The 139,319-nt window shown below is 55.4% G+C and overlaps 2 protein-coding genes, 3 long non-coding RNA genes and 1 other non-coding gene across 12 annotated transcripts; 3 read left to right on the top strand and 3 right to left on the bottom strand.

Annotated features, from left to right (window-relative positions):
- Positions 1 to 29,641: 29,641 nt before the first annotated feature.
- On the bottom strand, positions 29,642 to 40,880 carry LOC116277040 (uncharacterized). Its single transcript, XR_012067258.1, has 2 exons — positions 40,711 to 40,880; positions 29,642 to 30,010 (listed from the first exon to the last, which is right to left on the bottom strand). It is a non-coding gene; the product is annotated as an uncharacterized lncRNA (long non-coding RNA).
- On the top strand, positions 40,109 to 88,674 carry PFKP (phosphofructokinase, platelet). 3 transcript variants are annotated; one of them, XM_072955226.1, is made up of 23 exons: positions 40,109 to 40,299; positions 50,543 to 50,616; positions 61,041 to 61,118; positions 63,871 to 64,060; positions 65,315 to 65,480; positions 66,439 to 66,483; positions 66,654 to 66,762; positions 69,236 to 69,331; positions 70,561 to 70,653; positions 71,231 to 71,356; positions 72,875 to 72,939; positions 73,443 to 73,512; positions 73,792 to 73,938; positions 76,084 to 76,154; positions 77,101 to 77,188; positions 77,734 to 77,886; positions 81,456 to 81,608; positions 84,105 to 84,269; positions 85,327 to 85,388; positions 85,691 to 85,802; positions 86,582 to 86,681; positions 87,767 to 87,869; positions 88,353 to 88,674. In XM_072955226.1, exons 1-23 carry the CDS (start codon positions 40,185 to 40,187, stop codon positions 88,498 to 88,500), a joined length of 2,529 nt encoding a protein of 842 aa, XP_072811327.1. In that variant the 5' UTR covers positions 40,109 to 40,184; the 3' UTR covers positions 88,501 to 88,674. The 3 variants fall into 3 exon arrangements, with proteins under 3 accessions (XP_072811327.1, XP_072811326.1, XP_072811325.1); XM_072955224.1 differs by lacking the exon at positions 81,456 to 81,608 and having other exon boundaries at positions 40,111 to 40,299; XM_072955225.1 differs by lacking the exons at positions 77,734 to 77,886; positions 81,456 to 81,608 and having other exon boundaries at positions 40,110 to 40,299.
- LOC116277057 (U6 spliceosomal RNA) lies at positions 48,854 to 48,960 on the top strand. The gene has a single exon (XR_004186522.2). It is a non-coding gene; the product is annotated as a U6 spliceosomal RNA (small nuclear RNA).
- Positions 83,083 to 85,723, bottom strand: LOC140691544 (uncharacterized). Of its 2 annotated transcripts, XR_012067257.1 has the most exons (3): positions 85,584 to 85,723; positions 84,767 to 85,007; positions 83,083 to 83,892 (listed from the first exon to the last, which is right to left on the bottom strand). It is a non-coding gene; the product is annotated as an uncharacterized lncRNA (long non-coding RNA). The 2 variants fall into 2 exon arrangements; XR_012067256.1 differs by lacking the exon at positions 85,584 to 85,723 and having other exon boundaries at positions 84,767 to 85,399.
- A 750-nt stretch (positions 88,675 to 89,424) lies between the features above and the next one.
- Positions 89,425 to 111,385, bottom strand: PITRM1 (pitrilysin metallopeptidase 1). 4 transcript variants are annotated; one of them, XM_072955221.1, is made up of 27 exons: positions 111,222 to 111,375; positions 109,364 to 109,466; positions 107,514 to 107,620; positions 107,113 to 107,264; positions 106,577 to 106,691; positions 106,402 to 106,498; positions 105,669 to 105,829; positions 104,772 to 104,898; positions 104,415 to 104,503; positions 103,633 to 103,761; positions 102,947 to 103,060; positions 102,666 to 102,762; positions 101,848 to 101,982; positions 100,553 to 100,691; positions 96,841 to 96,957; positions 95,573 to 95,705; positions 94,486 to 94,606; positions 94,285 to 94,361; positions 93,908 to 94,073; positions 93,610 to 93,710; positions 92,323 to 92,443; positions 92,170 to 92,217; positions 91,735 to 91,847; positions 91,032 to 91,157; positions 90,192 to 90,337; positions 89,863 to 89,965; positions 89,425 to 89,771 (listed from the first exon to the last, which is right to left on the bottom strand). In XM_072955221.1, the coding sequence occupies exons 1-27, from the start codon at positions 111,272 to 111,274 to the stop codon at positions 89,678 to 89,680; spliced, it is 3,084 nt and encodes a 1,027-aa protein (XP_072811322.1). In that variant the 5' UTR covers positions 111,275 to 111,375; the 3' UTR covers positions 89,425 to 89,677. The 4 variants fall into 4 exon arrangements, 3 of the variants coding, with proteins under 3 accessions (XP_072811322.1, XP_072811321.1, XP_072811324.1); XM_072955220.1 differs by having other exon boundaries at positions 109,364 to 109,471; positions 111,222 to 111,278; XM_072955223.1 differs by lacking the exon at positions 109,364 to 109,466 and having other exon boundaries at positions 111,222 to 111,274.
- Positions 111,386 to 112,731: 1,346 nt separating this feature from the next.
- On the top strand, positions 112,732 to 116,803 carry LOC140691488 (uncharacterized). Its single transcript, XR_012067146.1, has 3 exons — positions 112,732 to 113,028; positions 113,465 to 113,530; positions 113,718 to 116,803. It is a non-coding gene; the product is annotated as an uncharacterized lncRNA (long non-coding RNA).
- The last annotated feature ends 22,516 nt before the right edge of the window (positions 116,804 to 139,319 follow it).

The following is a 139,319-nucleotide window of genomic DNA, read 5'->3' as shown; positions in this document are numbered from 1 at the left end:
GGCAAGCGGGCGGTGCCCGGTGGGGACCAGCCCTGGGATCCAGCGAGTCGCCCTGCGTGCCACACCGACAACATATGTTTCCATGCTAATGAACGCCGGGCTCATTTAGAATAAATTTGCATCCATCAACGTCAAACAGCGCGCAAATGTTCTGTGGTGTGTAAACAGCCCCTGGATGCCAGGGGAGCTTGAGCCGCATTCCCAGCCAACTTCCAGGGCATCACAGAGGGGAAATGCAGGCCCCGCGACAGGCCGTGTGTTCCCGGGACACCTGGAGCGGTCTGGTGATGGATGCAGAGACGACCTCCTGGGACAGTTTTGGAGGGTGCGGGAGGCCAGGGTTTGGGAGGAGGCGGCGAAGTGAGGGCAGAACCCCCCTCCCGAGGAGGAGCGAGGTGCCCTTGCAAACACCCGGGTCAGATGGCTCTGCCACCGCTTCCATGGAGCGGGGAGCGAGCGGGTCACGCCACTTCTCCCAGTTTCTCTCCTTTTCCGCAAATGGAAGGTTCGACTGCATGAGCTTTCAAGCCACTTGCAGCTACAAAGCCCCGTGGTTCACGGACACAATATCATGAGAGTTAGCCGTCTCATTTCAATAAGTTACAGGTTGACCCCTGTGCCCGCCAGGGTCCCTCCAGAGCTCCTTGAACACATCTGAGCTCCCATTCAAAGAGATTCTTTAGAGGCAGAAGGGTGTCACTCAGTGGTACAGCCTGTGTTTAGCATGCATGAGGTCCTGGGTTCAATCCCCAGTACCTCCATTAAAAAGAGAGAGAGATTCTTTATAGATGAGCGGGCAGGAAGCCCAGAATGGCCATCGGGCACCCCCAGCCCCACCACAGGCAAGAAAAGCTGTAACTTTATCCTTTCTGACTGTCCGATGTGCTCTCTGGGCTCTGTCCCACGGGGTCCCCCAGGGGCTGCTCTCAGGGGCTGCTGTGGGATACGGCCCCCGCCCCGCACCAGCCCTCAGACTGGGCAGCCTTTGGAGGGCCCCGTCTCCCTCCCTGGCAGCTGCTGACTGTCCGCTGTCAAAGCATCACAGCCTCCCCCGCCCTCCCTCCCCTCCCCCTAAAGCGGCACAGCAGCTACCGCAGGAGAGGACAGACCACCGGGGCTGTGCATGCACCTGCCGGCCCGCAGCTGGCTCCAGGGAAGGGCTGGGCGTGACCCCTGAGGAAATGTCCTGGACCGTGTGACACCGTCAGTGATGAGCTGAATCAGGTCCCCAGATATCACATGTTGGAGCCCCAAACCCCCTGGTACTTCAGAATGTGACTGTATTTGAAGAAGGCGCCTTTAAAGTGATGACTTAGGTGAAGAAAGTTCATGTGGATGGGTCCTCGTCCAGTGGGACTTGTTGGACGCCCCCTTATAGGAAGAGATGGGGACACAGAGACTCCTGGATGGACAGCGGGAAGGTGGCTGTCTGCAAGCCAAGAGGAGAGGCCTCAGGAGCACCCAGCCCTGCTGACGCCGAGACCTTGGACTTCCAGCCTCCAGGACCGGGAGACGCTGAGTGTCTGCCGCCTGCCCACCGCCCCACCTCTGGTACAGCCGCCTGCAGGACTAAGATAACAGTCCGTGCATTTCAGCAGGTGTGTTGTTCAGTTAGGACATGTCCCACAGTGGGAATGTGGCCCCACGAAAGCAGGAGGGGCGGCTGACCGCTCAGCTCGCACCACACCCACCTCGGGGAGACGTGCAATGACTACCTGTCATGTGAACTCGTGAGCCTGCGAGGAGAAGGCGAGGGGCTCGATGCTCCAAACGCCTGAGCTGAGCCCGCCACTCGCCAGTGCTCCCGCTGAGTAAAGAGTGAGCCGGGAAGGTTCACACGGCACCCTTGCCCGCGCCAAGCCCGCCTCCTGGCGCCGCTCCCCCTCCGGCAGCCGGGCTCTGGTTCAGGCTTCTGCCTCGGTTCTGAACGTCTGCACTCAACGGTCCAGAGCTCCGGCTTAATTTCCCACCCACAATTAGTAAGATTCATATTCCAGAAGAAAGCTGAAGTGTTCATTTGTGTTAACTCCGCCCTTGGGACCCATAAGCTCACTGAGAGAAAGCGAAGCCACATTTTTGTCTTTTCAAAACGGGCCCTCAGTCCTGGGGCGGGCGGGTCTTCAGCCCCGGGGGCCCAACCCTCCCCATCTCCCTTAGAAACACAGCATTCTTACCGAAGTCATCGTTCCCCGGGAGACACATCGAAATACAATAGCCTTTTAACACTGAAATATGGGAAGAAAAAAAAAAAGAGGGAAAAAGAACGGGGGTATTTATGTAATTGAGTTTTCATTTGATTCTAAGACTCAAATCTATTTTAACTGAAAGTAGCTCACTGAATCAAACTTCAGAGCACACAAGGGCCTTCTGTTTCCACCCAGCTGCGTCCATGAGCCCAATAGTCTGGGTGCGCACGAGCTCCCACACGTTGTCCGTTTTTGAGGACATCCATGTTGAAGCCTGTGAAGTGCTGCGTACGGCAGAAATCCATAAAACAAAACCTCACAGCATCATCTGTCTGCTCGCCCCGGTTTGCGCACGATTCCCAGGGAAATTTCACTGAACGTCCTCAGGATTCCGCCAGGGGGCTTCTCTCAGTGCATTGTCCACCCTTACTGTTCCTTCCAGCCTCGGAAGCCAGCCCAGCCCCCCCGGCGTTGCACTTTGTCCATCCTGTAAGCGCGCATCTTTTCTCTGATTAAAATAGTTTCCTTTTCCGTACAGTCAAGCAAAACTGAACTCCTCTTGGAAGTTAAGTATCTCAAGCTGTAATTCAAATTCAGAAAAGGAGGGAGGAAGGAAAGAGAGAGAGAAAGGGGGAAGGAAAGAGCAAAGATCCCAGAGTTCCGAAGCTCCGCTGCTGGGTTTAGAGAGAACGCACCTCCACGGTCCTAGGGCTGAAATGAGTGTCTAGCGCTGCTGTTGGAATCGATGCATGATCGTTTGTCCTGTGTACTTTTAACAGCAAGTTATAAGGCCATTTGTGTGGCTACCGGACCGGGACGTTCTGCCTCATCAGCGGAGGCTCAGCCCGGTGGGAGGTGGTGCCCAGGCGGGAGGGTCAGAGGACGGGAAGGGAGGACAGAGGAGGGACCAGAGCAGAGGATTCAGTGCCTGTGATTCTTCTGGGATGAGCTGACCATTAGGGCCACTCTGACACGTCCTAGAGACGTGGATGAAAATTGGCTAAAACTCTCAAATCAAATAAATCAAGGTAGCCGGCTGATGGATAATTCTATGCAGATACCAGTCCAGGGAGGAACTTAAATCCCCTCCCAAGCCCGCACGCGCACACATCTCTTCAATTGCCCGTAATGACACCTTGGAAGGGCATTTGCCACAAAGCGACTGGAACCAGACCGCAGGACGGCGGGCTCCAGCAATCACTGCCACATGGGCTGGCCTCATTTTGCATCAATTGTCATGATGGATCTTTTACATAATGTGAATCAGGCCTAACTGATTGCACCTACCGTCAGCCCCTGGAGACGCAAGGGAGGGAAAAGGAAATTACAAAGAAGCAACCTTTTGTGTGTCGTGGGCGGAAGAAAAGCCCGGCCAGCAGGAAAGCACGCCGCTGCGTGGATAAAGGAGCAGAAAGTCCCCGAGGCGCCACACAGGGTGTCAGTCTTGATAGGACAGAGCAGAGGAGCCACCAGAAAAAATCTCATCCTCCCTGGATACAGATGCTCTGCAGACACTGCCACCTGCTGCGTGACCAGCTTGACCAGGAAACCCAGGTGGCAGGCCTGGGCTCAAGCCCCGCCCAGGGGCCTCCCGTCCCATCCGCCGGCACAGGCTGCTCCTATCTGGGTTTGCGCTGGAGCGAGTCGGGATTAAAGGAGGCCCTGGTTAGGGTGGAAAACAGAGCACAGATGGTTGATCATTAATTCTGATGCTTTTTCTTTGTGAAAATTAAGTCCACTAACGAACATACTCGTCAGAGGATCAAAAACAGGTTCTCCTTCCGCCTGTGGACTGAGCAAACTCCAGTCTCCCTGACCTGCGTTCTCCCCACTTGCTCTGCCGTTCAGGGCACGGAATCGAGTCTCCCTTTTGGTCTGGTGCAGAGACAGCAGCGCTGGGGCACTACAGTGTTTGTACCAATTAGTCTTGATCTTCAGGATCCACTGACCAGGCAATCAAGATGCCAGAAAGAAGGACAAGTTGACGGGCTCCCTGCCAGCCCCTCTTGTCACACACATGGGCCCGGCGGGGGGTGGGTCCCAGGCCATCCCTCCAGGTCCGAATGTGTTCTGCAGCCAAGGACCCACCCAGGAGGAGAGAGCTGCAGCCAGTGGCAGGAGAGCACGGTACACAGTCCCACGGTCTGGAGGCTGGTGCCTGGGGAGAGCTCTTCTCCTCACACAGCCTCCTTTTTGCAAACTCTTCACACAGCAGAGAGAAAATGAGCTCTCCAGTGTCTCTTCTTACAAGTGCACTAATCCCATTGGGTGGGGCCCCAGCCCTGTGACCTCATTTAATTGTAATTAACTTCTTTCTCCTAATACAACCACACTGGTGGTTAGGGCTTCAACATACGAATGTGGGGGACATGGAACTTCAGTCCACACAGCCTATTACCTGTGTGATCTCGAGCAGGCAATTTAATGCCTCTGGGCATTCATCAGAGGTGCCTCAATGTCATTCGTCTGCCTCACAGGGTTTCTATGAGGATCAAATAAAATAGACATGAAGGCGCCTTTCCAACTGCTAGAAAGCGCAAACATCTGCTAACTAAGAATGAAAGGAAACAGTCGGCCAGATACACAATGTGAGGCGTGTGGCTCACGCGGGACCAGACCCTTCATTAGTCAGTCTCTTTCTGCCCTCTTCCCTTGTAAGAAAAAAGCAAATGGCTACAGAAGAGAAATCTTATTTTTTAAAAATCCAGGGTAACAGCGTGAACCCTCCCATGTCAATTTCCCACACTTCCTTCCAGACCATGAGAGATGAGGCCAGACGCTCATTAAAATTCGAACAAGGACAACAAAGTTCACTAGGGTGAGCGTGGCCTGAGTTATTTCAGAAGGAGCTTCTCAGCCTACACGGAGAAAAGAGAGCGCTGCTGTCTAATGAGGACGCAGGCTAATCCCGTGTCTCCGGCCTTAGACGTTCTGCTGAGACTTGGTTACACTTAGCACGTCTGTGCTGCGTGAGGTGGGCGTGGCTGAAGGACAAAACCCATCCCTGTGAGCAACCAGCACCTCTTCTTTCTGGACAGCGGCTGTTCCTCAAGCCCCTACCCGTCCCCGGGTCTCCTCCTAATGTCGCCTTCGTGCCCTTGGGGTAGATCCACCCTCCGTGTTCCCATTTCTCCCTCTGCAGAAAATGACCTTCAGACCCCAAGAGAGAAAGGACACCATCATCCTAAACCAGATTCCAGGAACGTGGGATGAGAGCATCTTTCAAGCAGCCCAATGCAACAGAATGACGGGCACTATGTCAGCTGGAAACCTGGTGTGTCGTCGGCGCCTTCAGTCCGAGCCTCCTGCCTTTCTTGTTCTCCTCCAGAAACACTCAGAGAAACTGTGTGGTGGCTGTTTCGTTCACTAGTCCAGAACGCCGGTCCCCTGAAGACAATATTCCTGAGCTGAGGTCCTGAGTGGTTGCGTTCCCCACTCAAATTCGTATTTTTTGAATTTAGTACTTTTCATTAGAAAGCTAAAGAATTTACATAGCGTTTCCTTTTTTCTATTCATGGTAATTTAATCGTATTAAGCAGAAACACGCTGGGCCCCCCCGGGAGGGCTGCACCCCTCTGCCTTCATCCTGAGTGCCTGGAAAGGGCGCAGACTCGGGGTTGAGGTTTATTGCAGTCTTCAGCTCGGGGCAAGCGAGGACCAACCTCTCCTGGGGAGATGGGGGCTAAAACCCACTCATGTGATGGGGTGCTCCTCCCCTGGGAAGCCTCCCGCCGGGTGCTGGAGATGAAGATGACGATGAAGACGAGAAAATGCCTTCTGTGTGGGTTTCACTTCTGCTTCTCAGCCACCGCGCCGACGGCTCCCGCCTTGTGTGACACGCTGTGTTACAGAACTGTTACCCTTAGACGCCGAGAAAGCCCGGGGAAGGTTTCTGACTGACGTGACGTCGTTCTGCTGCCCCCCTCATTCTGCGGCATGTCCTTGGGACCAGGTCAGCCACGTCCTTCCCACTGCCGAGCAGGCGGGCACATGCAAGCCTGTCCCACTGTCACCGCCGGGGGTCCAGGCTCGAAGACGGCACCCGGAAGTCTGGAGAGGGGGACAGGCTCGTGAAGGGGAGCCATCAGACCCCTGACAAGGTGACCCCGGACATTCAGCCCATCACTTCACTTCCCGTGGCCAAAGCTGTTTAATGAAAAGGGGCCGGACCAGGAGGAGGATTTAGCCCAGGTCACAGGGTTCCAGTGCCCCAATTCCTCCAACGCTTCAATGTGCAAAATATTCAAAACGGACGCCTCAGCTGGTCAAGGCAAAAGCGCCCCATCGCAGGTGCTTCCAGGTCAGAGGAACTAGATGTCTGGCCATCTCGCCACAGGAGGGCACCTCCTGGAGAAACAGGTGGGCACAGAAAGTCAAAACTGTAAACAGAGCCGGGATCTGGCAGTGCGGTTTTGAGCCAAATCGAAGCCGGAGGCACAAAAAAAGAGGTGAGCCCCCCTACCCCCACCCCGTGTGTGGTGTCGTCATGAACTTTTCTCAACACCTAATTTTCTCCCAAAACACCAAAGTAGTTGAAAACTAGTGAAAGGTTGACAGTGGGTGTGTTAAATTTCACTGCGTCATTTTAAGTTTCGATGCTTCATTTACTAGGGTTTTACTTTCCTGATGTGAATGGCAGCAGACGTGTCAATCATATTCTCAAAAATCTGCTTCCTTGTTTATCTCATTTTCAAGTGAGAGAATCACCATGTTTGCCAGCTTCTCTGGACCAACTAACAATCTTAATTTTTTTTTAAATTGACTCCAACTTACTAAAGCTTCTTTAACTGGGGACGACCACGACTCACGCTGTCAGAGAATGCTCAAGACTGCTTTCAGATTTGGATCAGATTTCGCTGGGCAGAACTCACAAATGACCGAAAAGCTCCAGACGTGACGCTGGTTTTATATTACAAATTATTGACAGTGCAGGCTGCTGAAAACCAATGATTTCAGATGAAATTTGTCCAGGATTTAACTCGTCAGGCTTTTCAGAGGCGAGACAGTGACTGCTTTTTGAAAATCAGATGTATTCATGCAGAATAACTTGTTTTTAGTTTAAAAATTCAAAATGGGAAGAACAGTGTGCTCAGTTTTGCATTTCCCTGTCTCAAATGTGAAATGAGGGCATTTATAACCTCCCAAATTTCGACTGGATAACTACGTTTCCCATAGTAATTGACACCTTTATCTGATGAATCATACATCTCCAATTTCTTTCCCTTTCATTTACTTTCAAATGCAGAAAGAATATTCATGTCTTTTACTAAAGTTTTCAGTTCATCAAACATACTTTCAAAGTCAGTCTCTCTCACTTGGTTTAATTCACAAGGCTGGTTGAAAATGAGTTACACAAAGAAGTCAATTCTGGAAATATTATCGATGGCTTTGCTTCTATTAAAGCCAAGAAGGTAAGACTGTAACAAATTCTCGTTTGGGTATCAATAAAATACTTAAATTTAAAGTAATGTTGTGAGTCTTCAAGCTCTTTATTTTCAATGCTTTTTCATCTACTTTAATATTTGGGGAAAATTAATTATTAATAAATGCATAACTGTCACATAAGGGTCTCTCATCAATGAATACCATTTCTGCTAATCCAACTCTCCCTGCAATGCTTCAGACTATCTCTATTATCTCTCCCCATGTAAGTGATGTGCTTTTTATATCCTAAGGAATGAATTTCTAATAGTGTAATTTCGTGCCCCACGACCCACTAGTGGAAGAAAATGCTTTGTGGGACAATCCTCAGATCCGATTCTTTATTCTAAATAATGAAAGGAAAGGTTCTCAGTGATCTGGAGAGGCCCTGCTGTGGTGAGGACTGGAAAGAGTGTTCGTTTAAGCCACTGTATGAGTTCCCCAAGGCTGCTGTAACAAACTACCACAGACTTGAAGTTTCAAAACCAGGCACTGATCTTTTCACAGTTCCCGAAGCCAGAAGTCCTAAACCCAGGCATCCGTGGGGTTGGGTCCTTCTGGAGGCTCTCAGGGAGGATCCTTCCTGCCTGTTCCCGCTTCTGGTGGCTCCTGGTGTGTCTTGGTTTGAAGACACACCTGTCCCGCCTCCGCCTCTGCCTTCATAAGGCTTTTCCTTCGGCAAGCCTGCCGATGCCAAACTAGCAGCCCTTAGGCCGTGCCAGCTCCCTTCCCTCCACTTTTTCAGTTCCCAGGTCTCTGGACCAGCAGGCCACTACTCCTGGGGTGGCCCTCGGTAGCACTGGGGAGACAGGGTGTGAGTCAGGCCAAGACCCGTTCCAGACACAGTGCAGGGTCAGGATGCGAGACTGTAAGGTGACGACCTGGGATGAACGCTCAATCCCTTTACAGAGGGGGAGGGGTAAAGTCATCTACTTTCCTGCTGGGACTTCCCAAGTGGCCCCGGGCAGCTGCCCTCCCCACCTGGCCCGCCCTGCTGCCCACTCCTCAGGCCCCTGGGGAGGCCCGGGGAGGGCAGCCGGCGACGTCTCCGTTCTTGGGTGGGGCTCTTTCTCCTGCTGAGCAGACTCTCCACCATCTGCTGCAGGGAACCAGGTCGTCAAGCACATCCCAGTGGCTGGGCCTTTTTGTCCCAATTCAGCCTGCGGCAAGGCGCCCTGAGGGCCCAGTGTCCAGGCAGCACCTGAGGATGGCCTCCCACCCGGGACCCCGCGGCCCCTTCAGCTCCTTTGCATCCAACAGGTGTTGTCAATGCAGACAGGTTCTCTCTTGATAGAAGCAGCTGGTTCTAAAGCTCATGACCACTCACCCCACTGAGGGGTCACGCCTGTGGTCCAGGGAGGGCGCTCTGGTGGGGAGAGAGTCGCTGAGCCGCCCATTAACCAGTCAGTCAGCACCCTGAGGAAGGATGATGCTGGAAAGGGTTTCAAGTGCTAGTTAAAAGGCCTGACGGTACAATGTTATTGTCAATGGCCTCCTGTCTGAGCTGGGAAATAAGTGGAAATGTCCACTCTGGGCAAAGTCAGCATGTTACTTTGGAAAACAGTGAGGAAGAGAAAGAGAACATAGGAACCGTAACAGTCAATTTGTGCACCAGCTATGAAATACCCTCGCTGAAATACTGAACGTGGAACGCCCAAGCGGCTAAAAAGGCCGGTCCAGCCGAGCTTTCTGCAGTTTTGGAAACGATCCAAATCTGTGCTGTCCAGTGGCACAGTCTCTCCAACCGTGTGAAAATGCTACAAAGCTCTTGAAATGTGGCTGCTGTGACTGAAGAATGAAATTCTTAATTCAATCTACCTTTAGTGCACTTAAATTCAGGTAGCTGCACGTGGCTGGTGCCTGCTGCATTGGACCCTGCAGCTCCCGAGCTGGCTCCCACGGGTGGGAAACACGGGGACAGAGGACTCCATGAAAGGGCACCTCAGGGAAGCAAAAATCCAGACTGTGGATGCACAAGGGCTTTCCAGAAAAACAGAACCAAAAGGATGTGCGTATGCGGGAGAAAGGTGCATGTTAAGGGATTGACCTATGCGATTATGGAGGCTGGGAATTCCAAAATCTGCAGGATGCGCCAGCAGGCTGATGACCCAGGGAAGAGCCAATGTTGCAGTTTGAGTCTGAAGGCCACCTGCTGCAGAGTTCCCTTTTGCTCGGGAAGGACTGTCTTTTTGTTCTAGTCAGGCCTTCAACTGATTAGATGAGGCCCACCTGGTTTAAGGATGGCCACTGATTTACTTTAAGTCCACCAATTTCAACATCAGTCTGATCCAAAACAAAACAAACAAACAAAAAATACCATCATAGACACACCCAGAATGTTTGACTAAATATCTGGGTACCCTGTGGCCCAGCCAAATTTACATGTGAAATTAACCACTGTGGGGGCATCCTTCAAGCCAGTGTCAGGGAAGGAAAGGCAGGGGGTAGTGAGGGCAGGCAAAACTCGAGATTCAGAGAACCCCTGTGAAAACTCGGACCTGGTGAGATCCTAATCAGAGACATCAGCTGCAAAAAGATCCTCCTGAGGAAACTGAAGGAGCCTGCTTTGGCACTGGGCATTAAGTAACACCAGCAAGCATCCTGAGCTGTGTTAAGTGTGCAGTGGAATCATCAGAGAGTAAATACACTGTTTAAAGGTGCACAGTGAAATCAGTAGGGTTAGGATGATCTTTCACGAGCGTTGCATTGAAATAACTCCGTAAGGCGAAAACAAAAACAAAAACAAACCCCAAAAAACAGATAATTGAAGCAAAGGTAGAAAAATCTGAAAATGCGTTATTTGGTGATGGTCCGTGAGGATGTGTGACACTCCTCTCTCTGCTCTGGACATCCTTGAAAACTTACAGAACACATTTTCAAGAGGCGATTGGAAGATATTTGGACACTGGTTGGAAGATCCCACACTGAGCACAAATAGATTTGCTAAACTAGCTTTTTTGTAAACATCTTCATGAACCCTCTCAATGTTCTTTTTTTCATCTGAAATTCATGACTGAAAATAGCAAACCCGTTTTCTAGCTCTCACCACATAAAAGCCATCGGATCTGGAATTATGTTAATACCGTTTACCCAAGTTGGAGGGAGAACGTTTGCGAATTCCCACTGTGAGAGCATCTCTAAATATTAGTAAAACGTTAGGTGGCCACAGAATGCACATTGAGGGTTTTGAAGTGTGTTCATGGCGGGCTTGTGTACAATGGGCTGGTTTGGCTTCAAGATGCTGCCAGGGATATTTTGATCTTAATTTGTGTTTTATTCAGGACGCCAAAAAAAAACAGCAATGCCATGTACAGCCCAGCACCCATCCTCCTTTCCCTGAATGCACCATTATTTTGGCAATCCTTAAATTTCACGTGGCGCCGTGTGCAGAGCCGGCGTTCAGTTGAAGGGCACGTACGAAATGTATCGTAACATTTCTAAAGAGGATGTGCCCAAATGAGGTTTGCAGTTAAGGACCCTCGTGTTTTCCCCAAACCCCTAATCCATGTATGTGTGTGTTTTTTTTTAATGTTTCCTAATGCTCAAAAAGAAAAAACATAATAATAACAGATTTTCTTTCTTTAAAATGAAAGGCTCTTCTCTGTAATAAATTTTCACTTTAGAACTCAGTAGGGTTTCTCGTGAGAAGAAATGAAACAGTTTTGTTTTTCTGTCTTACTGAGAGGAAGAGCTCCCAAGCTGTCGGCAAGTAATAATTAAAGCAGTAAAAAATCCCACAGTGGAAATAAATGTATTTCCCTGTGTTCCACCAAAAGCCAAGTTCCGCCAGCTCGGTGGTGATCTAGATGGAAACTGCCAGATGCGCAGGCTCTGGCTGCAGCTGGAAGAAGAAGGGAAGCTCTGCCCTGAGCCCGTCTGAGCAGAGGCCGCAGCAGCGCTGTGCTAACCAGGGAGGGGACACGGGAGACGCTGGGAGGCAGAAGCCATGTGCCCCTCGCTTGGCCGACGGCTAACCTTTTCTCCTTCCACATCTGAATCTGAACTGCAGGCCCTTTCTTTGTTTGCACGCGGAGTAGTAAATACAAACATACACGAATTGCTTGTACGATCGCTGAGTTTTCTCATCCCCGTGTAAATCCAGACAGGCGTTCAATCCGAAGTAGGGTGTGCCCTGCCGGCCAGCTGCGTGCAGAGGACAGAGCTGGGGACGTTTCTTTGTTAACAGAAATTAATGCCAACCCACTGAGAAGAGGGCCCTGCAGTAGAACTTCTAGCCAATTCTTAACTGTTTAAATTGGTCAGAAGCCCAGTCTCGCAGCAGGTCACTCACACACCTAAACCAGCGAGACGGCAGCTTCATGGAGTCACTGAAGAAAGTCTAATATTCTGAGTTAGAAAATAAAATTGGAGGCCGGGGGAGGGTATGCTTAGTGGTGGAGTGCGTGCTTAGCACGCACAAGGTCCTAGGTCAATCCCCAGTGCCTCCGTTAAAAAAAAATTAATAAATAAACCCAATTACCCCAAAAAACTTAAAAATAAAAAAATTCTTTTTTAATTGAAATTGAGAAGAATCACGTCTTTCTCTTTGGAACGTATTCCTTGTGTGGGATTCATTTTCCAAAATTGGATCATTTTTCATCTGGCCAGATTCCACAACAGGCAAAATATATTTAATGCCCAACTTGAATGTTGCTGAATTACCACGGGATAGTTGTACATACTCTGTCGCCTGTGACATCAGAACAGAGTGAAGCAGACAGGCCATATTGTGACCGCCGTCCTTACAACACGTGTCGCGGAAGTCTGACTCTCCTCGCCGAGTGAAAATCGGGTGTCTGATGAGAGGTGGCCGGTCCCCCCGGCGGGTACAGAGGCGTCAGCACCTTAGAGTAACCGTGAGATGGAAAGCGAAGTGAAACACACCGCGATGGTGCTGCTCTTTTTCCAAAACCGAGACTGTCCGGCATCGCGCTGTCCTTTTAAAAACACCGCGGTGTGGGATACGGTCACTCAGACCTGCCCAGGACACGGAATAAACTTGAGTCACTGGGCGTGCTAAACAGATCGCACCTCGTCCTCACCCAGGCAGTGAGGACGCGTTCTCGTAGGCGACCTGGCCAGGTCACACAGGCGGGGTCGTTAAGGATAATGACAGCCCGTGTCAGGAGTCAGGGCGTCGGGACACACCCTGGTTGGCAGCCATCGGAGACGTGAGGGAGAGCTCCCCAGCTCGTCGGGGCCGGTCCCCCGGGGACGCGGGCGGTTCAGAGCCCCGGGGCAGGTTGTGAGGCGGAAATGAGATGTGGGCTGCAAATGGCAGGTGTGCCTCAGCTCCCCACCCACAAATTCCTAGTAAAACAGACACACGCTACTGTATATAAAACAGACAAGCAACAAGGACCTACCGTAGAGCACGGGGAACTGAACTCAATTTCTGGTAATAGCCTACAACGCAAAAGAGTCTGCAAATGCATACGTATGTCTGTGTGTCACTTGTGGTGCACCTGAAGCTCACACTGCAAATCAGTGACACTTCAGTTAAGAAGCTGTGAAAAATGTGAAATCCTCCTCCCGCTTGTACGAACTCGTAGGAGCTTCCTTTGTATGGTTTTGCTTCTACCCGTGTGTGTGGACGTGTGCACGTGCGTGTGTGTGTGCGCGTGTGCGAGAGCCGGAGTGTGTGAAGGACAGAGATTAATGGCTCTCCGGGAGATTACGGCCTTGCGATTAGCTCACCTGCACCCGCGTTCTCCACATCACTCATCTAAAACACCTTATAATAGTCTGATTGAATGGGAGGGTGATTTTTATGATGTGAGTTAAATGGAAATTAGGGTGATTTTTGAAACTCTAACATATGGCCCTCCTGATTACTTTTCCCAACAAATTTTTCATGTGGTCAGAATCTAAATTTAAATAAGAGTCTACAGGGGAAAAGCAGGGGGTGTGAACACCCTGTGCCCTCCGGCCTCCTAGGAGGACAATAAAAACCCAATTTCCTGGAGTCGAAGGAAAACGCAAGGCAAGTGGGAAATTAATGGTCAGGAAAAAAACACCTCCAGATAAAGAAATCCCTGCGCACGTGTTTCCTAGCCATCATTTCCAGCCAGAGTCGACAGCAGAGCGCGGAGACGCTCTGACACGGCAGCAGGGAGACCTGCCGTGCGGTTTCCCGAGAGGGGCTTTGCAGAGGGACGAGCCCGAACCCCCGCACGGAACGGCCGTGACCGAGGCCGCGGTCCCTCTGGTGCCCTCCTCGCGACACAGCGGAGTGGTGGACGCGTCACCAAGCAGCCCGTGCGGTCTTTCTCCTCTTGAAAACAACCTTCATAAAAACCGTAAAAGAAACACATGCCCACTGTGGAAATTTTTGAAAATGCACAAAAATGTAAAAGAAAAGATAGCAGGGATAAATCGGGAGCTCAGGGTTCGCAGATACTAACGACTGTAGGTAGGACAGACAGACAGCAAGGCCCACTGCGGAGCACGGGGAGCTGCTTTCAGTAGCTTGTAATGAAAAAGAATGTGAAGAGGAACACGCGTATGCATGTGATCAAATCCCCGTGCTGCACCCCAGGAACTGACACAGCATTATAGCTGGCTATACTGCAGTTTGAAAAAGGGAAGGAAGAGGAAGACAAAGGATATCAAAAAATACTTAATAACCATTCAAACTCGCAAGACCTAGAGGTAAGAGCTGTTAGACGCTATTACCATTTTGGAACTGTCTAGTCTTTCTATATTAAAGAAAAAAATGTGTTCCTAACCTAACATGTTTAGATTGTGCTGTTCACGCACACAGTGTGCTCCTTACTCAGCTTCACAGGCGCCAGGTTTCCCGGGCCGTTGCAGACTCTTCACAAAACCCTTGGTAACATCGCACAAACGTGTGGCTGTCCGCAGCGCACACCACCGCGTCAGTACCATGTTTCAGCGATGACATTCTAAATTTCCCTTCTCCTCCTAACCTCGGCCAAGGGCTGCACATTTGCCAAATTAACCAAATCCTGGAACACGTTGATTAAAGGGCTTGCGTACTTTTCCTCAAGATCAGAGGCCGTGTAGAAGCTGCTGATTAGACGCCGGAAGGCTGGACCTTAGGGCATGTTCAGTGGCTTTGGAGGAAGGTGGGGCCAAACACCAGAAATTAAGTCTTTTCGATTTAGGGGGTTTGGTCGCTTTAACACAGCATGTTCCCAGGGATTTTAAGAAGTCACCTATGACACGCTGCATTACATCTGCAAAAGGAAATATGCCTCCTGTGGCAAAAGGCAGGGAAAGTGTCCGTGTGTGTCAGGATCGTGGAGGCCGCTCCGGAGTGGGGGCAGTGTGGGAAGGTCCGGGCACGGTGGACGGGAGCCGGAGGACACCGGGCTGGTCCCCCACATCCTTCTCTGGGACTTGGGGGTCACACAGAGGCGCAGTGCTCTGCCCATCACGGAAGGTGCTCAGGGCCTCTCTGCAGCTGGGGTTCGGGTTGTCAGTTCGGAGCCCTAGTACACGATGGGCCACTTACACCTGCTGTGTAAGCGAAGTCATTATAGTAACAGTTACGGACGGTACGGCTGCTGCTGGAAATACAGCCGTGGTAACAGTCTAGCTATTGATGCTGCCTTGTTAATCATATTGCTCATATTACCGCTATTAATAACACACTGCAACACAGTATACTGTACTGTAAGTATCAGCAACATTTCAGGTCAGGGGTGGGGCGCAGGAAGCTAAGTGGCAGCAACATTGTAAGGCCCTGATGACACCTGACTGTGCTTACACTCGACTGCACCGCTTGTAACTTGCGTGTGTGTGTGTGCAGCACAGGCCTGAGACACGTGGATGTGTATCCAGCAGGTTCCTTAGGGAGAAAGAAGCCTAGTGTTGCCCCAGTATCTCCAACAATAAAATAAGTAAACCCAATTACCTCCCCCAACAAAAAAAGGTTGAAAAGAAAGTTTAATAAAAATTTTTTTAAAAATAAAAAATAAAAACCGGTTTTGAAAGAGCACAGGAAGCTTCCTTAACTCGAGAGAAAGAAATGATTCGGCAAAAGTCGGGGTGGGTTTTTTTCTTGATGCCAATGCTAAACTGGCTGTAAGTCCACGTGGGGTCAGCAAACGCAGGAAACGTCTCGGAGCAGAGGGAGCCATTTCAGCCCTAAGCGGCTGCGGAAGGAGAGACGGTGAGTGACGCTGGGGAGGAAGGCACAGATTAGGAGGGGGAGGCCCTGGAAGGGAATCCAAGGAAATTAACGTTGTCTGCGGGAAACACAGAAGTTGGGGTCACCCTGGAGGGAACGGGGCACCGGCCAGGGTCCAGGGTACGGGCCCCTCACAGACCCTCCTTCAGGCTGAGCCTCTGTCTTCGTGTCTCCAAAGGAAGAGGACTGCACTGTCTCCGAGTGTTCCCACGAAGCCCGATTCAACCCAGCACCCCGCCCCGCGCTGGGACTCAGCACGCTAACCGTTATTAGCAGTCAGCTTCTCACCCAGAAGACATTAAAGGAGGAATAAATGAAATCCAAGCCAAAACTTTTAAAAAGTGATTTTACTGAGAAAAAGAAAGCTGGACACTAAAAAAACAGGTAATCCACACTGGGATGTCAGGGGGGTGGGAGCTTCACGCGTCGGACCCAGAACTGGTCCGTGGGAAGGAAGCAATCTCAGCCCATCACCTGCAAGCGAGTTTTTAAGACCCCCGGAAACGAAAACTCAACGCCACGTTCACTGGTGCTCTGTAATAAATCTACACGCTTTGCTAATTGCCTGTCGCCACTACGAATAACATGTGCTTTTCCGGGAGCTTTTTTTTAAAGGCCGTGGAAATAAATCAGAACTTTCAATTCGTTTGAAGACAGATGGAAAAAAAATGGGGGGGAGGGGCCTAGGGGAACAAGATAATCTGGGGCTTTGTCTGAAATGTGATCCTGGGTGATGTGGAAAAGAGAGCGTGGCGGAAAGTCAGCTAGGGAAGTTCCCGGGACAATGCAAGTGCTCGTTGTTTATGTACCATTCTCCACTAGTCTAATGACCTGGGGACACCACAGTGACACGCGGCGCTCTGGGAGGGCGGCGGGGCGGGACGGAGGCCATGGGCCCCGGCGGGCGTGGAGGGAGCCCCCCCCCACAGCTCTGCCCGGTCCTCCCACGGCTTTTACACCCCAGCTTCCTTCACAGCTCAGAAGGCCGCTTGTCACTTGGCGACACTTCGGTTTTTTCCAGAAAGTAGCGTTGAATGTGACGTCAGGTGACACCGCTCCGAGTGCCCTGCTCCTGGAAGGTGCTTCTTCAAGGCCACCAGCCAACGGTCAGAGGCGGCGGCCGCGGCAGGGAAAGTGTCATCAGAGCGTTTTTGCTGCCCGGGGCACCGCCAACTTTTTCAAAGAATGGCCACGTTCACTTAAAATGTTTAGAAATTTCAATGCAGAGCTTCAATCCGTGTGCTGATAGTAATGGTCACAGCCAGGCTGCTGTGCTGAGTCCCCTCAGGGTATTAACAAGAAAAATGTCAAACTGAGATATAAAATTTAGGATAAAAAATCTACAGCAAGTTAGTGAGGGGTGAATGGGCAGAGCACAGAGGATTTTTAGGGCAGTAGAAACATGCTGTGTGACACTGTAATGGTGACTACACGGCATCATGTATGCGTCCAAACCCACAGAATGAACAACGTCGAGGAAGAACCCCGACGCCAGCCCTGGACTCTGGGTGGTGACGATGAGTCAGCGTAGGTGCATCCGCTGTGACAAATGTGCCGTCTGGCGGGGGTGCGGATGGTGGGGAGGCTGCGGGGAGGGGGCCAGGGTGCACGGGAAATCTCTGCGCCTGCCAGCAGTTCTGCTGTGAACCTAAGATGGAACTGAAAAATAAAGTATTTAGAAATCTATAGAAAATTAGCAACATGGATGGACCTCCAGATGATCACATTGAGTGAAGTAAGTCAGACAGAGAAAGGCAAATATCATATGATATCACTTATATGTGAAATCTTTAAAAAAAAAGATACAAATTCTATTTACAAACCAAAAACAGACTCACAGACGTAGAAAACAAACTATGGTTAGCACAGGGGAGAGTGGGGAGGGATAAATTTATATACAGTCATTAATATTTGCAGATCTCAACCTCCCACATTTATCCCTCCCACCCCCTTTCCCTCAGTCACCGTAAGACTGTTTGCTATGTCTGCAGATCTGTTTTGTAGATGAGTTCATTAGTGTCTTTTTTTTTTTTTGTAAGATTTCCACGTCTGAGCGATACCATGTGGTATTTTCCTTTCTCTGTCTGGCTTGCTTCACTTAGAATGACCATCTCCAGGTCCCTCCACGTTGCCACTGCTTTGGGCCAACTTACTCAGTGTTCTGAATGGCGTTCCGGAACCCAGACCAGACGCTGCGATTTTAACCTGTAATCTGGGTCTTTCGTGGGTGGAGTGTGTTTGTTCCCTGAATCTCTTTGTGCCCTGGATGTACATGAAGCAGTCATTTTCTTGGTAACATTTAAGAAGATCGCCATGAAAAGGGAAGATGAGTCTGAGGGAGAGAGGAAAGTGGGGAGGAAGGGAAAGGGAAAAAAGCAGGGGAAATGGGAGGAAACGCAGGGAAGGACGAAGAGATGCTCTGGGTTTTGTTTTGGTTTCCTCCCTCTCGCGGAGGCTTGAGGAAACTTTGCTCAGGCAGGTGCTTCCCTCTCGTGTCTGAAACGCAGACTGCAGATGTCACGCCCGGAAAAGATGAACAGTCATCCACTCCGCCCCTTTGCAGCCCCAGACCCCCCGCGACTTTGGGATCATTTTCATTAGAATCAAGGAAAACACCCACAGGAGTAAAATAATTGACCGTCTGGACGGCATCCTTACAAATGGTGAATCATTCTCTTTCTTCCCAAAGCGACTTAAATCCCAGGGCTCCAGAAAAGCCTCGCAAGGAAACGGAATCTTCACAGGTCCAAGCCCTGCGCTCGCGTGAGGCGGGTGACCTCTCTCCACGACACCTGTCGGCGTGAACCTGGCGCGGTGCGCACTCAGTCTCCGGTGGCCGCGGCTACCTGTCGGCTCTAATGGTTTGGGCTGCCCTGCTCACGTCTCACCTGGAGCCATCGCTGAGAAACCTGAGTGGCCATGACCCGCAGAATAATTAAAAGCAAAGGTCCACCTGGAAACACGGACGGTGTCAGTGTGAAGCTGCGCCTGACCTTCCTCTGCTTCGATGTGGACGCGCTCCAACGGCTCGGAGCCCCCATGGGGCCCTGAGCGAAGCCATGATGGCCAGCAGCTCCCCGTAAGGGTACTGGGAGCCGAGAAAGAGCAAACAGATGGGCCAAATCTTGCTGTGGGGCCGCGGCAGGGTCGGGGGGGCCTGGGGGCGTCGGGGCGGAGAGGGAGCTGCAGAAGGAAGCGGCGGGCCCAAAGCTCCAAGCGCCCTTCCCGGGGGGCTTCGTTCTTAACAGAAGACGGGCTGCTCAGGCCCCGAACATCCAGGTGTCCTTCACCAGACAGCGGCAGAAACGGAAGAGAGCGCCACACAGAGCAGCCCCACTTTCCAGGCATTTTACACTGATGTCCTCCCGGTGTTGAAGGTGTTGGAAATTGTGTCATCCTCCCGTGTCCTCTGGGTTTGCGAGCAGACCAAGGGAACTGGCAAAACCTCGGGGCTGTCCTCCTGTCTTCAGAGAGAACATGGAAACGGGGCTGGACATCAGGGTCCTCACCTCGTGCCGGGAGGCGGGAGGCACTGCCTGGTCCGAGACACGAATCTGATTTGCCCAGGTTTAAGTCACCAACGGGGGACACAGAAGGCGTTTGTAGCAGGAATAAAATGCACTTGCACAAAGGCATTCCCTTGGGGGGTCACTGTCTCTAGTTTTGATACTCCTTGATTATTTCGATTTAAAGGGGTGCTTCCCCACACCGACACAGTAACTGTTCTATTAATGGGGTGGCCTTTGGGAGCCACAGGACCACAGTTGAAACACATCTTGTGGTTTTGCACTCCCAAGCCCGCCAGAAAATTAATGACTAATGAACAGTTGCATGTTGAGAACAGAGAAGAGACAGTCAAGTGTGCACAGAGTGAAAAGACAGCACCACGGAGTTGACAAACCCAAAGAAGACGACAGACAGGTCAGACTCGGCAGTGGCTGGACCCCTGGTCCATCGGCTTGTCCATTACGCTGGGTCGGGTGTGTGGCAAATGCCACGCGATGCCCATCCCTGTCTGCCTGGACAAGCTGTGCTCCTGGGCTCACCTGAGGGCAGAGGAGGAACCCACTGCCGTGACTCCGCCCAGAAACTCCTGCCACAGGTGAGCTCCCCAGACCTTTAGGGAAATCGTAACCCTAACCCAGCTCTCGACTACCTGGTGAAGCCCTTGGCCTGCAGTGGTTGGATTGGCAGGAGGTCGGGTGGATGTTTAAGGCGGAGAATAACACCCACACGAACGCCGGAAGTCCTCTTTTAGCCTGGTCTGCACGGACGTGGGCTCCTCCGCTGTCCTTTCCCGGGGCGCCTGGGCTCTGGGCATGGCCGGTTCTGCTCTTCCCTTACACCCAGGAGCCCCCACTGCGTCCTAACTAGTCAGGGCAGGTCAGCTTTGAAGACACTTGACTGCAGAATCTGTTCAGAATTTTTAACGTTTCTCAGTCACTTGTAGCCGTGGTCTCCACCCGTCTGATTCAACGGTGTGTTTTAGTTACTCGTTTTGAAAATATGTTCAAGTGAAGCTTCACAGAAAGAAGACATCTCACCCATTCTTTCTGGTCTCGTGGCTCATGGGTTTAACCACTGTTTAGTGGAATTGTGACGTTGTCTTAGTGGTTTTAGTGAAATAGGACTTATCTAGTATATAGTAAAATTGTGAAATTATGAATTACCTAATCTTTAGCTAAATTTTGAAATGATATCAATACAGAAGGCACCAGCTTGGAAACAAGCAATCACCAATTTAAAAAATTAATACACTGGCCAAGGCACCGCTCATGGGCACCCTGTGAGCTGCGGGCGTCAGTCAGCAGAGGGCGGGCTCTGACTGGGGCGGCCCACCAAGTAAGCAGAGCCTGGGGAGGAAGGCGCCCTGGGGTCTGTCCGCACGTGCCTCTTCCCTCCTCCCCAGTCAAAGGGCACAACAGGAACCCGGTTATCATAGTCGCGTTTATCTGCGATTTCCCCTGGGCTTACACCCGGTGGATGTTCAGGAAATAGTCATTTGACTGATAAATAATGTTAATAGCCCTGAACGCTCTTACTGTGTAACAGACTCAGCTGCCGTGAGTCTCTCTCTCTTTTTGTGAAGACAGAAGCAGAGGCTGGAGACGGGGCTGTAAGTCACTCATGTGACCCGTGCCCGCTGAACTTGTCAGAGGACTGGGGGTCTGCAAAATGTTGGCACTGGACCTTCACTTTAAAAAATGCGATAGGCTTTCTGAACTCCAGGAGGCAGGAACTACAAAAGAACTGGCCTTCGTGCCAGTTGCCCACCCCAGTCACTCACAGCACACGATTGATGATCCGAGCTCTCGGCCTCCACAAGGTCACAGCTGAGGAACGACCTTCACAAGGCACTTAAATGTCTACACATTTCTACAGTCAAGACTACTTTCAAGTGTTTGAGAATCTGGTTGGAAAAATAGACTCAGAGAGACTTTCTCTGACTTGCTTCACGTACCATAAGTTTGTTTTCTATGTCCATGAGAGACGTAGAAAAGAAACGTGATTGTGGGCGGGGAGTGGGGAGGGGTAAAGTAGGAGTTGGGGACTTACATCAGACACACACTACTTCATATAAAACAGATAAATAACAAGGCCCTACTGCACAGCACAGGAAACTGCATTCAATACGTTGTAATAAACCTTCCCTTGTAGTGAAAAAGAGTATGGAAAAGTGTGTGTGTGTGCACGTGTGTAAAACTGAACCACTGTGCTGCACACCAGAAACTAACACAACATTGTAAATCGATTATACTTCAGTTAAAACCAAAAAAAAGGAATGTTTGTGTGTCGGACTCTCCACGTCCTTCCACATCCGGCTTCTTTCCCGCAGTTTCACCCCCACAGTAGCCCATGTCGGTGCCTCGTTGCTCTGTGTGACTGCGTCGCCCTCTGTGGTGTGGACGGACCCCACCGTGCTGCCCACGTGTCTGCCGGTGGACGTTTGGGTGGTTTCCACTTTGGGGCTGCCCTGAGTGAAGTTGCTCTGAGCACACGTACGGGTCACTGTGTGGACACATGCTTCATTTCCCTGGATGTACACCCAGGAATGGAATTGCCAGGTCATAGGGTTAAACTCTGTGTAACCATTTAAAGAACTGCCAGAATCCTTCCCAAAATGACTGCCCCGCCTCAGATTTCCACCTGTCACACAGGAGGCCTCCGTTTCATTTACCACGTTCTCCCAACACTTGATGTTAATTGACTTCTTGACTCTGGGCATTCGAGAGGGCGTGAAGTGGCACATCACTGTGCTTTGATCTGCATCTCCCTGATGACTAGTAATACTGAGAATTGTTTCCTGTGCTTGTTTGGTCACTTGTAATATTTTTTATGACAAAAAATGTCTGTTCAGACCCTTTGCCCATTTTTAAATTGGGTTGTCTTTTTACTGTTGAGTTGTAAGTGTTCTTTATCTATTCTAGATACTAGTCCCCTACCAGATATACATTTTGAAGATTTTTTTTTTCCCACTTGGCAGGTTGTCTTTTCACTTTCTTGATGGCATTCTTTGAAGCACAAGAGGTTTTAAATTTGATCAAATGTAATTTTTCTTTTCTGTTGTTGCTTATGCTTTTGGTGCCATACTGAAGAACTCTTGTCCGAATCCAAGGTCATAAAGATTTACCCCTATATTTTCTATCAAGAGTCACAGAGTTTTGTTCTCACATTTAGATCCTTGATCCAATTTGCGTTAATTTTTGTGTATCGTGTGAGGCAAGGGTGCAGCTTCCTTCTTTAACAGGTGACTGCCCAGGTGCCCAGAACCATTTGCTGAAAAGGCTATTCCTTCCCCATTCAGGGGCCTTTTCACTTTTGTCAAAGATCGGCTCATCCTGTGTCATCCGTGAGAGTCTGTTTATAGACTCTCGATTCTATGCCATTGGTCACTCTGACTCTCCTTGTGCCAGCATGACAGCGTTGTGATTACCACTGCTTTTAAGCACGTCTCAAAATCGGGAAACGTGAATCCTCTAAATTCGTTCTTTTTCAGGGTTGTTTTGGCTATTCGGGGTCCTCTGCAATTCTGTATGAATTTTGGAATCAGCTTGTCAATTTCTACCAGGCGGGCAGCTGGGATTCTGATAAGGACTGTATTGAATCTGTAGATCATCTGGGGGAGGACTGACATCTGAATAAAAATGTTGAATATTTCAATCTATGAACATGGGATCTTTTCCCCTTTACCGGCTCACCTCAGAGATATTTCAGGATTGGTTCCAGACCACTGTAATAAAGTGAATACCACAACAAAGCGAGTCCTGCAAAATTTTTGGTTTCCTAGTACGTGTAAAAGTCTAGTTTACACTACACTGCAGTCTATTAAGTGTGCAGTAGCATCGTGCCTAAAGGAATACGTACCTTAATTCAATACTTCATCGATAAAAAAATTTCTGACCATCATCTGAGCCTTTGGCAAGTCATAGTAGTAACATCAAAAACCACTGATCGCAGATCCCCACAACAAATATGATGGTGAAAATGTTTGAAACATTGTGAGAATTACCAGAATGTGACAGAGAGTCATGAAGGGAGCAAATGCTGTTAAAATGCCACCTGCAGACTTGGACACAGGGTTGCCACAAACCTTCAATTTATAAAAAAAAAATGCAATAAAGCAAAGCACAATAAAATGAGGAATGCCTGTATGCAGATTTTCTCCAGTTTCTCTCAACAAAGTTCCCTATTTTTCAGAGGGTGTGTTTTTCACCTCTTTTGTTGAACGTGCTCCTAAGTGTTTTGCTCTTTCTGGTGCTCTCGTGGGTGGAACTGTTTCCTTCATCTCGCTTTCAGACGGTCCGTTGCAAGCGCATAGAAACACAGTTGATCTTTGAATGTCGATCTTGTATCCCGCGACCTGGCTGAACTCATCTGTTACTTCTAACAGCTTGTAGTGGATTCCTTAGGATGTTCAATACCCAGATCATCGATTTTCATTACTTTCTGAATTGAACAAACCTCTCCATTGTGTGTGCTGCCTGCCAGGCTCTGTTGGAAGCTCTCTGCAAATACGAACGCGTTTCATCCTCAGGACAAGCCTCTGAGGCACAGGTGTTTTCAGCCCCCTTGGCGGACGGGGAAGCTGCCTTCCGTCCCCCCGAGATGGGGCGCAGGACCAGGAAGCGAGTTTCCGGGGCGCGCTCCCCTCGTCCTGGCCTCACCGCACAGAACACGGCCCTCGGCCCGCCCGCCGTGGTCACTCCGTCTGGTCTTTCTTCCCCTTGTTCGCCCTCCAGGCCTCTCACGGTTGGAAGATCTGCTCTCTGGAACTGCAGGCTTTATCCTCTTGCAGGGAAACAGGCCCTGTGCAGCCCAGAGCAGTTTTCTGGGAGTTACCTCGGCGTGATGACATTTCTCTGGAAGGTCAGTGATCTGCGGCAGGTCCCCCACCGTCTATGACAGAGGCAAAGGACACCCTCAAATCCCCATGTGTTCAGTTCAACCAGACACCTGGCCAGTGTGCCATGAAGCCCCTGTGTGACCTCAGGAAGGGCTGGCAGCCTTCATTTCATCCCTTGGCCCCAAGTCACCCCGGTACTGGTCTCCAGAGGACTTGTGCTCCGACTGAATTCTCACCCTGGGGTCTGCCGGTTGGCTGTCCTCACAAACCCACATCCCCACCTCCCACCCCAGCATGATGACACCTCACGGAGGACAATGGTCATCTCACAGCCCGGCCTCGGAGCACGAGGGTGTGAGGGTTACGGAGAAGACGCTCTCACTGAGAGGAGACAGAAAAGGGGTATTTTTCTCTTTAACAAAATGGTACCAGATTATTTTGAGTCATGTTAGGGGACGGTTCAGGGGCACACATCATCCATGAAAGCTTGTAGAACACACAGGAAAACTGAAAAGTGACCACCCGGCCCGTGGTTTTGACTGTGAGAGGGTTGGAGGTCCTTCCCGAGAGCCGCCTGAGACCGTGTGGGTCTGACCGCTGGGCCCAGGGATTCTGAGCAGCAGCAGAGTTGCACTAACTCCTTGCCAAGGTTGATGACAGCCGCAGACACTGCGCTGGCCGCACAGAGTCTGGCCTCGTACCCAGGAGGCGGCTGGCCCGTGGGGTATCAGGGGTGGGGGACACAACTTCCTGCCCGTGGTGAGGAGAGAAACTGCAGGACAGCGAGGCTGCACTCACTCCCTAAAGGCCACGTGGTCTCGCCTGACAAGTAGGACATCCACCTGCAGGCGCCGAACGCGTGAGGACACAGTGAAATTGCGTTGCCAGAGTCTCGCGGCTCCGTCCCATTACCGCCCCCTCGAGGGACATCATGCGTCCGAGAGCCCGGTTACCATGGGCCCTGCTGCCGCCTCTCTCATTCCTCGGCTTCCAGGATTTCATTTCCGGCTCTCGCAGGACTGGGTCGTTTCTTTCTCCCGACTTTATTTTTCCTCCTTAAGTATAATGTGTCGTGTCCTTTGTGACAATTTGCAGCTTTCTTACACATTTTGACCAAATGGTTTCGTCTTAAAATCCACATTGTCCCTTCTCCCAGGCAGAACACTCTTCCCGCCCAGGTACACAAAGCCTCCCCTGCACGCACGCGCTCTGGGCCTCTGCCCCCACAGAACCGTAGATTGAGACTGAAGTGGGGATTGAGAGACAGAGATCTGAGAGCTCTGCATTAAGGCATTCCTTTTTCCACTAAAGTATAGTTGCCGCACAATATTGTGTCACAGGTGCGCAATGTCGTGACTCACAATTTTTAAGGTTCCACCCCGTCCCCAGTGATCACAGGGCAGGGGCCGTGTTCCCCGGGTGGTACGGTACACCCCGGGGGCCTGTCTTACACCCCCCACTCCCTCACCCTGGTTTTACCCTCCCCACCTCCCTCTCCCCGCGGGGAACCACGGTTCACCCTCTGTATCTGTGAGGCTACTTCCATTTGGTGACACTCACTGGCTGGTTTCATTGTTTAGATTCCACATGTAAGTGATACCCTGCAGCACCCCGGCCTCCAGGCCCTCACAGCCCTCGTTGACGTCTGTTGTGGATTTGCTTCTGATAGTAGCCGCTGTCACGTGTGCAGGCGGTGCCTCACGGCGGCGCGGACGTGCGCCTCCCTGATGGCCAGTGACGCTAGCGCCTCTCTGTGGGCCCACTGGCCGTCTGCCTGTCGTCTTTGGAGAAATGTCTGTGCAGGTCTTTCTCCCATTTTTTAAATTAGGGTTTACTTTTTGTGTTGAGTTAATAATGTAATTTCTCAACATATACCAAGACCCTATGATAGCATTCCAAATAGTCACTCATGGAAGATTCTTATTTAAAAGAAACTCCAGAAATGTCTTAGACAGGAGCTATGAAAGCTTGCCTCCACCCAGGGAGGGGTGTGTGACCGCGGGCAGCCCAGCCCCCTAAGCCCTTACCTCCCCGTGTAAGGTCAAATCTATTACCCCGTCTCTCTGTGATACAGTCATGGCGTGATCAGTGCCACCCGCGACAGCCCTGACTCCTCAAACAGCACATTTTCTTAGACAAAACCCGGCAGACTCTCTCCTGATTACCCCACTCCCGCTGCTTCCACTCTGCGGTGCTCCACCCGCGAGAAGCGGGCTCACGCCGATGCCCGGGGTCTGAGCCACCCCCGCTCACCCTGGCCGACCCCCAGGACTGTGAGACGTGAAGTGTGTGCTGTTTTCAGCCACTGAGTTTGTGGACCTTTCCTTCAGCAGCCACCGGAAGGTGACGCACTCAGCTGAAGCCAGGGCGGAGGTGAAGACCCTCCCAGGATCACCTGGCTGCAAGCCCCTCCGCGCGAGCCGGGCCGGGCCCTCCAGCCGCAGCGAGCTGCGGAAGCGACCGTCGGCTGGGGGAGCCTGGGCACCGCGTCAGCGCCGCCGGCTGAGAGGCCGAGCCACCGGCGGTGCCCGGGACAGTTCTGTGGCCGCTCCTATGCCTCCTGGAGGCTTGCCGTCGCCCAGGAGGCAGCACTGTACGGTGTTTGACATCAGCAATCCGGGGCCCGATCTGAGTCCCAGACGCCCCTCTCACTAGCTGTGTGACCTTGGGGCTTGTCACTTAACCTCTCTGTGCCGCTGCTTCTTCTCCTGCGAAATGAGGACATTAACGTGCCCTGTTGCAGGGGCGAGCCCTTCTGAAGTACCTGCACGTGACAGGTACCCCGAGGGCGCTGGCTTTTACGATGACTGAGATTGTGATGGTCACATACATTCCAAGGGAAAACAGTGGTTTGCTGACTTAGGATCTGCCGTGAACATTTAATGAAATCAACGAACAATTTCACCATTTTCAAAACCAAAGTTCATGCTTGGCAGGGATTATACCCTCATATTCTCGTCTCGTTTCTGATAAAGCATGTGATTTATGTGATGACGTATTTGTTATGACTCAAGTTAGACGGTGTCAGGAGCAAGCAGGCCTGGCACCCCCTCGTCCCCTGGGAGCAGAGTCGCTCGTGGTACTGAGAGAAGTTTCATTTTCTCTCGGGGAAGATTGCTCTCCACTCCAGGGCTGGGGGAGCGGCTAAAGGCGTCCTGGAGGTGCCCACCTCACGGCTCCGCTGTTTGCGTGCAGCCCCTTTGGCCGATTAAGGCTGTTTAATCTGTCGCTATTCGTAGCCTCTCCCACGGGCCCGCAGAGGCCAGGGGCCCAGCGGGAGGTTAGTGCTCTTATCTGACGAGGTCTGTAGCCTGACAGCTTGACTTACGCTTACTACACAGACGAGACGACACAGGGGAAGGCAGTTAGATCCACTTCTGAAGTTCCCCCTAAAGTAAGTGGCTGAGCTAAATTAAGCCAAAGACCGACTCCAAAGGCCAGGATCATAATCTAGAAGTTATTTTAATTATATTGAAAAACATGTAGTCGGTTGTGTGCGGGGAGGTCCTTGAGAACAGCGGCGGGACCCGAGGCTGGTGCCGGGGCCACGCTGCCTGCACCTGCCTCCCCGTGCTGGCTGTGGGCCAGGTGGCCGGCGTCAGTCACTCAGGGTCCTTGTCCCGCCGAGGGGAGCCAACAAGACTTTCCGCACAAGGTTATGAGGGTGATGACACGAGTCAGAAACGCTTCAGGGGCTTAAGAGAGTGCCTGGCACGTGGCACGACCCTTGGAAAACTCTCCAGCACAGCAGGTCCCAGCGCCAAAGACCACACTCGGGTCAAGGTCGTGGTGTGGAGCCCCGGGACCCTCCATGCCTCCCCGGGACCGCCGTGCCTCCCCGAGACCCGCCGTGCCTCCCCGGGACCGCCGTGCCTCCCCGGGACCCGCCGTGCCACCCCAGGACCCGCCATGCCTCCCCGGGACCCGCCGTGTCTCCCCGGTACCGCCATGCTGCCCTGGGACCCGCCACCCCAGCTGGGCTTCCTGACCATACGCTCCCGGGTGGGGCAGTGCTGCTCTGAGCTGTATCACCTTATCAGTAATTGTTGGGTGTGAGGTACGAACATAACCAACATGGGAGGGAAAAGCAGGTTGCAAAAGAGAATAAATGCATGAGTTTGTTTTTCTACCTTCAATAATGGGTAAAGCCCACGTCTCCCAGCACACGAGGAGCCCTTGTGAAGACACGTTAGGGATTTAAATTCTCCCCTGGGCCAGGTAAGTACGGCACATATTTAGGAAAGAATCTCCGTTATCTCAAGATCAAATATACGAGGCATGTTTGTTCAGCAAAGTAGGAGAAAGGAAGATACAGGCAAGAGTTGGAGCTGGGTCGTCATTCTAAGTGAAATCAGCCAGAAAGGGAGAGAAAAATGCTATATTGTATCACTCATATGTGGAATCTTTAAAGAAAAAAGACACAGATGAACTTATGTGCAAACAAACAGACTCAGAGCTAGAGAACAAACTTAATGTCACCAGGGGGAGCGGGGGTGCGAAGGGATAAATTGGGAGCTCAGGATTAGCAGATACTAACTACTATACATAAAATTGACCAACGACAAGGTCCTACTGTGCAGCACAGGGAACTATATTCAATACCTTGTTGTGACCAATAATGGAAAAGAACATGAAAAGGAATCCATGTATGTAGATGTGTGACTGAAACATGATGCTGTGCACCGGAAACTGACACAACATTGCAGACTGACTATACCTCAATTAAAGTAATGAATATTTTTCAAAAAGAGTTGGAGTTGGAAGTTCCTCTTTGTTACTGTGTAATTTTAAAATAGCTGTGTTTTAGTGAGAGAGTTTGAGGAACCTGGAGGCGTCAAGGGAGCCAAAGTGACCCTGCTCCTGGGAGGAGCAGGAAAAGCAGTGAAGCGACCATCACCCTCCTGGCCTCTCAGTGCGACACTGAGGGCCACCTTGTCACTGGGACTCAAACAACTAAGGCTGAGAACGTGAACTTTAAATGTTGAAAGTAACGAACAGCAAAATTCCTAATGGTTTGAATGACCACGTTGGAGCCTGGCCACTCCTTTGACCTGTGGACTGACGGCTCCTAAGACTTGGGGTATCGTGTGTGTGTGGTTTTAAATCAAGTCATTCTTTTATGAATCTTTTGGACTCTTTCCCCTCCCCCTATCTTAATATTTAATGAGCCAGATTTTTCTATCAATATGGGAACTTCCTATCCAGAGGGAAACTCAGCTCCAAAAGGCATTTGTTGTAATTCAGCATCAACGCAGAGAGGTTACTCAGGGCCATAATTAATTCATATCCCTCTGAAGCAAATACTGCCTCCACCAGACCTAGGGAGTCCCTTACGGCTGAGTAATGACGGGGGGAGAAGGATGCAGTGTAGTTACATAACACAGTCGGAGAGCATCTTCCTTCGGGGGGGTGTGAATCTGATGGGCTACATCCTTTGGCACCAGGTTCTTCACTGTCAACTGCCAGTGTCAACCCAGGATGTCTAGAGCAATTCCTTTAAGTGGAACTTCATGAAAACAAACAGACAAACAAAACCAGCAAATTATTCCCAGTGTTCAGGAGCAAATGAGATACCGAATACACTTTGGATCTGTTCACTCACAACTTCTCAGTAACCGGTGATCACCTTTATCAGGAACATTCTGTGCTGGCCAAGACTGTGTCTTCTCTGTCCCCTGAACTCTCAGACCTCACCACACCGAGAGGCTTGCTTCTCCTTTCCAGGGTTTCATCCTGAAGTTTCGTCTTTGCTTATAAGCTTGCTGCCAGCGGGGTCCGTGTACCCAGTTGACTTATGCCAAACTGTGCCTCTCTCTGATGGGTTCCGGGGGACTCTGGGCGTGGCTTACAGAAACGATGCGTCTCCAATCTGCGGCCCGTGGAGGACTTGCTTCCTTGTTTCTGCTGTGGCAACAAGGGTGGGGTGTAAGGTCATTCTCGCCAGGAAACCACTTTCTCCCTGGAAGAGGAACTGGGAATGACTCGTCTGCTGAGTGGCCCTGCGACGCGTCTTGTGTGACGTCCGGGACTGCCCCTGTCTCTCTCTCAGACACACACACACACACACACCAGCTCTACTCAAGAACGCTACTGCTCATTTCAAGCCCACTGTCACGGGGGTTAAGCATGATCTTAGAACATCTGAAACTTGATGATGAAATGGTTATCTTGGTTGACCAGAAGTATAAGAAGAACCATTCAACAGAGGACCCTGCGTAACATTATTGCTTCAGCGTTATTGAAGAGAGTTTCAACCTACACCATGATGGAAAATTTTTTTAACAGGATAACACCGTCTGTGCTGGGAGGCAGTCTACTTCTGAACAAGAGAGATTTTTTTCAGCAAATTTGAAATTAAAGTTTCTGAAGGCAAATATGGTTGCTCTATGTTTACAAGGGACTGATGCTGTGCAATTATTATAATAAATTCATGGCTGTGTAAGTTACTTCCTGCTTAGGGAAGACGTTTTGTGTGGCTGTATTACCTTATAAACACTGAAGCAATAATGAGCTGTTTCATTCTCAAAACAAAGCTGGTGGAGCATAAGTTACAGAGTTACGTACGTAGCTTCTGCCTCGATCATTTCTTGCTTGAATTTTACTGATTACAGACCATCCACATTTCCACATCACACAGAATGCATTGCTCACATCTTTCTAGTCCGGTGTGCGCGTAGTCCCCTTGTGAAGGAAGAAATACTTTCCGGAGAAGTGTTTTAAAATGCAAGTTTTAGTGTTCAGGGATGTTGAGGCCACAGATCAGGAGACGACTGCCACTGACGAGATAGTTTGGTTCTCAGAGGTCCAAGAGGAGGGTCGCGCCACTCCATGCAGGGCCGCGGGTGGGGGCGGGGACAGGGACCGGGTGGGGAACAGGGTCCTCTGAGAGGCAGAGGGAGGGGGATGGTGGTTTCCTGAGGAAGGAGCTGGTGGGGGAGGGCAAGCAGACTTAGCATCAGCTCCTTTGAGTTAATTTCAGTGGGTTCTGGGGAGGAGGGTCCCGCAGCCCAGGACCTGGCCCTGGGTGATTAGGGCAGGGGGGAAGCAGCCGGGGCGTTTACAGGGGAGGTTGGGGGCTGGGCTCTGGGTTGGCTGGCTTGCATACAAAAGTCGCACCCCCAGTCAAGTCCTTCCCTATCTCTAGGAATCGCTACAGGGTGGGGAGGGCAGAGGCGGAGTCCCTGCAGGGACCTAAGTTCCCAGATGTCAAAGCATCAGAATAGAAAGGCACGTGTGCCACAGGAAGCGAGAGTGAGGCTGTGACCCACGCCTGTGGTGCTGTGTCATTCCAGAACCCCAGAGAATACGTCTTCCAGGAGAAGAGAGAAAACAGAATTCCAGTGAAAGGAAACGGAAATGGCACACAAGCCCACAGAGGGGGGAGGGGGAGGGGGAGATGCATGAGGGGAAGGGGCGGCAAACAGAACGAATCAGCGACCCGACCCGGGAGAGTGACTGCTCAGAATGTCTTAGACGCCAGAACATTCACGGATCAGAACTAAGGTTGATACACCAGAAGCCACAAAGATCAAACACTGAGAAATAAAAAATTACATTTCCCATCACTGCCTCATAAAAATAAAAGAAGTAAAGGCAGGGCATGAATAAAAGATGATAATCAAATACCCGCTGTTCAAATATAGATAACCCTGAAATTATGGTTTATTTTAAAAGCTTTATTTATCAGAGATCAAATGCTGGGGAACGATTTTTCAAGAATTGCCAGGTAGATCCATGTGTCCCAGTGTCCGGGGTGCAGGATGAAGGGCCCGGGTGGGATGGAGGAAGATCCACGTGGCCCAGTGTCCAGGGTGCAGGATGAAGGGCCTGGGTGGGAAGGAGGGAGATTCATGTGGCCCAGTGACCAGGGTCCAGGATGAAGGGCCCGGGTGGGATGGAGGGTGCAGGGTGGATGGGGCGCCGGGCTCTGCTGACGGCTGTGCAGGTACGAGCCCCGGCTCCTCCTTGACTGCTGTGTGGCCACCTGAAAGTGTGTAGCCTCTCTGAGACTCAGCTTCCTCAGCGATAAAATGCGGGTCGTGAGCCTTAGAAGAGGCTTAAATAAAATCAAACACATAAACTGTTCAGACCACCGTCTTGCACACACAGCACGTGCTCTGCAACTTCAGCTCCATTTGTCTGACAATCACATAATTCTAAAGTTCCAGGAGATTACCTGTGTGTGTAACTGTAAATCCGGTCATCCTGTACTGTGCTAAGCAGATTAGCTAATGAGGTGAAGGTTACTGGGCTGCCCAGTGAACAGCGCTGCAGGACCTGCACCAGGGAGGGGGGAGCCGGCATCGCGTGCCCGCCAGCCCAGTGTCTCATGCGTGGTCTCACTCAGTGCCTTGGTCACTGCTGACAAAATCTAAGTATCTCTGAGGACCAGAAAGAAACAAAAAACGGTGAAAGTTGGCACCAGGGGTCATCCATGTATTTGGTTGCCCAGAGGAAAAGGTGCATGTTCTAGGTTTTATAGAGAAGCAGAAGCAGTGATTTTTAACTGAGGGAAAGTCTGCTCATTCATGAATTCACGGAATGTCCACCTTTCTGGGGACAGTGGACCACGGTGGGTTTTCCCTCTTTATGGTCATTTCTGACAGTACCCATTTTCCCTTCCTACTGGAAGGCACATTTTTACACATTTGAATGTCGCTCACTCAGGGTCCATATTACAGAGGCTTTTGTGTTTGTTTGTTTCTGGCTAGTACACAAAGCAGTGGTTCGTCTCAGAGTGGATGGAATTTAAAACTCGGTGAAATCGCATTTTTACTGATGTGACCTATACGTGAACAAAGCCAAGTGAGGGAAATAGGAAACTGAAACTTCAGCCAGATTTCCTCGGAAACCTTGTACTGTGATGCGTGCAAAACACGGTGTCACCCAGGGAGGAAGAATAAGAAAGTGAAGGCTCATCCTGCCTCATTGCCAGAGTCTCTAGAAAGCCTCAGCTCACGCAGAGAACGTGGCGTTGGGGGGACAGACACAGAGGCCGGTGGCAGCACAGAAATGGGCTCCCACTCACACGGCTGATTTTCAACAAAGGTGAAAAGGCAATTCAATGGGGAAAGGTGAGTCTTTTTAGCAACCGGCTCTGAGATGACGCAGCACAGTCACTGTGTATAAAACAGAATGTGAAATTCCATCTTTGCCTCCCACCATAAGCAGATATCAACTCAGACTGAGTGAGGCAAAAAAAAAAATTTCTTAGAGACGGCACCAAAAGCACAATTACAAAGTCTTTTTAAAAGTTTATTGACCGGACTTCATCAAAAGTCAACAGCTAATTTTCAAGGTAGAAGCTCGGAGAAGTGATGCGTGAAATACATATCTGGCAAAGGACTTGTACCTACAGTTCATAAATAATTCTCACGGCTCAATAAGAAAACAAATAATTCAAAAACGGGCGTGGGAGGAGGGTAGAGCTCAGTGGTAAAAAGCGCGTGCTTAGCATGCACGAGGTCCTGGGTTCAATCCCCAGCGCCTCCATTAAAAGACATAAATAAACCTAATTACCTCCCCTCTCCCCCACCAAAAGAACTGGGTGGCTACTTAAATGATAAACCAGTGGCCTCCTGTAAAAAAAAAAAAGTGCTTTTTTCATGGCACTGAGACCCCTACTTTACAAGACACACACACACACACACATACACACACACACCCGTGTTTCTCTGGCTGCAGTGAGAATCTTTGGCAAAGCTTAGATCTCAGGGTTCCCAGCCAGACTGCGCTGGGCCAGGAGACAGAATCTCGCCAACTCCCCAGAAACTAATAAAATCCTATCTGCTTAGTCAGGATTTTACTTTCTCAATATTCCAGTTATGGTAACACTTACATAAGTAAGCTTCTTTATTTCAAATTGTTTTTCAGGAAAGTATATATTTTCGAAATTCCAGCGTGGGGAACAGAGCTCCCAGCCACACACCAGCCTGATTTGCAGAATCAGGTTCATTCGCGGGAACAGAATGCAGGCTGAGAGCTCCCCTGCTCCACATCCTGGGGACACAGACGAGGCTTGTTTAATCCCCTGGGGGATGTGTGTGTGTGTGTGTGTGTGTGTGTGTGTGTATGCAGGTGTACGTGTGTCTACACACGCACGCAGCGTAATGAAACGCGCAAGTCAGGAAGTGATGAACTTGGACGCGTCTCAGGAATGCACAAATACAGCCGAGGACCAGCCGTCTCCAGGGAGGACTTCCAGGACCCGTTGGCTAACAAAATTAAAGTCATTCCTGGAAGGCCACCAGGACGTAGCTAACGAGATGCGAAAACAAGCTTCGATCGCAGGGCCTCACTTTCAAAATGGAGAGCGAAGAGCGAGCAAGACAAGCCGGAGGATGGCGAGTCCTGGAGAACGGGCTGCAGGAGCAGCTGTGCCAGTGTCTCTCCAGAAGCTTCTGGGGGGGCTCTGGACAAGGGGCCCTGGATCTCGGGCAAGAGTGACGACTGTTCTCCCTCTCTCTCTCTCTTCCCGTTTAATCCTTCAGTGGAAAATTCCCTTCAGGGAATTCATCACCCTTTGTACTTACCCCGCGGGTACCAAACCGCCCCCTGACCTGCACGCTGGTTCCTAATCAGCCTATGCACCTGGGAAAGCCCACACGGCTCATGAGGGGTCCTGGTGCAGCACCTCTGTGACTCCAGATCACCAGAAGTTAAGACCAAGTCTGCAAAGTGGGGCCTTACACAGACTCTTAGCATTTCCCTGTTTTTTTTAATTTTTAAATTTTTTTAGTTTTTGGTTCCAGGAGCCAGGAAGCTCACAGCCCAACATGCCCCCGAGTCTGGAAACCACACGGACTGTGAATACACACATGTATTTCATTTCATCCCCTAAACTTTCCACTTGCATCTGACTCACCTCACTTTAGATGTGTCTTTTTTTTTTTTTTTGGTGGCCTGATCTTTAAAAAAAAAAATCTGAGAATACGTTTAAAAAGAAAGTTTCTGTACCCTCCAAAATCTTGGAGCCCAAGAGGAAGATCAGCAGCCAAACAGCCTGGGAACGAACGGCACCTCCTGGGCCAGCACCCGGCCGCCAGCAGGGGACAAAGGTTTCTGTGTGCAGCTCCAGCAAGAGAGCCTTGGGGAGCAAATGTGTTCTAGCCAAAGAGGCCAAGGTCAGGTGAGGCCACGTCCTCGCCCTCTGGGGGCCAGCGGGTGAGGCCCACAAGTTGGGGGAGCGAGAGCAGGGATCCGTTGGAGAACCTGAGACTTTGACCCCCCCAGCAGGGCGGACCTCCCTCCCACGTCTGCAAAGACCGGAGCCCCTGTGAGCGCTGGAGATTCAAGCTGCCGACTATTCTGAATAGTCAGCCGAATCCTCGGTGATCCCCACAGCAAGATGGACTGTCTTGATGTTTCTAGTGACCAGTTACATTGTCTCCAGGATAACTTTGTTTTCCTTGCTAAGAGCCACCCTCCCGCAGTCTGTTTCCCGCCCTTCTTACTGGGTCCCCACTCGACTGTTTTAATGGTAGAGGTGAGAGCGGCCACAGGAAGCAGACGAAATGGGTGAGAAGTTGCCAGTGGAGCTGGACTGGCGATGCTGAGACAAGAGAAAGGAGGGGGCACAGCAGAGAAACATCCCAGTTCAAGTACAGGAGCTTCCATCCTTGATCAGCAGCAAGATGTCCAAACTCAGGCCTGGATTCCCAAATCCTAGGCCTTTTCCATGACCCACTAGTCATGCAATTAACTTGGGAGGGGGGTTAATAGACGCTTTCATTTTTTCACTACTGACAGACAATCTGCCAGATCAGAAGTGAATGGGAACCGTGCGCAGGGGGCAGAAAGCAGAGGCAGACGGCATCACCGGTCCTGGGAGGAGACGAGCTCTCAGAAAGTTTACACCCAAACAGCATCTACAACTCCTGCTGCGCACGTGCTGGCCTGGGCCCCCAGCCCATGCACGGTCCCTGTGTGCTCGTCTGCAAGCTGCAAAAACACAGCTGTTTGCAGCTTTGCTTTGGGATATTTTGGTGAGTTCGCCCTTGAACACTGGCCAGGAACCACGTCAGTTCAGATATAGAAGTGAGGAGCTTCAAGAGCACGTCATTACAAGAAAATATTTATACGTCTGTGTGTGTAGGACTGAGTCACTTCACTGTACACCTGAAACTAACATTGTAAATCAACTGTCCTTCAGTAAAAAATTTTTAAAAAAAGAACACATCATTACGAACCTGTAAACGCTGATGGGGAACACAGGTCTATGCGTAGACAGTATGCAAAATGGTATTCAGATTTAGCAGCTCACAACTAAAACACAGAAGGACCGAATTCAACCTGTGTGTACTAGTCAGGGCTCTCCAAAGGAGCAGAAGCCATGGGATATATGTGTATGGACACAGAGTGTGTGTGTGTGTGTGTGTGTGTGTGTGTGTGTACATTCACCCCTCCCCGGGCCCTCAGTGGACTGGATGAGACCCACCCCTGTGGGGAGGGGCTCCGTGTTACTCAGCTCCCTGACTCCAACGTTAGTCTCCTTGGAAACACCCTCACAGCCACATCCAGAAACCATGTTTTGTCAGCGATCCGGGCACCCATGATCCGGTCAAGTTGACACATAAAATTAACCATCACATGACATTACTGCTAAAAATCACCATAATTTCCTTTTCCAACTGGAAAATTCCTGTCTAACTCATTTTTCAGTAGACAGCCACCTCTCTTTTCCTCTGTGTTCTGAAGTCACACAGCAATTACGGAAGTTCTTCTGAAAGAACAGATCGATTTCTCCCACCTTATCAGCACACACGCTCTCCTGTTACACCAACAGTGTTGGAAGTACGAGCAAGTCTCCCTTAACTTTCACTAACACACAAAGAAGGAAAAAGTTGTTCTCTGAGAGGCCCCAGTTCACATCCCTGATGGAATTTCCTAGAGGAGTTAAACTCTTAATGGCCACATACTTTGCAAAAATAACAAGACTGTCTTCCTTTCCAATTTTTTTCCCCAGTGTCTAGATGCTTGCCCTAACTGGTTTAGGATGACATGATTCTGCGTCAAGGTTTTGGAGAGCTTCCCATTGTTTTATATATAATTCAAAGTTCAGCTGCCAGATATAAAGCAGAATTATTTTAAAATTTGGACAAGGACACTGAGAGACAACTGGAGGGCAGGGGGGGAAGCATGGGTTGAATACAGCATGTCCTAATTTAGCAAGTGGTTTCATTTATTCTCGGAGTTTCCAGTGCAGAGGAGGAGGAGAGGGAGGGTGAGGCATGAGGCAAAGGGCAGATGATCTCGGAGCGCTGGTTGCCAATGAGCCCGAAGTCAGCTCAGGGGGTGGGATGGAAGGAAACTGCCAAGATGAGGGATCAGATGAGACTTTAGACCCTGGCAGACACCTTGTTGAGACTGGACCAGAGGGCCCAGCAAAGTCTGCCTGCTCTCCCCACCCTGGAGTGACATTCCTATGATGTAAGTGAGTAGGAGCCACAAAAGCTTGGGGTGAATTTTTTAGGCAGCAATAAAGAACTAATGCACGTGGCAGGTCCTGCTGGAGGTGAGCCGTGCGGTCCACGTGGCATGTGAGTTTCCTTCCTGTATCAGAGGACTCGCTTCTGAGGCCAAAGTGTAAACTAAAAAAAAAAAAAAAAAAAAAAAAACCCACAACTCCAGTTGAAGAACTACTAAACTACATGTACTGCAAAATAAACAGAAGGGAGTATGTCTTTCTATGGCACCTGCGGCATCAATATCTCACATCCCGAGAGACTGAGCGATGGGTCAGAGCTCAGAAGCAGAACGGGAAAGGAGGAACCACAACGCTGCCTGAAGCCTCCGTAGCTTTTGCCAAACAGACATCACCTTGGGGATCTGACAGCTCTAAACTTTGTTTTCCATTATCTATAATATTTTATTCCCAAAACAATACTCATTCACTGGAGAAAAAGACAGACAATACCCACATTAAGTGGAAGAAAAGAAATTAAAATGTCTAGATTTATTGGCATCTATCTGCACGCACGTGTGCACACGCACAGGCCCACGGTACTTCTGACCCTCTTCGTCTAGGAATGTACCCTGAACACATTTCTGTGGAAATGGGTATCTGTCTTCACCACCGTAACAGCACTAGGAAATCCAGCGTCCATTTGTCTCATTTACTGACTTGTTCAGAGTCTAACTTTGTATCTACTGTTTTCTACATTACAGACAATCCCACGCCAAATGGCCAACCATCTAAATTACGAAAATACCAATTTTATAAGAAGATGAAGGCTTTGGGGCTAAAATAAAATTCCGTGCGCACCAACTGTTCAAAGTGTAGAATGCTCTAGAAAGGGAAGGGCGATCCTAGGGCACAAGTCCTGGGCCTCGGGCACCTCTGGAGGAGATGCTCAGAGCCTGGTTCGGCTCTCCGGCTCTGGGAGAGTGAAGGACAGACACCCAGCGTTCTCCCTGCACCCCTGGCTCAGGCTCAATCCATCACAGGTGTGTTCAGGCTCTGCCGCCATCAGAACCGGCTGGGACTTGTTACACACACACATTTTCTGGCAGCACTCCCAGAAACTGGACATTGGTGATTCTGGCAGAGCCGGGAAGACCAGGCCAGGTTCGGATGACCGTAGGCCTTTAGAAGTTGCTAGATGTCCTCTGGCCTTGTCCACAGCGGGTATTTATTTCTCTTCTGCAGTGAATTTCTGATGCTCGGAGAAATGAGCGTGAGGATAAGGCAAGCCCCCATGAGCGTGCGCCCACCCCGCCTTCCGTCCAGGGCGCCCGCGGAGGCTACCGCCGTTGGTGCCAGACCACACGGCCTTTACTTCACCTCTCCCCTCTGCATCCGCTCGACGCACATGCGTTGCACGTCCAGCAGGAGGCACTGTGCTATCCTCGCTGGGAACCGCTGCGGGGGCCGCTTATGGAAGTCTTTTCTGGGGGTGGCTGTACCCCAGGCTCAGTGCTGGGAGCGCCGCGAGGCCGCGCCCCGAGAGGCATCCGTCCGCACAGTCGCGGCAGGGAACCCGCCTAGACAAGCTTCCAGAAAAGCCGGCTCCTTGCTCATCCGTCACCCAGGACGTTAGACGTGAACGCCTCAGTCCAGGGGTCACCAGGGGAGCCATGAGAGCATCTGGTTGGCGACACCGCGGTTCCTTAGCAAGCAGTTGGGTCTTATCGCCCCGCCGAGACTCTCCTGCCCTTCTCCTGCCCCTCCAATCCCCGCGCCTGGCCCGGTGCGCGGGTGTCACCAGGGTCCCCTACGGCCACGTTCCTTCGTCTCCTCGTGCGCCAGAGCCCCAGGCGAGGGACAGGACCGGCGCTTCGTCATCGCCCGCCAGCGTCGCCCACGTTCGCCCACCGACTGGAAGACCCGCTCGCGCATCCTTCCTCCCTGACCTCAGGCCGGAGGAAAAGCTGGGGCGCCCGCCGCCCGGAGCACTGCCCCTGGAAGGAATCCCGCGCGGCCCCCCGCGTGCCTCTGAGACGGTTCGGTCCCCGCAACTGCCGCGGGCCCGGCGCCACCGGCGGCGCTCCGCAACCCAACCCCCCGTTTACTGCGCTCCCCGCCCTGCGATGCCCTCGGCCGCCTGCGACGCTCCCACAGCTACCGCGATCCCCACCTGCAGTGCTCCGCCTTCTGCGTACGCCCCCCACCTGCCGCGCTCCCCTCTCGTGATGCCCCCCACCTTCGCTGCACACCCTCCTGCGGTGCTTCCCCCGCCCCCACCAGTGATGCTCTCAGAACCTCGGTGGCCCCGCCCCCTATGATGCTCCGCCCACCTGCGGGATTTCCCACCCACCTGTGGTGCTTTCCCGTCCCCCTGCGGTGCTTCCGGCCCGTAATGCTCCTCCCACCTGCGATGCACGCCCCTCCCCGGCTCAGCCTTGCATTGCTCCCCCCCATTTGATGCTCCCTGCAGGCCAAGCTCCCCCAAGTGGTGCTCCCTGCAGGCCGGCTCCCCTGGCCCCGCCCGCCCCGCCGCCCCCGCGCCCCAGAGCCCGCCCTTAGCCGCCCATTGGCGCTCGCTGCGCGGGCGGGGCCGGCGGTTCCAGTGACCGCGGCGCGGGCGGGGCGCAGTGCCTGCCGAGCACCCTCCCCAGAGCGGTCTCCGGCCTGCTCGCCATGGACGACCGTGATGTCTCCCAGAACCCCAGGGGCTCCTTCCGAAAGTTCCTGGAGCACCTCTCCGGGGCCGGCAAAGCCATCGGCGTGCTGACCAGCGGCGGGGATGCCCAAGGTGCGCGACCGCCTCTCCTGGCCAGGCGCGGGCGGCGAAGGGAGGGGCCGGGGAGAGAAGGGGTGTGCGGACTCCGGAGAGAAAGGTTGGGGGCACCGGGGAAAAGGATGCGGTCACCGGGGGAAGGGATTGGGTACCGAGGAGAAAGGATGGGGGACTGGGGCGAAAGAACGGGGGGGGCACCGGGAAAAGAGATGGGCAGAGGGGACCAGAGAAAAGGGAGGAGGTTCCAGGGAGAAGAGATGGGGGAACCAGGGAGAAACGAGGAGCAGAGGGGTACGGGGGAGAAGCCCGGCTCCCAGGAACCTCAGGGTACCCTCCTGGAGCCGGAGCAGGTGCGGGCCGTGAAGCCTCAGAAGGGGTGACTGCGCGGGCAGTGGGTGGGAGGAATATGGCAGTAGGATACCTTACCAGGAAGGTCAGTTTTCCACCTTCACGTTAATTTTTAATTGCAACGGGTGTTGGGGTCACCTGGACCGAGTTCGGAGGTCATTTCTCATCCGAGTCTTAGAATGAAGCCGGACGCCCCTCCCAAACTTGGCCACAGCGCAGCCACTTCTGATGCCGCGGCTCCCACGCCAGCTCCGTCCCCACCCCACCCCCAACGTCGTGGAAAAAACCGCTGGGTCCCCGCTGCGCGTCTGCAGCCTCGCGACCCCCGCGCGGCGCGGGCCGGGTCTCCGCTGCTATCCGGCGGGACGCGGCGAGGGGCGCACGGAGGTCCCATCCGGGGTTGCCGGGTGGCTCGGCACCGCCTTGCGTTTCCGCTGGGAGATTTTAAAAAACGGTTTTCCGCCGCTTTAATCTTCTGTCCCCTTCCGGCTCGTCACCAAACGGAAAACTGAAATGGGTCACTAGGCCCTCCCCGCCAGCCTCCCCTGGATGGGAAGGACCAGGAAGCGGGGATTCCGGGGCGTCACCAGCTCCCGGGCTGCGGACTCCAGCCACCGCTCCCCACTCACTCCCCAACCCCCGGCCAACGTGGAAGCTGATTCTGGGGAAAAGGGGACCCAAGCTCGAGGACACACGAAGGGAATTTCCCGATTTAAAGCCAGGGCGACACAGCCGCGTCCCGGGCCCCTAGCGCTGGGCGCACGTGCGGGCGCAGGGGTTCGCAGACGCTTGGGCTTTCCGACCCGGGTAAATCCCCAGGTGGCGCGAGCCAACCGCTAGAAAGTAGCTCGGCGCTGGCCGGGCGGATGCGTCCGGAGACGCCTCCCCAGCTGGGCTTTGGGTTTTATTTTACCCTCTTCCTCCTGTCCCGGATGAGGTGAAAGACCCCGATGCCTCATTTTCGCCTGCTTTGAGGCCACACCCGGTGGAGGGATACTTAAGTGATGGGCCCGGCACCTTCGCCTGCTGCCCACCCTGCCCGTGACCTTCCCTTCGCCCTTGAGCCGGGCGGGGCCGGGCGGGTGCCGCAGGTGGGGCGCTGTGGCCCCAGCCCCGCCCGGCGCGGGCGAGTACGTGATGCGCGGCCCGTCGCCGCCCGTGCACCCCGCGCACCCCGCGCCCTAGACCCCGGGCACCCCGCGTGCGGCCACCCGGAGGCGTGGGGCCGCGCGCTCCCGGGAACCTGGGTCCCCGGCGCGTGGGTCTCTTGGAAGCCCCTCCCTATCCTATTGAAGGTGGCGCTCCCGGCTCAGTCACCGCCCCCGCCCCGCCAGGCTGCCAGAGCGGAGCGGGGCTGCGCGGTTTGGTATTATAGTAAAAGGACCCCGGTATAAACGCTCAAGAGAGAGAAGATGTGACGTGGCAAAGGCTGCGAGTGGGTAAATGGCACGGTGAAATAGATGCCATCACCTACATTACCTGAATAAACACCGGAAGATGTGCAGGTGGGGTCGCTTCCGGTGGCAGGGGCCTCAGAGGGGCTTCCCAGTCAAGCGGCTTCAAAAGCGCGCGCGTCCGGAGACGTGGGCGAGCCCCAAATAGGAAGCATGTTGAAAGACTCTTACCCCGGGCTTGGAAAGAGACTAAAACGTTGGCACAGGAAGAGGAACTGGTCTCTTCGTCTTCCACGTTTCAAGGTCAAAGTTTCAAGGTTATTTCAGAATTAAGGTGCTCTGTTGAAAAAAATGTGGGTCATTATTTTGAGTTCCAAAGTTTGCTCAACCGCCTGGTAGCTGGTGTACAACCATTGAAGCAAGAACACGGCAGACAAGATCAGCGTTTTCTCTGCTCCCTATCCTGGCCCTGGCGCTGGTGCGCAGTTATGAATAACAGAGCTCAGTAAGTCCACACCCCTTCCCGGCAGTGGAAAAGGATGCTTTGCGAATTAAAATTATATGAGAACATGGCTTGGTCGGTGTATTGTCAGATTAATGGGAGATGGCTGCTCAGCAGGTGCCGCCAGGCACAGTGGCCTGATGCTCTGAACCGGGCCATCTGGGCGGCCCTTGCAGAGCCCACCCTGGCCAGTCGTCTGGGCATTTTCCCCCAGGCAGGGCTGAGCCTGGTGCCTCCATTTCTTCTGGGACTTCATGCCAAGCGCCACCTCCGGTTTTGATCCAGTCTCAGACCTAATTGAATGTCTGGGTGCATTTCTTTCTGAGAAAGCCCTCCTGGAGACGTGCTCCCCAGGGGACCAGTCTCGGCAGCAGGGACTTGCAGACCCCTGGAGGAGGTTGTTCCTGGGGGTGCTCTCTGTTGTACCCCTATTCTTTTACCATTTTCTCTTGACTCCAAATGACACCAGTGCTTGCTTTTCCCGGAGATGGAAGAGCTTTGCCCACAGCTGAAGACCAAGAAGGATAATCTCAAAGTCTTCACTTCAGGACAGTTTTCTAATCAGATGTGAAATGAGGGTAAAATTCCATGTTGAGATGATGTAGCTGCGAGTCACTGGGCACATCTTATGTTCCCAGAGCTTTAAGGTTCTCCAGGCCTAATTACGTTCCTCCAAGACACGCACGCCTTCCTCTTGGAGGTGGGGAGAGAGACTCAGGGAGAGAGAAGTGACCTCGTTACGGTGACACGGCTCTGAGGTGGCGCTGGCAGGATTTAAACCAAGTTCTGAGAGATCTCAGTCTCACTTTCTGGGAGGCCCTGCTGGTCAGGGGCCCTTCTCAGGCGACGCTTTAACGTCTAATTAATACACAAAAGGGAGCAAAGTCCAGTTTGCTCAAAATTAGATGACTTTAAAGCAGCTTTAAGAACAGAAAATGGGTTTGCACCGTGAGAGTATCTGGGTGGCTGAATTGATGTAACACTTGAGGCCAGCGTGATCGAGTGCCTGTTTCTGCAGTGGAATCTGTATTATGTGGTGGTTGAAAAGGAAAGAGAAGAACCCCCCCCCCAGCTGTCTTCCCGACCCCCCAGCCCCAGGCATTAAGGAACTACTTCTAAGGCTAATTTTTTTCTTTTTCATTCTTTGGAACACCTCTGTTGTCACATGGAATGTCTGCAAATTTAAATTTGTGTTTACTTTAACCTAAAATAAGTTACAGGCCGGTGGACAGACTTCCCATGGCTAGATACCCACCCTCAAGCCAGCTTGTGTCACACCCCAGAAGTGACCCATCGCCTTAGACACAAGTGCAGGCCTTCTGGAGGGCCCAGTGCGGCCAAGAATGCAGAGAAATGGACCATGAGGGTGGGCTGAACGGGAGAGCCGAGTCCTTTTTGGCCTGTGGCAAAGTAAGTGTGAAGTCTGTAAACGGAGTCTGTACGAGCCCTTCCACGGATGGTTAAGAGTAACCAGCCCTTAGTGAGCCTTTGCTCTGAGGCCAGCACCAGCGCTTCCCCGCACTGACTCATCCTCGTCGCACACGCGAGCAGGTGAGCTTGGAGATGAACTGACTGCTGCTAGGAGGTTGGGCGTGGCTGCCGTGCGAGTGGGGCCCCGGGACGCAGGGCCATTCACCAGTGAGTCCCCGGCCCCCAGCTCAGTACGTGGCCCCCGGCAGGCCCCCAGATGTCTGCCGAATGTCTCCCTCCTGGAGCCTCCCCAAGGGCGGACCCCTTCCTTCTGCAAAATGGCAGGTGACTAGACATTCTAGCCGGCTTCTCTTCTCGTGAGCCACTTGGACGAATTAAGCCTCCACTAATCAGAAGCGCTCTTATCTGCAACAAATTAAGATTAGAACTTCAAAGCCGTCCTCAGACGTGTGAGGTGTCGGATGAGCTGAGTCGAGTGTAGATGGGTTCTCCCCTGAGCATGTGTTTCTTGAACTCAGCCTCCGGGCCCTGCTTGGAGGTGTGTGGGGGGGGTTCCCTCTGTGCCCACCCGGAGCTCTGCGGGCACGAGGGCCCAGCAGGTGACAGCAGTGGGTGCCTCTCCTCACGCAGCTCCAGGCCTGTACTGTCCTGGTCTGTGCATGAATGTTCTCCAGTGGGATCTCGTCCACTGATAATGTAACCATTAATTTAGCAAAAATTATTGGGTCGAGGAGGCTGAGCGTTAGAATGATGGTGTTAACCCCACGAATGCTGTGGTGAGTCTATGAAATTGCATCCTTTTCTACGAATGCACATGCCATGACATGACACATTCAGATGACCCTTAGAAGCTACACATGTGGTCCTCTTTCCAAAAACACATGCTTTCCCCCTTGGTTCCAGAAGACTCAAGGCTTTCATGCAGGACTCAAACCTTGTGTCCAGGAGAACTGGAGCTGTTTGACTCTCAGTCGGATGGGCTGCCAGAAGCAATTACACTAGAAATGGGAGACAGGGTAGCAACAGGTTAAAGGCAGGCTCAGGGCACGAAGCTGTACACCTGCTCCAAATGTAGTTGTGTTGAGTATGTTTGGATTGAAAAACAGATGGCTCTGTGCTAAGAACATAGCTGAGTTATTCTTTTCAACAAGCTGTGGACGGGGTTGTAATTCACTTGTGACAAAGCGTCTGCCAGGCCCATTTCCTCCCACCCTGTGCTCCACGGGGCTTCGCTGCCGCGCGCTCAGCGTGCTGGGGATCGCAGCGGTTGTGCTGGTCGGGACATGGAGCGTCGGGACACCTTCTCCTCAGGACGTATCCCCCCTCCCACACCTAAATTATTCACTTTACGGGGCAGCTTTCAGGAGAACTTTAGTAGCAAGAGCAAAATACGGCGCACTTCAAGTTTGTCTTCTGACACGTGCTGACATCCTTGCTTTGGTGCAAAGATGAAAACTCCATGAACTCAGAAAGAAACCTGTAAGAGGACTGAGCACCCGGCCTTATTTTTCAAAAGGGAATTTAAATGTTGAAATTAGTAAGGGCGTGGTTATAAGCACTGAGAAATATGCAGGGAAAATGGCTCAAAATGGTAAAAAAAAAAAAGAAGAGCCAAGTGAGGAAGTTGATTATACTCTCCAGATCACATAGGAAATAAAAGGAAACCCCAATTATTTTATTAGAAGCAACATGGTCCTAGTTTCTTACAAATTACTCGAAATTCAAATTTTATCAGAACAAAATCTCAGGAAGCATTTGGGTCCACTGCCTCCCTGATCTCAAGGAAGAAATTATCTTTTTTTTAAATTGAATTATAGTCCATTACAATGTGTCACTCTCTGGTGTACAGCATGTTTCAGTCATACATATACATAGAAATACTTGTTTTCATATTCTTTTTCGTTAGAGATTACTACGCAATATTGAATATGTTTCCCTGTGCTATATAGAAGAAATCTGTTTTTTAATTATTTTATATATAGTAGTTAATATATGCAAATCTCAAACTCCCAGTTTATCCCTTCCCACCCCCTTTCCCCTGCAACCATAAGTTTGTTTACTATGTCTGTGAGTCTATTTCTGTTTTGTAGATGAGTTCGTTAGTGTCTTTTTTCTTTTCTTTTTTTGGACTCTACATATAAGTGATCTCATATGGTATCTTTCTCTTCCTGGCTGCCTTCACTTAGAGTGACGATCTCCAGGTCCCTCCGTGTTCTGCATGGCACTGCTTTATTCTCGTTTTGGCTGAGTCGTGTCCCATAGTAAGGGAAGAAATTATCTTAATGACTGTTTCACCTGCATGATAATTTAGTAAGAAGCTATTTCAGAGTATGTCACATCAAGAAAACAACTTCACAGTCTCTTCTTTTTATCGCATCCGTAGTAATTCTCTCACATTTCCTGTCTCACTGTTCCCCAATTTTTTCAAGATGTGTTTCTTTTTGGTTCCCATAACAAGTGTGTGCATTCCCGAAGGACCAGTGTTTAAACTTTTGCAAATGATAAAGAGGTTACCTTCCAACATGAAGAGTCTTACTAGGTAGCAGGGTAAGTTTCACATGGAAATCATTATGCAAGTTGTTTGAAGCCCCGGGTCTGGCTGCCAAAACAAAACTGAAAGGAAAAGGAAGGAACCCAGCCATGTCTGAGCACTTACTAAAAACAGCAGCTGCAGTGCCCTGCCCTCCCTGTGGGTGGACACCGCCAGCCCCCAGGTTGAGGGGACCCAGGCCGTGACCCCAGTCGTGGGTGTCAAAGAGGCCATCGGTGAACTTTGCTTCTCCTGTGGTCCCTGGTTTTGGTCCTTGGGGCCCTTCCTTGGGGGTGCCCACCCGCGGGGCCAGCCCCAGACAGCAGCTCGGTCCTGCTGCCCCCAAATTCAAGCGGAGAGCTGGCCCCTCCCCCAAGCCATTAAACAAGACCTGGGGCCCAGCGGGCATTTTTCCTCCACGGTTCCTTTTGGCGTCTCTAAGGCACAGCCTTCCTGCGAGAGGGAATCATGGCGGCTTTTAGGTTCAAGTCAAAAAGGGAGAGTTGGGTTTTCACGCCAAGTGCAGCTCGTATTAGTTTTGTTCCCTTGGCTGTGAGTTTAGCCACTCAGAGCCCGATTCCCTCTCCTCCCAGCCGGCCCCAGGCCCGCGGGAAGCGAGCCTCAGCCCAGGTGCGGGGCCCACGGGCCGTTATCCCTCACCTGCACCGCAGCTCAGCTGCAGGGAGCCCGTGGGTGGAGCGCACGCACCGCCCTGCGCTCGAGCTGAGCTCAGACCCGGACCTCCTCCCCCGGGACGGTGCTCAGGGCCCTCCCCGACCTGGGCGCCCCCCCGTACCCCCCAGCGTGGGCCTGCTGCAGGCCAAGGGGGTCTAGAGCCGGAGGAGGGCACTGGCCTCTTTCCCAGGTGAGTCGGGTGGACCCCGCAGAGCAGGGGGAATTCAGGCCGCGGGGCTGGCCTGATGGTGCTCAGACGTGGCAGGCAGAGGTCACGCCGGGCAGGTTTTTATTTCCCCATGGGGTCCCCTCTGGATCATGTCCTACTTGTCACAGTTTCATTCCTTCTGCTGCCTCTTGTCTGCTTCCTTATTCATGCCTTTATGAAGACCCCCCGAAATGAGGTCCTGAGAAGCCTGCGTGGGGAGGGCGGGGGCCTGGAGTCCGCGTTAACCGTGCTTGCGTCCCAGCGAAGCCGGGTGAGCGGGGCCCCAGCGTTCGGTGGTCAGTCTCTTGATTATAAGGCCACAGAAGAAAGTCCTAGAATCTTGGGGTCTGTGAGCAGGGACCTTGGGTAACTGCGTTACCCATTCGGTGAAGGCCTGTGGTCGGAGGCTGCCGTCCACCCCTGGCCCGGGCTGTGGAGCAATGCAGGTGGGAGCCGCAGGGGCCGGGCCGGTGAGGGAAACGCCCCCGCCAGGAGGCCTTCCTGGATGTGCCAGAGCCTGGTCGTGGAGGCTGAGAGGGGGCAGCGCTGGGGCTCCGTGGTGGTTCTCGGGGAGCCGCGGGCCGTGCTGTGTGAACAGGTGTCCAGGTGGGACCCAGCAGGTAGGAGGAGCCCAGGCCACGTGAGGTCTCACCTGAGGAGTTTGGCTTTCCAGGCAGCACGGCCCTGGGGAGTCAGGGAAGGAACGCGGGCATTTTCGAGTTCGAGAAAGGAAAGATGCTAATACAGAAAACATCTCCAAAACAGTGTGCAACTGCAGCCAGCACGAGACGAGGGCAGAGTGTCTGTGGGGCGTCCGCGCCCGTCTCCGAGGGCTTAGCGTGTCATCTCTGACCACGTCTGCAATTGTTTTTAACCTTGTTTTTCGGAGTTTTAAATCTAGAGCAAAATTGAGGGGTGGGTACAGAGATTTCCCATATACCCTCTGACCCTCACACGTCACACCCTCCCCACCGTCAACACCCCACCAAATGGTGCACTTGTCGCAGGTGACGCACCCACGTTGACCGGCCACATCTCCCAGAGCCCACAGTTGACGTCAGGGCTCACTCTTGGTGCCGCGCATTCTGTGGGGCTGGACCTCGTGACAGCGACATAAAACTGCTCCGAGCTCTGCTGATTCTCCCCCTCACCCCACCCCTGGCAACCACTGGGTTGGTTGGTTTGTTTTGTTTTTTGGTTGTTTTCTGTCTCCATAGTTTTGCCTTTTCTGGCATCTGTAATTTTTTTAACAAGAAAAATGTATCAATTACTCGTGTAAATACCAAACAAAAGAGAAAATGTGGTTTGAATCATTCTGGCCGTTGTGGATGACATTAGAGGGAGATGCGGATTCAGGGGAAATTTGGGGACGAAAATTTCAGCTTTATGAGCAGGAGCTGTCAGGGGTTTTAGGAGCATCCAGCTTTTGTGCTGGATACAGGGAAAGGAGGAGAGACGGGTGAGGGTAAAAACAATTCGCTGTGCTCGCTGCGGCAGCTCATGCACTAAAACTGGAACGATACAGAGAGGGTTAGCGTGGCCCCTGCGCAAGGATGGCACGCAAATTCGTGAAGCGTTCCTTATTTTTAGTTTGAGACTTACAACCGTAGCCGCTATATATAAAAATAGGTTTAGAAAAAAAGTTTCTTCTGTCGAGCACAGGGAACTATGTTCAATATCTGATAACAACCTTCAGTGAAAAAAAATGAAAACGAATCTATGTCTGCATATGCATAACTGGGACACTGTGCTGTGCACCGGAAATGGACACACTGTAACTGCCTGTACTTCAATTTTTTAAAAAGTGATTTATTACATCTTGAAATGCTGAGTTTGAGGTGAGAGACAACCAGGTCATTCAGATTCTTCGTGTAAGTAAATTAATTTTGAACGTGAAGTGAGACTACCAAATATACAATGTCTACACGTATATAGACACTAGATTACATTTAACATGAATTTATTTCCAAGATACACACTGCCGAGTTTTTTCAGCCTGTGAACACTGCAGCCTTTCAAAACTGTCACCTTTCAGAGGCAGCGGTCTTATCCCGGCTTCTCAGACCTGGCTCAGCACAATTTGGAAATTCATAACCATCTTCCGAGCGGGTTTGCCACACCAGTGCACACAGATTTAATCTCCTTGTCTGCTGAGCACATTCCTGGGACCCACAGTGGCTTCATTTGTTTCTTTAGTTTCCAGAAGCACCACTTACTTCATGGTCCATGTTCTCCAGCATCTTTAGTCCTGACATTTTGTTGCTGAAATCTGAGTTTACGAAGGAGGCAGCTTGGAACTGCTGGGGTCCCAGGAGCACTAGGCGGGATGCCCGGGGCTGCGTATTCTGAGGCTCGGGGCTGTACCCTTTCCCAGAGGAGTGGTCCTTCCTTTTCACTGCTCTCCCGACAGCCTCACTCATCAGCTGAGATGAAGGACAGGGTTTTACAGATGTGAAGTCCTGACCAGTTCACGCAGTCTAGGCTGTGGTTCCCTCGCACAGGTGGCTGCCCCTAAACGGAGTCACTGGAAAGCAAAACTGGGTGCTGCAGCTTCATGAAAGGAGACCTCGCACTTCTAATTTCCTTGAAGGCCCCCTGGGGAAGAGTGGAAAATGGCCTAGATTTGTCTTGATTAGGTGTTATTTCTAGTATATTGGTTCAATTTGATTTTTCTTCTAAGAAAATTGCATGACTTGTTTTGTATTTCAGGCCATGGACTCCTTTTTTTTTTTTCTCTTATACTGGTAGCTGGTGATGATTTATTTTTCATCTCCCGAGACCCGTGGCCTTTTCAGTGCTGTTTTCTTTGACTTGGGCTCCCCGTCAGCGAACACCTGTCCTCTGTGTTGTTTTGCGATTAGATGGACACGCCTGCAGATTCACTCCAAACCGAGGCGGCCCGTGTGCCACGCACGTCGGCAGTGAGGCTCTGAACTGAGAGCCCAGGCTCTTTAGCAGTGGTGGCCGTCTGCGGACGCGCCCTCGGGAGCTGGTCTCTGCCGTGTGCCTTCCTCCTCCTCCTCCTCGCGCTGACACTGGAGGTTTGTGTCGCAACCACTTTGCACACGAGGAGCTTCCCGAGAGGTGACAGAATCCGCCGGTTGAACAGCTGCACTGAATCCGCCCCCCGCCCCGCCTCGTCAGTAACCACTGTCCCTCCTCCTCCGCAGGAATGAACGCCGCTGTCCGAGCTGTCGTGCGCATGGGAATCTACGTGGGGGCCAAGGTGTACTTTATCTATGAGGTCAGTGTCACGTCCCCTTGGCGCTTTCTCTGTCCCTCGGGAATCCATGCCTCATACTCGCTGGGGGCCTCACGCCTGCCCGGGGCCGCTGACTGCAGGTGGGAGGTGGCAGGTGGCAGGTGACAGGCACACGCTGGTGGCCAGCAGGGCAGCCCAGGCCCCAGGAGAGCCTCACGGGGCATCGGGTTACACCCCCTGGTCTGGGTGCACCTGTGGGAGATTTGCATGACGGAGGAAGGGGGCGGGTTGATGAGGCCAGACACAAAGTGCCGTATTGACATCAACCTCGTCTTCTGATAGATTCACGATCTCACACTGGCCGTGTTTATTTGTGGTTCTCCTCCCTTATACAGGTGCTATGCTCACTCCAAACGGGGGCTGAACTTGAGTAAACATTCAGATAAATGGGGAGAAGCAGCGCCCTGAGCTTTTCATCAGCAGTGGAAAACCCAGAGCACCTCCCTGTATCTGTTTGCACCTTAATTTCAAAACGAAATCGAACAGCAGAGACGGCCTGTTACCTCCTGCCTTTGAGGGCCTGGCCACTTAGGAATAAGTCGTGTTTGGGGGGAAGGCACCCATATAGTTTGAAGCACATGATTTTGTTTCCAAAACTATTAGAAAAAATAACTTACGGTTTTCAAATTTATAAAACATAACAATTATACAACATAATAAAGCTTAAACCGGAAAGAAGAGAATAGGTTTTCTTTTAATTGCTTAATTCTTCCAAAGTGACTCTTAGCATCTTATTCTGATTCCTCCTAGTATCATATATGTGAAATACTGGAGGGAAATATGCACCTGATTAACATTGTAGCCAGTGTACTTTGGATACTGTGTCTTCCAGCTGCTGCTACGTTATGACGAGTATCGATGTGTTTTGCATACATCCCACAACTCTCGTGTAAATGTCTGTATAAAACTCCACCAGATCGATGTCTGAGCATCTACCTGACCCCTCATTTACTCACATTCTCACGCCACGGGGAATATTTAGGTCACTGCCATTTTCCGACTGTCCTAACGCAGCGAGCCTCAGTCAGTCTTCTAAGCGTTTTGTGGTTTGTGTCATCACCGTGGTCCCAGGATTCGGCACCTGCTGAGCTGAAAAGGGATGGTCCTCCCAACAGGTCTCAATGTGTCTCACCAGAGTGGTGGCTTTGTTCCACCCCAAGCCCACGCCGTGCGCAGAGGTGGCCCAAACCCTGCCAGCTCCGCGTGTGTGGCCCCATCTCACGGTGTCTGTTGACTGAGTCATTTTCTCCACGTGTGAAGTAGCTGCTCACAGTCTCTGCTCATTGATCCAAATGACCGTTTGTTGACTGTTTGCTGGAAAGATGCTTTTTCCTGGACTTGGGTTTGCTTTTTAAAAACTGGTTCTGCAGGTTTGGGGTTTGTATTTACCTGATTTGGGCGATGTTAAAATGGTGGGTCTCATCAAAGTCTTTCCAGAAATACAGTTTTGTCATTTTCTGTTGGGATGTTTTTCGGGTCAGACTGCCCTTGTGAACGTCCGTCCTGGGCCGCACCTGGCGTCCTCTGGCCCCGCCCACTGACGTAAGCGCATGCATCTCGGCACCCGGGCTGCAGTGGCCCACCTTACTCCGCCCTCCCTCCGCCCTTGGGGTTGCAGACGTGATGGAAAGTTGATTTTTTTTTTCCTGCTACGGCTGGAGAGTGTGCATAGAGTTTCCTCTGCCTTTTTATTTTATTTCACTTTGCAGAGGGGTTGCTCTGCCTTAGAACTTGAGAGCAGACACCACAGCCTGGCCTGACTGCAGTTCCTAAGGAGGGGGTGTGGTTTCAGGCACCTTCTGGGGGTCCGAGCACCCTCAGATCAGGCTTTTCTGGTATAAGTAACAAGATGTTTAAGGCTCGCTGAAGACGAGTTTCCTTAGGGTTCCGGTTTCCAGCACGTTCCCCAGGACGCCTTTGATCGCCTGGCCCCGGCCCTTCCGGTTGCCTCCCTGGTGGGGGTGCCCTTCCGCCCCCGCGAGACTCCCTTGATCTTCACCATGACCTTGCGGGTTGGGGAGCAGAGGGAGGAAGTCATTTCAGTTACTTCATTGAAGAAACAGACTTGTTGTGGGCAGTTTGCTTTCTCTGTGTCACTTCTTGTCACCGGCTGGGACGAGAGCTCAGACCCCCACAAACCAGTGATGGGGCGTGTTTCATTTTTTGATCACCCCATTATCGAGGGGCAGCGGTGTGGCTGGGCTTTTGTGGGTGGAGGAGGCCAGGGCTGCTGCCCAACTCCCCGCGGCGCCAAGGGTGGCCTCTGCATGTGGCGTGGACATTGTTGGGGGTGGGGCTGCGGCTGGGGTGCCGTCGAATCTGTGGGTGTGGGACCGACGGGGCAACTGCCGCCTGTGCGCCGTCCCTCTCGGGTGGCCGGGCGTGGTGGGGTTTTGTTTGCCTGCTGCTCCGTGTCCTGTGCTTGCCCCCCGGGCTCCGGGGCTGTTTGGACGCAGGCAGACTATGCCCACCAGCCTTCGCGCATGTCAGGATGGGGAGCTGAGGTGGGCGCAGCAGGCGAGCCCGAGCCCAGAGCGCTTGGGCTCCTTCCAAGAGCACCGGGGCCTCTTTGCGCACCTCGACAGAGAAGCTGGTTTATCCCCACATTGCCAACCGGGAAAGGGCACCCAGGCCCGCTTTCCTCGTAGGTGACGGGGGTCCCACTCTGGGGCCGCGTTCTTCGTGTCCTCTCTGAGTGGGGGTGAGGGGCCGTCAGTCAGTGGGAGCCCCACTTCCCGCCCTTCCCACAGGTGGGTGGCGAGGAGTCCTGAGTGAACGGAGCCCGCCCCCCTCAGGGGTAAAGGGAATTCTGCGGTTCCTCCATCAGGAGGATGCCGAAGAGAAACCTCGTACGTGCAGGGTAGCGTCAGGATGGTTCTGATTTTCAGAGTAACCGTTTTATGGGCATCTCGGGGCGTCCGGCTGAGCGCAGCCTTTGGGGGTCGGTGCTGGGAATGACCAGAACTTTGAAGCTCTTGTGTTCGGGAACAGCCTAGAGGTGGGCGCATCAGAACAGAAGCCACCTGTCTGAAGGCGGGGCCATGCTCCTCGTGACACCCCCACCCCAAACAGAAGCAGTTCTAGTGAACAGGGTCTGTCCTTTACATCCCGTGGAACCAGGGCCCCCAGTGGGAGCCTCGCCTCGGGGCTGCCCGGAACCTAGGTTCTCCGTGGGCCTCCACCCACTGACTGCACTTTGACCATGATCAACACTCTCTGTCCGAATCCGGCCATCTCTTTTTCAGCACAGATGTGAGGGCCCTGTGTCTGTAATTCTGAAATCCAAATATCTCTCAGATCTGCCAGTTTTTCCCCAAGCCGTTTAGACAACAGTCCTCAGTGGGATGTGTGCCACCCAAGCTCGCCTGTCGAGTGTGACCGTCCCCAAGAGGGCACGAGGCCTGTTTATACTGCCAGCAGCATGGGGTGATGTAACGTCCTTACTGCTTCTTGAAACCTCCGCCTCCCAGATTCTGACACATCTCTCTCCCCGGGTCTGGGGAGTGGTTGTGGACCTACACGCATACCTGGCTGAGTGGCTGGGGGTCAGCACATTAAACTTCTGGCCCTGGTTCCTCATCTGTCCCGTGAAAATCGTGTTTTCTCTTCCCGCACTTGGAGAAAGTCTGTGCACGGACCCAGCACGGGGGCCGCGATGCTAGGGGTGTCTGACTCCGCTGGTCGTTGCCAGGCGCAGAATCAGTGCTCGGATGAGTCACTTCCCGGTGGACCACCCCCGGACTGTGGGCGTCCACATGGGCCTTGGTCTGCCATCCGGGTCGCGTCCTGACGGACAGGCTTCCTTCTTGACCGCGGCACCTGCAGCTGGAGGTTGTGGATGCGCAGGCTGCGCTGTGCCATGGGCAGAGCATCCCTGCATCTGACCCCAGCAGATGTCCCCTGGCTGGAGGCCACTGTCCTAGACCCCTTGGGGCTCAAATTTAGAAGATGTTTGGTTTCATTTTTTAAAGCATCGTTCAGTGATGCACATGTGGCCATTCCTAGCCTGGTTTCTGATTTCTCCTAGAGCTTTCAAGGTTCCACCATCAAAACAGTTAAACAGGTCGGCATAAGTCATTTAAATGAGGGGTGTGGGCTTCCTCTTGAGCAGAAAGGGTCTGGGAAGTGTGCTGATCAGAAAACACTGGTGTTTCTGCTGCAGGCCTGGCACAGGTTTGTTCTGCCTGGAGCTCTGGGACGAGGCTACGTGGCCGCGTGCCTGGCCCTTGGGCACTGTTCTGGGCCGGGATGGGGCGGGCTCCGGATTAACCCGTTCTCTCCACCTCGTGGGCCGGTTGTTGGTTTATTTTTGGTTTTTCCTTTTAAGATAAGGCTTTTCCTTAGAAACTTACGAGGGCCTGCAGCTTCTTGGACATGGTGAGGGCAAGAGATGCCTTTTGCAAAAGACTCTCGCTCCGGGGGGACCACCCCGGGCTCAGGTGGATCAGAAGGGAGGTGGGGGGAGTCCTGAGTCACCGGCTGATGCTTCTCGGCTATAGAAGAGGCTGTGATTCATTTACTACAGGTTCAAATCCTATTCCATTTTCCTGCAGGTTAAAAACAAAGTCTTTATTCTTATTACAGCTCTTTAAATGTAACTAAGTTAAAAGTCTTTCCTCCTTAAAAGAACTGTCCACAGCTTGGCTCGCTCAGGCCTGGCGCTTGTAAGTAGCAGGGCTCACCCACGTCTCCTCCGCACGTTGAGGGGAGGCTGGAAGTGCCCACCACTTTCAGCAGTGATCTTTTTACTGTTAAAAAACAGCTCATTCCGCATGGGTTGGAGGAGCCGGGACCTCCTACTGTACAGGACCAGGGCGTCAGCACAAGGTTGGGAGCTCATCTGTGGTCTCCTCGGCTGTCACAGGAGGTCTGGCGAGTGGCTTTCTTGCTGGAGCCCCGGGGCCCTCTCGGACCAGCCTGCGTCCGGGCTGCGCTTGGCGGGGGCCCTGGGCTTCCCGGCCTGACATCCTGCGGTGCTAAATAGGCCCTAGTTGCCAGTTAATACATGGGTACCCTGTTCCCCATCCTCGCAGAAACCCTCTGTTTTTCACAAAGCACATCACTTTTCTTCTGGGATATGACAAACAGCCCGCTTTCACAACTTCTCCAGTGAGAAAGGTTACGTTGTGATCGAACAACAGAAACCTGCTTTCCCAGGGAGGGCCGCAGCGGCCGTCCTGCCCAGAAGCCGAGGCTCCGGCTGCAGCTCGGGCTGTCTCACAGCGGGTGTGAAGCTGGAGGGAGGGTGACAGCGCTGGCTTTGCCGGGAGTTCTGAGACGCTGGGACGTGTGGGCAGGATGGGGGGTTAGGATGCCCGCTCTGGGGCTGTGTCTGACTTTTTCATCATTTTCTCCCCATGTCACTGCCCCTAGCCGTTCTGTGCAGGCGAGGCGAGGTGACCAGAATCACGTGGTCTCGTCTCTGTGAGGTTTTACGCATGCTCTTCCAGCATTTTAACTTCCCTAAAGACAAAACTCCTTAACCACTAAGTGCCCGTCTAAAAACGGTCGTAGTGATGCTGGCAGGTACAGGTAGGCACGTCCCTGAGCAGCGGACAGGGAGGGGTTATCGCTGGGCCCTTCTGCTAACCCGTCCCTTGCTGGGCTGGTTAAGCTCCTTAAGTCAACTCACCAAAGGCAGGTGACCTGGGGAATGCGGAGGGTGGGGGGGACCTGCCTTCCCGGTGGAAGGCTGGCTTGTGGGCGCCCGGAATCATGGCAAAGGGCAGTCACAGCCCCAGGGAACCCTCTCTAATCGTGGGCCTGCCCTGAGCCAGGTCCCAGCTGGCTGCTTCTGTGGGACCTGGCTGGATCCTCCCACCATCAGCATGCCCGGGGCCTTAGACCGTCTACATTCGGTTATCATTTTAGTGTTCATATTGTGAGAATGGCAATCTGCCTCCCCTCCCACCGACAGCACTGTGGGCTGATCAGATAAGTTACTGTGAGACAGGAGCCCCTGGCCTTGTCCTGCTGGGTCTTTGCGGTTTATAACTGAGCAGGAAGTGTGCATGACAAGCTTTGGCTTAAAGAACCTAATAACGCCAGAGGGTTGAATAAGTCGGTTTGGTGTCGGGTTTCCAAAAGCACAGAGTGCAGGGGCAGGACAGTGGTGCGCCGTGTTCTAACCTGTGGCGAATTCTGGAGTTGACCAAACCTCCCCGAGGACAAATCCTCAGGCATCCTCCCCGAAGCCGGGGAATCGGCCCGGTGAGCGGGGGCAACCGCTGGTTCCCGAGAGGAGAGTGTCCCTGCGCTTCGACCCTGGTGGGCGCGGGCGTGGAGGACGCCCATGACTTTCCCACAGGCTCAGTGACCTCACGACTCCTAAACCTTGAAGATCACTGAGTGGAGAGCCGTCACCGCCCGCCGCCCCTGCACCCGCACCGAGTTCTGCACGACGGTGTTTACTAACCCTTGAGCGGTTCAGAGCCGACCTCGCTCTGTGCTGGCGCCCAAGCTCTATGAGCAAAAAGCTTTGCTTATTAAGGCGTTAACTTGGAAAGACCTTCACTCTCCAGGGGGCAAAAGTGGGTCTTTACTGCTCCCCCCCGACCGGGGGAGTTTGAACCCGGTGAGAACCATGTCTGAAGGTGCTTCTGGAGCGTGCGACTGTCCAGCAAGTCGTGTCCTCTGGCCCTTGGGCTGCTTGTGATTCCAGCAGAGCTGTTGACGGAGGAGTCCGAGACACGTGAGAAAGCATCGTCCACTGGAGAAGGCTTGCGGGCCACGCGACGTTTATCTTTCCTAAAAGGATAAAGGCTCCTGCGCTGTAGCACAAGTCTGCAATTTCCCTCTGGTCTTTTCGCTTTAAGCAACACGCACGAGCTCTCTCCGAAGGGAAAGCCGCCCTCGGGCGGACTGGCTTTCGCCCTGTTCAGAACAGATGTGACGGAGGCCTGAAAACGCCCTTCCCCGTGGCCCTGCCTTCTAGGCGACCGGTCGGGAGACTGCTTGTTTGGCCTCACTCAGAGCAATCTCAGACAGGAGGTGGGGGCCGCTCAGTGGCAGAGCACGTGCTTAGCACGCTCAGGGCCCTGGGCTCAATCTCAGGCACCTCTGCTTAAAAAAAAGGGGGGGAGAAGGGGGTGATCGTGTTTCTTGCAAGGGCAGCTGTCAGCATTAAATTAGTGTGTGTGTATATATATACACGCACATAAGACGTATATAATACTATATATGTATATATATAGTATAATTTGGCATGCAAGAAGCACTCAGGAAATGGGAGCTCTTGTCTCTGCAGGCGGACATAGCCTCTAAACACATTAAAAAAAAGAAAAAACAAAAACCAATCTCAAACAAGACATTAAAAGGTTTTCAGAGCCTCTGCCAAGCACTTAGAAGTGATGGATTTGACGCAGCCGGCTGAGGGTCTCCTGGGTTCACCTTAAGCACCAGGGCCGAGGAGACGGTGTTCCTTCTGGTCAAAAACCGAGTGTGGCTTCAGAGGTTTTGTGGTCTGTTTTTTTAACGTGAGTCATAGAACTGGCTCTGAAGGCAGATTTCAAAAGAGACCTTGAGGAAGCATTTTGGGCTCTGGCTCCACTGGAAAAACTCCTAACCTTCTAAGGAGACCTCAGGAGGAAAACCTCGTCTGAAGCTACAAATCACAGCGCATCTGCGCGAAGCGGGCCTTCCTCAGCTGCCGGCATCTACTGTGTGAGCAGAAGACAGCGTGATGCCGTGGCTGGGAATGGGTTTTCAAACGTCGCACAGGCCGGATGACTTTGCAGAGTAAAGAATGAGTCACTTCCTGCGGCCCGCCCGCCCGTGTGTGCGCTGAGGGCGCTCTGAGCGCAGCTCTCGCTGACTCGTCCCTTAGTCACCGTCTTTATTGTAGGGGTCCAGGCTGTGCAGAGCCATCAGGTTGCTTCGGGAGGACATTTGACTTCTCAGAATAAGTGCTATGTTTTGTAGGACAGTTTTCCATGTTCTTCCTCTGGGGGCAAAGGGATTTGAAATTTTTTTTTTAATCTGTATTTAAATTCTCAGAAATAAGGGAAAGGAGCTTTTCTCTTCCCGGTCTGGCGCGTGGGAAGCAGCAGATGGCCCGTGCTTCTTGGCTGAGGAGCAGGGGTCAGCTCACGTCGGTCCTGCCGTCTGTGCGGCCGAGCCGCCCCCGGCATCTCCCCCCGTCGCTACCTGGGTGTCCTCCTTGGAAGCGGCACGTGGGGGCCTGGCCAGTTTCTTCGTTTTTGCGTTCTGTTTTGTCAGAGCCTCAGAGTCGGCCGAGTTCTCCCCCCGGCTCTGCCCGCTCTTCTGGCCTGAGCGTGGTGATGTCTCGTTCTCGGAAGCACTCGGGCTTGGATGCTAAGACGCCACCCTTCCCTGTGGGGTGCACGTCGGCACGGGGGCCGAAGGCCTGAAACTTGGACGCAGGCGCAGGCTGCTCACCTGCTCTTTCTCGGCCTCCCGGGCTCCCTAGACGTGAACGTCCACAGCCCCGCCCACTGCGGTCCGTCCACCTGGACCTGCTGTGCAGGCGGGCGAGGCTTTCCCCAGACCCAGGAGCCTGGGGCTGGGGGTCAGCGAGGGGATGACCCTGACACGAGATTCACTCCCACATCGTCCATCTGTTGTCTCTCAGTTATCACCTACCGTCTGTCTGCCATCTGTCTGTCTACCTGTCTGTTTTTAATATTCTGTCGAAGCAACCCCTGGGGGGCACTTGGAAGAGGGGAGGGCATCTCTGCATTTGCTCCTGGAGCAGCAGGCTGTCTGCGGGGCGCGGCGCCTGTCTGAGGGCGCTTCCGTGCCGGGGCGCCACTGACATAGCGCCTCTGATAAGCTCCCCTTCCGGAGGGAGGCCTGCGTCACGTCACACTCGAGCTTGTCACCCTCACCCTCCACGGTGACAGCCACCCCGGGACCTGTCCTTTAAATAGAATAGGCTGAAAACATGTACCTTGTATGGTTTTCGGGAAGAAGGGAGATGGAGACAGAAAGGGAAAAGGGGTCCCTAGAGTTGGACCCAGGCGTGTCTGCAGCGAGCCCCACTGCTCCTCCGCGAAAGCATGGGTCCCGGGTGACAGCGGCCGGCAGCCCGCCGCCAGCTTCTCCCTGCTCTGGGTCATTCCCAGCTGTTTCCTGCGCCGTTGGTCACGTGCGTAACACTGGACTCCACACACGCGCAAGGGCACTGATGTATTATGTGATGTGTATTCCTGTGCGGCACTGATGCATTATGTGATGCGTTACAGCGATGTGTGATGTGTGTGTGGTATCGGAACCGTACGTTATGTCTGTCAGTATATAAACACGTATGTGCGGGGGTGTGTCCTCGCGTGTCCTTTACGTGACGACTGGGGAGGGAGCGAGCAGGGACTCCGGTAGGACAGGGGGCGGCCGCGAGCAGGCTCCCCGTGTGTGATGTGTGAGGGTCTGCGCCATATGCTACGTGTACGTTACACACGCACCATGTAAAGCGTGTGTATGATCCGGTGTTACGGTGTGACACACTAGTACACAATGTTATGTGTTGTATATAATACATTTGGATGGAAGTTTTACACTTATAAATAGACCAACTGACGCCCCCCCAAAGGTGTCCGCACTGTAGGTTAGTTTTTGCACAAGACTCTATGCTCAGTGGCTGATTTTTTTTAACCTATATTCCTTTTTTTCTTTTTTAATTTCCTCTTGACCTTCAGTAACTAGGGGGAAGGAATCCACAACAATAATCTATTATGATAAACGTTTATAGATGGCGGGAGCCTATTCCCTTTCAGGGATAAACATCCTGGAAAGTGGGTCACGCAGACAGAGACGGGAACGAACGTGTCTGTAACTCTCGACGCTGTATGTCCTACGGGGAAATCAAGATGCACTTGGAGCTGAAAGGTGCTCGTCTTTGGGCTTCTGGGCAGACGTGCATCACTGTCCAGACTCCCTCAGGGCCCCCCTCCCCGCAGTGCAGTAAATAAAGTGTCACTGACGGGAAGGTGAGGGGGACTGACTGCTGGGGAGACACCCAGCTGTGCTTCTGAGCTCGCTCTCCTGAGTGTGAGCGGAGGTGCAGATCGCCTGGCAGACGGGGGCCCTCGCCGCGATGCTTTCCTGTACACGGGGCGATCGGCACCCCTGTTCTCAGCAGGCTTGTGTTGAATCACCAACAGTGTTGGGCAGATGTGCCCCTTTCTGTCTCCAGGAGCCCTCAGGCAGCAGGCAGACTCTCTGACTCCCCGCAGGACTCTGGGGGAGCCGGTAGAAATCCCCATCCAGTCTGAGGTGCCGGCACCATTTACTGCTCTGAAGGAGCGCTGGCGTCGCACCGTGCCTTCCAACCACTGGTCTCTTAGGAACTGGGGTTCATTGTCACTGGAGGCTCTGTTTTGCGGAGTTTGTGGATGTATGACTGTCACAGTGTGGTGACCCCGTCTTAAAAGCTGTCCTTCTCTCCCCAGGGCTACCAGGGCATGGTGGACGGCGGCAGCAACATCGTCGAGGCGGACTGGGAGAGCGTTTCCAGCATCCTGCAAGTGGTACGCATGGGGTTTCCGCACTCCCGGCCCGTCCCTCTGAGGAGCGCTCTCGTTGGAGGCTTTTGTGCTCGTGCCGCAGTAGTGCTTGGAAAAGCGCTGCCTGGCTGGCGTCTTTCTTACTTACTCACGTGGAAAAAAGCCTCCTGAATTTGCCATTGAATTAAAAATGTTAAAAAGCTTTGCACCAGGCACGCTGAGGAACTGTCCTTGCACTGAAATGTCACACACGAGAGCTGTGGTAACCGGGTACTGGCAGGGGCTCTGGCATTTTTTAGAGCAGATTCATGTAGGCGCAGCTTTTGTTTGTGGGTGCTGTGTGTTTAGTGGCAAGTCTCCACACCTGCTGGGTTTTAGGAGTCACTTCGCATCTGCACACGGAAGCCCGGGGAAGGTCCCGCCTAGCTGCCTCCCAGGGCTGGGGCTTCAGTGGAAACAGAATCCCTGTCCTGGCCTGACCCAGACAGGGCTGAGTCCTCCGTGTGCACGAGGATGAAGCAATTACCACCTAAGGGGAATAGTTGCTTCCCTGGGATTTAAAAGTGACCTGCCTGAGTATTTTATGCCTAATAAATTCCTAGAGCAATGTAGCTTACTGAAGCCTCCAAATCCTTTCAAAAATAGATTATGTGGGCAGAATGGACTTCATGAAAAGCTCTTTATTTGAGGTTTGAGCTTTTGAAATGTACGGATCTGTGACTACTGCGTGTTTTTTTTTTTTTTAATTGAAGGAACCCAAACTGGTACCTTTCCTCTGAAGGTGCTGGTGCAACAAAGAAGGATGAAAAAACATGGTACATCAATATAAATGGAATATTATTCAGCCATAAAAAGGGGCCTTCTGCAATGTAGGACCACACTGAGGACATTATGTTAAATGAAATGTCAGACCCAGAAAGACAAACACTGCACGATCTCACTGAGAGATGGAATCTAAAAAAGCCAAACTCGCAGGAACAGTGTAGAATGGTGGTTGCCAGGGGCTGGACGTTTGCAGAAATGAGGAGATAATTGGTCAAAAGATACAGACTTCAAGTTACAAGATGAGTGAAGTTCTGGACTGAATGTGCAGCGTGATGACTGCTGTTAACAGTGCTGTGTTGCGGACCTGAGCGTTGCTCAGAGAGTAAATCTTAAGTGTTGCCACCACACACACGTGCATCATGCGCACACACACGGAAGCCCTGTGAGGTGGTGGAGGTGTTAATTAACTTGGTTGTGGTGATCACGTCACAGTGTGTACCAATATTAAGTCATCATGTTTATACCTTAAAAAATGTTAACCGTCCTGTCTTACACATTTGAAAGTTACCAAGAGAGCAGGTCTTAAAGCTCTCACCACACGAAGATAATTATGTGGATTGACTGAGGTACCAGCTAACTGCAGGGTGTAATCATTTCACAAGGTTACATGCAGCAAATCGCCGCAACGTGCACCTTCAGCTCACACAACATTATGAGTCGATTGTGTCAGTAAAGCTGGGGGCAGCACCCTGCGGGTGAGGTCACCGACTCACACGTCTGTCCTTGAACTTTTTGCTCTGTGACTCCTGGGAAGTCTGAAGGGAAGTTTGACAACCCTGGATACTTAGGGAGGGTGATATTTACAAGGACTCAAGACAGTATTATCTGAATTCCAGACAGCAAAGCCGTGTGCGAGGGGAGCACCTCTGTTCTGCTTTGGGCGGAAAGGTAGGAAGTACAGGTGTGGCCGAGTGTGTGTGAGTGTGTGAGTGCGTGCGCAGTGCCCACTGCTTTGCAACCCGGTCGGTCCTGGTTTCATTCCTGGGGCCCTGTCCACATTATCTCCCCTACGTGTATGGGTTGCTGACTTAACTTCCAGTTGTTAGAAATCACATGACCCTCTAATCGCTCTTGGTCAAATCAAAGTCCAGAGAACCGGCTTATCTGGGCTCTGCACCCTGCACCTGTCACCCAGGCTGGCCTCTGCTGCGCCAGGTCCCGGCGCTGCCCCGTCCTGCTGGCTGTCATCAGTCAACGTGACCCCAGAGAAGAAGCATCGGCACCTCGCTTTGGGAAGGGAGCGTGCCCTCCGAGTGTCCTGCAGGAATGGAAATTCCCTAAGTGCGTGCGTGCGTGATTTGCGTGAAGGCATCCGGCATTTTTCTAAATTCAACTAAGAGCCCTTTGCTTTTGCAAAACCAAGTATGAAAAATCATGATTTCTCTCGCCGGAAAGTTTGGATAATCCAACTAAAGTTTTCTTAAGATTTAGCCTTTAAAAAGGGGTTGGGGGGATAAATCCCTTTGGTTCACAGATTCCCACTTTGTCTGCACTTGCGAGCCCGGCTAACAGGGGAAGAGCCTCGTTCCCCGGGGCCTGGACACCGTGCTTCTCTGGCCGTGGCTGGTGACCAGCGCTGGGCCAGTGGTGGGCTCAAAGTCTGCGTGGGGTGCAGCCCTCCCCGTGCTGGATGGCTCCCACAGGATGGCTGTCATCTTGCACAGACTCTTCCCCTCTGTGTGTCGAACGGACGGATGCCGTTCATCCTTGTTTCACACCCTCCTCTTCCCCTGGGGAACAATGCAGCATCTGTATCCACAGAATTCCAGGATGGAGCTAAAAATGGGAAAACTCTGCACTTTCACAGTTGACCGACTCAGAAGCTCAAAAGGGGGGAAACCTAGACGGTGAAAGTCCTGTGTTCAGACATCGGCACTCACACATCCGGATCCATCCTGCTTTCTGTCCAGTTGGGAGGAGATAAACAAACATGGTTTCCTTTCTTTTCCAGGGAGGGACCATTATCGGTAGCGCCCGGTGCAAGGACTTTCGTTCCCGGGAAGGCCGCTTGAAGGCTGCTTATAACTTGATCCAGCTGGGCATCACCAACCTGTGTGTGATCGGTGGGGACGGCAGTCTCACTGGCGCCAACATCTTCCGGAAAGAGTGGAGTGGGCTGCTGGAGCAGCTGGCCCAGGATGGTAGGCCTCACTTCCTCGCGCGTGGGTTTCTGTCCCCCGTTCATCTTCCCTTCCCTTGAGAGAGCTGTGAGCGCATACATTCTGCCTGTTTGACTGTCCTAGAAAGTATGTGTTGCTACTGGTGATGCAGGTCTTACAGTCACCACCTCAGGGCTTAGCCTCGTGCCTCAAACACTATCAATAAAGGTAAGAAGTGTAACGTTTATTCCACCGTCCTGTGCGCCCTGGTCCCCTGTTGACACCTGGTTTTGTGTGATGCTCACAGCAGCCACCTGAGTCGGGCTTTGTGCTGATCCCCACTTTACTGTGAGGGTGGCCCTGGCTCACACCAGCCAGTGGACACCCCTCACCATCAGCTCCCCTGGGGTCTCTGTATCCATTTTTACAAGACTCGAGTTTAGATAGTGATGGTCTGCTGTTAGATCATCCTTTATCGTCTCTGAAGCTGTGAATGAAGGATTTTTGAGAATCCTATATATTCGGTGGCTTTTCTCTTTTGAATGTCTTGTTACCTAATTGCACTGTAATATACAGTATGACCAGTGGCAGCAAATTGCCAGAACTAACAGAAGCCATATGAAAGGTGTAAACTTGAACTAAATCTGTTACCCCAACTTCTGTAAAGTCTGTCTGGGGAGTGGAGAGCAGCTGTCAGACGCCGGCAGCCGGGTCCCCAGGACGTCTCTGGGCACCGTGTTCCGGCGCACGGTGGTGACTCCAGAGAGGAAGGGCCGCTTGAGTCCCAGCCTGACTGCCCCGACCCTGACCTGATCCTTCTGGTTCCCTCTAAGCAGATCTGCCAGCCCCGTGCGCCTTTCCAGAGAGCAAAGAGTAGATACTGACGAGAGATGGAGGCTCCAGGGGTCTATAAGGAGTCGGTGTGACAGTTGTACAAAACTCTTAGGGGCTTAATCCTGGGGTGGGGACACGTCTCAGAGCAGACAGTTCTCTGAGCAGTTGCCAGACGGAAGTCAGATCTTTTCCACCAATCTCGATGTACAAGCCTGCTGCCTTTTAATTTTCACACCTGGGTCGGTGCTCTTGTCTGGGTGTCAAATGACAGCTTCTGTCAGTGTCACCAGCTCCCCCTTTGGCTTTTCTCTCTCTGAGTGTGCAGAATTAGGTGGTGTAGAAATCAGAGAACACAAGAAAATGGGGAGGAATCACGTTTAGAAGCGTGGATTTCCCGGGTGCGCCCACGGAGCGCGTGGCTGCGCCCGGTGACAGAGGGGGTGTGGCTTGTCCCCGACGCAGGCAAGATCGACAAGGAGGAGGTGCAGAAGCACTCCTACCTCAACGTGGTGGGGATGGTGGGCTCCATCGACAACGACTTCTGCGGCACGGACATGACCATCGGCACAGACTCAGCCCTGCACAGGATCATCGAGGTCGTGGACGCCATCATGACGACTGCACAGAGGTGAGGACATGGGGGGTGTGCGGGTGGGGTACTGGGCTGGAGATGTGGGAGCACGTGGTCCTCACTGCGGGCTCCGGAAGGGTCCACGGAGGACGACGGCTTTCTGGTCTGCTTCTCATTTTCAACTTGAAAAAGTCTCCCCCTCCCGATCATAAAAATGTGTTTGTTGGAGAGAATTTAGAAAAAAGAAGAAAGAATCGTCACCTAAAACAGTCTCGTCCAAAGGGCTCCTGCAGGAATTGCAGGAAGGCTGTCTCAACGTTGACGCCCCTTGTTAGAGCTGCGTGCAAACGCCCCTCCCCGTTGTCGCACGTCTGCCTGCAGGTTTCCCAAAGTGTCCATGAGGCAGTGGCGTTCTGTCCACGTGATGTGGACTCAGGGCAGAGCCTTTCCTACTGACGCCACCCGCAGCACCCCGGGGTCTCTGATGCTCGCCCACGGGAGCCGTGTGAGCGAGGACCCAGGCCCCGGGACCCCCGGCTCAGGGTCGACGCCCTGGCCACTAGGTCAGCGCCTCGCCCCACAGACCCGCGGCCGCTGGGGGCCAAGCCGCCCCTCCACCCTCCCCAGGGCTGCCCTGGGCCGTTAATCTCCATGTGTGTGGAAAGGCCAGCGTCTCTGGGCGCTGACCCGACTCTGGGACTGCCATCTCCCGCGCGTGCTGTGGGCGACGGCCGGCCGCCCGTTCTGGCCGGTAGAGCCATCGTCCTGGGAGGGGCGTGGACGGGCGTCCTGGCGGAGCGGGCGCGTCTCGGCACCGGCGATCACGGGCTGTGAGACGTGACAGGCGCTGCCGAAGCCCCTCGTGCAGAAGAGCTCGAAACGCATTCTGAGCAGCGTTTGCTTTTGTGGAAAGCGGGGCGTGTCTGGGCAGTGCAGGCGCCTGCCGTGGGGCGAAGCCCCTCCTCTGCTCTGCCTGCTCCTCCCGCGGTGCTGAGTGAGTGTTTCTCTTTTCCAGCCACCAGCGGACCTTCGTTCTGGAGGTGATGGGGAGACACTGCGGGTGCGTATGTGCGGGCGCGAATGGGATGGAGGGAGCCCTGCACCCCAGCGCAGTGTCCCAGGAAGGGTTCACAGGACCCCGCGGGGTCCTGTCTGCCCGGGGCCGCCATCCCCGAGCCCTGGGTGCCTGGCGGGCGGCAGCCTCACACCGCCGTTGCGGTGTCCACACAGGTACCTGGCCCTGGTGAGCGCCTTGGCCTGCGGGGCCGACTGGGTGTTCCTTCCGGAGTCTCCACCAGAAGAAGGCTGGCAGGAGAGCATGTGCGTCAAGCTGTCGGAGGTGAGTGGCGCTCTGCCTGCCTCCTCGGTGCCCGCCGTGCCGCCCTGGCCGTGATCCGTGGCAGCCGTTAGCATCCTCAGTTTGGAGAGTGTTCTAAGCAGGTGGACGCTTTCCGGTCACAGCGGCTCAGGCTTGTTGCTGGGATCTGGGTGTGTCCGTCCACCTTGCGCTGTTGCGGACAGTGATTCAGGGAGTAACGGCCGAGCGTTTCTGTTTCCAAGCACGGCGGCGGTTACAGCTGTAAGAGGAGGAGGTGGTGAGAGCACGCGGGGTCTGCGGAACGTGACAGCGGGCGGGGACCTGCGTGCGGCCCCCATCGAGGCCCCGTCACAGCGTGCGGCCCGTGTAGGGGCAGCTCTTTCCGCCACGAGGTCCCCATCACGCTGGCCTGGCCGGGGTCTGATCGTCGGCTGTTTCCTCTGAGCCAGTCCTGCCCCCTGCCTGGGGCTGATGTTTCGCACTGTGAATTGTCAGTGTGCGCAGATTCCGCCTCCCCCACCCCGGGCTTCTGAGGCACGCGAGGCCTCGTGTAACACGACGTGCAGCGAGGTTAGCTTCAGGACGGAAGTCCCAGCACGCAGGGATTTCCCTTCCCTTCGTCGCACAACCAGCTTATCAGTGTTCGCTCAGTGGAAACGTAAGCCTGCAGCAGCAGGCACTGACAGCCGTGTTCAGCAACCACGTGGGCTCTGCATGCGGGACCCGCGTGCCGTGTGCTTCGGGGTGATGCTTCCAAGAAAGGAATTCCTGCAACAGATCAGAGAAGCTCTGCTGACCTAAAACCTGTGCCAGAAGCTGTGCGCAGCCTTTACCAGGAAGAACCACGCACCCTCCTGAGACCAGAGCTCTGCTGTCACGAGCCAGGGAAGCCCGAACGCACCCCAAGGATGCCTGTTCCCGCTGAAGCAGCAGTTTAAGTTCACTGTCCTGTGGCTCTGACCGGGGACGTGGCGGCCATCTCCGCCGGCCAGGCGGCACGGGGCACGTGGCTGGCCGCAGGGGGTAAGCACCGAGCCTCCTGTTAGACCGGTTCATCTCTGCAGCACTGAGGACGTCCCTTCATCACCACCCGCCGGCGCATGACCTCGGGCATGCCCGTCCCCGCCAGCCTCCTCCCACCCAAGTCCCTGGCCTGGCCCACGAGGACACTACACTGGCCAAGGTCTAGCAGCCGCCCCTTGTCGTAGGAAGCGCTCGGCTGGTCGGAAGGTCAGCAGTGAGGTCGCAGGGCTGAGGCAGGTGGTGGCTTTTAAGCCCTGATGTTTAGATTTCAACGTTATTTCTGCAGCCACGTGGTCTCATCTGCAAACCTCCTTGAGTTTCAGACTCTGTAAAGTGCTCCGTCAGCTAGGAGGCGGGTAAGGACGTGCTTGGACCCCACCCCCCACCTCCGGGTGTTGGCAGAGTCAGGACTGACGGTTTAAACTCCTTGGATGCAAACACTTGATACCAGTCTGCCTATAATTTGTTTTTATTGGTTATCAGTGAGGACCGCGAGGGTTTCTAAGCATCCTGCCGGACTGTCATCCCAGGATGACACTTCAGCATAAAGCGGGGAAGGGCTCGGGGCATCAGGGTCCTCGGGCAGGACCCATCTGTCTGGCACATCCCTGTTTGTGGGCACTTTGTTGATTCCATTTTTGCCGTTTCGAGGGATGCTGAAATAATCACTCTTGTGGTGATATATTTACACCTTTTAGAAGATGTTTCTGATTCACGTTCTGCAAAGTATGGCACATTCCGTGCTCATCATAAAGCAACAGCACGAGTGTTCGTGACGCCCCGCGCGGGACGGGCCGAGCCTCCCCAGAACAGCCCCCCAGGCTGACGCCCTCTGGCCTCCCCGGCGGCTCACCCCAGGCACTGCCAGCTCTGGGCCCCACGGCCCCACGTGCCACTCCCTCCCCCAGAGGGCCCTTAATCTGGGACTTTGTAGAGAACAGACTTACTGAGAGCAATCTGGGGCATCGCTGGGTGACTGCCGTGAGCCTGTGAGCGGCCCCAGGTGGGGATGGTGCCCGCCTGGCTGTTCCTGTGGTGGGGGGCCCCCATCCCTCGTGTCCCGGCCTGGGGCCAGCGCTGTCCCACCACGAAGGCCGAGAGTTCCGGCCTTGTCGCCGGGCTGGGGCGGGGCGGGGTTCCCAGGGAGGTGGCAGGAAGCTTGGCTTCCGAAGGAGACGACAGGGCAGGCTTGCCGTGGGAACCCGCCTCGTGGGGGGAGGGTGCAGCCTCCGAGCTCGTCGCCGTCGGGGGTCAGGGTCTGTGGGACATCACGGCAGCTGCTGCGTCCCCAGGCCCGTCCCACCTGCTCACCCAGAGCACCTGGCTTCACCTGCCGCACCATCAGGAGCAGCGCTGGTGAAGCCCGGTGGCCGTTTCTCCCTGGAGAGAGGTGGCCCACTGGGGCAGGGGCCCTGCCCTGTCGCTGAGACTGGCTCAGGCGCTTGAGGGTCCTCGTCTTCTGCCTCCTCAGAACCGCGCCCGGAAAAAAAGGCTGAACATCATCATTGTGGCGGAAGGAGCCATCGATACCCAGAATAAACCCATCACCTCTGAGCAAATCAAGGAGGTGAGTGCGCCCGACTTCGCCCGCCTGGAAACACAAGACGCGAGCGCCCCGGGCCGGGGTGGGGGGCTTTGGGGCGGTGTGTCAATGTTTAAACACCTTTTTGTTCCTTGTGATAGTGAAAAGCATTTTCATAATGACTCATAACTTCAATGGCATGAGAGTCGCCCAGCCCCTGACTTCCGGAGCCCGTGCCTCCAGAACTCTGTGGGGAACGTTCCCAAAGGCCCTGGGGGTCCCCCCAGCAGACAGAGGAACTGCGGTCGGGTGGGCGTAGACGGCTCCAGCTCCGGGCGCCGGCTGCCCCGAGACCCCGTCCCCTCTCCACTCCGAGCACCAGCCGAGCCGCCCTTCCTGTCCGAGCCGCCGCCCCCCGGCCCGCATGGCCTGACCCCACGGTCACGCTGCCGCAGGGTAGCCGGGCAGGTGCTGGCTCGTCGGGTCCTGCGGGGCCCACCGGGCCTGCTCCCGGGCTACAGGGGTGACCGAGCGGGTTCTGGACGTGCTGCTGGCTCGGATGGAAGCCGTCCGTCAGGGCCGAGCACGTTCTCACTTGGCCTTGCAAGTTGGCTTCTCTGCATTCCCAGACCAGCCACTCACCCGAATAGTGAAATATTGAGAGACGTGCGTGAAAGCCATCTGTCGCTGCTCACAGACGTCGTCGGCACGCTCAGAGCGAAGGTCGTCTGAAAGTTGAAGCTGAGATGGGATGGGGGATGTGGTGCCAGAGGGGACCGGGGACTGCTGCCACCCGACCCCGTGGTTTTTATGGAGTAAATGAGGCCCAGTGAAGGCAGGGGGCCCGTCCCCGCCGCCCGGCTGGGTTCCCCGGCCCCGGGCTGAGGGGCAGCTTGGTTTCACCGTGTCGTGCTCTTCAATAAGACTGTACGAGCGTACGGGGCTTCAGGGAGAGGGTCACGTCTTTATAAAGTGGCACTAACGCTTCAGAAGCATCACCACGATACACGCGATAGAAGCGGGACTAACAGTCGTGTCACTTGTGTCCACGAGTGAGGTAGGAGAGACAGACCCTATTTGACAATAAAAGCAGTCCTTTCCAAAAGTTAATTCCAGCAAGCCACTCGATGTTCCTTCAGGAAGTGGAAGTTAGAAACTAGAATCTCCCCCCAACGCAGGTCTGCGGGGACGGACAGACCTTTCCTCAGTTCCCAGCCCCGACCCCTCGAAGGGGCCGCCGCGCCCGGGCCTCTGACGGAGGTGTTTCCCCACAGCTCGTGGTCACGCAGCTGGGTTACGACACGCGAGTGACCATCCTGGGACATGTGCAAAGAGGCGGGACGCCGTCAGCCTTTGACAGGATTCTGGTAAGTGAGGGTGGGAATGGTCAGGCATCTCCACGCAGAAAGGAGGACGTCTGGGGCGGCATGGGGACCAGTCTCCTGGGAACGCTGAGTGACGCCGAACAGGGCCTTCGGGTCAAAAGCATCTCCTGCCCCCAGTGCTGGACCCCGAGGGGCTACGGCCCGTGGGCTCACTGGACCCCAGCCAGCCCAGGGGTTCCTAGGCCCCCAGTCACCCAGACGCTGGGAGACCCACCAAACGTGGGGCCTCCAGGACAAAACCCAGAAGGTGCAAAGCAGCCACCCACGTGCAGTTTTCAAGAAAGAGGCCAGCGCTCAGTTTTCTGCTCCCCACACCTCTGGCCTCCCCACCCCTCCACCTGGCCGGTTCCCAGCCAGGTCAGACTCTGCTGGAGGAGGTTACATGGGTTACAGGGAAGCGGGAAGGACTCCACGCAGCTCACAGGGACGCGGTGCAGGAGATGGGGAGGGAGGCGGGGAAGGCGAAGCTTAGAACAGGGGGGCCTCTACCCGGGGGGCACTGAGGTGGTCTCCGGGCCTGGTGGGGGGCCCTCTCTGACCATCAGAATGTTGTTTCCAGGCAAGCCGCATGGGGGTGGAGGCTGTGGTCGCCCTCCTGCAGGCCACCCCCGAGACCCCAGCCTGCGTGGTGTCGCTGAGCGGGAACCAGGCGGTGCGGCTGCCGCTGATGGAGTGCGTGCAGATGGTGAGCGTGGGTGGCGTGCGCTCGGGCCCGGGGCCTGTCAGGCCAAGTCAGCGACCGTCCCCAGGACGTGGGGAGCCCCTCCCCATGGGTGGGACGGCAGTGTTTGTGACATCAGATGGTGCCCCTTCTTGATTCTGCGACACCGGGCACCACTGCCCCACAGTGAACCTAGGACGGGGTTTCTGTGGAGCACCCATGAGCTCCCTGCCCGGGGTCAGAGAGGCCGGGGGAGACAACGCTGCGGTATCCAGGAGGGCTTCACGGAGGAGGGGGGCACTGCCGCCTCTGCAGCATCAACGGCTCCTGCCCTCCTGTCCCCGAGGCTTTCACATCCGTGACGGGACACAGGGATGGCTGCTTGGGTGACTCCCTGACACACACGGCCTCCTCCAGGCCCCGGGGTGCCGCCCATGGATGCGGGGAGTGGGTACTGGTTTTCCAGCTGGCCGTCCGCTCGGTGAGGAGGCCCTGGAGCTGCATTACAAATTGTTACCGTGTTTCATTTTTCAAAGTCTCTTCTCCGCTGTCACTTCTTTGGTCTTCCCAGAGGCTCTGAAGTACACGTATTTTGTAACGTGTACAGAGACGTCGTTAAGTCATTAAGTCATGGGACTTGGAAGTAATCTCAGAAATATAATTCCAAACTCCTGTGGCAGTAAACAAAGCCTGTGAGTGTGCACATGTGAGTGTGTGTGGGTGTGTAGGCGTGTGCATGTGTGCACGTGTGTGAGTGAGGGCTCACGAGAAGAGACGTGGGACTATAGCAGTCATTTATCTTGAGCACGTTTCTCCTGCCCAGTGTTGCTCTGTCCCTTTCGAGACGGACAGGCGGTGGGACCACTGGCTTGTCCTCAGACAACTGTACGTCGTGGTACATCAGCCAGACGGCTCGCAGAGCCACGGCGAGCCACTCCCGACCCCCTGCTGCCTGGCGGGGACTCCCTGGGGCTCTGGTGTGTGCTGCCCCACAGACAGCACCAGAAGGAGGGGCCCCTTTCTTACCAGAGGAAGAAACTGAAGTTGAGAGATGGATGGCTTCCCTAGGACCCTGGGGTTCAAAGCGGCCGAGCCGGTGCTGGTCCCCATGTGTTCTGCCCCAGGGCCCCCCAGCCCCTCCACCCCCCTCTGCTCCAGTGGCCCCACCCCATCCTCCGCTCCCTGGGCAGGGGTGGTTCTGTCTGCTCTTTCCTCACCAGAGTCACGTGGGGATTTTTCAGAGCCTTTCCTTCTGGCCGTGCGCTCGTGGGGCATAACCCCTAAGATTTCAGGACCTGCTTACCCTGGCGTGGCCGGCAGGGCCACCTTGTCCTTTTCTACGAAGCAGCCTGGGCAGGCGGCCTGGGCGTCCCCCTCCCACCCTAGCCGGGCAGTACAGGCTTGTGACACCGGGCTGCCGCTGTGAGGTCGGATGGGAAGGGACCCAGGATGGAAGGACGGAGCTGGTTCCGAGCCCCCAGCCTGGATCCAAGGATGCACAGAGTCCTGACACCTTTCTTCCTTTTCCTTATTTCCTTAAAGACCCAAGATGTACAAAAGGCGATGGATGAGAGGAGATTTAAGGATGCTGTGAAACTCCGAGGAAGGTGACTGTTTTGAAGAAAACTGTTCTGCCAGGAGCCTCTGTTCCTCAGGCCTGGCCTCTGGAACGTGCTCCCAGGTGGTGCCTGTTCTGTCTCAGGGTCGGAAGTCAGACATTTAGGCAGCAGGCACCAGCAGCCCTGCTCCTGCAGGTCCGCGGTCCGGGTGACTGGTTAGACATTCGTGCGTCTATTTTTTGGCAGGGTGGGGGTGGCTCCAGCTGATGCGATCAGGAGAGACAGCAGCCGGGGGCTAGCACTTTGAGAAGGGAACTTGCCGCGTCCTAAGTGGCCCTGTTCCTCAGCGCACTTACAGAACATCCACTGAAGTCTCTGCAGACAGCAGGGCCTGCAGGGCAAGGGGTTGCTGGGGCCCCTTCCCTGGGAGCCCTGACACAGAGCCAGCACCTGCGGCGCACACAGCATCCTCTGCAGCCCCTTCTCCCCAGATGAGTCCCACCGACTCTGTCCACATTCTTGGTCCCACACGTCCTGTCCTTTTCTTCCAGGAACTTCGAGAGCAACCTGAACACTTACAAGCGGCTTGCCATCAAGCTGCCTGACTCCCAGATCCCAAAGGTGGGTGGTCCTGCCCTGCCGGCGCCCCCTAACCCTCTCCCCGCGTCCGATGATGCCTCGGGCCTGTGCTGGCCTGGGCGCCCCTCCGCTCTGGCCCAATCAGGTCTCGGCTCCTCGGAGGCCTCCCCGCGCCCCGCTGCCCCTTCCCGCCCGGCCCACGCGTCTCCTGCGTCCGGGCGCCCGCGCCGCGCGCTGGGGCTCCGGGTGCAGCTCTGCGAGGGGGACGCACTGTGACCGTGGCGGTGACCGGCACTCCCACCGTCCCCTCCCGACCTGCAGAGCAACTGCAACGTGGCTGTCGTGAACGTGGGCGCGCCCGCCGCCGGCATGAACGCGGCCGTGCGCGCGGCCGTGCGCGTGGGCATCGCCGACGGACACAGGATGTTCGCCGTGTACGACGGCTTCGAGGGCTTCGCCAGAGGCCAGGTGAGCGCCAGGGGGCCTGGACGGGAGCACAGAGCCTGGTTTCCTCGAAGGCGGCGGGGAAGGCATCTCGGGGGTCCGGGGCCCAGGGGGGCAGGTGCGCGCGGGGCCGCGGGGAGGTGCGAGCAGGATGCGGAGGGTGCCGTGCGCGGCCCGTAGGCGGAGCGCCCGCTCCAGTGAGAGTCTGATGAGGAGGAGAACCGGGCTTGAGGGCCCGCGGAGCGCGCTCACTGCGCCCACGGGCCCCGCGTGTGAGTCCGTGTGCATCTCACGGTGAGCTCAGATACCATCCCCGTTGTCCTAACGAGACAGCGGGGGCGCGGAGACTTGAATCACGTGATGGAGGTCATAGGATGCAGGCGGTTAAGCACGTGGTGAGGCTGCAGGTGCTGCGCCCTCAGCCAGGTGCATCCTGGTCCTCGTGCAGTGGTCCCCCCTCATCTGAGTCTTCAGTTACCCACATTCAGCCATGGTCCAGAAAGATGAATGGAAAATTCCGGAACAGACAGGTCGTTAAGGTTTAAATTGCACCTCATTCTGAGTGGTGTGATGAAATCTCCACCCGTCAGCTCTGTCCTCCCAGGACGTGAGTTGTCCTCTTGTCCAGCGTATCGGCCCTTTGCCACTTAGTAGCCACTTGCTGATCGACGGTCATGGCATCACAGTGTTCAAGTGACCCTTATTTTATGTAAGATGTCCCCAGAGTGCAAGAGGGGCGATGCCAGCAGCTTGGATGTTTTCTTCTTGTAGCTGATTTATAAACCAGGCTTTATCCTGGGCGCGTGTGTGTAGGAAGAGACAGACGTGTGGGGTCTGGTACTGTCCGTGGTTCCAGGCATCACTGGGGGTCTCGGAACGTACATCCTGCTGATAAGGGCGGCAGATGTGTCTGTTCGCCCAGTGACTCTGTGACTCCTTGCTGAGTTCTTAGGCTGTGGAACCAAACTAGTGAAGACAGCAGACAGGACCCCCTGCATCTCAGGAGGGAGACGGCGGGAGTAAAAGCCGATGGAGGGAACTCTGTCGCTGCTGGGGAGGTGACTCAGGCTGCAGTTCGAAGGGGCTGAGTGAGCGGCCCTCGGGGACATCAGATGTTGGTCCCAGGCAGAGCGGAGGACAGTGGCCCTGAGCTGCTCAGGGATGGGGGTGCTCACGTGGCTGCAGCCGGGGGCGAGGGCGGAGGAGGGAGTGGTGACGGTAGAGCAGGTGAGGGCCAGAGGGTCTGTAGGTGATCTGAGGGGTCAGGTCTGTATTCTGAGAAGACAAGAGGGTTTGGAGCAGGGGCGTGGCGCATTCTGACGGATTTCCAGAAGAGGCGGGAACGGGGGACAGGAGAGCAGCTGGGGGCCCCTGCACTCACCCAGGCGGGAGCGGAGGCGGCTAGTCCAGTCAGGCAATGGTGGAGTCAATGAGGAGTCTTCTAGGGTCTCGGTGTATTTTGAGGTTGGGGCCAATAGGGTTTGCTCACTAAATACATGCAGGTCTGAGAAAAGGAGGCAAGACTGAGTCCGTTTCTGGTCTGAGCTGCAACTCGGAGGTGGGCAGTCTGGAAGGCGCTGAGACTTGGGCTCAGTGGGAGGTGTCACTGGGAGTCCGGGGGGAGGTGCCCGGCGAGCAGATAGACACAGCACGCCGGGGCTTCGGACGCCGGGGCCAAACGCGCGTGCGGAGGCTGGTGGTGTTTGAACCTGTGACACAGACCCCCCACGCCTGTGAGTGAAGGGGAAAAAGGGTTTTGCTGTCAACAGTAGAGAGAGGGGAGGACCAGCCCAGGAGGCTGGGGAGGGGTGCGAACACCGAGCTGGCATTCGTCTGTGCTTTCAGATTTTTTTCAATTTTTAAGAGGAGAAGTTTTTTTTAAAAAATTATCATTTTAGAATTTCTTTTGCTTCCCAGTGGTGGGACTTGGCCAGCTAAAGCACCCCTCCAACAGGCGCGGTGAGAGGGCTCGCCCGTCGCTGCCCTGAGTGGTGGAAGCTTAGCCTCCAGTCCAGGTCTTGTCTCGTTCAGCGTCGCAGTGAAATCCTAACGTTTCTCAGATCCCTGCGGACACGCAGCTGCTCAGGGTGCAGACTACCTGAGCTGGTCTTTAATCGAATTCCCCTTCCTTCTCCGCTTTGGCTGTTCCTGTCTGTGTTTGCAAGTCAGATAAGAGAAATCGGCTGGTCAGATGTCGGAGGCTGGACCGGCCAAGGAGGCTCCATCCTGGGGACAAAACGGTAATTTTCCCACCTTGATTCTGACCTGCCCTTAGGAAGAAGGGAACGTCACATTCTAGGGAGGGAAGTTGGCGTTGGCTCCGGCCCGGCCCCGCTCCAGGAGGGGCTGGGGTTAGTTTGTGGGGAGCTGATGAGACGTGCCCTGGAGGAGCGGCAATGCGGAGGGCCTGGGGACGGCTTCCTCCGACAATCCCTTATTTCCATTGATCGGAGGAACTGAATGGTGGCAGAAACCCCGTATCTCACTTGGGGTGACGCAGACAAGAGTGCCCTGAGCTGCGGTGACCAAGCTGTGTAAACAGGATTCATAGTGGCTCAGTGTCCCGGGAACCGCAGACCTGACCCCAGTCCCCACGGCCGGAAGACGGCCATGAGGTCCTGGGCTGAGCTGGAGGGGCCAGTTGACATGTTCTCATGATGCTTAAGGCGCTTTACAGCAGACGCCGGGAGGGACCCTGCAGCCCACATCCTGTCCCCACGTCCTCCCTGCCACCCAGACCCTACGACTTCTCATCCATCCACCCAGAGTGTGAACGCGTTGCCCCCCAGGTGGCAGAACAGTCGACCGGCGTGGGTGCTGGGGGGTGGGGGGCACGGCCATTCCACGTGTTTGAAACAGGTGTAAAGTGAGGGGGGTGCGCAGGTGTGGGTGGAGGTGACCTGAAACGGGGTTAGATGGGGCGTGGCGCTCGTGTGTGACTTGCTTGTTGGCATGAAATTCGGAAGCCTTTGTGCTCCATCTGCTTTTTCCCTAATGAGGGAAGTAGGAGTCTTCGAGGGCCAGTTATTGGACAGGTGCAAAGTTCCATTCTCCTTTAAAAGACACTCTTTTGAGACCTGATTCCCGACCACTCCTGCCGTGTGGGGTCCCCGGCCCTGCTGCCTGCGTGGAGGCGGCGCAGTGGGGCTCCGGCCTGACCTCGCCTCTCCTTTGGCCGGTCTGCAGCACCCTTCCCGGGAAGTTCTTGCAGGACATCGCGGCCCAGATGCGCGCTCACGGCATCAACGCGCTCCTGGTCATCGGGGGCTTTGAGGTACGTCTGCTCTCCTGCGCTTGGCTGTCCCCGCAGGTCTGAGTGGGGACCCCGTGCTGTCTCCTCTCTCCACGCGCTGAGGTCCCAGCTGCCACAGAGTAACTGTGCCACGGAGACTAGCGGGTGGCGGGAGGAGGGGGCCCTAAAGCCACTTGACCGGGAGGCGACGGCTTGACCCCTTGGCTGGGGCTCATCCCTGCCGTGAGTTCTCACGTGTCAGATGCAGGACTGACCCTCCCCACTCGGAAGCCCACTGGCTCTTCGGAGAGGGAGGCTGTTACGTGGCTGGATTCTCACTTTTTAACTACATGTCGGACGTCAACCCTAATTTTTATACTCAGCCGAGGCCAGTCCCACGATGACCTTTCAGTTTTCTTTTAAGAGTCCGTGAGAACCTCCACCAGCCAGACTCTGGCCGGTGACACTCCCGGCCTCCTCTGTGCTTGGAGCTGGGCGCGCGCGACGTGGATGTGTTTCGAGCTGGTTCTCCGCGTCCCTTCCCATCCCCTCCCTCCGGCCCCCATGCCGCACACATTACCCCGCAGGCCTACCTGGGACTGCTGGAGCTGTCCGCCGCCCGGGAGAGGCACGAGGAGTTCTGTGTCCCCATGGTCATGGTTCCCGCCACCGTGTCCAACAACGTCCCGGGGTCCGACTTCAGCATCGGGGCCGACACCGCCCTCAACACCATCACCGACGTGAGTGCGGGGCCACAGAGCAGGGCCGCGACGCCGACCCGCTAACCCGGCCCCTGGCCTGCTTTTATCTCCCGGCACCTCGGAGACCAGGCCTGCTGGCTTGCTTTTCTCTTTTGTTTTTCTCAGAAAAGTTAAAAACAAAGTCTGACAACCTCTGACTCTGCTCTGTCCCGCTGCTGCAGCCCAGGTCCCCGGTCCCCTGCAGCTCGGGGTCTCAGTGATCTGGGTGTTCACTCACTCAAATGCGTTTTCTTTTTTGGCTGGTCCTGTGGCCCGTGCTTTGATGTCTGGGCTAAATAATTTGTAATTTCATCCATTGACCAGAGCCCACTTTTTAACAGCTGTGACACCTCTAGCTGCGGCTTAGCGTCGTCCTCGCTCTCCCCTCGTGGGCTGGACGTTAAACTACGTCTAAGGCGACATGGATGCTACTTGAATGCGGGGGTTCTGTTTTGTTTTTTGCCAAAAGGCAGTAACAAAGAAATGCGTCTTAATCACCGTATTTGTGAACCGCACGTGGGACATCCCGCGGGAGTCTGAGTCTGAATCTAGCACAGAACGCATTTCTCCCTTTTTTTAAATTCGGCGTCAGAACGTTTCCGTAAATCCTCACGTTCCGGTTTCCTCGCGAGGCGATCTCGTGGGCGTCTCCCGGGCGTTCTCCCTGGGCCCTGGCCCCGCGTCTGCCGCTGGTGCCGGCAAATGAAAGAAGAGCCTCTGGAGGGCGCGCCGCGCGCGGGGCGGGCTTGGTGCGTGGCTCCCGCTTCCCGCGCCCCTCGCACTTCTGCTGCTTCTGCACGAAGACGCCCCGGCTGTCGTCTGCGTTCCCGCCCGCCTGCCGCAGCTGCTGTGCCTCCGGTGCTGGGTCTGTGCTGTGGCTGCTGCCAGGCTAATTCAGCTGCCTGTCGACCCCTGAGCTCTGGGGCGAAAGGTCGTGGTGTCGCAAAGCCTTCCCGCTTCTCCCGCGCAGCTGGACTCGAACCTGCTCACTCCAGGCTCGCAGTAGGAGCCACGAAGTTGGCTTTCCTAAGTGGCCCCTAACTAGACACCCCCGGGTGGTGGCGGGGACGCTGGGGGCTGTCACTGGGGGGCCCTGACCCAGGTCGGTGTGCGCCCCTGCTGCGGCACTGCACATGCACTTTCAGGCACAAGGACAGACGCCCACCTTCTAGTTCCAGGCTCGTCTGCGACAGAGAATTCTCTTTCCAGACGATAACGAGTGAATGTGTGTGTGATGCTGAAAACTGGAAAGCCCAGAGCGGCCCGGGGCAAACTCCAGGTGTCCGTTCTGCATCCCCTTGAGGGATTCTGAGATTCACTGCGTGACCCTTTAAATTCGGGTTTTGCTCCACATGAGGCTCTCAGAGCCCGGGTAGCGGTCGTAAGGCAGGCAGTTCCCTGGCAGCCGGCGCCGGGCTGCGCTTGGAGGCAGAAGGAGGTGAGGGTGCCCGGGGACCTCGCAGGGGGCCTTGCTCTGGTTCGTACTGAGTGGTCGGAGGGCTGCTCAGCAGGTCCTGAAGGCCGGCATGTTGAGGTTGCTCGGTTTGCCCCGAGCCCCGTGTGTTATAGTCACAGTGACGCCCAGTCTCTTCGGGGCTCTGGATCTGGGCTGGGACTGGGCCAGGCTGGCCACGTGCAGGAGAAGGGGGTGGCCAGGGAAGGCCTGAAGGGCCACACGAGGCTCCAGTGGCTTGTGGCAGGGCCACCTCTTGGCCCTGGGAGTGCTGAGGTCAGTCCCCGGCGTCTCCTGTCCCAGCTGGTTCCTTCTGTTCCCAGAAGGGGGTGGTCCTGGCAGTGATCTTGCCGCCAGGCGACATCTCGGTGGTCACATCTGGGCCAGGGGTGCCCCAGCGTCTGGTGAGCGGGGGCCGGGATGCTGGTGACGCCCCATGATGTCAGGAGGCCCACAGGGAGCCCACGGCCAGAACGTCCCTGTGCCAAGGCTGGGGCCCGAGATGGCCCTGTGTCATCAGCTGCCACGTCCTCTGGACGTTCAACCGCCGTCCTCGTCAGCCTGTTTCCTTTGCGTCTGGACGCGTCCTGAGCACTGATTGCATCGCAGGGTGGTGGGTCTCCAGGGCCAAGGGGACACCTCAGAGCAGGGGTTTGGGGGTCCTCAGCTGCGTGTTACCCCTCAGAACCATCCGCTTGTTGTGCTGGGAGCCGCGGCCGCCGTGTGCGCGGGCCCCAGGCGGGGAGGGTGGCCCTGAATTACCTGGTAAGGAGGTGGGCACCTGGATGGCTTCCCTGTGACTGTCAAGTGTCTTTTCTTAGTGTTGGTGGTGCAGTGTTGCCCCCCCAGGACTGGACTTGGTCCCCAGAATTTCAGGTCTCGTCCTGGGCCGGGCTCTCCCCTCTCTGCAGCGTCCTCTCGTCTTCTGAGAGATGGAGAAGGAGGAGGAGTGATGGGAACAGAGGGTGCGAGGACTTGAGGGCATAGAACCACCGTCAGATTGAAAGGCGCCGATGACACCCTGCCCGCCCGCGATGCCCGGTCCCTGGTCCAGAGCGTCCTGGGTGGTGGTGGGGAGCGGTTCAAACCGTGCCCTCCAGTGATCCTGAGCTGCACCGGGCCGGAGGAGGGTCCCTGTGGGGACCGGGCCTGGCGGGTGGAGGGGCGATGGAGGGGGCGTGGGGCAGGTGTGCGACGCCCTCACCTTCCTCCCGGCCACTCCCCGACTAACCCGCGTTGGGTCCACCGTCCACGTGTCCTCGGGCGCAGCTCCCCCACCCCCGAACCCGGCCTGTTTGGAACCCTGGGGATTGGCGGGGGTGGAGGGCAGAGACCCAGAGGCCTGGGTCCCATCCTGCCTGCGGACGTTCCCACAGAAGGGGCCCCCGGGTTGTGCTGCGCGGGGCACAGAGACCGGGCAGGGGCCCGGGCTGTGCTTGGACTTGTGGCTTTGGGCCGTGGTGGGTGGACTGGGCCACTAACGAGCTACTTGGACTAATGCTCTGAGGCAGGAGTCCAGACCTCCGCCTTGTGCTTGGGGACAAAAGCAGCCCACTCCTCTGACATCAGCGCCTGCTGATTTCACCTGGGCCCCCAGCCTCGGGACGCAGGCCCCCAAGCTGCTCCCTGTGAGGCCCCCACGGGGTGCTCCTCACACGGCCGAGAGGACTCCCCCGGCTCTGCCTGGGGGGCCCCACTGGCAGCAGCGCCACTCCTGGCTGGGTGCCAGCAGGTGGGCCTGGCCTTGAACTTGCCGGAGAGGCTCCCTTGCTTCCTCCCAGATGCCTAGAAGGGCCGGGCTGTCTTCCCTCACTAACCCAAGGCCACCTCTTGCCCTGCTCTGCTGCCCCCCACTGCGTCCCCCTGTGCTCTGGGCACGGAGCCCTCCCTGGGGCCTGCATGCCCTCCCCCCACTCCTGGGTCTCTCCTCCTGCCCCCCTACTCCTGGATCTCCTCTCCTGCATCTCTGACCCCCACTGCTGGTCTCTCTTCCTGCCCCCTGTGCCCCCACAGCTTCCTCCCCAGAGACCCCCGTGGATGCAGGTCCCCTGTCCCCTGATGACTGCAGGGAGCTGGCGCCCCTGACCCCTCACCCACCCCGCTGACCCCGCTGCAGGCTTTCCAGGGTTCGCTGGTGATGGCAGACACGCGGGGCAGCCACCCCGAGTTTCGCGTCCCCATTTGTGTTGTCCCTGCCACCACTGATAACAACATCCCAGGCACAGACCTGAGCGTGGGCTGTGACACTGGCCTGAATGTGATCGTGGAGGTAACAGGACCTGCCCCACCCGCTTCTGCCTTCGCTTCGGTGGTTGGTTTTCTTTGCCCCTAGGAGAGGGCCGGTCAGGTTGAACCCGCTCAGAGGAATTGGCGGGGAGCCCCATCCGGTCCCCCAGGGCGCGTGCGCACTGGCTGGAGTCTAGGTCACACTTCCCAGGACAGGAGTTTTCTCGGCTCCTCCCTCTGGGGGCATCCTGCCTTCACTGACTAATAAGTAGATGTTCTGTTTGTGCTCCTGGTTCCTGCAGCACCTGGTCGGGCGGGGCCTGAGGCCCTCCCCAGCCTGATGAGGCAGCTGCCGGGCGACTGGGCGACTGGGCGGACGCGTGGTCGGTTGTGGGGACCAGGACGGAAGCGGGTCGGGGGCCGGGCATCTGGCCGGGGGGGCGGTGCGTGCGGAGTCGGAGTCCAGCAGAGAGCGGCCCGGCCGCGGGAGGAACGCCCTTCCTGCCCGGGCGGCTGGAGGCTCGGTGGACCGGCCCTGAGCCCCTGGAGTTCCACCACGTGGCGCGGATGCAGGTGTCCCCCTCGCTCCTCCGCGGGGCGGCGCCTGTGAGCAGCGCTGGGACCGTAACTTGCCGATTTCCCTCGGCCGCAGGAGCCCCAGACTTTCTGGGAGCCGCCCCTGTCGGCCACCAGAGGGCGGCGGCGAGCGGAAGGGCGGCCGCAGGGCCGGCGGCGGCTGGTCAGCCAGGCGCGGGCATCAGGTTTCCGGTTCCCGCGTCTCACCCCAAGTCAGAGCCCCCGCGCTCCCTGCACCCCCGGCCGGGCCGGGCCGGCTCGGGCCTGCGGCCTCTGGCTTCTCAGTAACCGAAGGAGATGAGGCCACAGGACTCGCTATTTCTCAATCAAATGGATTCAAGCCTCAGACACAACCCGGGTAGACGGGGGCCTGCAGGCGGCACAGGCGGACGTGCTCTCTGTCCTCGCACGACGGGCCCCCAGCGCCTGGGCCAGTTGGGTGATGGCAGCGCTGTTCTCTGCCTGCGTGAGTGATCCTCCGCCTGGGTGTCGGGCTGGGTCGGGACAGGAACCCACGTGACCTGAGCTGGGGGCGGGGCAGCGAGCATCCCACCACCCCGAATTCCTCTGAGGCAAAGGCCACGCAGGGAGTGTAAGTCCTTAGATGCCAGGGAGGGGACCGTGCACGGACTGGACAGTGAAAACCCTCCAGTGCTGTTTGCTGGCCCTGTGGGGCCTCCCCGCACCCTGGGCCCCCCGCAGCACTGGGCTGGGCCCCCCAGATGCTGGGCTGAGCCCCCATGCAGTGCTGGGCTGGGCCCACTGCCCCACCCGAGCACCAGGCAGAGGAGACTGGTCCGTTGATGCGGTTTCCTCCCGCCTCAGCTCCCAGGGCTGCAGGGCTGCCCCCCGGCTACAGTGCCCTCTGAATTTTGAGTAAATCCGTCTAGTTATCTGCGGAGGGGGCGGTCCACGAAAGAAAGTGAAAGTACTGTCAGGAGTGGTGGAATCGAGCCCGTTCATTCATCAAAATGCTCTTCCATGTTTGACCCGAGGTCCTTGAGGTAAAAGCTCTGAATCGGGGTTGTTACCTTTCGGTGCCTAGACCCCCTCTTCTCACCCCAAGGCCTGATGCCCCGTCTCTCTGCACCCCCAGCCCCAGGCATGGTTTCAAACTTGGGGCCTTAAAACACACACGTTCTCTCTCAGCGCCGAAGCTGGGAGCCGAGACCAGCGTCACTGGCTGACGCCCAGGTGTTGGCAGGGGCGGGACCCTTCTCGCTGTCCCAGGGGCTACAGCTGCCCCAGCCCGGCCTCGTCTGCAAAGCCTCCTGCTCCAGTGTCACGTGGCCATTACCCCTGGGTCAGACCCCCCGCCTCCCTCATACAAGGATGCTCGGGACGGCGTTTGGGGCTACAGGGTGACAGGAGACAGTATCCCCATCTCAAAGTCCTGGATTTTATCCCCACGTGAGGGCCAGTCTCAGGGGACCTGGGCATCTTTGGGGGTCACCGTCCAGCCCCCCTCCCATCCAGCAGGATATGGCGGCCCCGAGGAGGGCTGGGTCCGGCACATCCCAGAAACAGGAGGTGGTGCGGGGGAGCGGGAGCCAGGAAAGGTGGAGACGATGTTCCCAAACGGTGGAGGGATGTGTGTGTGTGGTGGACGGACCAGCTTAGGGGCTCTGCAGGGACCCCAGAGAGAGGTGGTGCTGGACAGGTTTCCGCGTCCCTGGGGCCAGCTCAGGCGTTTCCTGGGGAGATCGCCATCTGTGTGTCTGTGAGACACGGTCCAGCTCTGCAGAGGTGCCCTGATGGGAGGGAGGTAGGTTCAGGGAAAACCGAGGACCCCCGGACCGAGTGTCCCAGGGGCTTTTCAGCAGAAGACAAGACCCGGGACCTGGCCCTGTGAGGCTGCAGGCAGAGAGTGCTGGGGACCGACACACCGACCAGGGTCAGGGCCAGGCCCCGCAGGGTGTCACCTTGCCCGCACCCCGTGACCCCTATCCTCCTCTGTGGCCAGACGTGCGACCGCATCAAGCAGTCGGCCAGCGGGACGAAACGCCGTGTCTTCATCATAGAGACCATGGGCGGCTACTGCGGCTACCTGGCCAACATGGGGGGCCTGGCCGCCGGGGCCGATGCCGCCTACATCTTCGAGGAGCCCTTCGATATCCGGGACCTGCAGGTACGTGGGCGGGCCGCCGCCCGGGGCGTCACTGCTGACGCACCAGGTTTGGGCGCCCCCGCTGACCCAGGACACTGACACCAGGGACGTGTGTGAGGACCGTGTCCACACAACAGGGTGACAGTAGGAACACGGTTCCCAGGGCACCTGCTGGTCTTTAGCCAAGCTTATGAGTTTGTCTCTCACGTTCCTGTGACAGTGATTCCCTCGTTCCTAGGAAGGCCCTGCCCCGTCAGGGGACGAGGGCCTGTTCACTGGGACCGGTGGCCTGGTGGCTGCGAACCTCCAGGCCGTGGGGTCACGCAGGGCAGCCAGCCTGGGGGCCCCGTGGGTCCGAGGCAGGGAGAGACCTGGGTGGTTGGAGAACAGCCTTCCGGCAGCAGAGCCCGCCCGAGGAAGCACTGCCCCCCGCCCTGGTCCCTGGGGAATGCCGGACTCCAGGGGCGCACACCCGAGGGATGTGGCCCTGAGGTCACAGTGCAGTGGGCGTGACTCACGCTGTGCGGGGAGCGGGTGCTCGACCCGGGACAGGAGCTGCACTCTCCGCCTGCCCCTCCTGCTTTCACGTCCCTTTCTCCCTTCTGCACGTTTCCTCCCTGGAGATACAGCGCTCCTTTCCCGAAGAGACTGTGCACCAGTCTGAGCGTCTCCTGGCCCGAAAACGCTCATCAGGCAGTTTTACGCGTTTGTGCGCAGTAAGGCACCAGGTGGTCGTTTGCCTCTGAGGCAGAGCGCACCCTGGTGGGAACAGACAGATGAGGGAGAAGAGCAGGCTTCCGGCGGGTGCGCAGGAACTGACACCACAAAGGGGGAGCATCTCCCATGGGTGCTGGGTGCGCGCGGCTCCGGGGACACAGTCCCTCCCGCTGTGGCCTGCGCGTCCATGGTCCCTGGCATTTGTCACTAACGGACACGTCACCCTTCCCCTACAAGGAAGCTCAGAGCAGCCACCCCGACCACCCACCGCCCCGTTCACGCAGCAGGTCGGGCAGGGCCCAGCACACAGTAGGTGCGTAGTAAGTTTCCACCTGCCTGACGGACAGACCCTCTTTCCTAGTCCAACGTGGAGCACCTGACGGAGAAGATGAAGACCACCATCCAGAGGGGTCTCGTGCTCAGGTACCGGGTCGTCAGGGCAGGGCTGTCTCACCCCGCCCCCGCCCGGCCCGGCCCCCCCACCCGCCCCGCATCCTGAAGGAGGGAGGGGGCTGAGCGGCTGCACTTCCTGCTCAGACCTGTGGGCCTTTAATCCTTCAAGGGCACTTTAAAAACTTCATGTGTAGCCAGTCTTTCTTAAGATCCTGCAAGTCGTACCTTCCGTGAGGCGCTGAGCTGCACTGGGGAGGGAAGGCGTGCGGGCGCTGGAGGGGGGCACGTGCGGGTACGCGTGCGCCAGGGGGACACAGGCGCCTGTGTTTCAGGAACGAGAGCTGCAGCGTGAACTACACGACCGACTTTATCTACCAGCTCTACTCTGAGGAGGGCCGGGGCGTGTTCGACTGCAGGAAGAACGTGCTGGGCCACATGCAGCAGGTGGGCGCTCGCAGCCCGCACACGGGGCGCCGTCTCAGCCGGGCGGGGGAGACCTGCGCGCGTAGGTTAGGGTTAGACTGACGGTAAACTCTGCACTGTGTTGGGATGGCACCAGACATCGCGAGCTTCTAGAACTACGTCCGTTGTGACATTTGGGCAGCTGGGCTGTTCAAGGAAAACCACCCCCTTTCGTATAAATGGTGACACCAATTAAGTGGAAAAACTTACTCAGATGATTCAGTGCTGGGCCTCAGTAGCCTTTTAAATTGGAGCAGCAGACAAATGACACTGACCTGAGATATGCACAAAGTCGGAGCGACTTGGAAAGAGCCCCAGACCCTGGGGCCGGTGGACAAGGCTCCCACGGCAGGCCTGCGCCGGCTGCCCCCACCTCAGTCCCCGAGTCTGAGCCAGTTCTTAAAGGAGCTGTGCCCCCCCTCCCCCGGAAGGTTAAGGAGTCCTGATGAAGACGCTAAAGTAAGGAAGATGCTAGTTGACCAGTCGGCTGATTAAAAGCCTCTGGTTGCGGGGGAGGGGCTGTGATGCTGGCGGCCGCACCCTGGCTGGGGTTCCGGGGCGGGGCTGGTTTGGTTTGGTCCCAGCCGTGTCCAAGGAGACAGAAGTATGCAGAAAAGGAAACCCAAAACCCACATTTACAAATTTGAGTCTCTTAAAAATGTCGTGTCTCCCTGAACAGCAGTGATTTTCATTTCTATTCAAAAACTAAGCCAGGAAGATACTCGTGCGATGAACCCTCATGTAGCTCTCACCACCCACAGGGTGGAGCACCTTCGCCGTTTGACAGAAACTTCGGGACCAAACTTTCTGCCAGAGCCATGCAGTGGGTCACCGCGAAGCTGAAGGAGCCGCAGGGGGCAGGTACGGTGTGCGGCCGGGCTGGGCGGCCGTTTCTCCCTGGCTTCCAGCGGCTCAGCCCCACCGCTGCTGCTGCCGCCTCACGGTCTGATTAGGGAGAAACAGCATTAGCGAAGCCAAGTGCCCACCACCGAGGGCAGCGTCTGGCCACGCAGCGACGCCCCTCTTCCTTTGCGAGAACCCTGCCCCCACACGAGGGCTCGCTGGCAGGGCTCCGCGGACCGCTCTGAACTGGCTTTTACTTAAGATGTGTGACTTCTTCACCGACGCCTTCACGACCCCCCTTTTGGAGAAAACGACATGGGATGGGGGGGTGTCTAGGCGGCCTCCTCCTCGGGAGCTGAGGCGGGTCCCCTCCACCCCTTCAGACACCCTCCCTCCGCAGGGAGCGCAGACTCCTGACCCTCTTGTGTGTAGAGACCTGCTTGCGTTTGTTTCTTGAGTCAGGCTGTTATATTTTCTAGGAATTTTTCAGTTCACCTAAAATTTCCAAGCATGGCATGGAAGCCTCGGTCGTACCGTCTTACGCCTACAGCGTCTCTGTCCCCCATTCACGCCATGTTATTTCTCCCCCTCAGTTTTCTTCATCAGTCTGACCAGATCAGTGTTTTTAGTTTTAAGTAATTTCAGCGTAATTTTAATCTTCAGAAAATTGATTTCTTGATTCTGAGTTTGTTTTTTACGTTAACTCCTGCTTCTGTATTTCTTTCCACTTCTTGGATTTATCCTCCTCTTTCCCCGGCTCAGCTAAGGACACGTCACTCGCTCGCAGCCTCTCACCAGATGTGCTGTCTGGAGCATCAGTTTCTTGTGCAATTTTACTGAAACCTGTCCTTTAAGTTTTCCTGCTGCCGCGCCGTGTGGAGCGTTTACTCCCCACCCACTCTAAGAGCGCTCCTTGTGCGCCCCCTCGCCTGGCGGCTCCCAGGACCGGAGGGAGTGCTGGGGCCTCGGCCTCCGCCAGCGGCGGCTCCGAGTCTGAACCCTTCCTCTCCCCACGTGACTGCTCCCCCGGTCGGCAAACCTCTCCTCCTCACCTCTCCTGCCGGGTCAGCACGACACATTATTTGTTTTCTTTTCTTTCATAGGAAAAAGGTTTGTAGCGGATGATTCCGTGTGTGTGCTGGGAATAAGCAAAAGGAACCTTGTGTTCCAGCCCGTGGCAGAGCTGAAGAAGGAGACGGACTTCGAGTAAGTGCCCGGGACTCGGGCGGCCTCACTGACGCGGGGAGGGGGAGGCAGCAGGCCCGCTGCCAGGTCCTGGACACGACCGTCCTCCGCCCTTTCCCTGAGAACTGGCCTCTCCTCGTCACGTGACGCTGCCCTCATTCTGCTCTGTCTGGAACTCGCAGCTGCTCCAGCTGGTCTTAGATTTTGATGTCAGCCTCATTCACCTTCTGTAACCCTTGGCTTCTAATACATCTGTCATTACACACATGCATCCTCCACCCCAACAGGGGCGCTGGGGCTTGGACCCCGGCCCTCGTGCACACTGAGCACACGCTCTGCCACTGCGCTGCACCCCTGCCCCCTTCAGTCCTCACTTGAGACTCTGAGAACCGGGGCAGCTTTCAGGTGTCTGAGTGAAAAGTGTGCTCTCCTCCTGCCTGTCGGGCCCCCCATGGCCCCCTCCGCAGGAGCCACGGCTCAGGGCCCGTCCTGTCCCCTCTGCAGGCACAGGATCCCCAAGGAGCAGTGGTGGCTGAAGCTCCGGCCCCTCATGAAGATCCTGGCCAAGTACAAGGCCAGCCTCGAGCTGTCAGACACCGGGCAGCTGGAGCACCTGCAGCACCGGGGCCCCGAGGAGCTGGCCGCCATCTAGACCCGCCTTCCTGCTTTGTAACGTCTAAGTTATTTATCAGCACTTTGAGGCTCGCGCGGTTAACCCTGCTCACAGAGCCCGTCTGCGGGTCCAGCACGAGGCGTCCACTGTCTCAGCCTGTCTCCTGCTTCAGCACCTGCGTGTCCCACAGATTAAACGTCTGCCAAACTCCCACCAGTGCCCGGTTTCTTTTCTCTCTTTAAGTGGAAGTTGAGAACCTCAGGCAGGAGCTGAGGCGGCTGTAAAGGTCTGCTGGGCAGGTCGGGGGGTGCTGGCAAGTATTTTAGAGGGACCCTGACCAGACCACAGGCAAGGACACTCTCACAGGAGGGAAGGCGGCTCTGACACACAGGCGTGCAACGCTAAGGCAGAGACCGACCTGCACCAGGGCGCGGCTGAGGTGACCCCTCCTGTAAAGCAGAAACAGACCTCGAGGTGGTTTAAGCCCGAGGAGAGTTCACAGGCCAGCCCCGCGCTGAGGCCGTGGAGGGCGGCTCCCCGGCCCCTCGTGCAGCCCCAAGGCCCGCATGAGGGGCTGCGGGGCCACCCCTGCTTCCTGGGGGCCAGGGAGCTCCTGGCCCAGGTCTGCAACGGAAAGCGTCCTGCCTCTGCTCTCTGGGGCCAGGGACAGTCAGGGCACAGCCTGGGACCAGACCCGGGCGGGGAGACGGCGGGGGGCAGGCTGCACAGGGTGGCTTCTGTCTGAAGGCACGGCGGGGCTGGAGGAGTCAGACGCCTGAGCGAAGCCGAGGTTGGAGGGTGACACCATCGCCCCCTCAGGGTCCTCCAGGCGCGACCCCGGCCCCGCGCCGTGTAAGCGGATGTGGGTGTGGGGACACCTCTGTCCCTTCGTGCATGCCCCATAAAGGCTCTAAGAACTACTATGTTACCAAAGTGTCGTTTAAAACAACACAAGTTCTAGGATTAATTAGATAAAATAAGCATTTATACCATTAGAAGGCCTTGCAGTGTGTGCACCCCGACACTGAGCACATGATTACTTCCGTTCCTTCACGAGTGCTCTAGCTCCTTCAAGACAGAAGAGTTCTCATCTGACTGGCCAGGCGGTTCCTTTGGCAAAATTTTAAGCATGATATATATGGGACGAGATTTCTGGGGAAACAATAACTTAAAGGGTCACTGAAGTGACACGCCGGCCGGGAGGGGCCCAGCCCCGCTATCTCACTATCCACGACGGGTCCTTCGCGGTCCGCGCGCTGTCCGGCCCCAGCAGCGCCAGGCCGTGCGTGCTCCTCCCAGGGCCCAGGTACCTGCAGCGGGCGGGCAGGCAGACGGGGTCAGGCAGGCGCTCGCGGGGTTGGGGGTCAAGGCCCCAACCCCAAGCCACTCGGCTCCCCTCACCTGGTGCTCACGTCGACCAGGGCTTCGCGGTGGACGGCAAAGAGCTGCTCACGGTGCTTCTGCTTCATCTCGTCCGAAAGGCCGTACAGGAAGTGGTCCAGCCCTGGCGGGAGCGCGGGTGAGGGAGGCCGCCTGGAGCACTGACCCTTCCCCAGTCACTTATGGCCCGTTTCCACCAAAGGTCACACCGTGGACCGTCACCTGCCTGCACGGCAGTCTCCTCCCTGACTGGGGTCTGAGACCACGAGCCCCATCCTCATGCAGGGGCAGACGCTGGGTTGTGCATCACGGGGTGGGGGGGCCCCCGTGCCGTTACTCACACCACGTACCTCTGTCTGACGGAGCCACGGGGGAGTCCACGGCCGAGAAGACGGACAACTTCGCCTCGTCGATGTCCTGCTGCGTGAACCGCCCAGACCTGGCCCAGTCCACGGCCTTCATAAAAGACTGCAGCGTTTCCGTGGAACGGGGGTCCCTGGGAGACCAGGGAGTCAGAACCACGCTCGCTTACCAGCGGGAACACAGGGGCGGCCACCCTTCAACACTCTGTCCAGACGGCCCCCAACAGCCGACGCCGTGGGATCTGCACAAGCCACCACATGCTCTCCCTGGAGACCTGGCCCATCCCCCAAGCTGCGCCCCAGAGTCCGAAATACCCCTCTGGCCCAGAAAGAGGGCAGGTCAAGTGACTGGAAGGAAGAGAAGATGCACCAGGGTGGTCTAATGATCACCCCGAGCAGGGCCAGGTTGAGGGACCCCCAAATGAGTGGAAGGAGAGCCCCAGGCCTGTTGTCCACGTGTGCATGGGGGCGGGTGTGGGGTGCATCTTGTGGGAAAGGCCTTTTTCTGTCCTGTCGACCATGTCCAGCACGTGTCCCAGGACAAGGCCACCGAGAGCAGAGACAGGAGCCAGTGGGGCCGAGACCTCCCTTCTCCGAGGGGTCAGAGTCGTGCCCTCAGGCAGCAGGGTTGAAAGGGCAGGAGCCGTCTGTGCTCTGAGGACAGGCCCAGCCCCCGAAAGCTTTTGGGCCAAGGGTTCCCTGTCACCTCCTGCTGTCCCTAAGACAGCAACCAAAAGGACACCGCTGGGTGTGGTTAAATGCCAACCAATGAAGACAGCGGTCCCGGAGCCCACCCCGTGCCCACCCGCCGGGCGGCCGGAGACCCACCTGTAGGAGTACAGCGTGAACAGCCCGCCGTAGCTGAGCTTAGCGCCTCCGCCGTAAGCACCGCCCTTCTCTCGGATCTCCGTGTGCAAGAACTTAGCGGTCATCAGGCGTGCCAGGACCTTCAGACTGAAACGAGCGAGGACGGCAAGTTGTCACCGCCCAGTACTGTGCACGACAGGTGGCCCCGAGGCGGCCGAGTGTGCTGCTGGGTGAAGTCTCGGGCAGTGACTGACACACCGTGCTCGTCTTTCTAAAAACTGGAAGGTGAGGAAGACCCACTGTCAGACAGGCCTGGGTGGCCGGACAGCTGGGGAGAGGGGACCAGGCTTTCCTGAATCACAGCAGGTGGCACGGGCTGAGGGGAGGAGGGGGGCCCGGCTGCGCCGGCGGGCTCTGCCCCCGGCAGACGGGGTCCACCCTCCACACGCCTCTCCTTAGACATCTCCGCTCTTTCTCTGTTACAGAGGCACACGTTTCACCGCTGGGAAATTTGACGTACAAAGCAGAGAGGGAACAGGCTGCAACCCCACTCCCCGGGGTGGGTCAGGCCTCTAGTCACTCCTGTGTTTTAAACCTACACCTCCCTGTTCAGCAGGAGAAACAGGCCGCTATTCGAGGGCCTGCAGCGCGAGTTCGGATCCTGTGAACGAGGAAAGAAGCGACACGCGAGCCAAGCAGCCCTGCGACTGCCCGGGCGCCATACCTGGCGTGGTCCGGGTGCGAGTACGGGGCGGTCCTGACACACTCGGCCACGTAGCTGACGGGGAAGGGCAGCAGGAAGTGCGTCTTCACCTGGCAGGGCGTGAAGGTGGGCTCCTGGGGGAAGACGGGCGGGTCACTGGACCCCTGCTCACCTGGGCCCAGGCCGCACAGCCACGTCCCCGCGGGGAGCAGCCCCTGGCGGCTGTCACCACACAACCTCGCACCTTAAGGCGAAAACAAAATACCCCAACCACGTGACCGCACCGTTCACGCCACAGGCGACTGTGCCAAGGGTGCGGCAGGGACCGCAGGGCCCGGGGAGGGGGGCGAGTTTAAACGAGGACCAGATGTGAGGACCAGCACCTGCGCGCGTCCACGCCAACAGCGCTCGGGCCTCAGGGGCGGCGGGATGAGGGGGTCTCGTGGGGGGACTCACCATCACCAGCCTCCTCATCACTGGGGAGCTTCCGCCGAGGGCAGGTCTCTGAAAACAACGTTTCCAGCACAAATGAGAAAACCGCCAAACTCACCTGGGAAGCTCTGAGCGAGCATGAGGCAGGCCTGCTGCGTTTACGGGGACGCTCCGCACCTCCACGATGTGGGGGCGCACGGGCTTCCGCTCCTTCTGGCTCCGACCCAGGCTCCGCACGAACGTGTCCACCGCCGTCCCCGCCCACGACATCTGCTGAGGGGTCGCGTTCACGGAGCACCTGTTGAAAGACGTGGCGTGCAGACAACCATGACCGTGATGCTAAAACAGGGCGCTCTGTGTGTAGACAACAAAGTAAATGACGTGCAAAACACACACGTTCACATCTCAGCGTGAGAACAAAACCTGAACAAAGCAACAGCCAACAGGGGGACCACCACAGCTGTCTCAGCAAGTGCTGTCAAGGCACGGCCGGCCTCCCCTCCCCCGCCCAGTGCCTACGGCCGTCGAGCGGCCACCTGGACTAAACTCTGCGCCCCGAGGATGGCGGACCAGGGACGGCGCAGACCCGCCAGCGACGCCTCCGGGGCTGCAGCATCGGGAGACAGATGACGTAGCCGTAACCACTGTCGGGGGCCGTGGCCGCAGCGGGCAAGTCGACAGCCCTAAGCAGCCGAGGAGCTGCGCCGCTCTGCCCAGCAGGCGCTTCCGAACCCTGCAGCCTCCCAGGGGCTAGCGCCCGAAGGCACCAGGACCACACGCTGTGCCCACAGAGAAGCCCATCCCATCCTGGCCATAACCCCAACTGTGTTTTGGGAAGTGACAGCAGGTACCACGACAGCGATACGTGCTCCAGGCACCAGACCACGGCTTTGCGCACACGCGTTTACCCCTTGTCGTGCGTCTGCTTTATGCAGGAAGCAGAAGGGCCGTGCGGTCAACTCCCCGAGACGCCGGTGTGAGCACACGTGCAGCCCAGGAAGGGGAAGTCGGCCCTGCCACCCAGCTGGCCCGGGAGAGCCCGCCGGGCGTTCCCAGAAAAGACACATGGATGACTTCTGCAGCGAGAGCTGCCAGCCAACTGCAGGCCGGGCGCTGGCGGGGCGCAGCCTCACTGGCTCTCCGTTCTTTCTAGCCCGTCTGTGCTCCCAGACCTGAGCGAGGCTGCGCGGCCGCGTGACGGCCCCGGAGCCAGGGGTCCGGACTCTCACTCTCCGTCTGGAGCACACGCCCCTCCACGGGGTCCCGGGCTCCTGTGCGGAGCCTCGGCTCTGGGGTTCACCTCGCCTGCCCTCCTCCCCACCTCCCAGGACGCACGTTCAACGTCCACACAGAACAGCCCCCCGGCTGGCAGAACAGTGCTCTGTCTGAAGCTTCTGGGACTGTCACTGTGAGCAAAAAGCGCCCCAAAACTGGGCTCCTCGCGTGGAGACGGCGCAGCCCTACCTCAGGTGATCACAGCTCAGCAGGTGCTTCTTGATGCGCGGGAGCTTTCTCAGGACGGGCCTGACGTCTGCCATGTCCGCCACTCTCTGCATCAGCCTCACCTGCGCCAGGCAGAGCACCCACAGGTAGGGCCCGCGCCAGACACCCCTCGGCCAGGCCCGCAGGGACACACCTGTCCGGCTGGGGAGGGATGGGGCCGCGGCTGGAAAGAGGAGGCTGAGCTAAAGAAGTTGATTTCCCCGTAAAACCTGGCTGGAGAGTCAGCTGCTCTGAGACACGAACTCCCAGCCCTGCTCACCTGATCCATCCCCTCGAAGGTCTCCTGCAGGTCCCCCGCGGGCGCCAGGGTCCTGCCGGCCCGCACGGACGCGTACACATGCCCCGCGTCGGGCACCCCGTTGGACAGCTCCTGAGCCGCCATCCTCACCAGCACCCGGAAGTGCTCCTCCTCGTCAAAGCGGGGGCTGAGCGGAGAGGAACAGTCAGCGCCTGGGCAGCCGTCCGCGCCCCCCAGCGGCAGGGACAGCCGCTCCGGGCGAGTCCTCAGACGACGTGAACGCCCCCGAAGCCTCGCGTGGGGACCACAGGTCAGTCTCAGAGACCAAGAGCCGAGACAAGAGCAAAGCCCTCGGCTCTTGGCTGCCCCGCCCGCGTCTACGTCTGTGCAATAGTTACTTGTTAAATATCTCACTCCACAAGTGCATCATGTCTGGCAGGTTTCTATCGAGGCAGAAAGATGAGAAAAGCACACCCTGAATCAAAAGCAAAAAGCAAGACGAAGAGGAAATTAATTATGATGTAATTTAAGAGGGATAAGAACCAAAACACCAGAGGAACAGCCCGACCCCCGCCCGCCGTGCCGGGGAGACAGGCCACCTGCTCGTAGGTGTCCAGGTGCGAGTCGTCCGGGAGCACACAGGGGGCGGCGGCCATGCCCCCCGTCTTCAGCTCCACCTGCTGGGCCTGCTCTCTGTAGCCAAGGACGCCGCAGCCCAGCCTGACGATGGGCAGAGAAACACCGAGTCACTGGCTGGGCTCCCCCTCCCCCCGGCGTCACCTCCGGGCCACATGCCCAGGTGCCTCCCGTCACCCTGCACCAGGTTGCCGCCGGGCAGAGCCAGGTCTCAGTGCAGGGAGCCCCTCAGCAGCACCTGCCCTGCACCGGCCGCCTCCCCGGTGCTTCTCCAGCCTTCCCTACGCCCCTCCTCCCGAAACACGCTGACAGACTCCATCTGCACAGTGCTTGGCAGTCTTGGGGGCGAAATCTGAAAAAACAGCCTTTTTATATATTTAAGGGAAGCAGAAGTCACCTCAACACCGATGATGCTTTTGGGAGAAACATTCCAACCGCTGCTCCCAAAATAGACACAATCCAAGCTTCCTGGATCCACTATGTGGCCAAGGACACACCAATGAAAGGGCAGAAGCGCCTGACGAGGCCAAGGGCTCCTTCCACACAGCCGGACACTGGTCAGGGGCCCCCGCTTGCCCGGCTCCCGCAACGGTCGTCTGCCCACACAACTTCCCTCCGTCTGTGAACCCAGGACGCAGGGAAGGGACCCCACTGGCGTCTCAGTGTCCTCGTGGACAACGGGGACCACAAAACCAGCTCAGTGGGCAGATGCACAACGCGGCCTCTCGGGGTGACCCCAGGCCTGCATGTCGCGTTTAACGACTCACACTTTCTCATGAAAAACACTCAGGCTCTCATAAGCTTAGGAAGAACCAAGTCGACCAGAAAGATGTTCCTGTGTTACCCTGCACTCTGTAAGTGTCTTAATGTATCTTAATAAGAAAGTATGCTCTTCTAAAAAACTCTCCACACACACTCGGCCCACATCTGGCAACACCTCTAGGGGACGTGAAATGGAAAACGAGTCACTGCGAAGCGGTCACCACGCAGGAAGAACACACACGCAGGGCACGCCTGTCGCGGCGCCGCGCAGGGCCGGCGGGGCCTTACTTGGTGAGGACGGCGCAGAAGAGGGGCACGTAGGGCCGCAGCTCCTCGGGCAGCGTGTTCAGGCTGGACAGCGCTCGGAAGTAGACCAGGCCGTTGGTGGGCTGCGCGCAGAGCTGCACCGGCGTCTCGCCGCCTGCGGGGGCGAGAGGTGCCCTGAGCGTTCAACATTTTTACCACATAACCGTCGTTTACTATCTTTAAAATGCTAATGCTTTCCAAGGATGGAAATTTAACATTTATATTAACTAAAAAACAAAACAAAACCCTATTCATTTGCTACAATGCAGGCAAATTTCCCTCCTGTACTTTTATTATGGCAAAACCTGCAAGTCTTCAGCCCTCAGCGACCCCTGCTTTCCGAAGAGCGAGCGGTCAGCATGCCCCGGGGCCGGTGACCCCCCCAGCCCTCCAGCCGCCTCCCCACCTGCACCCGGAAGCCCTGGCGTCAGCGTGGCCTCCGTTCCGGCAACAAGCGACCTCACTGCCCCCCACCACCCAGGCCCCGGCCCCTCGGGGGAACTGCCTGGGCTCCAGCGGCTAACCCCACACAGAGCCCGAGCCAGCCGAGGACGTGCGGCTTTACTGACGACTCAGTACTTGGCTGGTTCTTTCCACGGGCACTTAAAGCTCCACCGACAAACCAAACCTAAGGGGTTAAAGGGCCAGTGGGACGCCAACCCCGCTTCCCGGAAGCCTGGTTGGGAAGAGGGTTCATTTACGGGTGTGCACACGCGCACACGCCAGCCGGGTGTGGTGCCCAGGCTGCCCCGCTGGAAGAGCAGGAGGCAGACACGCCCCAGAGGGCAAGGGGGTGCTGGTGCCCAGGTGCCGGGCCGTGGTTGGACGTCCTCGGGACACGGTGGCAGAACCAAATCCCGGCCACGTGGAAGCACCACGTCCCAGGCGTGTCCCCTGCGTCAGGGAGAATTCAGAGTGACATGGGGCCGACCTGGGGGGCTCCATGATGGAGCAGCAGCAGCTGTCCCCCCAACATGGCCTGACGCAGGCTGGGCCCCGGGGACACCCGAGTCGGGAGGAGCGAGCTCGGACAGAGCACAGCAAAGCCCCAGCCCAAGGACCAGAGGCAGCAGGACGCCTGTCTGACCTGCCCAGCAAACAGCCCCTCCTGGGTCCACGCCCAGCGTCACGGCGAGTACCTACTACAGAAATGTGTGTGTGTGCGGGGGGGGGGGGGTGACGACACAGGGGCTCGGATGCCCTCCCTGGTACGCTGGGCGGGACCCAAGCCGGGGTGCCAGCCCACTGACCTGCCAGCACCACGTCCAGCTCCGTCACTGGGATGCGGGGCTCGATGTCTGACACCTTCAACGCAGGCAGGCAGGACGCATCTTGGGGTCGACTCTGCTGGGTCTGTAGCTCTAACCCTGGAAGGTGGGGGATGGACCTTCAGGACGACACTGAAAAGGTCCCGCGCATCCGTCTCCTGTCTGCTGAGGCCCAGGACGGGTCGGCCACGCAGGCATGTGCCGGCAGCTGGGCCACCGCCGTCCCAGGTGTCCCCTGTGCCCAAGGAAGCCAGCGCATAAGAGCGGCCACTGCTCAGCAGGCAGCACGGTGGCTCAGTCCCACCCCAGCGGTTACAGGAATGACTCTGCTGGACGTGGGGGCGGGGGGAGCTTCGTCCACACAGCTTCCCCTCCGTCCCCCAAATTCTGTGTAGACGGAACTTGCTTTCAGAGCTTTCAAACCACTTCTGGCTGGACTCAAACCCACTCATTTCTGTACCTGTTCATTCTTATTTTCACTAATTTCCACAAAATACGTGTGTGACCACGTACAGTTCACAAATCATAAAAAGGGGTAAAACACATCTTCTGGGCCCAATCCTCCCCTGATGTGATGTGAGGAAGGCAGCCCTTTCTCGGGGTCATTCCGGGACCGGAGGCTTCAGCGCGGTGTGTGACATCAGAGCCCTGGGCGTCACAGGTGAGGCCCCCCCAGCGTGGCCAGCACCCCCGCCCCGCCCCCCTCGGGCTCCCACCGCCAGGTCCCCGGTGGAGGCCCCGGCCGGCCCCTCCCTCAGCCTCCCCCCACCCGCCGGGGACCCGCTCAAACCTCCTGGACTCAAGGCCCCTCCCCTGGTCGTTACCCCGCCAACTGAGCGTCCCGACCCCCTGCCCAGACGCTGCCTCACTCGCGCTCTTGGAGAAGGCCCTCTTGCCTCCCACCGGCCCAGGGCTGGCGACAGCGTGAAGGTCCTAGTCCCAGAGAACGTCCCCCGCCTGCCCCGACCCCGCGGCCCCTCTCGGCACCGCCTCCCTGGCCAGATCCCAGGCCCTGCCGGCCCCTCACGTGCATAGAAACACAGACACCAGAACCGAGGACGCCTGGACGTTACTCCCGCCCCCGTCCTCACTGGTGTTTATCCACAGATTCCCCACACTGGGGGCCACACTGAAGACCTGCGGAGCCAAGGCAACCGTTCAGCACACCAGCACTGGGTCCTACTTAACAGAGCTCTGCAGTGATCCCCGAAACAAAACACACCTTTTTAATGGGGCCCCCACTCCTTCCCGTGCAGGGCTGGACGGGATCACCCTGGTCTTCCTAACACAGCACAGCTCCACGGCCAGGCCAGGAATCTGACAACTGCGGGACGCATGTCCTGCTGCTCAGGCACGGAATTACTGTCTGTGCTACAAACAGGCGGGGCCACAGCAAACGGAAAAGCTTCTAACAGCAAAGGACACTATGGAGGGGCAACGGCCGCTGCTCAGAGGGACAGAACGCCTGCAAATGAAGCACCACCTGGTGCGGAGCGAACACCCCAAACGTCTAAGGGAACCAACAGTGAAAACCAAACCATCCAATGAAAAAACGGGCGCAGGATCTGAGCTAGCTTGCTTCCAAAGACACACCGGTGGCCAGCAGGTACTTGAACAGATGCTCAGCATCACTAATCATCAGGGAAACGCAGATCAAACCCCGACGAGACATCACCTCACGCCTGTCAGAGGGGCCAGCAGCGAGAAGACCACAGATAACAGGCGTCGGCGAGGGCGGGAGGAAAGGGGGCCCCTGTGCACCGCTGCTGGGAACGTAAACTGCGCAGCCGCCAGAGAGCAGCGTGGAGGTTCCTCAAAAACCGAAAAACAGAACCGCCATGTGGTCCGGCAATTCCCCTCCTGGGTGTGTATGCAAACAAGATGAAGACACTCACGTGTATAGACACGCGCACCCATGTTCACAGCAGCCAAGACATGGGAGCAACCTAAGTGCCCGTCGACAGACGGCTGGATAGAGAAGCCGTGGGGTGTTTACAAATGGACTACGATTCAGCCATAAAAGAGAAGGAAATCCTGCCATTTGCAGCAGCGTGATGGACCTCGAGGGCATCACGCTCAGTGAAGTCAGTCAGAGAAAGACAAACACCTACGATCTGCTTATACGCGGAATCTGAAGAAGCAAAAACACAAAAAATCAAGCTCACAGATACGGAGAAAAGAATGGTGGCTGTGGGGCGGGTGGGAAAATGGAGGGCGGGGGTCACAGGTACAAACCTGCGGTTATAAAAGAACTCCTGGGGACGTGACAGGCAGCACGGCTACCGTGGTTACTGACACCGCGCTGCGTGTCTGAAGTCCGCTGAGAGACTAAACTTAATCGTTCTCACCCCAAGACAAAGTTGTAACCATGTGCAGCGATGGACGTTACTGGACTTACTGTGATGGTCACCTCGTGACGTGTAATGTATCAAACATTTACAGCGTACACCTGAAACTAACACAGCGTTGTATGTCAATTCCTCCTCAAAAGAAAACCTGGAGAAGGAAGCTGGAACCTGTCGGCTGGCACTCACGGCACAGACGCTTGTTCACTGCACCAATCACAGTGAGCACGTTGAATCTACGGCACGTTTAAAGTAACTGCACGTCCAAACAAGAATTCAGACACACAAAACCGGTCACACACTGACACTAATTTTGTCTTTACAAGATTAAATCACCTCAAACTCAGCATGATCAAAACGGAATTTCTTTCTACCTCAAGTCACCTCCGCCTCCTGACAAGCCTTGGACGCCTCACAACGCGGTCCGGGTGCAGGGGAGCGGTGCACGCGTGTTTGCGCGTGTGTGTGCTGTGTGCGCGTAGTAACAGACTCTACGCACGTCTAACTTACATGTGACGCCGTTCACAGCAACTCGGCAGTGTGTGTGGTAACACAACACGCCCTCGCCTGGGAAGGGCCCCTGCAGGCACCCCGCCCGCTCCAGCCTCGCCGCCTTCCGTCCCCACAGCTTCGCCGCGTCCAGGGCTCCGAGGAGCGAGCCCCGTCAGCAGTGCCCCCTGCGCTGCTCACCGCACTCAGCACAGCGCTTCTGAGACCGATGGCACTGAGGGCCCGGCCCCTGCAGCCTCTGGCCGAGCAGCGCTTCCCAGGCCCGCACCGCGTGGACACCCGGCGGGTGGGAGTGAGGCGGGTCAAGGCTCGCGTGGACGGACGCCTCCGTCCCTCTGGGGAAGTACCAGGAGCAGACCCGGCTGCTCAGGAGAGCCCGTGAGCACCATCCCATGACAGACGGGGTCTGTGCTCACCGCGCCGGCACCACACGGACCCAGTGGAGCTTCAGGACGCGCTCCGGGTCTGTCCCCCAGACCTGCCTCCCCTGAACCCACGGCATGCACCGTCCACACGGCCCGATGGGCAGCTCACTGTGAACCGTGACGCGACACGCTCAGCGGCCTGTTACAGCCCCGCGCGGAGAGACCATGCATCAAACCTGGAAAGCGGATAAACCTTGCAAAGCCACCTCTTTCTCAGCTCCTGCCTTTGCTGCTGGAGCACAGGGTGGCTTCTGAGCACACGGTCAGCCCTCCTGGGGCTGAACCCACTGCACCGGGCGTGGAGCTCTGCAGGCGCCCGGTGAGCACTGTCCGTGGAGACGACACCTGTCTCCACCCATTTACCGCCAGGGAGCCCCGTGGGCTGGGGAAGGCGGGGGCAGGGCTGGCGCGGACCTTTCTCGTAGATCTGCTGCTTGTCCTCCGGGGAAAGAGAGTCGACCTTCTGCTTCAGTTTCTCTGCCTCCACCTGTGCCTGCTTCTCGGAATACTGGTCGTCTGGCTTCATGGACAGAATCAGCTTATGCCGATTATCCTGCAACAAGCAGAGCAACAAAGGGCCAAATGGGAACAGACTTCATCACGTCCGGCGCCCCGAGCTAGCCCCTCCCAGAGCCGCCGTCGGCCCGCAGTTCTGTTTTCCCATCGCACATGGAGATCTCAACGGGACTCGCCCAGAGGGCTGTGTGCAGGGGCACTCGAGCTACGGTGGTCCTTACAGCCCCCGTGCTCTGCCCTGACGACCTGCGTGGTCCCCACGTGCGGCTATCACTGCTACGGGATGACAGTCACCATGGTTACCGGGTCGGAACCACGACAACTGGACATTCGCTTCCTCTACATCTTGGCTGTGCAAAGAAACTGCTTGCACTTTTTATTGTTATAAATCTTTGGCTTCAGTTGAAATTGAAGATAACGTGGAATAAAATATGATCTTCATCTTGTCTTCATTATGCCAACACCCTCCCAAAGGCTGGAACTGAATTCCTCACTCTGTGTGCTGTAAATTATGAGGACCAAGTAAATGCTGACCTGACACAAAAATAAATGTTAGGTGACTTAACATGCCTCCCCTATTTTAGCAACTAGAACCACACGCAAAGGCTCACCTGTAACACTAAGACAGTGGAAGAACTTCATGCAAAATAGCCTGTAACTCACAGCGACCTCGGCCCGAATGCCCACACACGGCTCGCGCCCTGAACATGGCGCTCAGACCACGGCCACCCCCACCACGGGACAGCCCTCCCCATCGGGCGAGGCCTCAAGGACCTTTACCCCACCAGTGACGGAGACCCACCAAGAACACACACCAAGTGCAGGAGCCCACGAGCCTGGGGAAGCAGCAGGCGGCGCAGACGAGCCCTTCGGAACCACCACCAGAAAGTCCACACACGGAGACGCCTCTTGTGCGCGATCCTTCCACCAGCGGAACAAACGCGCAAGCGGATGTCCCCTTACACACCCACACACGCACACTCACACGTGAAGAGTACACGTACATACTCAGAAAAAAACCAACTTGCATGAAAACCTGAAAAACATTTTTAAAGCTAATATGACCATTTACACTTTTAATAACTAAGAAATTACATTGCCCATTTACTAACACAATGCAGATCATACTCCTCATATTCCTCTCATTACTATAAAATTCACCTCCAAAATTACAGACTCTCCAACTGTCTTACCTTAAAGTACTGTTTTACTTTTTCTTGCAAAAACTTGGGATTCTCCTCCAGGCACTGCCTGAACCGAGCCACCTGGCTCCCCAGCTTCAGGCACTCCACGGGGTCCCCGTCATGATTCCAGCAGGAAGCCACGTGCTGCAGAGGAGTTACAACACCATGCACATTACCCCGCGGACTCCGCGTCAGCGCAGGAGCCTCACAGGCCTGGCTTGCCCTTCAGACCTCAGTTTCCACATTTAAAACACCACAGATGACTGTTCATAACAAAAGTTAAGTCATTCTTTCTCCAGAAGAAGAAAAATTAAACTCACTTTGTGCTTTTTTCCTAATAAACTAAAAAGCACAGGTCTAAAAATTACTTTTGGGAAAATATAATTACCAACAGCTCGACAGTTACTATAAATCTCTGCCCATTTAAAGTACTGTGTAAATCTCAGACGTTGAAAAGTTAATGAAGTAATAAGCTAGTAAAAGAACCATGTATCTTTTTTTAAATTTTAATTTCACTTTACTAGTTTTTTTATTTTGGGGGGTTTTAGGGGGTGATTAGATTTATTTTTTTTATTTTTTTAGTGGTGGCACTGGGGATTGAACCCAGGACCTCATGCATGCTAGGCACGCACTCTACCACTGAGCTATACCCTCCCCTCAAAACACAATGAACTAAAACTAAATGAACAGTAGTTTTGTATCAGATCCCAAACATTGTAACCTTCAAGGTTCAAATGAAAGGTGCTGTGAGTAACAATCTACACTTTCAAGAATCACTAACACAAAAGCAAGGAGAGAAGGAGGTGTCTGAGAAATTAATTACACACAGACGCCAGGGCGAGTCCAAAGCTGGCGGACTGGTGCTTCATCTGTATTTCAACTTTATGAAGTAAAGCTTCAATTCGATCGTCTTCAAATCCTTGCCTACAGAAATATCAAGAATTCAGACGTTGAAATCAATGGTTGTGAACAAGGAAGCAGAGATAATACTCCAACAGCTGACGGGTAGGAATTCAGCTGTGCTGCGTGAGGAGACACTGCCCCCGGCCCCCAACCCACCCCCCCAGCCCGGGAGCTGGGACAAGCCTGTCCCCGCGCGCTCACGTACAGGATGACGTCATCCAGCGTCCGGTCCACAAGGTCCCGGACCGTCTGGATGTCCTTCTCGGCGATGCCCTGCAGGCCCACGCTGAAGTAGGCCTCCCTCGTGCAGCCGTTATACCTGAATCACAAAGGCAGAGAACGCCTTGGAATCTAGTTTCCACTGTTCCTTAGGACGCGTGCCCCTGAAAGATCAAATACGCTACAGCGCAGGGCTGAGAACTTCAGACCCCACGTGGCAGCCACCGATGCAGAGTCCCCAGGCGCTCGCTCCTCAGATACAACTGGTCAGTTTACATTTGTAAAATCACCGCGATTTAAACTTTAGAGTACCAGAAGAATAAATTTAAAAAGAGGATTCCGGAGTTTCACGAAATCTTAAGATTTCAATGAACATTTAGTGACCTGACTTTTTAAGACAGGCAACAACATGCCTGCCGTTCTGAGATGCTGGAAGAGCTACCTTGCTGGCTTTTGTTTTTTTGCAGAATGTCCCCTGCAAGGACATAAACAGCCTGTACGGGAACCAAAGCTGGGGTGGGTAGGGCCGTACTGCGACTGTGGGACGTGGAGCCCCCTACACCCCCGACCTCCACCCACCAGCTGTGACAACCCACGATGGGTCCAGACACTGTCAAACGTCAAAATGCCCCCAGCCGTGGACTGAGGATCTGATTTGACAGGAAAACATACCCAACGTCAGGAGAAAAGTCTGTGCCGAGTCCAGATTCGACAAGGGCTTTGTAGAAGGGGGAGTTGGGGCCGCTGATCAGGAGGGAGGACAAAAGGCTCAAGGTGAAGGCTTCAAACGTGTTGGTGATGCTTCATTTATACAAGTGGGGAGCAGAGAAAAGGGGGAAACGGTTGTCACAAATGTTTTCAAAGTCATTAAAATCACCACTAAATTAACACTTCCATTTCCCCCCAAAACTGAATTTCTACCAGAATTTCTTGCATCTCAACCTCTATTTGAATAGTTAAATGGACAAAAAAAATATATATATTTTGGTTTGAAAAGCTCTTGCGTACTGGGTTTTGGGGGGGGTCCCAAACCGCAAGGCTTACACGGCTGCGGACGGAGTGCCATCACAGGCCGGCGCCAAGCACCCTGATGGGCACTATCTACTGTAACCGCCCCGTCCACACGGACGTAAACACTGAGGGAGTGGGGCCACTAAGTCAAGCTGTGCAGCCACAGAGGCCCGCACCCAGTAGCGTGGCCGGACCCCTTCCTGCCCACACGTCCTGAGCGCCCAGACCTCTACGTTCAGAGTCTTGTGTGTCCAGTATTTTTTTGCGTCCAGAGTTCACAGTCTCTCCTCATGCTCAGACGCACCTGTGACCCCAGCCCTAAACCCCAAACCAGCCTGGACGTGGTTGCAAACACCTGACATCCAACACCTGCTGGACTCCCATGGGGGCGTTGCCCACGACCTCCCACTGGCCCTGTCCCTCCGGGTCCCGCGGACACTCACTCTGGCAGGAGGAAGCTGACGCTGACCGTTGTCTGCTCAGAGGACCCCGCAGCCAGCGAGTCCCGGGCACACGTGATCTGGAACTCCCTCTGCAAGAGGGCGGGGCGCGTTACGTGGGCAGAGGATACGTGGACGGGTCTAAGCAAGCAGCCGTTACCGGATGTAGAAAATGGTCCAAGAGACACTTCCCACTAAGTTTAACTTTCCTTTCAAACAAGTAACCATTCTTCAGGCTCGAGAAGCTCTTAAACACAGGGCAGTGCCCACAGCATTTAAAGGCCTGGCAACAGCCGTCGGAGCCTCCCTCTGCGCACAGTGAACAGGCGTGGGCGGGGTACCGCTCCCCGGCGCACCCACCGGCTCCGGCCACGGCCGCTGCGCGGGCACCGCCGTCCGTGGCTCAATCTTCTCAAATTTACTCAGCGCTTCTTCATGAATCTGTTTCAGATGCTGTTCCAGCGGGAAATCACCATAAGTGAAGAACCTGAAATTTTGAGGGAGTATCTCAGCCTATGTTAGGTTAAAAGGTCAGAAACCAACACAGACGGCTTCATGTGAAGCAGGCGGTTTGCAGGTGTGACAGCCACCACAGAGCCGGGTCCCGGGCTGACGCGACCGCCGCGAGGGGCCACTTTTTCCCACTTGGCTTAACCACAGACAACAATAGAGGCTTCTGCTCTTTTTATAAGACGTGGTTTAAACAAAGCACTAACTGTACAAGGGGTTAAATGTAAGTCTGGCAAAAACTGCTCTTCATTTTGAATCAAGGAGCCGCAAAAACCCAGACAAGCTACACATGGGAAGACTTCAGGCCTCCGCCGCGCTGACATAGTGACGCATCTGAGCCTAACTGGTAAGACTCAGAACGTCGTGAAGGTCACATTTAGGCTACAGATTTCAGACCACACATGTTTTAAGACAACACAGTATTCACCCAGGGGATTAAGGAGACAATGACAGGCTTGATCTGTTTAATATAACGTTGCCTGAGCTACGCTTAAAGGTTTGGGAACTAGAATCTTAAAGATCCTTTCAAACCTTCTACTCAAAGTTTAGAAAGTGAAAATCAAAGTTTAGCAGTGAGCGCTCCCCGGCGTCTGCCCGCGTTCAGGGCAGGAGGGGCACCCACCACGCTGGGCGTCCAAGTCAGAATCTTGTCTAAACTCACACGGTTTAAAGCAAACCTTTCCACAGCAAACGTGAGAGAAGCATTCAGGGCAAGAAGAGCTAAGGGCCGGCGGCAAGGCGCGTCACCTGGCATTGCTGGGGTGGTAGTGCGTGGCGTGGAACTGCCTCAGCTGCTCCCACGTGAGGTCTGGGATGCACAAGGGGTCCCCTCCGGAGACCACAGCGTACGTGTGGTCGGGAAGCAGGCGGCTCTGCAGGTGCTGCGAGAATATCCTCTCGTTGTCTGTCTTCGGGTTAAAAACACAGTGCGTGTGAGAAGCAGCACACACGCTGTGCCTGCGGCTCGGTGAGGGGCCACGATCGGGGGCCGCATGCCAACATCTCGTGGTAAACAGGGACGCCCACCCAGACACACCCTTTAGCAATGAGGGGTTCTTAATCACGGCATGTTCTTAGACACGGTGCTACTGCAGGTTTACCAGACCAGAGCACAGCGTCAGCACGACATTAATGGGCACCGGAAATCAGACAACGTGCGTGACCCGCTTTACTGCGGTATTCACTTGACCGCGGTGGTCCTGATCTGAGAACTTGAGATGTAATTGACTCCGTAAACCCCGCTGTATACTCGGGCCAGGAAGACGTGAGGAGACCACGCCCCAGCCTCCGCGGCCGCACAGCACGGCTGAGACTGCTAGTCCACCCACCGCCCTGCGGCCGCCGCTCACAGCGCTGTCCCCGCTAAGTCAAGTGCTGACAACGAGGACACTCAGTGCCATAAGGACGTCTTCCAAGCCTCTCTGTGTTTCAGCACTTTACACAGTAGGATAACGTCAACACAACAAAGGAAAACACTCACAAACGCGCCCTTCATCTCATTAAAGACGACTCCTTTAAAGACCAAGGGCGTCTGCGGGTCGTTCGGGTCCTCGTGCTCCAGCCGCCACCCTTCCTGCCTGAGGAGCGACCGACAATTACACGAGGACAGTGACGCCGTCACCGAAGCACAGGCCAGGGAACCGGCCACCGCTTACCAGAAGTCCAGTTCCCGCAAGCACGGGAAGAAGACTGCATCCAGGTACACGGACAGGAGGTTCTGGAAGTCCTTGGGGTTTTGTGTGGAAAACGGGTACAGGGTGTAATCACTAGCTGCACACAAAGGAAGAGATGTGACAACACAGCCGCCCCACAGGAAGCGCCCACGCAGCCCCGCCCCGCCCCAGCGGCCCACAGCAGAGGCAGCCGCAGGCTCGGAAGGCCGGCCTGGCCCGCAGAGCGCCCCCCGCACTTGCTCGGAACAGGTGGCTGAGCCCCGCCGGCCCAGCCACCACTGCCCTGTGTCCTACAGCCCAGAGCCCGGAGCCCAGCGCCAGCTCCAGAGGCCGAGCCCCGCAGCCACACTCCCCAGAGAAAACGGCTGTCGCCTTTTCCCTCAAACTCCAGTTTTTACAATCAGCCCCAACCCATTCCAAAGGGATGACACTTCCAACGTCCCCAGCCCGACAGAGAACGGTGTGCCCTGGGCCTCACGGCGGAGGGAAGGCGGCTCTGGGCCGGGCCGGCGTCTCACCCGTGAAGGCGTTCATGAACGTGGACAGCGACCTGTTCAGCATCTTGAAGAAAGGATCCCTGCAGGGGTACTTCTGCGAGCCGCACAGGACCGTGTGCTCCAGGACGTGGGGCACGCCGCTGCTGTCCAGGGGGGTGGTGCGGAACTGCACGCTGCGGAGAACCGACAGAGCCCGGGCACGCGATCACTCGGACCATCGGGACAGGCCACGGCAGCCTCCCCGCCTCTCAGGACTGTGCACGCACACAGCCCCGGGCCTGCAGGGAGCCGAGGGTGTGAACTCCTCTACCCTGCCCTCGTGCTTCCTGGATACTGTCAGGGCTGGTATCTTAAACTAGCATAGGTGCGGGAGACGCTCGAAGCAGAGCTCTCAGAAGGGGGCCGGAGGGCACCCCACACACCTGAACAGGTTGTTCCTGTCCTCCCTGGCCAGGTGCAAGTACCGCGCTCCCGTGCCGTCATGGCTGAGCTTCACGGCAGTCAGGCACAGCTCGGGGACAGACGTGACCTGAACCAACAAGGAAAACAAGAAGAGCGGAGCTCAACCGCAGAGGCGCCAGGGCCCCACGCCGAGCACCCCGCAGGGCCTGGCCCGGAGGGCACGGCAGGAGCCCCCGTCCCGACCTGAGCCTCGCAGACCCGGGCTGATGACAACACACGCCTTCCCTCCCACATGCTCGCTGTCTGCTGAGCACTTCCGAAACACGCGGCAGGTAACCCTGGGAGGAAGGCCCTCGCACCCCACTCACAGATGAAATTCTGAGCCTCAGGCAGTGAGACAGCCTGCCCAGACCGAAGCCTGCACTCAGACCCCTTCCGTCGCCCAGGCTGCCCCAAGGAGAACAGACTGCAGCCCAGAATGTCTGCGGCGTCTGCCATGCGCTCCTCTCTGGGACCCTCAGAACGGCCCCGCCGGGAGGTAAACGCTGGGACAGACCTGAGTCTGGGCGGCTGAAGGATGCTCCTGACGCTAAATTCTGCTTCCTCTAGTCTCAGCTCCCGGTGGTGAGCTGGGCTAACGCCAGTTACCCGTTCCTAGAGGGAGGGTCCAGCGGGGCGCAAACCACTCCACGCAAAAGCAAACCCATCCTCGCCCGCTGGAGGAGGCTGTGCATGTGTGCGTCTGTGTTTCCATGAGCGCTCCTCACAGAACTCCCACTGTCCTTGGTACTGAAGCAGCTCCGCCAGGTCCCTCTCCTTCAGCCACAGCCCTACATCACCATGACAACCACACAGCTGTGAAAGGACCCGTCCTCGCTGACGCCACTTACTGGCAAGGCAGAGACAGAACTCCGGTGTCCTGAGCCTGCTCTGAGGGCCCTGCCACAAAAACGGGTTTGAGTGGCCTCCTGATGCTCACGTAACTGACGGCTCTGAAGTCGTTCAGACCTCAGAGTTAACCCCTGTGCTCTATGAGGTGAACATCCATCCACCTTGTAAAAGCTTTCCTGATAACTGTTTCTTAGAAAGGATCAGAGCCCCCAGGCCACGAACCCCTGTAAGGGACTCACAGGTCCTGGGACTGCCTTGAATACCAGCCCTGCCCTGCACCGCCTGGCCCACGCTGCCTGGAGACAGACTGTCCAGGCCCCTCCCCACCCTCTCCTCCATCTTCCTCGTGCTCTGCCCTTCATCACACTGTCCCTCCTGCTCCTGCGCCACAGCCACACACGTGTCCCCCTGGACAGGGAGCTGCTCGTCTGTGCACCTGTTAGAGGGTGAAGCACAGTGCGAGCACAACCACCAACTATGTGATAAACGTAGTTTCCAATTATTGCATTAAAGGAAAACAATGTGAAAGTTTAATCACAACAAAACAACAATCAAATGAAATCCATTTTAACATAAACTTACGTAACTACTGGCCCACATGGCCCACAGTCTCTTCTCTGTAATTCTGAAACCCAATGGCTCAAATGCAGAAAGTTTTTGCCTAAGTTTGGCGCAAACTTGGCTGCTGGTAAAACGTGACCTGAACAGGTGTGGGGCATTCAGTCTGAATTATCACTCAGTGTGAACAGTTGTGTCTGATGCAGAAACAAAAATGTGTTTGATTTACTTTCCAAGATCTGAAAAGATGTCAGGGTCCAGCGGTCGGGAAAGGGGTTAGGGATCTATACTCCCTTAAGAGTCAGGAAATCCTTTCATTTGCAAACTCCTCTGCTTCTGAGCACCCGCCGTGAGACAGACGGGCCAGGGTCTGGGGACCAGGAGGAGACCCCCCCCAGGGGGAGAGCACACCTGGGCGTACCTGGCCGACCGTGAACCCCTGGATCTTTTCTCCGACCTGGAACCGCAGGGCCCTCTCACAGGCCGTGGTGCTCCCCCACCTCCATGCTCTGAGGTTGGCACTGCTGCACTTTCAGAAAGTAATCAAAGTTAGATGGTTTGCAGGAAAACTGGCCAATGTAGTTCCGTAACATAGTGAAAAATACTGCCACGTGATAAAGACAATTCAAGGAAAAGTTAAACCTCACATCCTCCAACCATCTTCCAGAAAATTAATTTCCATTAAAGTTCTTTCAACTTTATCTCAACTCAGCTAAAGCCTTGAATCAACTAACTGCTGAAAACCCTTTCTCGCATGTGTCCGTAAATAACATAACCATGACACTGGTTACCTGTAATCGCATTAAAAACTCTCAGAGCTGCACTCCTGACCCCCCCCCCCCCCGTACAACAGTGTGTACACCACTCCCAAGGGCCCCGACCCCGCCAGCTCCGACGTCCAGCAGCTGACAACAGACAAATGACACACTATTCAGGCATAAACTTAGCCCTAGAATGAGTGGAGATGTGACAGACGATGCTGAACCACAAAACCCACAGGGGACAGACACAGTGTTACTTTAGCAGCAACTGCTCAGCCAAGTAACACTGTGTTGCAGGAACACGTGTGGATGGTAAGAAAACAAAGAAAAACAAGGGAATTACTTCTGTAAGCCAGAAGAGAGATTCCATTTTAGAGGGAGGGAGAGTTAGGGGTAATCTTAAACTGGGTAATGGTGACAACTTATTTTTAAATAACTTTTCTCTCAATTGCATTATATGCTCTACGGCATTTTCTACATTAACATCATATCCCGCAAAAATGTTTATTTTGAAGAAGATATGCACAGAAAACACTGGCCCATTCAGTGTCAGGCAGGATCAGGGAGATATTCTATAAACAACCAACCTTTCCCTTGTTGATCCAGCAAATTCTACAAAGACGGGATAGCGGCTTTTAACCCAGACACACTGCAAGGGAACCCCGAGTTTCCTCCCCTGGGCTGGTAAACTCCACCACAAAGTAAATAGGGTTCTATGAATTAGCATAAAACCAAACAATGCAATCTTTCTTTTAAAAAGTAAAATGCTGTATTTTACCAACTCAAGGGGAATGATACTCATTCACAGTTTGAAACTAAACCACTCCTTTTCCATAAATCTAGTCATTAAACAGGAAGCTCCATTCCTGGAGGCGCCAATTTTATCAGGAGCGCAGGTGAGCGCGGTGCTTCCGTGCCCACGACTACAGGGAACCGCGCAGCGACTAACGAGCCAACGAGACCCGCAGCTCGGGGCTGTTTTTATTGCTCCCATTAAAACCCACATCCACGCGTCTTCCCCTGGAAAGCCCCGACCACCGCACGCAGGGCCGCCCGAGGGAGGCGGGTCCGGCCAGGTCCTCGCCGCTTGGACCCAGTCTTTTCTGAGGGCTTCACCCCAACCCTGGAACTGGACACGACCCCCTTCCTTTGGGAGGGGTGGACACCGAGGACTGAGCGGAGGAGGCCATGGGAGGGGGGCCTCTCCGCCACCCCGAGGGGCCAAAAGGACCCCGCATCCAGACCCTGCAAGGGGGCTCGGGCTGGGACTGGGCTCCGGGGTTGGGAGCCCCAGGCGAGGGGTCCGGGGGTGCGGGAGCCCCAGGCGAGGGGTCCGGGGGTGCGGGAGCCCCAGGCGAGGGGTCCGGGGGTGCGGGAGCCCCAGGCGAGGGGTACGGGGGTGCGGGAGCCCCAGAACAAGCTGAGCGACACCGCGAAGCCTCCCGCGCCATCGCCGCCCACCCTCCCTCTCCCCTCACTGTCCGCCCCTCGCACCGCTCCCTTCCTCCCGCGTCTCACCGGCCGCCCAGTCTCCGCAGCGCGCCGCTCGCCCTCCAGCCGCTGCGCCACATGGCGTGTGACCAGCACGCCACCGGCCGCGACCCCACTTATGCCGACGCACGGCGCGGGGCGGGGCGGGCTCGCCGGCCGCCACTCCATTGGTCAGCGTGCAGAGCGACGCCCTCCCCAAGAGGCTGGCGAGGAAAAGGGCGGGTCCCCGCTGCGGCGGGGCGGGACTCGCGGGCCGGGGCCGGGGCGGGGCCTGCGTGCAAGGGGCGGGGCTGAGTGCAGAGCGGCAGGCCGGCGCAGGGAGGGGCGGGTCTGCGCAGGGGAGGGGCGGGCCTCCGCAGGGGAGGGGCGGATCAGCAGAGTGAGGGGGCGGGCTGTGCAGGGGCGGGGCGGGCCTACAATAAGCCTCGGGACTTGCTCGGTGCTGTGACCACCGGTGGGCGTAGGTCTCCCGGGTGCAGGTTGTGCGCCTGCACCTCTGCGTGGCCACGCGTCCATCAGCACGTTCCGGGCAGTGAAGTGAGGAGGACGTCGCTTCAAGCCCCTAGCAGGCGCCTTAGCCCCGGGCTGTGTGGCTTCATGGGCAAGGCCCGGTTCCCTGTGTGGCTTCATGGGCAAGGCCTGCATCACCTGGTTTCCAGGGCCGCGATTCCACGACGTCACGCTCTTAACAGTGGTCCCAATCAGAACGTCCCCGCAAATCGCAGGACAGCTCACGCACCTCCACGGCTGTGCTGGCCCGCTGCTCTCCCCACCCGCATTTCGTGTCTGGGAGGACTGCACACGTGCCCTTCCTGCACCGCGGAGAATGGCTCCAGAAGGTGGAGCGTGAGTGGGTGGGCCGGCAGGCGGCTGGGGGCGGCAGGTGCATCTGGGATGAAACACACCTGGCCACCGTATGGGAGGGACATGGAAGAAGGAAGGACCCAAGTCTGACCTCAGTTTCTCAGAGCTACCACCCCCTCCCTTCTCTCATCTCCCTCATCCCCCACTTCTGGCCGGAGAATGCAGAGGAACTCAAATCTCCCTGCCCCTTCACCCAGGCGCTGAAGAAACAAGGCTCAGGAGACAGGTGCAACCTGCCTGGACGTCCAAACACTTGAGAGCAACGTACGGGGTAATATCGCCACGAAAAGCCACCAGTCTTCAGAAAGCTCTCCACAGTGCAGAGGATTCTTTATTCAGAGGAGGACCCAGCTGAATCGGGTCAAGCAAGGGTAATGATGAGAAGCTAAGGACACAAACACTCCACGTAAATTCCTTTCCTCCAGTGACACTTCGGGGGATAAGTATTACTGTCACCGCAACATCTCTGTGATCTTGGGAGACGGCTGGGGGTTATTAACCCTGCTGTGATTCTGCGGGAAACTGAGGCACAGGGACGTTACAGTATTTTGATCTCTGAAGAATAAATGCTACATAAATCCAGTAATGGCCACTTTGCAGTGCGTTCCCACAGGACAGACCTCATTGATGGGTGAGCTGCGCACACTAAGCATTTATAAATAATTATTTTGAGCAGCACCAACATAGTATTAACATGCATATGTAATCTCAGTTTATATTAGCAGATCATTGCAATGTAGAAAAAAATCACAAATTGTCTATGCAGCATCCTATGTTACAAAAACCTCCTGTGTTACAAGGAAGCACTGTGTTAGTAGGATGAGCAAGTGAGCACTGTCAGAGCAGACTGGGACCGGGACTTAGAAAGGCAGTCAAGTGAATATTGGAGTGTCGTGGGGAGAACTGTGTCTCTCCAAAAAGAAATGCTGGCATCTTGACCCCCCATAACCTCAGAATGTGACCTCACTCGGTAAAGGATCTTTACCAAGGTGATCAAGTTGAAGTGGGGTCATTAGGATGGGCCTCTAGTCCAATGTGACCGGTGCCCTGTAAAGGGGGATAGTTGGGCACATGGACACACATGGGAGAAGGCCACGTGAAGACGAACACAAAGCCATGGAGATGCTTTTGCAATACAAGGTACCAGGGATTGCCGGCCACGCCAGAAGCTGGGGACGCGGAATGAACAGGTTCCTCCTCACAGCCTCAGAAGGAACCAATGCGCCAACACCTTGGATCTCCCCTTCTGGCCCCCAGAGCTACGAGGCCATGAATTTCTGTTGTGCTCAGCCATCCAGTTTGTGGTCCTTTGTTACAAAGCCCTAGGAAGCTAATATCGAGGTGTCAGGGCTTTTACCTCCGGAAGAAAAAGATGAAGTGGTTTAACTGAATATGCTGTTTTCCAGGATTGCATGTCACTGACGAAATGCATGCTGTTGCAAATCCTTCACTTCTGAATCCATCGTACACAAGTGAGTGACGCTGTTGGAGATGCAAAAGGAGGGTACAAAAAGCCAGCAGGCTCTGCGCTGGTGACAGGCAGCCGGGGAAAAGGGCCTCACACTGAGTCCAGACCGCGGCCCTCGCGCTCGCCTTCGCCCAGTTGTTGGCTTTTTTTTTCTGCTCAAAAAATGTTTATTCCATGTCACCCGTTTGCAGCCACTGAACATTTCTACTGACACGTCTGCGTAAAGCATCTCATCTTCCTGTTGAGCTTGTAGAAATGGGCTCATCTGCAAAGAGAAGAGAGACCCAATTTTCTCCAAGCTGCCTTCCAACCCGAAGGTTCCACAGTTTTACCACCTCAGGTCTGTTGTCATGCTGGTCACACCACTGACCTCAGCCTTCTGTTTTATTTTCTGTCTGTTTAAAACGACCCATTCAGGAGTTCAGGTTGAGCTGGCAGCCTCTGACTCCGTTTCTGCTTCTAGGTACGTTCCCCGATGCCCGTCCCCTCGTCCCCTGAACTGAGTTTAATTTTGGGTGTTTTCAGGAAACTTAAGATGCTGAGAGTCCTCTTGGCTAATGCTTTTAATAATAATTTTTTAACTTCACAAATTTACACGTAACTATATGGGAAAAAGGCCAGGATTAACGGTTAATAAAAGGTATGTTAAAGTAACACCGGGATATAATCTATCAGATGAAACGGTCTGATGAAGCTCAGGGCTGGTGAGGCCTGTGAAGTGGCAGGGATCGGGTGCTCCTACACTTCAGGCTCCATGTGGGACTACGTGCACATATATGTATCTACCTTTTGGAAAGAACTTTGGCATCATTTATACAAATTTTATTTTATTTTTAAATTTTTTATGTTTTCATTTTTTTCCTTTGAATATCTCTTTTTAACTTTTAAGGGGGGAGGTAATTAGATTTATTTATTTACTTTTAATGGAGATTGAACCCAGGACCTTGTGCATGCTAAGCAGGCACTCTACCACTGAGCTGTACCCTCCCCCTCATTTACACAAACTTTCAATGAGTGTACTCTTTCGCCAGAAATTTCACTTCATGAGAATTACGCTATAGCTATAGTCTCACAAGGGGGCAATAATGTATAAATAAAGATGTTCCCTGCAGCACGTTATGACTACAACAAATAACGAACAACCTAAAAGTCTACCAAGAAGCATTTTCTTAAATAAAATATAACTCGTTTATATAATTAAATACAAGGCAGATACTAAGACTAGTGATTGATTAATTAATTAATTAATTAGAAATAGTGATGAACATCATCTTCATATAGACCTAGCACCAATTAGAAAGAAAAAAACCAAACACCAGATGCATGCTGAAGCCCTCACGTGCATGGGAAAAACATGCTCTTGTTTAAGTGGAATGAGTCAGAAGGGAGATTTTAATTATGAACCTGGTATGACCTTTCTGAAAACCTAAATGAGGACATTCTCTGTTCATAGGTCGGGCACTCAGTGTGATACGGCTATCACTTCTCTCCAAAAATGCAGTGCAAGTCTGATAAAAATCCCAACAGGTTAGGCACACACTTCATCCTAAAACTCAGGCGAAGGAGACGAGATTCAAGAACAGGCAAACGGTCCTGAAGGACAGTGCGGGGAACTGATTTTGGCAGGGGTTAAGGAAAGTCTTTTTAGGGACTTTTACACTTATTAAGCCTACGAAGTTATAGCCAATAAGCCCGTGTATATTAATTAGCACAGAGCCTAAAGGAATCTAGAAGAAGCCAGGAGCAGACACCTAGAAGTGGGTCACTGGAGAACAGATTCAACACGTCTTGTAACTTACATGGGAAAAACTGAACTGCTACTTCAAACCACTCTGCACCTACCCCAAGGTCATAGTGAAACTGCACTTCTTCTAAAAGCTTGGAAGGTTTACTTTTCTCACTTGTGCTTTTAATACATATGGTTTGAATTTTGCTTCTGCTTGCTGTAATAGAAAAATCCCCAAGATTAAATGACCTCAGAGGAAGTCATGAGATTGGCCCCCTAACTCCTGGTGAAATTTCAAGTCGGACTTGAGACAGAGAGGACCGCCTCCACATTGTCCCCAGTGAATCAGCCTGTATTCACTGACGCCTGAAATACTTCAACGGGAGACAAAAATACGTTCCAAACTTAGCAAAATGCTTGAAGTGCAAATGCCCATTTTCTTAAAATCACACTGAGAGCCAATGACTTATTGATTGTCTTGTAAGGAAAATTATTGAAAGAGAAAACAAAGTATCCAGGGATCTGGGGAAAAGGTTCGCCACCAGGTAGAAATGATACAGTAAAGAGGGAAAAAAAAAAACCTGGAAACTTCCAAAGACAGTGTTTACTTTCTTCAACTGTTTCTTTTCTAAGTATAGCCACTGCTCAAATTCTAAACGTCTTACACGTTTCAGATGTTTGAACGGCACTCAAAAGCTACTGTTTCTCGTGAATGCTCTGGTGTCTTGTGTAACTAAACCACAGTTTCCCCAGTTGGTTACAACAGAGAACCATCCAGTTCAACTTGTGCTCGGCCTCTTATGTGCTCCATGGCCGTGGATTACGTGCTTTGTGTGCCAAGTCACTCTGTGACACTCGTAACACTCGATAATTCTTTTGTAACCAGTTTCCAAGGCAGGAGCGCAATGTGTTCATGATCATGCTCTTGTTGGATAAATGTTTTTGAGCTCCAAAGATAAGCTTTACTGCTGCAGAATTTGGGGTAAAAAATGTAGAAACTAGCTCTTCAGGCAGAGATGAAAGACACGGCCCCGGTTTTGTGAGGCTCTCGGTCTAGCCAGGCGTCAGCAGGGATGTGCTGCCCCTGGAGACTTGGGGGAGAATCTGTTTTCTTGCCTTTTCCAGCTTCTAGGGGACCCCCACATTCCCCGGCTCGCGACCCCTTCCTCCGCCCTCACAGGCGGCCACGGCTGGTCCAGGTCTTTTCCCGGGTGCCGCCTCCCTGAGTCTGAGGCTCTGCTCCCTGCCTGGAGACTTGTAATTACCTGGGCCCACCCAGGTCACCCAAAGTCATCTCCTTATTTTAAGGTCATCTGATTGGCAACCTTGATCCCATCTGCAACCTTAATTCCTCGTGGCCACAAAGGACAACAGACTGGCAGGCTCCAGGGCTCAGGGGAGGCGTGTTTGGGGCCAGTCTGCTACCCACCTTGCTGCGACAACAGACCACCCTCCTGTGCGATGGAATACCAGGGGAGTCTTTAATAATAAAACACCTAGTTGTTAAAATTAAACTCTTATTAACTATTGCTGGTCTTTTAGAATAAAATTGTCAGGTTTCGATTCCTAAAAAGAGGCAGTCTGTTGCTATCCACTCACCCTCTTTTTTTTTTTTAAGTCTAGCTTTTCCCTTCAAGTTTCTTGCTTGACTTTTATGTACCGTTCAAAGTCATTATTTCATGGAACAAATGTGAAGTTTATTTCAAATTGCTGGGTTTTGTTTTTTTAAAAACAAAACATTCTACAATAGTCTAGCTTATTTGTAAGGAGGAATTTTAAGATGCTAGAAATAGGGGAAAACATGAATATTGTAATTGACTTTCCTCACATCACTTTTTGGAGCTTTGACAGGTAACAAACAGCTGTCAGTTGGAGAAAGAATGATGGGCGCGTGGGAGAGGACAGAGGGCGGAGGGAAGACCCACGGCTCGGCACTAGCACGGCGTCATCATGCGCCGTTTGTGGCGGTGAAATAAATGCCCACTAGTGAGATGGCTCTTTGTGGGAACAAGCCAGAGGCAGTAGCATCTTTACACAGTAAAAAGCTCAGTGGGAGAAAAGCTGTTTTCATGACTTCTCAGTCGGTCCTTTTTTAAGTTCGGAGACCAAATCATCTTCAAGTAGATCAGTTTCAACACATCTCTCAACCTGTTAGTCATTAAAATTACTTTTGCATTGATAGCATTGACAATATTATCGATTTGGGAATTGATGTTCTCAAGTATCCAATAATACCAAACTTGGGGAATTCTGGCAATATTCCCAAAGGGAAGAGCGGAACTGGCCCTATTGCTAACGGAACGGTCTTCAGGGGACCTGAGTTTGACACTGCAAAGTCGGGGAGGACCAAATTCCCGTATGAAACCCAAGCCCAAGGAGAGGAGACCGCAGAGCCAGCCTGCGGAGCAGAGGGAAGCTTGTCAGAAGCGAGGCAGGGGCTCCTGGGGGGGTTCTGCATATCTGTGCCCCCCGAGTGTGCGGCGTGCGGTGGAGACCAGCGCCAAGGGGCAGGCTGGAGGCAGGGCCCCGGACTCCGTGTGTCTGGACGCACAGCGCCCTTCCTACGCTCGAGGTCTGGTCCAACCCGGCTCCAGAGAAGCTGGGTGCTGGGAGAGCCGTGCTCTGAAAGCGGACAATGAGCTGCGTCACCACGGGTTAAGCAGACAGGTCATTTTCTTACAGATTTGTGCTTTCCACTGGCTGGTCCAGGTCTTTGGCTACAGATGGTGTTAGGACGGAACTGCGTCCCCACTGAATTCCTGTGTCAAAGCCCTGATCCCCCCACCCCGACCTCAGCACGTGACTGTGTTTGGAGATGGAGTCTTTAAAGAGGTGACCGAGGTCAGCTGTGGCTCGGGGGCCCTAGTCCAAGAAGAGGAGATCAGGACCAGGACCCACAGAGGGTGGCCTGTGAGGACACAGGGAGGACGCCACCTACAGGCCAAGGAGAGAGGCCTCCGGAGACGCCTGCCCTGCTGACGCCGTGGCCTTGCGCCTGCAGCCTCCGCCTGGGAGACAACGAATGTCTGCCGTCCACGCCCCCGTGTGGCGCTTGTCCCCTGCAGCCCCAGAAAACCAGCACAGGTGGCTAGTTCCGGGGGGGGGGGGGGGACAGGTCGCTCTCAGCGACCCAGAACATATAAAGTTTCCATATACGGTAAAGGAAGCCTTTTACACCATTGAGGAAAAGATGATTATTCAGGAAATGAGGCTGAGACAAGTCAGCTCCATGACAACCCATTCTTCACACCAAGAGAGCCAGATAGGTCAGTGAGTTTAATATAAAATGGGCTCAAAAAACGCAACAGTGAGCAAGTGTAAAACATAATTGAGGAATTTAGGGACTATTTCTAAGTGTGGTATAAACCCCCGGAGTCCATAAAGGGAAAACGGGTACATTAGTCAGCATACGAGCTTAAAATAGGCGTGCAATGGAAGTATTACTACAAACTCAAAACACCAACAAGCCAAAACAAATGCAGCTCCCAAGATAGAGAAGGCCTTATATGCAAATGGTTCTTACTCATCTCCTAGAATAACTGAAAAATTGGTTAAGTTGTTTCAAAAATAAAATTACAAATGACGAACAAAGAAGAAAGACCCTCAAACTCACAGGGAAGAAAATAAAAATTAAGAGAAAAGTGTGAAAGCATTTTCAGCCAATCCAGTTGGCAAAGATTTAACTGAAGACGGCAGCGTCTCTAGTTAACTCCTCCCCTGTAATTTGGTGGGGATATTTATAGCTGAGAACAATTCAGAGCACTGCCCTGCAGGGCTGTGGGCCACATTCCTGCATTCATCCCGGGGCTCCCTGAGGGCAGCCGTGTACCATTTACATTCATGCCCGCCCGCCTCCGCCTGCAGCCTTCCCAATGCCCTTTCCCAAACGTGGAGAGGCTGAGTGTTTTCTGTTGTTCGCGGCTGTTTTTGGGTGTTCCCTGAGAACGTCAGCTGGGTAGTGCAATCCCCCACGCCCACACCCTCTGCACTGCAGACGAGGTCACTCCTCCCTCTCTCTCTCTCTCTCTTTCTCTCTCTCTCTCTCTCTCTCTCTCTCTCTCTCTCTCTCGCTTCCTTTCAGACAGAAGAGAGGCATCTTTGTGGCCTTGACTCCTGTAAGATTTCTTCATCTGACTCTACTACTGTTTGATCATAAAACAGAATTCCCATCGAATTACTGAGAACTACCCTTTACATGGAGAGGAAGCTGCTGTATGAATAAAGTTTCGTAGACAGAGATGTCTGCATTTGGATCTCTGTTCTGCCACTTACAAGCTACGTGACCTTCCGCACGTGGCCCAGAGGCCTTACCTTTCGGCTTCCCAAAATAGAGAGATCATATTACCTACTTCACAGAAAATGTAAAGCATTTACCACAGTGCCTTTTTCATAGTAGGAACTGGACAAACGGCGCTTTAAAAGCCTCAAGGCTCACGTTGCCAGTTACTGCTTCATAATGATAATCGTCATTCTAGTAACATAACTTACTCCATACAGATTTCTTAAAGGGCCTACTGCTTAGTAAAGAAATGCCAATTTAAAACACACAGAACACGAGAGTTTATAATCTGCTGTTTCTTCACAATTTGGATAGATGAAAAACAGATTTCTTATCTTGGAAATATTTAAGGTCTGTGATATGACTTCACGCCAAAGGATCCACCCAAATGTTGTGAATTGGCAGCTGGTAGTGGGCAGAACCCTCTCCCGGTAATTATACCGAAAATCAGTGGAAGACTCAGCCGGGAGGAAGCGAGGAGAACCGTCGGGTACAGAGCAGCCGAGCGCTGCTCACGACGGACCCCAGGGCCCCCGTGTCGGCTCGCACCTGCTTGTCACCCTAAGATTCACCTCCGTCTTCTCGTGCTTGGCCTTCGCCTTGCAGAGTGACGCGGTGCTCGACATCCAGGGGACTTGCCCTTTCCACCTAACACTATGTTTCTAAAACTCACGTCGTCGGCCATCCCGGCCCAGTCAGCGGCGGCGTGATCGGGGCCCAAGCATGTGGATGAAAAGCCCGCCTACTGGGACCAATGGAATGTGGGAGCTGGACACTCACCAGTTACACAGCAGAGACCAGCTTCCAGGAGCAAACCAGGGCAGGGCTTAAGTTTTCATAGAAACTATGCACTGAAAAAAAAAGTTTCTCAGTACGTTTTCTCTTTGTTTACAATTAAGTCTTGGCTTTTTTTAAGGTGCAAAATAATGTCCACTCTTTAGTCCTGTTATTTCCTCTCGCTGTAAGAGTAATTTCCTCCGCAAGGGCTGCTCTTCCAAACCCTCAATTTGATTTTCAGCGACAGACTGAACGGGCGCGGCCACCAGATGGCGCCCTTTCCTCAATTTCCACCACTTGCTCGGCAAGGATCCTGCCTTTGCGTAAGTAAGTCGTTTACACGGTTTATTTATTTTTACTGAAATTGCTTTCATGATGGTTATTGACACTTACAGCCACTTCAGCCTGCTTGGCTGGCACTGTAAAAAGCGTGACACAAAGCAATGGTTGCTGTAAGTAAATGAAAAGCAACGGGAGTTTAGAACCACTAGGAACTTCTGTTGCTTTTCCAATAAAATATATGCTCAGAGCGGTGCTTCGTGACGGAGAGGCCCTGGGCCTGCGTCCGCGGTGCACGTGCGCCGTCCTGCTTCCACGATGCTAGGGCTCTCCCCACTCACATGCCCGGCGGTCCTGACCTGGACCACGTCGCACATCCCCGTCCTCACCCCGTCCCCACCCCGTCCCCATCCTCGTCCCATCCCCGACCTCACCCCATCTTCGTCCTCCCCACATCCCCGTCCTCACCCCATCTTCGTCCTCCCCACATCGCCGTCCTCACCCCATCCCCATCCTCACCCCATCCCCGACATCACTCCAGGCCGGCCAGCCAGAGCACTTTGTGCCTCCGGCTTACAGGAACTGGGTAAGGAACAGACGAAAGACCCAAGCAAGTCAATTAAAAGTCCTTTTCTAGGACTTTTCTGGGGACCCTATGGTAGGAGATTTTCAGCCTTCGCCGGGGGCAGAGAGCAGACTCAGGAGCCGCAGCTCTGTGCTCCGCGTGGGGCCTCCCGGAGGCACGGTCTCTAGTCTCGCCTTTTCACTGTCACAGGTATAAGCCAGTTTCTTTGACTGCAGCCCAAACTCCTGGAGAAAACAAGTCAAAAGTCACCTGTGGACTTCCCACCTGAGCTCGCCCTGGCTGCGGGGACCCGGCCCCATCTCTGCTCACTCCGTGTGCCTGAGGTTCCCGGTGAGCCCTGGTGACAGAGCCGTCGCTGTCCTGTCGGGACGACAGTTTCTCGTTAGGGGCGTGGACGTGGCTCTGTCCGCACCCCAGGAATGAGCTGGCCCGTCTCTCCCCACGGGGGTGAGGGCTCCGGGCCCCCCCCCCGCCGCCCTGACGGCTGCGCGTGAGGAGGGGGATGTCGAGAGGTGGGGGCAGAGGCTGAGACATGTCCTGCCGTGTGGGCACCGCTCCTCGGGGCCTCAGGTGTTTGTCTCCTGGGCCCTTGGTCCTTGTCAGCTGAGTGACACCCCAGGCCACCCTCTGCGTTCAGACCCCTTGGGACCAGCCCAGGTCTTCGTTCTGACTTGACAGGTGGATCAACACCCTACAGTGAGCTCGCGTGCAGCAGGGCCTGGGCTCCTGGTTCCTGCCCCGTAAGTCTTCTGCCAAACAGCCACGGCTCCCTCCTTCACCCTGTGGGACCCCCCCCCTCAGTCCCCGTAGGGACCTCCTAAGCCTGGCCCCTCCCCCACATCTGCTGTCTCTACATCTGGTCCCCTCCCTGCACGCGCTCACAAAGACCTGGTGGCACTAGGGTCCCCAAGCTCCCACCTTCTCCTGGGCATCATGTTTACGCTGGGCAGCGCTTCATTCTATAGTCAGACCTCACCCTCCGCACTCAGCTCCCCTTTCTGCCACCGCCACTGTCAGAACTGCTAACGTCAGTTTGTCTCTTAGAATATCTTTATCCAGAGACTCACAGTACAACTCTGAACATGAAAAAATAGCCCTTCGTACATTCAGAAAAGACAAAAACTAATTCAACTAGATACGTGCACCCCACTGCTCACACAGCACTGTTTACAACAACCAAGACACGGAACCAACCTAAGTGTCTGTCGGCAGATGATGGAGAAAGAGGATGCAGCGTGCTCACAACGAAGCACTACTCAGCGACTTGTGAGTCCCCTCCACCCCGGGGATGCCCAGCCCCGCCCCTGCCCAGCAGCATGGACCAGGTGCCTCTCCTCCATCAACTGTGCGCCCGAGGGCGGTGGCCGAGGGACACTGGGTGGCAGCAGAGGCCCAGCAGACGCTGCCGACCAGGGTGCCTGCAGCATGACGCCTGGACCTCTCTGGTGGGACCTCTGTGGGGCTCAGGCTGGGGCAGGACTGTGGTCAGGGTGAACCCTTCCCTGAGCAGCGGGAGGAGACGGTCATGTGGAGGCTCAGAACGTCCTCTGGGACCTTCTCAAAAGTGCGGCGACTCGAGGGGCGTGACCCCGTCTGAGTGTTCCTTAGAGCTGAGTTACTGTGAGCCACGAGGCTCATCAGGGAGCGAGGGGTCCCTGGAGAGAAGCCAAGAGAAGGGCTGTGGGCGAGCTGGTTCTCCCATCACCATGATGGGCGATGCTGCGCGGGCCGCCGGGCACGCTGGGCACGGACCCAGGGCCATGCTGCCAGCGCCCAGGGAACTGGCTCCGCTCGCCCACAACTGCTCAAGCCTGGGAGCTCGGGCGCCATCGCGCATCGGTGCAAACACTTACCAGTCAGGTGGATGTACGTGGGTTATTCAGACAATTCAAACTTCGTTTCCTTTGTACACACTGCCTTTCCTGTGTTCTCTGGCATCTAAGCACAGCCTAGTGTATAGGCGACTCTATCATCTGGGATGGAGTCACCAGCTTTCCAGGGGAGCCATGCTCCCCAGAAGCTCTCGTTCTGCCATGGGAATCGTGTTCACGAGATGGTCCTGTGTCTCGTCTGCTGGGGCCGGGGGTTGCAGGAAAGGCTGGCTTCAGAGCAGGGGTAGGGCGGCTGGGCAGGACCGCGGGGTCCACAGACAACCTCCTCGTCCCACTCGGTAGAGGCCAGCGCAGCGGTGAACACATGGAGCCCTCCATGACCACGGGAAGCATACTTGAGTCGCTCTGCCGTGAAAATCAGGAGTGAAATGCTTGGTGACACCCACTCAGAGCCGGTGCCAGGGGCAGTGGTACTGGGCAGTGGGGAGAGAGGTGGGAAACGGGGGGACGCAGGTCTGCAGGAGACTTTGCATCATAACTGGTTCATATAAACAGAAGGAAGGACATCGAACGCCCGGGGTGGGAGAAGGATGCTGCACGAGCTGTCAGATTCCAGCACGGTTGACAGGAAGGCCTGGAAAAGAGACAGCCTCAGGGCTCTGCCCACCTCTGAGAAGTGCACACGTGCAGGTACACTTCTGAGACACGAGACATCCCTTGTTTTCGTTCATACGCTCATTTACTCATTCATTCATTCATTCAGTATGTGCTTGGGGCACAGGACTGAGTGTGTCGGGTCACGCACTAGCTTGAAAACACAGACATGAGTGAGTGGGTGGGGTGGCCTGTACCCCAGCAGGAGGCGTGGACGTTCTCGTCAAAGGGGAGGGCAGCCAGACGCTGACCGCTGCTCTGGGGAGGGGAGCATGCGGGGCTCTGGGAGCGGAGAAGGCTGGGATTCATCTGCAGAAAGTGAAGCCGGGACTCCCACCGAAGGCGCCCAGGACAGCGGCCCCCCTGGGTGCGCCGGTTACTGCGGCTCGGGGATGCTAGCAGCCCCCCTTCGCCGGGGCCACGCTGCCCACGGAGAGCCCGGGGACCGCTCGTCCAGAGACCCTCAGAGCGACGGCTGTGGGGGCGTCTCTCCCTCGAGGGAGGCCTGGGTGTGTTCTTGCTGCCGCCTCAGCCGGCGACCACACGACAAGCCTTCAAGCCAGAGTGTGAATGGGGCGTCTGCCAGGTAAGCCCAAGGGCACCTGCACGGTGCTTCTGGAAATATTCGCCATGACCTCTGAAATGCGATCACGCCTTGGTCTTCAGAGGGTTCCAGGTGAACGGCCCGAGTGACCCTCTGGGCACCTGCAGGGAATCACCCGTCACCCGCCGGGAGACGGAGGATGCAGGGCCCTGGCGGCACACGTCCGCGGCTTCGCTCCCGCCAGGCTGTCCTCAGCCTCCCAGCACTCTCCTCACCTGCTTCTCCGAAGTGTGTGTTTCCCCCTTGAATTCCTGCCGCCGGTAGACTCCCTTTCCTGAAGGGGCCACTGAAAAGTCTGTAAAATGAAAAGAAATCTCCCAGGCGTCTTCCTCTTTGAAAAATGGTCATTGTTCTGTGTCCCAAGTTAGACACAATAGTGAGAACGTTTCTCTGGGGCTGTAACAATGGGGCCTCCGGAAACCTGACTGCAGTGGAGACCCGGAGAAGATGCAGGCAGAGGAGTTACACAAAAATCAGGCCTTGCGAACCAGCCACAATTAAAGAAGACAAACTCAGAATGAAGGCCCCCACACAAAGGTCAGCCGGTCTGACGCCCACGCCCAGGAACGCAGCTGGTTATCCGCCAGTTTCCTCTCTGCTAACGAACGCTCTCCCCCTCCCCTCCAGTCCACAAAAGAACGCCAAGAAACTAAGCGGAGCAAAATATAAAACGGTATCCTAGGGACATGCTGAGATAGACAGCATTTTGTTGTGTTTTATTAAAAACAAACACACTGTTAACCGAAGCTACAGCCTTGAACACCTTTCTTAAAACCATACCAAGCCCTAACTGCTATCAGGGCCCAGGCAAGTAAGAAGTGCGCTAGAATCTTCCTTACGGCTTCCTTCCTCGGTGAGAACTCCAAAACCCCAGCCAGTTAGTGGCCCAGGGTTTCCCCAGTGATGCTTTTGTCTCCCAACCTGAGAGCATCTTCAGCACATAGATAGAAGACCCAACGCTCTGTGACCCTGAAGGTTTGGTGGCAGGAAACACAGAGCACACAGGTGCTTCCCTGGTAACCAGGCAGGAACTGGGGTGGCTGGTAACCCCGTGGGCACCGCGCCTGGGATGCCCGCCTGCCCCAACGTGAACACATGCCATGAGCAGTGCAACATACACCCGCCTGCCCTGCCGGGGCCGGTCCGCCCCGCACGCAGAGGCCGCTCAGCCCGTCCCACACCCGGGAGGGCGAATCCTGCCCCTTCCCTGTGGCTCAGAAAGGTCTCCCCCCAGCCGCCTGTGACATCTGAACTCCCCCCTTCCCCAGATTTACACTCGGCTCAGGCCGAAGCTTCACCCGAACGCTTCCCGGCGGCTGGCCTTCCGGACGGGCTGCGAGGCGCTGGCCTCTGGTCGCGGTCGCCCCACTCCGGGGGCCCGGCTCCAGGTGTGCGCGGCGGGGCTGGGGGCGCGGGGCCGCCTGGGGCCCTCCTGCAGCAGCACCCGGTCTTGGCGAGGAAGATGAGCTTCGTTCTGTCGTCCTGACTCCCGCCTCCTGACGCCTGTGTCCCACGTGTGGCTGACTCAACCGCGGATGCACTGCGGCCTCAGGCCACCCCGCGACAGAGGCGCAGCGGGGTCTTCCCGCCAAGGGTGGGTGTGGCGGCGAAATCCAAGGCTCCCCCTCCGTGATTCTGCCCACACCTGCTCCTCTCACGAGTTCTCGCGGGTGCTTGCCGGTGCGGAGGGAAGCACCGGCCCCTCCCGTACACCAGCTGCCCACGTGGGCCCAGGATTCCCGGTGCAGGGCAGACCCTCCTCGGTGTCCGCTGTACAATTGACAGGGCCAGGCCCTCAAGTCGAGATCAGTCTCCAGGGTGTGTCCCCCAGTGAGAGCTCACTGCTACCATTTGGTAAGCTACACTTAGCGTTTCCATGAGATTCCAAGTGTTCTCTGGGCGATGAGGTCTTGGGTTTAGAGAGACCGGGGGTGGGGAGGGTGGCAGTCCCACGTTCAGCTCGTGGACGGTGGGGCCCATGGCCTCCCGCTGGGGTTGGATCACGTCCCTTGAATCTACATGTTGAGCCCTGACCCCCGTGGGCTGGCATTTGGAGATGGGGTCTCAAGGGCGGTTTTTAAGTTTAAATGAGGTCGTGAGGGTGAGGCACCATCCGATAGGGCTGGTGCCCTTTTAGAAGAGGAAGGGTCACCCCGGCTGGCTGTTCACCTGGAGGACTCCGTGAGAAGGCGCCGCCTGCAAGCCTGGAAGGGGGCCCTCAGCAGAGCCCACCCTGATGCTCCCTGACCTCACACAGCCAGGCCCACCCAGCACTTCCAGCGTGGTGCGTGTGCGCACACACACACACACACACACACACACATGCAGGAACACCGCAGCGGGGAGCCACGGCTTCCCTTTTCACTCTCCCGCACAGAAGGGAGGGAGGCAGCCGGGGTACGCTCTGTCCTCCACGAAGCTGTTCATAAAGAACTAATTGCAGGTCTAGAAATAGTTCTGTTCACAAGCATGAAGGTACCGTTTATATAGCTCCCCCCGGATTACCAACATTATCAGCGTTATGAAAGGAAGCCCCCACGGTCTTGTGATTTCAGAGTCAGAGTAAGTACAGGACAAAGTAAACAGAGTCAAGAATCAAATTACCGCCATCTAGAAACTCTCAAGATGCGTGTTTTCAAAGGATAAATACAATCACCAGAAAAATCTTTGATCTAAGATATGCCACTTCTTTGGCCTCCAAGTATATTATTTTCCTCTGATTATGTTAATTAAGGAAGATTACCTTTAATAACACAAAACAGAGATTAGCCTGTGGTTCGAGTTTGCCTCAAGCATCGAAAAGACGCTCCTCTTTGCCTGTGAAGAGGCTTGTATCCCCGACCCCGCGCTGGTGCAGTGCTCACACCAGCACCAAACCCTGCTCGGACCGCCCGGGCCGCGGGCGTGGGGACGGGGGTCTGGGGTGTGACGAGGAGGCTGAGAACACTGCTGTCTTGATCGGGCGGCAGGTTTAGCGAACACGGAAACGCTCGTTTGTGGCCCGCATCCTGTCTCCTTGCTGCACGAACCTGCAGGACTGCTTAAGCAGCTCCTGACGTTACCTTCTGTCGCATGTCCGTTCTCATTCGTGGCCTTTGCACACACGCGTAACCTGGGGTCTCGGCGCCTTCGGGCTGTAGCAGAAGACCTGGGGCTGGGCCGCTCACACACGACAGACGTTCATTTCTCCCAGCTCTGGAGGCTGGAGGCTGAGACCGGCTTCCCCAGGGAGCAGCTGCGTGGCCCCACCTTCCCTTCCACTTGGCCACGACGTTAGAGCATCCAGGGGGTACCACAGCCTCACAGCTCCCCAGCCTCACCTGACACGGTGGAGTAGGGTCCCGGGGCCCCCCACGGCAGGGAGTTAACCATTCCGTTTTGGATCTGGGGGGAGCTGGGAACCCAGTGGGAGGGGCCGGGGTCATCTGGGCAATAGGAGGTCACTGCTGGGACTTTGGGGGCAGCTGCTGCTCCCCAACCAGGTAAGAAGTATTTCTGAATTCTGGAAACCCCGGCCACTGCGGTGGGCAGTCTGCTGGACTCCGGCCGCACGGCCCCCGGGAATAGGCGGCTGGCTTCCCCAGCTCACGACCCTCTGGTCCTGGCCTCTCACTCTGCACTGAGCGACTTTAAGCAGCTTGTCGTCCGGAGCACATCACAGGGCTCCTGTGCTTCTTTCTGTGGGTCAGCCCTCCCCCTCGCTGCCCACAGATCCCAGGTCCTCCACACCCCTGCTCCGTGGGGTCTCTGCTCGCTGCCCGCCTGGGCTCTGCACACGCAACACCACAAGTTCCGGACCCAGACGGGAGCGGTCTGTCTGCAACGCCGGCCTTGCTCCAGGACACGGGGGGCAACGGTTCCTCAGATCTCTAAATACTATTTACGCCTGAGACTGCTCTGAAGTTACAGTATTTATCAGACCCAGTGCCAGGTCGTTTTAGATAACGCTCAAAGAAACACAAACTTTAATCCCAAATACGTTTTTTATATTCTGTACTTTTTATATTTTTAAACTATTTGATAACTGGTTTTCAGTAACAGTAACAATGGCTCCTTTATGTTCTTAGATATTCTATTCCTCCTCGTTCTCGTAGGCGTTTCATTTTACTTGAAGTGCTTCATTTTCTTAGGTGCTTCACTTGGAGAAGGGGTCCTTCCCAGGCTGACAAAGGAATCCACGCCATGAAAGGATAAAGGGTGTCTTCAGGAGATCTGGCAAGATAAAGGCTGGTGCTAAAGGCACGAGGTGAGCACGGCGAGGCGCTGGGGGGCAGGCCCGCGCTTGCCGCGTGGTGATGAAGGCACAGGCCTGCTGGCTCTGGCCCGACACCTGCGCCCTCTGCTGTCCCCCATCCAGCGCATGGTCACAGGACCCAGGCCTCCACCTCTGAACGCAGCCGCCGCCTGAAGCCCACGCCCCAGGATCCTGGCGCTCCCGCACGCCGGCCAGCAGAGGCACCGTTCCTGTTCCAGGCGGTCTCCCTGGTGTCTGTGCCGTGACCACCCTCAGACTGGAGCTGCCGCTCTGCTCCGGAGCCAAGAGGGGCAGTGCTTCCTGCGCCTCCTCGGGCCCCTGGGTTCTCCCCACGTGCGCAGGTGCCGCCGGGCCTTCTCTGCGACACCGGGTGGGAGCCGGGACTTGAAGGGCCAATGCTCCGGCAGATTCTGTGAGTGATGGAGTCGCCCGGCTCTGAGCCCAGAGTTGTCCCCAAGCCCCCCGTTGGGCAACCTCCGACCCTTCACTGCTGGTGACAGTGACCAGGGGCCACCTGGGACCGAGGGTCACCCAGGGAGTGTGGGAGGCATCAGGCCCCACAGCCGGGCACCGCAGGGTGTCATGCCGCTCTCTGGACGTGTAGAAGACACGAGAATAGTGGCCGCTGTGTCCTCCGGGGGCCGCACGGGTGGTACCATGGAGAGCAGCTCTTCGAGAACTCACCTGGGGCCCTCCGCGCTGGTCAGGAGAATAAAAGCAAATCGTGCGGCTCCTCACCTTGCTGGGATGCCCAGCGCCAGCTCATCAGCTCTCTCCCTGGGCCTGGGCTGCATCAGCTGCTTGCCGAGAAGCCACAGGGAGGCCTGGGCTCGTCTGCCTGCCCCTCTGGTGCTGTCCAGCCGCGCTGGTGGCCTGGAGAACACAGCTCAGCAGAGCCCCGCCCTGGCGGCCCCGTGCTTGAGTATGCGTTCCTGGCACTTGCTGGGGACGCCGCACCTGCCCTTTCCTTTCTTTCACCTCGCCCTTCGCAGGGCCTGTCACCACTGCAGACCACAGGCTCCTGCTCCTCGTTTAGAAGAGGGCAGAGACCTGCACAGGTGGGATCCCCGGGCGTCCGCGGCGTCGGCTCCACAGACACGTCTGTGCTGCTGGTCACACGCACCTGCGTCTTCAGGTGGCTCTGACCATGAGGGCGGTTGGTCAGACGCCCTCGGGCAGCAGGCTGGCCACGACCTTGCGGGCTCCGTGAGCAGCTCCACGCAGGGCCTGTCTGGACACTGTAACCGACGGGGCACACAAGACGCACTGCAGTCCCTGATACGCCTTCATCTCCTCTGGTTTCAAACGCAGTTGGAAACACGGGTCTGAACAACCCAGCCACGCCGTTGAGTCCACAGAGAGCTGAAAACCGGGCAAGAGGATGTGTTTCCCCGTCTGACAAGATCTTTCCCCCACGAACTGTCCCCTCACACGGTGTGTGACCTCCCCGTGGGCCCAGGTCCACAGCTGCTGCTCTGCGGAAGCGCCTCGCCCGCCAGCGCCGCCCAGGGTGGTACAGCCCTCGTGCGGGGAGGCTCATGGCCAGGGCTGCTGCGCTTCCAGCTGGAGGTGCTCTGGGAACTGGGGACCCAAACCCCAAATGATGCTCAGGGAAAATGCTTCTGCTTCCAAAGCGCTTCCTGGGTCTATGCTCCTGTCCTTGGTCCTCGTCTTGGAAAACCACCCCCTTTCGGAAGCACTGAGACCGGCTGGCAGTTGGCAGAGGTCAGCCTGCGAGAGAGGCTGGGAAGCGGCCTCGTGTGGGCAGCTGCGCCCCCAGTGTGACTTCAGCGCTCTCTGGTCCCCGGGGAGTCTGTGGCGAAATGAAACTCATTTCTGAGATGCCTCGGAGGCCGCTGCATGATGACAGCCTTTCACCCAGGAAGGAACCCACGACAGGCTGGACAGCAGCAGAGGACCCGTGTGACGCCTCGGAGCGGTGCCACGCAGGGGGGCTGACATTCTGTCCCAGCAGCTGCGCGCAGTCACACACTCACTCACAGACGGGGGACGTGCACAGACACACAAACGCACCTGCTTTTCCTCCCGTGGGTGACTGCTGACTCACGACCTGGGGGAACCGTAACTCATTACGGCTTACAGTGAAATTGCAGGTAAAAATGCTCTGTTATTTTTTATGTAACAATTTATCTTATCTTTATCTTAAAGATGTGTTTCTATAGCTTTTCCATTTTAAAGCATCCGTTGAAGAACTGTCTACGACTTCAAATGTTGCCTGTTCATGGCTGGTTTTCTTTCCCTTAGGAACGTGGAGCTTCCGCTCTCCATCCAGGGAATTTGCCAGAATATCCGTGTTGCAGTGAGAGGGCCAACGACCAGCACCCGCTGACCTCGGGGCCTCGTTCAGTGAAGTCAGCAGAAACAGAACCCCCGGGGGGCCTGAGGCAAGACGACGCTTTTGGGGGAAAATGGCCCGACCATGACGAATTCCTGGCCCCTGCTTGAATAGTGACGCCAGCCAGGAGGGGCCGCGGGAGACAGCTGATGCTCTGCACCCACTCTGGCCCTGGCAGAACTTTTGGAGCTTTTGGCAGCTTGGAACCTGTCAGTCGAGCCCGTCCACTCTCTGGAGCATCAGGAAGGCAGCCACCTGGCCACCCAGGGAGGCTGGCAGTGACTCTGGGCACGGTGGGTGCATTCCCAGCTGGGTGCACCACCCACCGCCCCTTCTTGGAGGCCGTTCCCCAGGACTCGAGCTCATTCCTGGCTTTGAAGATGAGGAATGTGGTCAACCTCTAGGGGAGAGAGTGACCCCTGGGCTGCAGTCAGGACGGAACCGAGGACCTCAGATCTACAAGGAAGAGGGTTCTGCCCATAAGAAGTCAGGGTTCTCCAGAGGACCCACCAATGGGATGTGTGTGCATAGAGGGAGGGCAGGCAGGCTGCAGTCCCAGGAAGCCAATGCTCAGGGGAGGTCAGAAGTCAGCCTTTGTGCTACTCAGGCCTTCCCCTGCTTGGGCGAGGCCCACCACAGTGGAGGGCCATCTGTCACTCAGCGTCTCCCCCTAAAACACCCTCGCAGAAACTCTCTGAAGAATATTGGACCAGGTGCCCGGACAGAGTAGTGCAGCCAAGTCCACACGTGAAATTAACTGTCACTGCCCACAACAAATGTACAGGAAGGAAGCTTTTCCCAAAGCCTCCGCGCAGGAGTCAGCAGGGCCGACACTTAGACTTCGGCCTTGAGAGACCCCAAGCAGGCCTTCTGATGAGGGGAACCAAGAGCTGATCCAGCCTTGCTTTAAGCCACGGGGGCTGGGGGCTTTGCTGTGCAGTGACAGACGACGAACACGCAGGCCCTGAAGTGAGGAAGGAAGTCAGAGGATGGTTCCGGGCACGGGGGAAGCACAGAGAAAGCCAGGTCTCCAGGCGGCTCTCAGCCAGAAGCAGGAGAGAACGGCAGGTGACGGCAAAAGCGAGGTCACGGCCAGATGAGCCAGGAGCGAGGCAAGGATGGAGGGCCGTGGGCAGGACAGAACGCTGTCCAGACCAAAAAAGTGGAAGCAGCCAACCATGCAAAGACTTAAATCGCAGCTGATACAGAAACAAGCATAAATCGCTGCAGACCAAGAGCACATGACACAAGAAAACACGGACAGAGTCTGAGCTCCGGGACAGACCAAAACACGGAGAGCCGTCCAGGCCAAGGAAGCAGAACAGAGGAGGAGGTGTTTATCAGGGGCGACCCCTGCCCTCGCGCGTGCCAACAATGCTTCACTCTAGCAGGGAGGCCAGCACAGTGCGCTTCAGCGCTGGGGCCGCGCAGAGCCTGCAAGAGCCCAGCGGCCCCGTCCAGGGGACGCCCCGGGGAAACCCTGGAAGACTGCTGCGGAGTGAAGGGGAGACTGGAACGCAACCCAGGGAGCCCCGAGGCCACGGAGCGCAGGAGCAGAACTAGCAGGAGGGCCTGGCAGCCAAGCGGGGCGCTATCACGGTGGCGCGCTTATGTCAGATGCCCCGGTGCTGACGCAGGCAGGGGACAAGGAGGGGCGAGGCTTGGTGCGAGGAGGTGTAAAGCAGGTGGCGCGCCTCTCTGGTCTGGTCTGGAGTTTAAACACACCGTTAAAACGACAAATGATGTGCATCTGAAAGCAGAAAGTACCAGAACTCGGGACAGTAAAATAAGAACCTAGAACTGCTGGGCTAAGAAAAGGAGTCCGCCGACGCGAGAAATGCACTCGCTTCGTACTGGGTGGGAAGTCCAGCGACCTGTCTGAAGAAGCAGAGCACTGAGTGTGTTATGTAGCTCCTTTTTAAACTGCCCAGTAAAAACCACAAGCAGAATGGACGCCTTTCCAATTAACACACGTGAAGTAAAGATCACACTGTCAGAGCACACGGTGCAAAATTCAAGGGGAAAAAGGAAAAGAAAAAGCGTTAAAGCCAGAAGGATGTATCAGAAACCGGGAACAGCGGAGTGAGCAGAAGGGCCCCCTTCTCGGTCTGCCCTTTACTATGTCCAAACCTTCGACCGTGTGCACGTTCAAACACACCCAGAAGCAAAGGACACCCGCGGAAGAGTGCTCCTTGCGTGACTATCACGAGTTGGCGAGTTCATTTTATTAACCGTCTATCACACGCTCCCTCTGCTGACTCTACTCAGGGTCCCCAGAATCAAGAACGACATTCTGTCAGAAGTGCACGCGGTGACAGGGCTGAAACGACACCGCCTGTGTGCTCTGGGGGCCCGGGCTCACATCGGTTTAACTGCAGATGGACGATCTGTGCGGCGTGGGTCTGCATTTTAGAGTCAGCCTGGCCCTGCCCATCCGCAAGTATGAGTGGGGTGTGACCTGCCACACCAGCTGGAGGTGGCCAGCGATGCTTACAGGAAGAGCTGTCTTGTAAAAGCGTAGATCATCCAGAGGGAGGGAAAAAAGGCTTTGTGTTGGAAGGTGGACACTGATAAGAGGTTCTGAATGGCTCCGAAGACAATTGGCTGAAGTAATTCTGTCCAATAGTGTGTTCTCACCGACTCTTTTTTTTCTGTAGTAAAGAAACACCTTCATTTACAGTTTCATAGTGATGTAGAGACCACGCAGAGCTACCGAACACTCTCACTTTCCCTTTGCATCTTCCAGCCATGCCGTCTCCAAAATGAGATCTTCTGGGATTTAGTTCCGTATCACAATGATTTTAATTTTTTTTTTAATTTAGAGCAGTTTTAGGTTCACAGCAAAATTGAGATGAAGACCTGGAGATTTCCCACACATGCCCCATTCCTGCCCCCACACGTGCACACCCTCCCCACTGTCCACCTCCCAGCAGATGGGACACTTGTCACGGCGGATGGAGCTACGCTGACACACCGTCACCGCCCAGAGCCCATGGCTGATGTCAGGGCTCACTCCTGCGCTGTGCATCCTGGGGGTTGGGACACGTATCCCTCACTGTGGTGTCACATGGAGAAGTCTCACTGCACTAGAAATCCTCTGCGTGCCACCTTTCCATCCCTGCCCACCATTCAGCATTTTTCTGTTCTTGTAGCTTGAAATAAAAATCATGAGCAGATGACTTTTTACCAAGAATCTTGACCATGGCCGTGGTAAGAAGCCGTAGCTTAAGGACAGACCTTTAAGTGCCTGCTGGCCAGCTCCCTTAGGGCCCGGCTGTGGGCTATTCTGAAGGGCATTCATTGTGTTTTGGATTCTCCGCTGCACACCTCGCAGCTCTCTGCGCTCTGTGTGGGTTCCCAGGTCAGACTCACGTGACTGTGCGTGTCTCGTGGATGTTAATCTGGTACAGCTTTGTGTCTGCCTGACACAAACGACTGATCCATTTAAATCGCTCAATACAAAGGAAGTAACAGCCTAATTTGCGATCTGGCATCACGTCAACAAACCCCCACGCCGTGAAACCAAGTGGTGGCTCGGCTTTCAGGCAGTTACTACCGAAGCGTTTTAACACCGCCCTTCATGGCTGTGAAGGACGTGGTCTCTAGAACGTATTTTTGAGAAACTATACCTGCCTTCATGTTGCAAAGGTGTTCATGGTTTAATTTTCCATTTTCCACCAGGGTGACATCTCATATACAGCCTTACACAAACGAATGCATTTTTCAGTTGAATTAAATGAACTGCTGACGTGTAAAAATGCTCAAATGAGATCGCTTAAAATTTTAAGTGCGTTTGACCAAACAAGGTTTTGAAAGCAGTCCATGCATAAACTTCACTTTGTGAGACTCAACGCGGTTATGCAGATTTTTCAGTGCTGAAATGGTAACTGAACTTGATTCAACTCACCCAGGATTATTGCCCGAATTCCATCCTGTGTGGCTTCCAACTGTTTACAATGAAAAAGAAAACAGATGTTTTATCGACCGGCAGCAGCTCAGAGCAGTGAGCCCATCCGTCATACCCTCCACGCTATTTATACGAGAGAAACGGACGGGGCAGCTGCGGCGGCCGGACTGAAGGCATAACTCAGCTGAGGGTTTTCCAGCGCTGTGAGCCTGACGAAAGTTTACATGCAGTCTTGAGACTGAATTACAGCCTCGCCAGCTACTGAACCGTGTGCAGCATCGTTTGTTACACTGAAGGACCGGCCTCCCAGCTTACAAAACTGGGGCTTCTCTGGCGAGAGCTAGAAAATTTACCTCCTTGTCACCAGCAAGAAAAATTATTGTGCTAGGACAAGCCAGTTTTCACTGAGAGATTCAAGTGCACTGAGGGTAAAACGGGCTTCTCACTTTGAATTCCACTGGTTTAAGAACGTGACGTCCATCCGTCTGATCCTACTGTTTTGGATTGATGAAAACAATAAATTATCAAAATGCATTAATTCAGGTTCCAATCACATTAATGCTCAATCAGCCCTTCATTAATAATAGTCCATCAAATGAAATGCAAATGACAAGACATGAAATTAATCACAAACGAACAAACTTTTTCTGTAAAGTTGCTTCCAGGAACTTAATTCCAATTCGCACATTCATACGTTGACAAAAGGTCTCTTCGAGTGTCTCTCGTGCTAACAGTCAGAGGTGGATGCTGTGCGAGGTGGGTGACCACGGGTGTGGGGCGCTACCTCAGAGGGTGGACTCTCCCGGCTGCCCGTCACCGCAGTCAGGATCACCAAGGTCGGAGGAGCGGAGAGGAGTGCAGTGTGGGCACAGGCGGGTGCGCGCAGAGGGAGGGAAGGGCCTATAGGGAGAGGAGGGGTGGCTCCTTGTGCCCCAGGCCCCTCAGGCTATGACTTCAGCCAGGGCCAGTGGTGCCCTGGGGGCACTCAAGACCCTTGAATGTTCTGTGAGTGGCCCGAGGCTGGCCCTTCTGAGGAGCTTAAGGTCCCTGCATTGGCAGTGAGTTCTACAGCCTCCTACCCTGTCAGACTCACTCCAGTACCGCCGCCCCTGCCTGTGCCCAGCCAGGGAGGGGACTGGGGAGAGAGGGCGGAGTGCAAGCCTACAGGGACAGGCCCCCCGTCTCCTGCCCAGCGATGCCTGCCACCGAGGCCCCACGTGTGAGTTTCTGACACCGAGGTGACTCACACTAGAGGGAGATGGGGTGGGGCGAGGGTCACCTTGCATCTCGTCTGTGGAGCAGATGCCCCCTCCACCAGCTTCCTGTGCACCCTGCAGCCGAGCCGTCCTCGGGTCTGTCTCTGCCCTGCTCTCAGCCCACAGATGTCATCATCGCTGAGGTAAGCCCCTGGGTTAGAAATTTGGGCCAAAATTAGTTTATTTTTCAGCTTGTTAATGTAGCTTCAGAATTGTTTATATTTTTTCTAAATGTCTTGCTAAGATACCTATAGATCAGTCTCACATCAGCTTTCAAATAGGTCCGCTCTGGTGCTACTGTAACTGCATTTGACATTTTTCCTTTAAACAAAGTCACACGTTACTAACAACTTAAATAAACTGCACTCTTTGGAGACGAGACTGAAAAATGCACCCTGGCTTACTGTGTGGGCAAGGCTTGCTCTTCAGGCTGAACTTGGTCACAGAAAAAGAGTGGAAGGAGCTTATCAACATGGAGCAAGATGGACCTCTGCAGCTGGTGAACGGCCGTCTCCTCGCTCAGCCGGGGGCCAGCGGCTGGATCCCAGCAGCCGGGCTCCGTCCTTCCCACTGCGCCCCCGGCTCTTCCCTCCAACTGCTCAGTGTGTGTGTCCTGAGCACCTCCCCGCCCCGTGAAGGAGCATCTGGCTGGTGTATCTTCAGATGTCTCGCATACACGGATTCTCTCCACCAGCTTCACATGGTATAAAATCCTCGGATCTAAACCTTGGCCTGGCTTCTCCTTCACCGCACGGAATTTAGTGTCTTACGTGTTCGTGTGGACGAGGGCGGTACTCCGCCCGCAGACGTCTGCCCTCTCCACCCCATGCCAACCACCTGAGTCTCTGCACAAGCTCTTCCTTCACTATCGTTGGTTTCTATGACCCAGACGAGCACTGTGAACTGAACCCCCTGAGATGTCCTCTTTGCGCCTGCTCTGGGTCCGGGACGCCCCTTGGCCGGCATCTGTCTGTGCGCTGCTCCCCGTCACTGCAGCCGGCTTGCTGCCCCCACGCGGGGTCTCCTCCCCTTCTCCTCCGCATTCTCAAGCTTATGACCAAGTGACGGGCTTCCTTATTCTGCAATTACACTGTTTACAGCTGCAGACTTTAACTCCTCCATTTTCATTTCGTCTGCGTGAGCCTAGACGCACTTCTTGGTCCTGTTACGCAGCGGTTGATTTTCCAATTCAGACCTGCTGCCGGAAGCGGTGCTGCCACTCCTCGCTGTCACTTCCCTCGTGTGTTCCGCGCTTTCTCCTTGCTCCCTCTCCCCCAGTGACCCTGCGCTCCTCTTTCGTGGGAGCTGTGTCTGGGGGTCATCAACTGAGCGTGAACGCTGGGGTGCGGCCAAGAATCTGCGTCCCCCTGGAAATAACTCTGGAGCGGACCTTCCTCCGCCTCCCATGGCGCCTCTCCGTCCCCACCCCGCCCCGCAGCACACGCGCGCGCACGCACACACTTTCTTTTAGGTCTCGTGCCATTTGCTCTTCCTCTACCCACCTTTAGAGAAGACCTGGGCAGACCTGGCGTCGGTCAGCTCCTCGGTGGCTCAGCCACCGCCCCAGTGGCAGGAGGCAGATCCTCTACTGGTCTGACTGGCTTTTCTCTCTCCCTGGGGCAGCATCTTTCTTCTTATTCCTCTGCTTGGTTCAATCGCTCTTTCAGAAAACGTTAAAATGTTACATTTAAACAGTAATTTTCAGGAAGACACTGATGCCCTGCTGGGTTTCTCTGTATAGCTTGCGCAGCTCTGTGCCACAGCACCACAAGCTCAGGCCAGACTCCCTCACATGTCCGACTACTGAGATGCTTGGTCCCTGCCCGAGAGCCGGAGGCACTGGTGCTGAGGTGATGGTGATGGTCGTGAAGATGTGAGTGATGGTGCTGATAGTGGGGAGGGCTGGCACTAGGCCCTCTGGCCTTGGCCCATTTTACAAAACGACACCCAGGAGCAGGGAAGGCCAGCTGCCCACACACGTGTGAAAAAGAGGAGCCTGACCTCAGGATTTCCTGCAGAAGCAGATCCAGTGTTTAGCGCCGTGTGCTGCTGTCCGCGCGCCACTCCCCGGAACAGCAGCTGTGATCACTGAGAATCGCTCTGCACCTCGTGCGTCTGTGCCGCCAACTCCGCCTCCTCACGTGCTCCCCTCCAGCTCGGGGCGCAGTCCTTGGAGGTAAGGGGGACTTCTTCCCTGACGCAGACTCTCAGGAGGAACTTCTCTCTGACTTATTCCAGGACTAGGATGTGTCTCCCAAGAAGCAAGTGCTCCCCACAGCCAGTCCCTGGGACGTTTTCCTCTTCGGAGCATCTGCAGACGGCTCAGAGCCGCCCAGGCCACGTCCAGGCAAGGGCAGGGTCTTCCGTGCGGCTCTGGGCGCTAAACCACTGTTGCTGCTTTTCCCCACTTCCTGCCTCAGATTTCAACTGTCGCTCTGTTCTTCTAAAGGCCTCTTTAAACTCTTCCTGCCAAAGACAAAGACTATGTGAATAATAACTGGATAAAACCTAAATTCAGGGACAGAATAAAGACAAAGGACAGGTGCGGAGACACATGGCCCTGCTCGCAACGTTGCGTCCCCCTCTCACCGGAACCAGCTGTGGTTACGCTGTGCCTCAGCCCTCATCCCCCTGACCCCCCCACTTACTCTCTGTCCCTGCACAGGTGACAGTGCTGGCTCTGTGCTCCCAATTTCCATGTGCGTTCCAGCCTCTGCCCAGCAGACCCCGTGATCCCTCTGGCTGGAGGGCCTGGAAGGACCCGAATCGGGCCGCCCTGGCGGGTCTTCCTGAGAGGCCGCGGTGGCTCAGGCACGTCCCACCACAGACCCCCACTCACCCCCTCCACTGCCTCCCAGCCAGCCCGACTCCCTTCTCTCCGTCGGGCTGAGAGACGACATTCTTCTCCTGGATGTTTCAGAAAGCACGTATGTGAGGTAACATGGACTCTGGAGAAATTACTAACAGTTCATTTTAATAAAATGAAAGCTTTTCCTGCCTTGCTCTGGCTTGCTTCCTAAACTCCTGGAAGACCCTGGACACACGAACACAGACTTCTTTTTCTAACATCTCAGGTACGACGCCTGACTGCTACAGTGCCCTGGCTATTTCTGGAATTCAGACGGAGTCTCTGCTGTGACAAGGCCTGAGGGGGACGGACAGGGTCAGATTGGGCTGTGTTGCCACAGGGGTGGGAGTAGCTGGCCCTGCTCCAGAGACAGATGCGAATTAAAAAAAAATCTTTCTGTCTGGAAAATTTCAGACATATGTAGTAGACAGAAT

The sequence above is a fragment of the Vicugna pacos genome, chromosome 35 (genome assembly GCF_048564905.1).
Source record: "Vicugna pacos chromosome 35, VicPac4, whole genome shotgun sequence".
In the NCBI taxonomy this organism is placed as follows: domain Eukaryota; kingdom Metazoa; phylum Chordata; class Mammalia; order Artiodactyla; family Camelidae; genus Vicugna; species Vicugna pacos.
This window is presented reverse-complemented; position numbering and strand designations above follow the sequence as displayed.

Excerpts from the sequence above, each read along its gene's own strand:
- PFKP (XM_072955226.1), top strand. The coding sequence starts at position 40,185 with ATGGACGACCGTGATGTCTCCCAGAACCCCAGGGGCTCCTTCCGAAAG. Across the intron at positions 70,654-71,230 it reads CAGCCTTTGACAGGATTCTG|GCAAGCCGCATGGGGGTGGA; the intron begins GTAAGTGAGGGT and ends TGTTGTTTCCAG. Across the intron at positions 85,803-86,581 it reads TGCTGGGCCACATGCAGCAG|GGTGGAGCACCTTCGCCGTT; the intron begins GTGGGCGCTCGC and ends CACCACCCACAG.
- PITRM1 (XM_072955221.1), bottom strand. The coding sequence starts at position 111,274 with ATGTGGCGCAGCGGCTGGAGGGCGAGCGGCGCGCTGCGGAGACTGGGC. Across the intron at positions 106,692-107,112 it reads GTTCATGAACGCCTTCACGG|CTAGTGATTACACCCTGTAC; the intron begins GTGAGACGCCGG and ends CTTTGTGTGCAG. Across the intron at positions 96,958-100,552 it reads GCAGCAGATCTACGAGAAAG|GGTTAGAGCTACAGACCCAG; the intron begins GTCCGCGCCAGC and ends CCCACCTTCCAG.